This window comes from Oryzias latipes, chromosome 24 (genome assembly GCF_053564925.1).
Source record: "Oryzias latipes strain Hd-rR chromosome 24, Olatipes_Hd-rR_3.1".
NCBI classification, from domain to species: domain Eukaryota; kingdom Metazoa; phylum Chordata; class Actinopteri; order Beloniformes; family Adrianichthyidae; genus Oryzias; species Oryzias latipes.
In genome coordinates, this window is record NC_136260.1 from 14,108,457 (window position 1) to 14,218,480 (window position 110,024).

At 35.4% G+C, this 110,024-nt stretch overlaps 5 protein-coding genes and 13 long non-coding RNA genes across 19 annotated transcripts; 17 read left to right on the forward strand and 1 right to left on the reverse strand.

Moving 5' to 3' along the window:
• The first annotated feature begins 1,484 nt into the window (after positions 1-1,484).
• Positions 1,485-2,028, forward strand: LOC144990101 (uncharacterized). The gene is made up of 3 exons (XR_013654045.1): positions 1,485-1,549; positions 1,700-1,762; positions 1,963-2,028. It is a non-coding gene; the product is annotated as an uncharacterized LOC144990101 (long non-coding RNA).
• Positions 2,029-6,308: 4,280 nt separating this feature from the next.
• On the forward strand, positions 6,309-6,851 carry LOC144990104 (uncharacterized). Its single transcript, XR_013654048.1, has 3 exons — positions 6,309-6,372; positions 6,523-6,585; positions 6,786-6,851. It is a non-coding gene; the product is annotated as an uncharacterized LOC144990104 (long non-coding RNA).
• A 1,064-nt stretch (positions 6,852-7,915) lies between these two features.
• On the forward strand, positions 7,916-8,458 carry LOC144990102 (uncharacterized). The gene is made up of 3 exons (XR_013654046.1): positions 7,916-7,979; positions 8,130-8,192; positions 8,393-8,458. It is a non-coding gene; the product is annotated as an uncharacterized LOC144990102 (long non-coding RNA).
• A 1,069-nt stretch (positions 8,459-9,527) lies between these two features.
• LOC144990103 (uncharacterized) lies at positions 9,528-10,070 on the forward strand. Its single transcript, XR_013654047.1, has 3 exons — positions 9,528-9,591; positions 9,742-9,804; positions 10,005-10,070. It is a non-coding gene; the product is annotated as an uncharacterized LOC144990103 (long non-coding RNA).
• A 9,457-nt stretch (positions 10,071-19,527) lies between these two features.
• LOC144990098 (uncharacterized) lies at positions 19,528-20,226 on the forward strand. Its single transcript, XR_013654041.1, has 4 exons — positions 19,528-19,592; positions 19,685-19,747; positions 19,898-19,960; positions 20,161-20,226. It is a non-coding gene; the product is annotated as an uncharacterized LOC144990098 (long non-coding RNA).
• A 2,670-nt stretch (positions 20,227-22,896) lies between these two features.
• LOC144990099 (uncharacterized) lies at positions 22,897-23,439 on the forward strand. The gene is made up of 3 exons (XR_013654043.1): positions 22,897-22,960; positions 23,111-23,173; positions 23,374-23,439. It is a non-coding gene; the product is annotated as an uncharacterized LOC144990099 (long non-coding RNA).
• Positions 23,440-25,395: 1,956 nt separating this feature from the next.
• Positions 25,396-26,098, forward strand: LOC144990107 (uncharacterized). Its single transcript, XR_013654050.1, has 4 exons — positions 25,396-25,460; positions 25,553-25,615; positions 25,766-25,828; positions 26,033-26,098. It is a non-coding gene; the product is annotated as an uncharacterized LOC144990107 (long non-coding RNA).
• Positions 26,099-29,814: 3,716 nt separating this feature from the next.
• LOC144990108 (uncharacterized) lies at positions 29,815-30,361 on the forward strand. The gene is made up of 3 exons (XR_013654051.1): positions 29,815-29,878; positions 30,029-30,091; positions 30,296-30,361. It is a non-coding gene; the product is annotated as an uncharacterized LOC144990108 (long non-coding RNA).
• A 9,050-nt stretch (positions 30,362-39,411) lies between these two features.
• Positions 39,412-39,955, forward strand: LOC144990106 (uncharacterized). Its single transcript, XR_013654049.1, has 3 exons — positions 39,412-39,475; positions 39,626-39,688; positions 39,893-39,955. It is a non-coding gene; the product is annotated as an uncharacterized LOC144990106 (long non-coding RNA).
• An 874-nt stretch (positions 39,956-40,829) lies between these two features.
• On the forward strand, positions 40,830-41,639 carry LOC144990100 (uncharacterized). Its single transcript, XR_013654044.1, has 3 exons — positions 40,830-40,938; positions 41,275-41,319; positions 41,577-41,639. It is a non-coding gene; the product is annotated as an uncharacterized LOC144990100 (long non-coding RNA).
• Positions 41,640-41,728: 89 nt separating this feature from the next.
• On the forward strand, positions 41,729-58,076 carry LOC144981324 (uncharacterized). 2 transcript variants are annotated; one of them, XM_078942696.1, is made up of 22 exons: positions 41,729-41,893; positions 42,073-42,243; positions 42,597-42,641; positions 42,938-42,997; positions 43,509-43,547; positions 43,633-43,788; positions 44,468-44,638; positions 50,000-50,044; positions 50,251-51,489; positions 51,779-51,885; positions 52,178-52,236; positions 52,339-52,475; positions 52,570-52,788; positions 52,945-53,157; positions 53,244-53,381; positions 53,453-53,628; positions 54,189-54,353; positions 54,443-55,858; positions 55,969-56,010; positions 56,313-56,366; positions 57,405-57,465; positions 57,549-58,076. In XM_078942696.1, exons 1-22 carry the CDS (start codon positions 41,812-41,814, stop codon positions 57,620-57,622), a joined length of 4,869 nt encoding a protein of 1,622 aa, XP_078798822.1. In that variant the 5' UTR covers positions 41,729-41,811; the 3' UTR covers positions 57,623-58,076. The 2 variants fall into 2 exon arrangements, with proteins under 2 accessions (XP_078798822.1, XP_078798823.1); XM_078942697.1 differs by having other exon boundaries at positions 52,666-52,788.
• A 219-nt stretch (positions 58,077-58,295) lies between these two features.
• LOC110014112 (trace amine-associated receptor 1-like) lies at positions 58,296-60,640 on the reverse strand. Its single transcript, XM_078942789.1, has one exon. It carries the CDS (start codon positions 60,566-60,568, stop codon positions 59,861-59,863), a length of 708 nt encoding a protein of 235 aa, XP_078798915.1. The 5' UTR covers positions 60,569-60,640; the 3' UTR covers positions 58,296-59,860.
• Positions 60,641-79,625: 18,985 nt separating this feature from the next.
• On the forward strand, positions 79,626-87,276 carry LOC105357978 (uncharacterized). The gene is made up of 9 exons (XM_078942700.1): positions 79,626-79,724; positions 79,829-79,877; positions 83,557-83,709; positions 85,447-85,611; positions 85,796-85,933; positions 86,007-86,168; positions 86,479-86,523; positions 86,860-86,922; positions 87,023-87,276. The coding sequence occupies exons 1-9, from the start codon at positions 79,626-79,628 to the stop codon at positions 87,202-87,204; spliced, it is 1,056 nt and encodes a 351-aa protein (XP_078798826.1). The 3' UTR covers positions 87,205-87,276.
• A 6,751-nt stretch (positions 87,277-94,027) lies between these two features.
• On the forward strand, positions 94,028-96,305 carry LOC144990110 (uncharacterized). Its single transcript, XM_078942702.1, has 5 exons — positions 94,028-94,204; positions 94,535-94,579; positions 94,859-94,909; positions 95,866-95,928; positions 96,045-96,305. Exons 1-5 carry the CDS (start codon positions 94,108-94,110, stop codon positions 96,224-96,226), a joined length of 438 nt encoding a protein of 145 aa, XP_078798828.1. The 5' UTR covers positions 94,028-94,107; the 3' UTR covers positions 96,227-96,305.
• An 894-nt stretch (positions 96,306-97,199) lies between these two features.
• Positions 97,200-98,526, forward strand: LOC144990113 (uncharacterized). Its single transcript, XR_013654056.1, has 3 exons — positions 97,200-97,253; positions 98,211-98,273; positions 98,390-98,526. It is a non-coding gene; the product is annotated as an uncharacterized LOC144990113 (long non-coding RNA).
• Positions 98,527-99,544: 1,018 nt separating this feature from the next.
• Positions 99,545-100,851, forward strand: LOC144990112 (uncharacterized). Its single transcript, XR_013654055.1, has 3 exons — positions 99,545-99,598; positions 100,551-100,613; positions 100,730-100,851. It is a non-coding gene; the product is annotated as an uncharacterized LOC144990112 (long non-coding RNA).
• Positions 100,852-101,800: 949 nt separating this feature from the next.
• Positions 101,801-103,222, forward strand: LOC144990111 (uncharacterized). The gene is made up of 3 exons (XR_013654054.1): positions 101,801-101,933; positions 102,891-102,953; positions 103,070-103,222. It is a non-coding gene; the product is annotated as an uncharacterized LOC144990111 (long non-coding RNA).
• An 833-nt stretch (positions 103,223-104,055) lies between these two features.
• Positions 104,056-108,698, forward strand: LOC144990109 (adhesion G protein-coupled receptor F5-like). The gene is made up of 6 exons (XM_078942701.1): positions 104,056-104,278; positions 107,158-107,220; positions 107,337-107,489; positions 107,669-107,839; positions 108,175-108,219; positions 108,499-108,698. The coding sequence occupies exons 1-6, from the start codon at positions 104,164-104,166 to the stop codon at positions 108,555-108,557; spliced, it is 606 nt and encodes a 201-aa protein (XP_078798827.1). The 5' UTR covers positions 104,056-104,163; the 3' UTR covers positions 108,558-108,698.
• The last annotated feature ends 1,326 nt before the right edge of the window (positions 108,699-110,024 follow it).

Here is a 110,024-nt window from a genome sequence, read left to right on the forward strand (position 1 = left end):
CTGAGATATTTACAACAACGTCTTCTGTGACCACATTAATGAAAGGTAACTTAAAGAATACAATGTTCACAATTATTCAAAATCTATATGAATGTTTCTTTAAATTCTTTAAATTTCTTTTATTTAATTATTGGAAGATGTTAGATTTTAACTTCCACATTTGTTTTTTGTTTTGTTATATTTGTCTTTTATCTTTGGTAGAAAGTATTCATCTTCTACATCCAGCATTTTAAATTTCAGCATTTCACCAGTTTAATTGTCTTTACGCTTTTCATGTCTTTAGGTTCATCTTCGGTTCCAAAAGAATTCATTCAAACTTTGCTACACTTAACAAGTGTTTAATAATAGAAAGTCAGTGAGCTGTTGGTAGACAACTTTTTCAAGGACTTTTCCTAAAAATGGCAGATTAGAGATAGGTCTGTAATTATTCAGTACAGTGGGATCAAGACCGCTTTTCTTCAGGAGAGGTTTAATGACTGCAGTTTTTAAGGCCTCTGGAAATATTCCAGATTGAAGAGACATGTTAAATATTTGAGTAATTGATGGCAACACACTGTTCAGGACAGACTTTAGAAATCTAGTGGGTAACACATCAAGGCAGCACGTAGAAGAGCTCAGACGGGTGATGGTCTCTTGGACAGTTTGGTCAGTGACAGGTACAAAGTGAGTCAGCTTAGAGTGAGTAGGTGGCTGTTGGAAAGTTATATGTGTTGTGGAGTTGATGGCTTTTTTAATGCCCTGAACCTTGTCATTAAAAAATACAGCAAACTCATTACATTTAGGTGTGCAAACCAGTTCTATTGGTAGCTGGGTTGGAGGGTTAGTTAATCTGTTTACTGTTCTGAAGAGGACACGAGAGTTGCTGCTGCAACTTCCAATGATTTCAGAGAAGTACCTTTCCCTGGTTCTCCATAAGATCTGGTTGTAAGCGTACGACTCCCCCTTATACATTTCATAATGAACCTGGAGTTTTGACTTGCGCCACTTTTGCTCAGCTCTGCGGCACTGTTGTTTCTGTGCCCTGACTAGATCATCCTTCCTCCAGGGAGCTTTCTGTCTATGTTTTCTCAATTTACCCTTCATAGGGGCAATGGCATCCAGAACATTCAAGATGTTAGAAGTAACAGAATTCAGCGTTTCATCAACATTGGCACCAGAGGCGTTTTCAGGGTTTATCAATTCTACAAACTGTGCCCTAGTGCTCTCATTTATTTGTCTCCCTTGGACAATTGTCTTTTATCTTTGGTAGAAAGTATTCATCTTCTTCATCCAGCATTTTAAATTCCAGCATTTCACCAGTTTAATTGTCTTTACGCTTTTCATGTCTTTAGGTTCATCTTCGGTTCCAAAAGAATTCATTCAAACTTCGCTACATTTAACAACAACTATGACTGGTAAGAGCAAAACTGGAAGAAAGAAAAACAGCCTCAAACAAAAATGTAATTTGACTGTTTTGAATGTTTTCTCTTTATATTTATGTCTTTAGATTCTCCTCCTGTTACCACTAAAATATCTACAACTGCTCCAGATGTGACCTCAACTAAGACAGGTTATTGGAACGGTTAAAGCCATCTTCAATTATTTCATATTTACAGAAATTAAATATATTTCAATTAACTTGTAAATTGGTTGGCTTTAAAGTATTGTGATGTTTTAAAATGTTATTGTAATATTTTTCATGGCATGTTTATGTCTTTAGATTCTCCTCCTGGTAGCACTGAGATATTTACAACAACGTCTTCTGTGACCACATTAATGAAAGGTAACTGAAAGAATACAATGTTCACAATTATTCAAAATCTATATGAATGTTTAAACACCTGAATGTGTGTCTCTGATTTCTTTGTTTATGTTTTCTGTTTGTTTCATTTGTCTTAATCTTATAGTGTTTTTACAAATAAACAGCCATTTCAAAATGTTTCCTTCATTAAAATCTTTTTCTCTGTATATTTATGTCTTTAGATTCTCCTTCTGTGACCACGGAAATAGTTACAACCATGCCAGATGTGACCACAACTATGACAGGTTATTAGATCTCTTAAAACCATCTTCATTTATTTTATTATTTGTACAAATGGAATATATTTCCTGAATTGGTTAGCTTTCATTTGTTTTGATGTTTTTTTCTTGGTTTTCTTCTGTTTTTACATTTTGGTTCAATTTAATAAAACTAAAATTTGTTTTGATCTAGAAGTTAACTTTCAATAAACAGGTTTATTAAAAAATTCACTTTAACTCAAGATTTTCTCTGTATGTTCATGTCTTTAGATTCTCCTCCTGTTACCACTGAAATATTTTCAACTGCAGCAGCTGAGACCAAAACTAAGACAGGTCCTGAAAGAATAAAACCTTTATTACTTCAAAGTTTTATGGATGTCAAATATTTCCATTAAAACTTGATTGACCCTCGGTTGAAACATTTAACGTTTATCTTGATTAAAATTTACTCGACACCCCAAATACGTTCACTTTAAATCAAATTTGTTTTTTTCTCAATGTCTTTCATATTTTAGAGTTTTCCTCTGCTGCCACTGAAATCTTTACAACTACACCAGATGTGACCACATCTGTAACAGGTAACATCTATAAAACCAAGAAGACAAGTAATATACAGTAAACATATTCTTTACCACACAACTGTGTCTAATCAGCCTGCTTTATCTTTTTTTCTGAACATCCACAAACTACTAATACAGATGTGATTTCTGTTGAGCTAAACAACACATTATTGACAGCAATAAACACGATGAGAAGCATTGGGTCCCAATTGAAATCTCTTCAATTATTGGAAGATGTTGGATTTTAACTTCCATATTTGCTTTTTGTTTTGTTATATTTGTCTTTTATCTTTGGTAGAAAGTATTCATCTTCTACATCCAGCATTTTAAATTCCAGCATTTCACCAGTTTAATTGTCTTTACGCTTTTCATGTCTTTAGATTCATCTTCGGTTCCAACAGAATTCATTACAACTTCGCTAGATTTAACAACAACTATGACTGGTAAGAGCAAAACTGGAAGAAAAAAAAACAGCCTCAAACAAAAATGTAATTTGACTGTTTTGAATGTTTTCTCTTTATATTTATGTCTTTAGATTCTCCTCCTGTTACCACTAAAATATCTACAACTGCTCCAGATGTGACCTCAACTAAGACAGGTTATTGGAACGGTTAAAGCCATCTTCGATTATTTCATATTTACAGAAATTAAATATATTTCAATTAACTTGTAAATTGGTTGGCTTTAAAGTATTCTGATGTTTTTAAATGTTATTGTAATATTTTTCATGGCATGTTTATGTCTTTAGATTCTCCTCCTGGTAGCACTGAGATATTTACAACAACGTCTTCTGTGACCACATTAATGAAAGGTAACTGAAAGAATACAATGTTCACAATTATTCAAAATCTATATGAATGTTTAAACACCTGAATGTGTGTCTCTGATTTCTTTGTTTATGTTTTCTGTTTGTTTCATTTGTCTTAATCTTATAGTGTTTTTACAAATAAACAGCCATTTCAAAATGTTTCCTTCATTAAAATCTTTTTCTCTGTATATTTATGTCTTTAGATTCTCCTTCTGTGACCACGGAAATAGTTACAACCATGCCAGATGTGACCATAACTATGACAGGTTATTAGAACTCTTAAAACCATCTTCATTTATTTTATTATTTGTACAAATGGAATATATTTCCTGAATTGGTTAGCTTTCATTTGTTCTGATGTTTTTTTCTTGGTTTTCTTCTGTTTTTACATTTTGGTTCAATTTAATAAAACTAAAATTTGTTTTGATCTAGAAGTTAACTTTCAATAAACAGGTTTATTAAAAAGTTCACTTTAACTCAAGATTTTCTCTGTATGTTCATGTCTTTAGATTCTCCTCCTGTTACCACTGAAATATTTTCAACTGCAGCAGCTGAGACCAAAACTAAGACAGGTCCTGAAAGAATAAAACCTTTATTACTTCAAAGTTTTATGGATGTCAAATATTTCCATTAAAACTTGATTGACCCTCGGTTGAAACATTTAACGTTTATCTTGATTAAAGTTTACTCGACACCCCAAATACGTTCACTTTAAATCAAATTTGTTTTTTGTCTCAATGTCTTTCATGTTTTAGAGTTTTCCTCTGCTGCCACTGAAATCTTTACAACTACACCAGATGTGACCACATCTGTAACAGGTAACATCTATAAAACCAAGAAGACAAATCATATACAGTAAACATATTCTTTACCACACAACTGTGTCTAATCAGCCTGCTTTATCTTTTTTCTGAAGATCCACAAACTGCTAATACAGATGTGATTTCTGTTGAGCTAAACAACACATTATTGACAGCAATAAACACGATGAGAAGCATTGGGTCCCAATTGAAATCTCTTCAATTATTGGAAGATGTTGGATTTTAACTTCCATATTTGCTTTTTGTTTTGTTATATTTGTCTTTTATCTTTGGTAGAAAGTATTCATCTTCTACATCCAGCATTTTAAATTCCAGCATTTCACCAGTTTAATTTTCTTTACGCTTTTCATGTCTTTAGATTCATCTTCGGTTCCAACAGAATTCATTACAACTTCGCAACATTTAACAACAACTATGACTGGTAAGAGCAAAACTGGAAGAAAAAAAAAACAGCCTCAAAAGAAAATGTAATTTGACTGTTTTGAATGTTTTCTCTTTATATTTATGTCTTTAGATTCTCCTCCTGTTACCACTAAAATATCTACAACTGCTCCAGATGTGACCTCAACTAAGACAGGTTATTGGAACGGTTAAAGCCATCTTCGATTATTTCATATTTACAGAAATTAAATATATTTCAATTAACTTGTAAATTGGTTGGCTTTAAAGTATTCTGATGTTTTTAAATGTTATTGTAATATTTTTCATGGCATGTTTATGTCTTTAGATTCTCCTCCTGGTAGCACTGAGATATTTACAACAACGTCTTCTGTGGCCACATTAATGAAAGGTAACTGAAAGAATACAATGTTCACAATTATTCAAAATCTATATGAATGTTTAAACACCTGAATGTGTGTCTCTGATTTCTTTGTTTATGTTTTCTGTTTGTTTCATTTGTCTTAATCTTATAGTGTTTTTACAAATAAACAGCCATTTCAAAATGTTTCCTTCATTAAAATCTTTTTCTCTGTATATTTATGTCTTTAGATTCTCCTTCTGTGACCACGGAAATAGTTACAACCATGCCAGATGTGACCACAACTATGACAGGTTATTAGATCTCTTAAAACCATCTTCATTTATTTTATTATTTGTAAAAATGGAATATATTTCCTGAATTGGTTAGCTTTCATTTGTTCTGATGTTTTTTTCTTGGTTTTCTTCTGTTTTTACATTTTGGTTCAATTTAATAAAACTAAAATTTGTTTTGATCTAGAAGTTAACTTTCAATAAACAGGTTTATTAAAAAATTCACTTTAACTCAAGATTTTCTCTGTATGTTCATGTCTTTAGATTCTCCTCCTGTTACCACTGAAATATTTTCAACTGCAGCAGCTGAGACCAAAACTAAGACAGGTCCTGAAAGAATAAAACCTTTATTACTTCAAAGTTTTATGGATGTCAAATATTTCCATTAAAACTTGATTGACCCTCGGTTGAAACATTTAACGTTTATCTTGATTAAAATTTACTCGACACCCCAAATACGTTCACTTTAAATCAAATTTGTTTTTTGTCTCAATGTCTTTCATGTTTTAGAGTTTTCCTCTGCTGCCACTGAAATCTTTACAACTACACCAGATGTGACCACATCTGTAACAGGTAACATCTATAAAACCAAGAAGACAAATCATATACAGTAAACATATTCTTTACCACACAACTGTGTCTAATCAGCCTGCTTTATCTTTTTTCTGAAGATCCACAAACTGCTAATACAGATGTGATTTCTGTTGAGCTAAACAACACATTATTGACAGCAATAAACACGATGAGAAGCATTGGGTCCCAATTGAAATCTCTTCAATTATTGGAAGATGTTGGATTTTAACTTCCATATTTGCTTTTTGTTTTGTTATATTTGTCTTTTATCTTTGGTAGAAAGTATTCATCTTCTACATCCAGCATTTTAAATTCCAGCATTTCACCAGTTTAATTTTCTTTACGCTTTTCATGTCTTTAGATTCATCTTCGGTTCCAACAGAATTCATTACAACTTCGCAACATTTAACAACAACTATGACTGGTAAGAGCAAAACTGGAAGAAAAAAAAAACAGCCTCAAAAGAAAATGTAATTTGACTGTTTTGAATGTTTTCTCTTTATATTTATGTCTTTAGATTCTCCTCCTGTTACCACTAAAATATCTACAACTGCTCCAGATGTGACCTCAACTAAGACAGGTTATTGGAACGGTTAAAGCCATCTTCGATTATTTCATATTTACAGAAATTAAATATATTTCAATTAACTTGTAAATTGGTTGGCTTTAAAGTATTCTGATGTTTTTAAATGTTATTGTAATATTTTTCATGGCATGTTTATGTCTTTAGATTCTCCTCCTGGTAGCACTGAGATATTTACAACAACGTCTTCTGTGACCACATTAATGAAAGGTAACTGAAAGAATACAATGTTCACAATTATTCAAAATCTATATGAATGTTTAAACACCTGAATGTGTGTCTCTGATTTCTTTGTTTATGTTTTCTGTTTGTTTCATTTGTCTTAATCTTATAGTGTTTTTACAAATAAACAGCCATTTCAAAATGTTTCCTTCATTAAAATCTTTTTCTCTGTATATTTATGTCTTTAGATTCTCCTTCTGTGACCACGGAAATAGTTACAACCATGCCAGATGTGACCACAACTATGACAGGTTATTAGATCTCTTAAAACCATCTTCATTTATTTTATTATTTGTACAAATGGAATATATTTCCTGAATTGGTTAGCTTTCATTTGTTCTGATGTTTTTTTCTTGGTTTTCTTCTGTTTTTACATTTTGGTTCAATTTAATAAAACTAAAATTTGTTTTGATCTAGAAGTTAACTTTCAATAAACAGGTTTATTAAAAAATTCACTTTAACTCAAGATTTTCTCTGTATGTTCATGTCTTTAGATTCTCCTCCTGTTACCACTGAAATATTTTCAACTGCAGCAGCTGAGACCAAAACTAAGACAGGTCCTGAAAGAATAAAACCTTTATTACTTCAAAGTTTTATGGATATCAAATATTTCCATTAAAACTTGATTGACCCTCGGTTGAAACATTTAACGTTTATCTTGATTAAAATTTACTCGACACCCCAAATACGTTCACTTTAAATCAAATTTGTTTTTTGTCTCAATGTCTTTCATGTTTTAGAGTTTTCCTCTGCTGCCACTGAAATCTTTACAACTACACCAGATGTGACCACATCTGTAACAGGTAACATCTATAAAACCAAGAAGACAAATCATATACAGTAAACATATTCTTTACCACACAACTGTGTCTAATCAGCCTGCTTTATCTTTTTTCTGAAGATCCACAAACTGCTAATACAGATGTGATTTCTGTTGAGCTAAACAACACATTATTGACAGCAATAAACACGATGAGAAGCATTGGGTCCCAATTGAAATCTCTTCAATTATTGGAAGATGTTGGATTTTAACTTCCATATTTGCTTTTTGTTTTGTTATATTTGTCTTTTATCTTTGGTAGAAAGTATTCATCTTCTACATCCAGCATTTTAAATTCCAGCATTTCACCAGTTTAATTGTCTTTACGCTTTTCATGTCTTTAGATTCATCTTCGGTTCCAACAGAATTCCTTACAACTTCGCTACATTTAACAACAACTATGACTGGTAAGAGCAAAACTGGAAGAAAAAAAAACAGCCTCAAACAAAAATGTAATTTGACTGTTTTGAATGTTTTCTCTTTATATTTATGTCTTTAGATTCTCCTCCTGTTACCACTAAAATATCTACAACTGCTCCAGATGTGACCTCAACTAAGACAGGTTATTGGAACGGTTAAAGCCATCTTCGATTATTTCATATTTACAGAAATTAAATATATTTCAATTAACTTGTAAATTGGTTGGCTTTAAAGTATTCTGATGTTTTTAAATGTTATTGTAATATTTTTCATGGCATGTTTATGTCTTTAGATTCTCCTCCTGGTAGCACTGAGATATTTACAACAACGTCTTCTGTGACCACATTAATGAAAGGTAACTGAAAGAATACAATGTTCACAATTATTCAAAATCTATATGAATGTTTAAACACCTGAATGTGTGTCTCTGATTTCTTTGTTTATGTTTTCTGTTTGTTTCATTTGTCTTAATCTTATAGTCTTTTTACAAATAAACAGCCATTTCAAAATGTTTCCTTCATTAAAATCTTTTTCTCTGTATATTTATGTCTTTAGATTCTCCTTCTGTGACCACGGAAATAGTTACAACCATGCCAGATGTGACCACAACTATGACAGGTTATTAGATCTCTTAAAACCATCTTCATTTATTTTATTATTTGTACAAATGGAATATATTTCCTGAATTGGTTAGCTTTCATTTGTTCTGATGTTTTTTTATTGGTTTTCTTCTGTTTTTACATTTTGGTTCAATTTAATAAAACTAAAATTTGTTTTGATCTAGAAGTTAACTTTCAATAACCTAGGTTTATTAAAAAATTCACTTTAACTCAAGATTTTCTCTGTATGTTCATGTCTTTAGATTCTCCTCCTGTTACCACTGAAATATTTTCAACTGCAGCAGCTGAGACCAAAACTAAGACAGGTCCTGAAAGAATAAAACCTTTATTACTTCAAAGTTTTATGGATGTCAAATATTTCCATTAAAACTTGATTGACCCTCGGTTGAAACATTTAACGTTTATCTTGATTAAAATTTACTCGACACCCCAAATACGTTCACTTTAAATCAAATTTGTTTTTTTCTCAATGTCTTTCATGTTTTAGAGTTTTCCTCTGCTGCCACTGAAATCTTTACAACTACACCAGATGTGACCACATCTGTAACAGGTAACATCTATAAAACCAAGAAGACAAATCATATACAGTAAAAATATTCTTTACCACACAACTGTGTCTAATCAGCCTGCTTTATCTTTTTCTTTTCTGAAGATCCACAAACTGCTAATACAGATGTGATTTCTGTTGAGCTTAGCACCACATTATTGACAGCAATAAACACGATGAGAAGCATTGGGTCCCAATTGAAATCTCTTCAATTATTGGAAGATGTTGGATTTTGACTTCCACATTTGTTTTTTGTTTTGTTATATTTGTCTTTTATCTTTGGTAGAAAGTATTCATCTTCTACATCCAGCATTTTAAATTCCAGCATTTCACCAGTTTAATTGTCTTTACGCTTTTCATGTCTTTAGATTCATCTTCGGTTCCAACAGAATTCCTTACAACTTCGCTACATTTAACAACAACTATGACTGGTAAGAGCAAAACTGGAAGAAAAAAAAAACAGCCTCAAAAGAAAATGTAATTTGACTGTTTTGAATGTTTTCTCTTTATATTTATGTCTTTAGATTCTCCTCCTGTTACCACTAAAATATCTACAACTGCTCCAGATGTGACCTCAACTAAGACAGGTTATTGGAACGGTTAAAGCCATCTTCAATTATTTCATATTTACAGAAATTAAATATATTTCAATTAACTTGTAAATTGGTTGGCTTTAAAGTATTCTGATGTTTTAAAATGTTATTGTAATATTTTTCATGGCATGTTTATGTCTTTAGATTCTCCTCCTGGTAGCACTGAGATATTTACAACAACGTCTTCTGTGACCACATTAATGAAAGGTAACTGAAAGAATACAATGTTCACAATTATTCAAAATCTATATGAATGTTTAAACACCTGAATGTGTGTCTCTGATTTCTTTGTTTATGTTTTCTGTTTGTTTCATTTGTCTTAATCTTATAGTGTTTTTACAAATAAACAGCCATTTCAAAATGTTTCCTTCATTAAAATGTTTTTCTCTGTATATTTATGTCTTTAGATTCTCCTTCTGTGACCACGGAAATAGTTACAACCATGCCAGATGTGACCACAACTATGACAGGTTATTAGATCTCTTAAAACCATCTTCATTTATTTTATTATTTGTACAAATGGAATATATTTCCTGAATTGGTTCGCTTTCATTTGTTCTGATGTTTTTTTCTTGGTTTTCTTCTGTTTTTACATTTTGGTTCAATTTAATAAAACTAAAATTTGTTTTGATCTAGAAGTTCATTTTCAATAAAAAGGTTTATTAAAAAATTCACTTTAACTCAAGATTTTCTCTGTATGTTCATGTCTTTAGATTCTCCTCCTGTTACCACTGAAATATTTTCAACTGCAGCAGCTGAGACCAAAACTAAGACAGGTCCTGAAAGAATAAAACCTTTATTACTTCAAAGTTTTATGGATGTCAAATATTTCCATTAAAACTTGATTGACCCTCGGTTGAAACATTTAACGTTTATCTTGATTAAAATTTACTCGACACCCCAAATACGTTCACTTTAAATCAAATTTGTTTTTTGTCTCAATGTCTTTCATGTTTTAGAGTTTTCCTCTGCTGCCACTGAAATCTTTACAACTACACCAGATGTGACAACAGCTGGAACAGGTAACATCTATAAAACCAAGAAGACAAATCATATACAGTAAAAATATTCTTTACCACACAACTGTGTCTAATCAGCCTGCTTTATCTTTTTCTTTTCTGAAGATCCACAAACTGCTAATACAGATGTGATTTCTGTTGAGCTAAACAACACATTATTGACAGCAATAAACACGATGAGAAGCATTGGGTCCCAATTGAAATCTCTTCAATTATTGGAAGATGTTGGATTTTAACTTCCATATTTGCTTTTTGTTTTGTTACATTTGTCTTTTATCTTTGGTAGAAAGTATTCATCTTCTACATCCAGCATTTTAAATTCCAGCATTTCACCAGTTTAATTGTCTTTACGCTTTTCATGTCTTTAGATTCATCTTCGGTTCCAACAGAATTCATTACAACTTCGCTACATTTAACAACAACTATGACTGGTAAGAGCAAAACTGGAAGAAAAAAAAAACAGCCTCAAAAGAAAATGTAATTTGACTGTTTTGAATGTTTTCTCTTTATATTTATGTCTTTAGATTCTCCTCCTGTTACCACTAAAATATCTACAACTGCTCCAGATGTGACCTCAACTAAGACAGGTTATTGGAACGGTTAAAGCCATCTTCGATTATTTCATATTTACAGAAATTAAATATATTTCAATTAACTTGTAAATTGGTTGGCTTTAAAGTATTCTGATGTTTTAAAATGTTATTGTAATATTTTTCATGGCATGTTTATGTCTTTAGATTCTCCTCCTGGTAGCACTGAGATATTTACAACAACGTCTTCTGTGACCACATTAATGAAAGGTAACTGAAAGAATACAATGTTCACAGTTATTCCAAATCTATATGCATGTTTCTTTAAACACCTGAATGTGTGTCTCTGATTTCTTTGTTTATGTTTTCTGTTTGCTTCATTTGTCTTAATCTTATAGTCTTTTTACAAATAAACAGCCATTTCAAAATGTTTCCTTCATTAAAATCTTTTTCTCTGTATATTTATGTCTTTAGATTCTCCTTCTGTGACCACGGAAATAGTTACAACCATGCCACATGTGACCACAACTATGACAGGTTATTAGAACTCTTAAAACCATCTTCATTTATTTCATTTTTTGTACAAATGGAATATATTTCCTGAATTGGTTAGCTTTCATTTGTTCTGATGTTTTTTTCTTGGTTTTCTTCTGTTTTTACATTTTGGTTCAATTTAATAAAACTAAAATTTGTTTTGATCTAGAAGTTAACTTTCAATAACCTAGGTTTATTAAAAAATTCACTTTAACTCAAGATTTTCTCTGTATGTTCATGTCTTTAGATTCTCCTCCTGTTACCACTGAAATATTTTCAACTGCAGCAGCTGAGACCAAAACTAAGACAGGTCCTGAAAGAATAAAACCTTTATTACTTCAAAGTTTTATGGATGTCAAATATTTCCATTAAAACTTGATTGACCCTCGGTTGAAACATTTAACGTTTATCTTGATTAAAATTTACTCGACACCCCAAATACGTTCACTTTAAATCAAATTTTTTTTTTTTTCTCAATGTCTTTCATGTTTTAGAGTTTTCCTCTGCTGCCACTGAAATCTTTACAACTACACCAGATGTGACCACATCTGTAACAGGTAACATCTATAAAACCAAGAAGACAAATCATATACAGTAAACATATTCTTTACCACACAACTGTGTCTAATCAGCCTGCTTTATCTTTTTTCTGAAGATCCACAAACTGCTAATACAGATGTGATTTCTGTTGAGCTAAACAACACATTATTGACAGCAATAAACACGATGAGAAGCATTGGGTCCCAATTGAAATCTCTTCAATTATTGGAAGATGTTGGATTTTAACTTCCATATTTGCTTTTTGTTTTGTTATATTTGTCTTTTATCTTTGGTAGAAAGTATTCATCTTCTACATCCAGCATTTTAAATTCCAGCATTTCACCAGTTTAATTGTCTTTACGCTTTTCATGTCTTTAGATTCATCTTCGGTTCCAACAGAATTCCTTACAACTTCGCTACATTTAACAACAACTATGACTGGTAAGAGCAAAACTGGAAGAAAAAAAAAACAGCCTCAAAAGAAAATGTAATTTGACTGTTTTGAATGTTTTCTCTTTATATTTATGTCTTTAGATTCTCCTCCTGTTACCACTAAAATATCTACAACTGCTCCAGATGTGACCTCAACTAAGACAGGTTATTGGAACGGTTAAAGCCATCTTCGATTATTTCATATTTACAGAAATTAAATATATTTCAATTAACTTGTAAATTGGTTGGCTTTAAAGTATTCTGATGTTTTAAAATGTTATTGTAATATTTTTCATGGCATGTTTATGTCTTTAGATTCTCCTCCTGGTAGCACTGAGATATTTACAACAACGTCTTCTGTGACCACATTAATGAAAGGTAACTGAAAGAATACAATGTTCACAATTATTCAAAATCTATATGAATGTTTAAACACCTGAATGTGTGTCTCTGATTTCTTTGTTTATGTTTTCTGTTTGTTTCATTTGTCTTAATCTTATAGTGTTTTTACAAATAAACAGCCATTTCAAAATGTTTCCTTCATTAAAATCTTTTTCTCTGTATATTTATGTCTTTAGATTCTCCTTCTGTGACCACGGAAATAGTTACAACCATGCCAGGTGTGACCACAACTATGACAGGTTATTAGAACTCTTAAAACCATCTTCATTTATTTTATTATTTGTACAAATGGAATATATTTCCTGAATTGGTTAGCTTTCATTTGTTCTGATGTTTTTTTCTTGGTTTTCTTCTGTTTTTACATTTTGGTTCAATTTAATAAAACTAAAATTTGTTTTGATCTAGAAGTTAATTTTCAATAAAAAGGTTTATTAAAAAATTCACTTTAACTCAAGATTTTCTCTGTATGTTCATGTCTTTAGATTCTCCTCCTGTTACCACTGAAATATTTTCAACTGCAGCAGCTGAGACCAAAACTAAGACAGGTCCTGAAAGAATAAAACCTTTATTACTTCAAAGTTTTATGGATGTCAAATATTTCCATTAAAACTTGATTGACCCTCGGTTGAAACATTTAACGTTTATCTTGATTAAAATTTACTCGACACCCCAAATACGTTCACTTTAAATCAAATTTGTTTTTTGTCTCAATGTCTTTCATGTTTTAGAGTTTTCCTCTGCTGCCACTGAAATCTTTACAACTACACCAGATGTGACAACAGCTGGAACAGGTAACATCTATAAAACCAAGAAGACAAGTAATATACAGTAAACATATTCTTTACCACACAACTGTGTCTAATCAGCCTGCTTTATCTTTTTTCTGAAGATCCACAAACTGCTAATACAGATGTGATTTCTGTTGAGCTAAACACCACATTATTGACAGCAATAAACACGATGAGAAGCATTGGGTCCCAATTGAAATCTCTTCAATTATTGGAAGATGTTAGATTTTAACTTCCACATTTGTTTTTTGTTTTGTTATATTTGTCTTTTATCTTTGGTAGAAAGTATTCATCTTCTACATCCAGCATTTTAAATTTCAGCATTTCACCAGTTTAATTGTCTTTACGCTTTTCATGTCTTTAGGTTCATCTTCGGTTCCAAAAGAATTCATTCAAACTTTGCTACACTTAACAAGTGTTTAATAATAGAAAGTCAGTGAGCTGTTGGTAGACAACTTTTTCAAGGACTTTTCCTAAAAATGGCAGATTAGAGATTGGTCTGTAATTATTCAGTACAGTGGGATCAAGACCGCTTTTCTTCAGGAGAGGTTTAATGACTGCAGTTTTTAAGGCCTCTGGAAATATTCCAGATTGAAGAGACATGTTAAATATTTGAGTAATTGATGGCAACACACTGTTCAGGATAGACTTTAGAAATCTAGTGGGTAACACATCAAGGCAGCACGTAGAAGAGCTCAGACGGGTGATGGTCTCTTGGACAGTTTGGTCAGTGACAGGTACAAAGTGAGTCAGCTTAGAGTGAGTAGGTGGCTGTTGGAAAGTTATATGTGTTGTGGAGTTGATGGCTTTTTTAATGCCCTGAACCTTGTCATTAAAAAATACAGCAAACTCATTACATTTAGGTGTGCAAACCAGTTCTATTGGTAGCTGGGTTGGAGGGTTAGTTAATCTGTTTACTGTTCTGAAGAGGACACGAGAGTTGCTGCTGCAACTTCCAATGATTTCAGAGAAGTACCTTTCCCTGGTTCTCCATAAGATCTGGTTGTAAGCGTACGACTCCCCCTTATACATTTCATAATGAACCTGGAGTTTTGACTTGCGCCACTTTCGCTCAGCTCTGCAGCACTGTTGTTTCTGTGCCCTGACTAGATCATCCTTCCTCCAGGGAGCTTTCTGTCTATGTTTTCTCAATTTACCCTTCATAGGGGCAATGGCATCCAGAACATTCAAGATGTTAGAAGTAACAGAATTCAGCGTTTCATCAACATTGGCACCAGAGGCGTTTTCAGGGTTTATCATTTCTACAAACTGTGCCCTAGTGCTCTCATTTATTTGTCTCCCTTGGACAATTGTCTTTTATCTTTGGTAGAAAGTATTCATCTTCTTCATCCAGCATTTTAAATTCCAGCATTTCACCAGTTTAATTGTCTTTACGCTTTTCATGTCTTTAGATTCATCTTCGGTTCCAAAAGAATTCATTCAAACTTCGCTACATTTAACAACAACTATGACTGGTAAGAGCAAAACTGGAAGAAAAAAAAACAGCCTCAAACAAAAATGTAATTTGACTGTTTTGAATGTTTTCTCTTTATATTTATGTCTTTAGATTCTCCTCCTGTTACCACTAAAATATCTACAACTGCTCCAGATGTGACCTCAACTAAGACAGGTTATTGGAACGGTTAAAGCCATCTTCAATTATTTCACATTTACAGAAATTAAATATATTTCAATTAACTTGTAAATTGTTTGGCTTTAAAGTATTGTGATGTTTTTAAATGTTATTGTAATATTTTTCATGGCATGTTTATGTCTTTAGATTCTCCTCCTGGTAGCACTGAGATATTTACAACAACGTCTTCTGTGACCACATTAATGAAAGGTAACTGAAAGAATACAATGTTCACAATTATTCAAAATCTATATGCATGTTTCTTTAAACACCTGAATGTGTGTCTCTGATTTCTTTGTTTATGTTTTCTGTTTGCTTCATTTGTCTTAATCTTATAGTCTTTTCACAAATAAACAGCCATTTCAAAATGTTTCCTTCATTAAAATCTTTTTCTCTGTATATTTATGTCTTTAGATTCTCCTTCTGTGACCACGGAAATAGTTACAACCATGCCACATGTGACCACAACTATGACAGGTTATTAGAACTCTTAAAACCATCTTCATTTATTTTATTTTTTGTACAAATGGAATATAATTCCTGAATTGGTTATCTTTCATTCGTTCTGATGTTTTTTTTCTTGGTTTTCTTCTGTTTTTACATTTTGGTTCAATTTAATAAAACTAAAATTTGTTTTGATCTAGAAGTTCATTTTCAATAAAAAGGTTTATTAAAAAGTTCACTTTAACTCAAGATTTTCTCTGTATGTTCATGTCTTTAGATTCTCCTCCTGTTACCACTGAAATATTTTTAACTGAAGCACATGAGACCAAAACTAAGACAGGTCCTGAAAGAATAAAACCTTTATTACTTCAAAGTTTTATGGATGTCAAATATTTCCATTAAAACTTGATTGACCCTCGGTTGAAACATTTAACGTTTATCTTGATTAAAATTTACTCGACACCCCAAATACGTTCACTTTAAATCAAATTTGTTTTTTTTTTCTCAATGTCTTTCATGTTTTAGAGTTTTCCTCTGCTGCCACTGAAATCTTTACAACTACACCAGATGTGACCACAGCTGGAACAGGTAACATCTATAAAACCAAGAAGACAAATCATATACGGTAAAAATATTCTTTACCACACAACTGTGTCTAATCAGCCTGCTTTATCTTTTTTCTGAAGATCCAAAAACTGCTAATACAGATGTGATTTCTGTTGAGCTAAGCACCACATTATTGACAGCAATAAACACGATGAGAAGCATTGGGTCCCAATTGAAATCTCTTCAATTATTGGAAGATGTTAGATTTTAACTTCCATATTTGTTTTTTCTTATATTTGTCTTTTATCTTTGGTAGAAAGTATTCATCTTCTACATCCAGCATTTTAAATTCCAGCATTTCACCAGTTTAATTGTCTTTACGCTTTTCATGTCTTTAGGTTCATCTTCGGTTCCAACAGAATTCCTTACAACTTCGCTACATTTAACAACAACTATGACTGGTAAGAGCAAAACTGGAAGAAAAAAAAAACAGCCTCAAAAGAAAATGTAATTTGACTGTTTTGAATGTTTTCTCTTTATATTTATGTCTTTAGATTCTCCTCCTGTTACCACTAAAATATCTACAACTGCTCCAGATGTGACCTCAACTAAGACAGGTTATTTGAACGGTTAAAGCCATCTTCGATTATTTCATATTTACAGAAATTAAATATATTTCAATTAACTTGTAAATTTGTTGGCTTTAAAGTATTCTGATGTTTTAAAATGTTATTGTAATCTTTTTCATGGCATGTTTATGTCTTTAGATTCTCCTCCTGGTAGCACTGAGATATTTACAACAACGTCTTCTGTGACCACATTAATGAAAGGTAACTGAAAGAATACAATGTTCACAATTATTCAAAATCTATATGCATGTTTCTTTAAACACCTGAATGTGTGTCTCTGATTTCTTTGTTTATGTTTTCTGTTTGCTTCATTTGTCTTAATCTTATAGTGTTTTTACAAATAAACAGCCATTTCAAAATGTTTCCTTCATTAAAATCTTTTTCTCTGTATATTTATGTCTTTAGATTCTCCTTCTGTGACCACGGAAATAGTTACAACCATGCCACATGTGACCACAACTATGACAGGTTATTAGAACTCTTAAAACCATCTTCATTTATTTCATTTTTTGTACAAATGGAATATAATTCCTGAATTGGTTAGCTTTCATTTGTTCTGATGTTTTTTTCTTGGTTTTCTTCTGTTTTTACATTTTGGTTCAATTTAATAAAACTAAAAAATTTTTTGATCTAGAAGTTAACTTTCAATAACCTAGGTTTATTAAAAAGTTCACTTTAACTCAAGTTTTTCTCTGTATGTTCATGTCTTTAGATTCTCCTCCTGTTACCACTGAAATATTTTCAACTGCAGCAGCTGAGACCAAAACTAAGACAGGTCCTGAAAGAATAAAACCTTTATTACTTCAAAGTTTTATGGATGTCAAATATTTCCATTAAAACTTGATTGACTCTCGGTTGAAACATTTAACGTTTATCTTGATTAAAATTTACTCGACACCCCAAATATGTTCACTTTAAATCAAATTTGTTTTTTTTTCTCAATGTCTTTCATGTTTTAGAGTTTTCCTCTGCTGCCACTAAAATCTTTACAACTACACCAGATGTGACCACATCTGTAACAGGTAACATCTATAAAACTAGGAAGACAAATCATGTACAGTAAACATATTCTTTACCACCCAACTGTGTCTAATCAGCCTGCTTTATCTTTTTCTTTTCTGAAGATCCACAAACTGCTAATACAGATGTGATTTCTGTTGAGCTAAACACCACATTATTGACAGCAATAAACACGATGAGAAGCATTGGGTCCTAATTGAAATCTCTTCAATTATTGGAAGATGTTAGATTTTAACTGTCACATTTGTTTTTTGTTTTGTTATATTTGTCTTTTATCTTTAGTAGAAAGTATTCATCTTCTACATCCAGCATTTTAAATTTCAGCATTTCACCAGTTTAATTGTCTTTACGCTTTTCATGTCTTTAGGTTCATCTTCGGTTCCAAAAGAATTCATTCAAACTTTGCTACACTTTACAAGTGTTTAATAATAGAAAGTCAGTGAGCTGTTGGTAGACAACTTTTTCAAGGACTTTTCCTAAAAATGGCAGATTAGAGATAGGTCTGTAATTATTCAGTACAGTGGGATCAAGACCGCTTTTCTTCAGGAGAGGTTTAATGACTGCAGTTTTTAAGGCCTCTGGAAATATTCCAGATTGAAGAGACATGTTAAATATTTGAGTAATTGATGGCAACACACTGTTCAGGACAGACTTTAGAAATCTAGTGGGTAACACATCAAGGCAGCATGTAGAAGAGCTCAGACGGGTGATGGTCTCTTGGACAGTTTGGTCAGTGACAGGTACAAAGTGAGTCAGCTTAGAGTGAGTAGGTGGCTGTTGGAAAGTTATATGTGTTGTGGAGTTGATGGCTTTTTTAATGCCCTGAACCTTGTCATTAAAAAATACAGCAAACTCATTACATTTAGGTGTGCAAACCAGTTCTATTGGTAGCTGGGTTGGAGGGTTAGTTAATCTGTTTACTGTTCTGAAGAGGACACGAGAGTTGCTGCTGCAACTTCCAATGATTTCAGAGAAGTACCTTTCCCTGGTTCTCCATAAGATCTGGTTGTAAGCGTACGACTCCCCCTTTTACATTTCATAATGAACCTGGAGTTTTGACTTGCGCCACTTTCGCTCAGCTCTGCGGCACTGTTGTTTCTGTGCCCTGACTAGATCATCCTTCCTCCAGGGAGCTTTCTGTCTATGTTTTCTCAATTTACCCTTCATAGGGGCAATGGCATCCAGAACATTCAAGATGTTAGAAGTAACAGAATTCAGCGTTTCATCAATATTGGCACCAGAGGCGTTTTCAGGGTTTATCAATTCTACAAACTGTGCCCTAGTGCTCTCATTTATTTGTCTCCCTTGGACAATTGTCTTTTACCTTTGGTAGAAAGTATTCATCTTCTTCATCCAGCATTTTAAATTCCAGCATTTCACCACTTTAATTGTCTTTACGCTTTTCATGTCTTTAGATTCATCTTCGGTTCCAAAAGAATTCATTCAAACTTCGCTACATTTAACAACAACTATGACTGGTAAGAGCAAAACTGGAAGAAAAAAAAACAGCCTCAAACAAAAATGTAATTTGACTGTTTTGAATGTTTTCTCTTTATATTTATGTCTTTAGATTCTCCTCCTGTTACCACTAAAATATCTACAACTGCTCCAGATGTGACCTCAACTAAGACAGGTTATTTGAACGGTTAAAGCCATCTTCAATTATTTCATATTTACAGAAATTAAATATATTTCAATTAACTTGTAAATTGGTTGGCTTTAAAGTATTGTGATGTTTTTAAATGTTATTGTAATCTTTTTCATGGCATGTTTATGTCTTTAGATTCTCCTCCTGGTAGCACTGAGATATTTACAACAACGTCTTCTGTGACCACATTAATGAAAGGTAACTGAAAGAATACAATGTTCACAATTATTCAAAATCTATATGAATGTTTAAACACCTGAATGTGTGTCTCTGATTTCTTTGTTTATGTTTTCTGTTTGTTTCATTTGTCTTAATCTTATAGTGTTTTTACAAATAAACAGCCATTTCAAAATGTTTCCTTCATTAAAATCTTTTTCTCTGTATATTTATGTCTTTAGATTCTCCTTCTGTGACCACGGAAATAGTTACAACCATGCCAGATGTGACCACAACTATGACAGGTTATTAGATCTCTTAAAACCATCTTCATTTATTTTATTATTTGTACAAATGGAATATATTTCCTGAATTGGTTAGCTTTCATTTGTTCTGATGTTTTTTTCTTGGTTTTCTTCTGTTTTTACATTTTGGTTCAATTTAATAAAACTAAAATTTGTTTTGATCTAGAAGTTCATTTTCAATAAAAAGGTTTATTAAAAAATTCACTTTAACTCAAGATTTTCTCTGTATGTTCATGTCTTTAGATTCTCCTCCTGTTACCACTGAAATATTTTCAACTGCAGCAGCTGAGACCAAAACTAAGACAGGTCCTGAAAGAATAAAACCTTTATTACTTCAAAGTTTTATGGATGTCAAATATTTCCATTAAAACTTGATTGACCCTCAGTTGAAACATTTAACGTTTATCTTGATTAAAATTTACTCGACACCCCAAATACGTTCACTTTAAATCAAATTTGTTTTTTGTCTCAATGTCTTTCATGTTTTAGAGTTTTCCTCTGCTGCCACTGAAATCTTTACAACTACACCAGATGTGACAACAGCTGGAACAGGTAACATCTATAAAACCAAGAAGACAAATCATATACAGTAAAAATATTCTTTACCACACAACTGTGTCTAATCAGCCTGCTTTATCTTTTTCTTTTCTGAAGATCCACAAACTGCTAATACAGATGTGATTTCTGTTGAGCTTAGCACCACATTATTGACAGCAATAAACACGATGAGAAGCATTGGGTCCTAATTGAAATCTCTTCAATTATTGGAAGATGTTGGATTTTAACTTCCATATTTGCTTTTTGTTTTGTTATATTTGTCTTTTATCTTTGGTAGAAAGTATTCATCTTCTACATCCAGCATTTTAAATTCCAGCATTTCACCAGTTTAATTGTCTTTACGCTTTTCATGTCTTTAGATTCATCTTCGGTTCCAACAGAATTCATTACAACTTCGCTACATTTAACAACAACTATGACTGGTAAGAGCAAAACTGGAAGAAAAAAAAAACAGCCTCAAAAGAAAATGTAATTTGACTGTTTTGAATGTTTTCTCTTTATATTTATGTCTTTAGATTCTCCTCCTGTTACCACTAAAATATCTACAACTGCTCCAGATGTGACCTCAACTAAGACAGGTTATTGGAACGGTTAAAGCCATCTTCGATTATTTCATATTTACAGAAATTAAATATATTTCAATTAACTTGTAAATTGGTTGGCTTTAAAGTATTCTGATGTTTTTAAATGTTATTGTAATATTTTTCATGGCATGTTTATGTCTTTAGATTCTCCTCCTGGTAGCACTGAGATATTTACAACAACGTCTTCTGTGGCCACATTAATGAAAGGTAACTGAAAGAATACAATGTTCACAATTATTCAAAATCTATATGAATGTTTAAACACCTGAATGTGTGTCTCTGATTTCTTTGTTTATGTTTTCTGTTTGTTTCATTCTTATAGTGTTTTTACAAATAAACAGCCATTTCAAAATGTTTCCTTCATTAAAATCTTTTTCTCTGTATATTTATGTCTTTAGATTCTCCTTCTGTGACCACGGAAATAGTTACAACCATGCCAGATGTGACCACAACTATGACAGGTTATTAGATCTCTTAAAACCATCTTCATTTATTTTATTATTTGTACAAATGGAATATATTTCCTGAATTGGTTAGCTTTCATTTGTTCAGATGTTTTTTTCTTGGTTTTCTTCTGTTTTTACATTTTGGTTCAATTTAATAAAACTAAAATTTGTTTTGATCTAGAAGTTAACTTTCAATAACCTAGGTTTATTAAAAAATTCACTTTAACTCAAGATTTTCTCTGTATGTTCATGTCTTTAGATTCTCCTCCTGTTACCACTGAAATATTTTCAACTGCAGCAGCTGAGACCAAAACTAAGACAGGTCCTGAAAGAATAAAACCTTTATTACTTCAAAGTTTTATGGATGTCAAATATTTCCATTAAAACTTGATTGACCCTCGGTTGAAACATTTAACGTTTATCTTGATTAAAATTTACTCGACACCCCAAATACGTTCACTTTAAATCAAATTTTTTTTTTTTTCTCAATGTCTTTCATGTTTTAGAGTTTTCCTCTGCTGCCACTGAAATCTTTACAACTACACCAGATGTGACCACATCTGTAACAGGTAACATCTACAAAACCAAGAAGACAAATCATATACAGTAAACATATTCTTTACCACACAACTGTGTCTAATCAGCCTGCTTTATCTTTTTTCTGAAGATCCACAAACTGCTAATACAGATGTGATTTCTGTTGAGCTAAACAACACATTATTGACAGCAATAAACACGATGAGAAGCATTGGGTCCTAATTGAAATCTCTTCAATTATTGGAAGATGTTGGATTTTAACTTCCATATTTGCTTTTTGTTTTGTTATATTTGTCTTTTATCTTTGGTAGAAAGTATTCATCTTCTACATCCAGCATTTTAAATTCCAGCATTTCACCAGTTTAATTGTCTTTACGCTTTTCATGTCTTTAGATTCATCTTCGGTTCCAACAGAATTCATTACAACTTCGCTACATTTAACAACAACTATGACTGGTAAGAGCAAAACTGGAAGAAAAAAAAAACAGCCTCAAAAGAAAATGTAATTTGACTGTTTTGAATGTTTTCTCTTTATATTTATGTCTTTAGATTCTCCTCCTGTTACCACTAAAATATCTACAACTGCTCCAGATGTGACCTCAACTAAGACAGGTTATTGGAACGGTTAAAGCCATCTTCGATTATTTCATATTTACAGAAATTAAATATATTTCAATTAACTTGTAAATTGGTTGGCTTTAAAGTATTCTGATGTTTTAAAATGTTATTGTAATATTTTTCATGGCGTGTTTATGTCTTTAGATTCTCCTCCTGGTAGCACTGAGATATTTACAACAACGTCTTCTGTGACCACATTAATGAAAGGTAACTGAAAGAATACAATGTTCACAATTATTCAAAATCTATATGAATGTTTAAACACCTGAATGTGTGTCTCTGATTTCTTTGTTTATGTTTTCTGTTTGTTTCATTTGTCTTAATCTTATAGTGTTTTTACAAATAAACAGCCATTTCAAAATGTTTCCTTCATTAAAATCTTTTTCTCTGTATATTTATGTCTTTAGATTCTCCTTCTGTGACCACGGAAATAGTTACAACCATGCCAGATGTGACCACAACTATGACAGGTTATTAGATCTCTTAAAACCATCTTCATTTATTTTATTATTTGTACAAATGGAATATATTTTCTGAATTGGTTAGCTTTCATTTGTTCTGATGTTTTTTTCTTGGTTTTCTTCTGTTTTTACATTTTGGTTCAATTTAATAAAACTAAAATTTGTTTTGATCTAGAAGTTCATTTTCAATAAAAAGGTTTATTAAAAAATTCACTTTAACTCAAGATTTTCTCTGTATGTTCATGTCTTTAGATTCTCCTCCTGTTACCACTGAAATATTTTCAACTGCAGCAGCTGAGACCAAAACTAAGACAGGTCCTGAAAGAATAAAACTTTTATTACTTCAAAGTTTTATGGATGTCAAATATTTCCATTAAAACTTGATTGACCCTCGGTTGAAACATTTAACGTTTATCTTGATTAAAATTTACTCGACACCCCAAATACGTTCACTTTAAATCAAATTTGTTTTTTGTCTCAATGTCTTTCATGTTTTAGAGTTTTCCTCTGCTGCCACTGAAATCTTTACAACTACACCAGATGTGACAACAGCTGGAACAGGTAACATCTATAAAACCAAGAAGACAAGTAATATACAGTAAACATATTCTTTACCACACAACTGTGTCTAATCAGCCTGCTTTATCTTTTTTCTGAAGATCCACAAACTGCTAATACAGATGTGATTTCTCTTGCGCTAAACACCACATTATTGACAGCAATAAACACGATGAGAAGCATTGGGTCCCAATTGAAATCTCTTCAATTATTGGAAGATGTTAGATTTTAACTTCCACATTTGTTTTTTGTTTTGTTATATTTGTCTTTTATCTTTGGTAGAAAGTATTCATCTTCTACATCCAGCATTTTAAATTTCAGCATTTCACCAGTTTAATTGTCTTTACGCTTTTCATGTCTTTAGGTTCATCTTCGGTTCCAAAAGAATTCATTCAAACTTTGCTACACTTAACAAGTGTTTAATAATAGAAAGTCAGTGAGCTGTTGGTAGACAACTTTTTCAAGGACTTTTCCTAAAAATGGCAGATTAGAGATAGGTCTGTAATTATTCAGTACAGTGGGATCAAGACCGCTTTTCTTCAGGAGAGGTTTAATGACTGCAGTTTTTAAGGCCTCTGGAAATATTCCAGATTGAAGAGACATGTTAAATATTTGAGTAATTGATGGCAACACACTGTTCAGGATAGACTTTAGAAATCTAGTGGGTAACACATCAAGGCAGCACGTAGAAGAGCTCAGACGGGTGATGGTCTCTTGGACAGTTTGGTCAGTGACAGGTACAAAGTGAGTCAGCTTAGAGTGAGTAGGTGGCTGTTGGAAAGTTATATGTGTTGTGGAGTTGATGGCTTTTTTAATGCCCTGAACCTTGTCATTAAAAAATACAGCAAACTCATTACATTTAGGTGTGCAAACCAGTTCTATTGGTAGCTGGGTTGGAGGGTTAGTTAATCTGTTTACTGTTCTGAAGAGGACACGAGAGTTGCTGCTGCAACTTCCAATGATTTCAGAGAAGTGCCTTTCCCTGGTTCTCCATAAGATCTGGTTGTAAGCGTACGACTCCCCCTTGTACATTTCATAATGAACCTGGAGTTTTGACTTGCGCCACTTTCGCTCAGCTCTGCAGCACTGTTGTTTCTGTGCCCTGACTAGATCATCCTTCCTCCAGGGAGCTTTCTGTCTATGTTTTCTCAATTTACCCTTCATAGGGGCAATGGCATCCAGAACATTCAAGATGTTAGAAGTAACAGAATTCAGCGTTTCATCAACATTGGCACCAGAGGCGTTTTCAGGGTTTATCATTTCTACAAACTGTGCCCTAGTGCTCTCATTTATTTGTCTCCCTTGGACAATTGTCTTTTATCTTTGGTAGAAAGTATTCATCTTCTTCATCCAGCATTTTAAATTCCAGCATTTCACCAGTTTAATTGTCTTTACGCTTTTCATGTCTTTAGATTCATCTTCGGTTCCAAAAGAATTCATTCAAACTTCGCTACATTTAACAACAACTATGACTGGTAAGAGCAAAACTGGAAGAAAAAAAAACAGCCTCAAACAAAAATGTAATTTGACTGTTTTGAATGTTTTCTCTTTATATTTATGTCTTTAGATTCTCCTCCTGTTACCACTAAAATATCTACAACTGCTCCAGATGTGACCTCAACTAAGACAGGTTATTGGAACGGTTAAAGCCATCTTCAATTATTTCACATTTACAGAAATTAAATATATTTCAATTAACTTGTAAATTGGTTGGCTTTAAAGTATTGTGATGTTTTTAAATGTTATTGTAATATTTTTCATGGCATGTTTATGTCTTTAGATTCTCCTCCTGGTAGCACTGAGATATTTACAACAACGTCTTCTGTGACCACATTAATGAAAGGTAACTGAAAGAATACAATGTTCACAGTTATTCCAAATCTATATGCATGTTTCTTTAAACACCTGAATGTGTGTCTCTGATTTCTTTGTTTATGTTTTCTGTTTGCTTCATTTGTCTTAATCTTATAGTCTTTTTACAAATAAACAGCCATTTCAAAATGTTTCCTTCATTAAAATCTTTTTCTCTGTATATTTATGTCTTTAGATTCTCCTTCTGTGACCACGGAAATAGTTACAACCATGCCACATGTGACCACAACTATGACAGGTTATTAGAACTCTTAAAACCATCTTCATTTATTTCATTTTTTGTACAAATGGAATATATTTCCTGAATTGGTTAGCTTTCATTTGTTCTGATGTTTTTTTCTTGGTTTTTCTTCTGTTTTTACATTTTGGTTCAATTTAATAAAACTAAAATTTGTTTTGATCTAGAAGTTAACTTTCAATAACCTAGGTTTATTAAAAAGTTCACTCTAACTCAAGTTTTTCTCTGTATGTTCATGTCTTTAGATTCACCTCCTGTTATCACTGAAATATTTTTAACTGAAGCACATGAGACCAAAACTAAGACAGGTCCTGAAAGAATAAAACCTTTATTACTTCAAAGTTTTATGGATGTCAAATATTTCCATTAAAACTTGATTGACCCTCGGTTGAAACATTTAACGTTTATCTTGATTAAAATTTACTCGACACCCCAAATACGTTCACTTTAAATCAAATTTGTTTTTTTCTCAATGTCTTTCATGTTTTAGAGTTTTCCCCTGCTGCCACTGAAATCTTTACAACTACACCAGATGTGACCACATCTGTAACAGGTAACATCTATAAAACCAAGAAGACAAATCATATACAGTAAAAATATTCTTTACCACACAACTGTGTCTAATCAGCCTGCTTTATCTTTTTCTTTTCTGAAGATCCACAAACTGCTAATACAGATGTGATTTCTGTTGAGCTTAGCACCACATTATTGACAGCAATAAACACGATGAGAAGCATTGGGTCCTAATTGAAATCTCTTCAATTATTGGAAGATGTTGGATTTTAACTTCCATATTTGCTTTTTGTTTTGTTATATTTGTCTTTTATCTTTGGTAGAAAGTATTCATCTTCTACATCCAGCATTTTAAATTCCAGCATTTCACCAGTTTAATTGTCTTTACGCTTTTCATGTCTTTAGATTCATCTTCGGTTCCAACAGAATTCATTACAACTTCGCTACATTTAACAACAACTATGACTGGTAAGAGCAAAACTGGAAGAAAAAAAAAACAGCCTCAAAAGAAAATGTAATTTGACTGTTTTGAATGTTTTCTCTTTATATTTATGTCTTTAGATTCTCCTCCTGTTACCACTAAAATATCTACAACTGCTCCAGATGTGACCTCAACTAAGACAGGTTATTGGAACGGTTAAAGCCATCTTCGATTATTTCATATTTACAGAAATTAAATATATTTCAATTAACTTGTAAATTGGTTGGCTTTAAAGTATTCTGATGTTTTTAAATGTTATTGTAATATTTTTCATGGCATGTTTATGTCTTTAGATTCTCCTCCTGGTAGCACTGAGATATTTACAACAACGTCTTCTGTGGCCACATTAATGAAAGGTAACTGAAAGAATACAATGTTCACAATTATTCAAAATCTATGTGAATGTTTAAACACCTGAATGTGTGTCTCTGATTTCTTTGTTTATGTTTTCTGTTTGTTTCATTCTTATAGTGTTTTTACAAATAAACAGCCATTTCAAAATGTTTCCTTCATTAAAATCTTTTTCTCTGTATATTTATGTCTTTAGATTCTCCTTCTGTGACCACGGAAATAGTTACAACCATGCCAGATGTGACCACAACTATGACAGGTTATTAGATCTCTTAAAACCATCTTCATTTATTTTATTATTTGTACAAATGGAATATATTTCCTGAATTGGTTAGCTTTCATTTGTTCTGATGTTTTTTTCTTGGTTTTCTTCTGTTTTTACATTTTGGTTCAATTTAATAAAACTAAAATTTGTTTTGATCTAGAAGTTCATTTTCAATAAAAAGGTTTATTAAAAAATTCACTTTAACTCAAGATTTTCTCTGTATGTTCATGTCTTTAGATTCTCCTCCTGTTACCACTGAAATATTTTCAACTGCAGCAGCTGAGACCAAAACTAAGACAGGTCCTGAAAGAATAAAACCTTTATTACTTCAAAGTTTTATGGATGTCAAATATTTCCATTAAAACTTGATTGACCCTCGGTTGAAACATTTAACGTTTATCTTGATTAAAATTTACTCGACACCCCAAATACGTTCACTTTAAATCAAATTTGTTTTTTGTCTCAATGTCTTTCATGTTTTAGAGTTTTCCTCTGCTGCCACTGAAATCTTTACAACTACACCAGATGTGACAACAGCTGGAACAGGTAACATCTATAAAACCAAGAAGACAAGTAATATACAGTAAACATATTCTTTACCACACAACTGTGTCTAATCAGCCTGCTTTATCTTTTTTCTGAAGATCCACAAACTGCTAATACAGATGTGATTTCTGTTGAGCTAAACACCACATTATTGACAGCAATAAACACGATGAGAAGCATTGGGTCCCAATTGAAATCTCTTCAATTATTGGAAGATGTTAGATTTTAACTTCCACATTTGTTTTTTGTTTTGTTATATTTGTCTTTTATCTTTGGTAGAAAGTATTCATCTTCTACATCCAGCATTTTAAATTTCAGCATTTCACCAGTTTAATTGTCTTTACGCTTTTCATGTCTTTAGGTTCATCTTCGGTTCCAAAAGAATTCATTCAAACTTTGCTACACTTAACAAGTGTTTAATAATAGAAAGTCAGTGAGCTGTTGGTAGACAACTTTTTCAAGGACTTTTCCTAAAAATGGCAGATTAGAGATTGGTCTGTAATTATTCAGTACAGTGGGATCAAGACCGCTTTTCTTCAGGAGAGGTTTAATGACTGCAGTTTTTAAGGCCTCTGGAAATATTCCAGATTGAAGAGACATGTTAAATATTTGAGTAATTGATGGCAACACACTGTTCAGGATAGACTTTAGAAATCTAGTGGGTAACACATCAAGGCAGCACGTAGAAGAGCTCAGACGGGTGATGGTCTCTTGGACAGTTTGGTCAGTGACAGGTACAAAGTGAGTCAGCTTAGAGTGAGTAGGTGGCTGTTGGAAAGTTATATGTGTTGTGGAGTTGATGGCTTTTTTAATGCCCTGAACCTTGTCATTAAAAAATACAGCAAACTCATTACATTTAGGTGTGCAAACCAGTTCTATTGGTAGCTGGGTTGGAGGGTTAGTTAATCTGTTTACTGTTCTGAAGAGGACACGAGAGTTGCTGCTGCAACTTCCAATGATTTCAGAGAAGTACCTTTCCCTGGTTCTCCATAAGATCTGGTTGTAAGCGTACGACTCCCCCTTATACATTTCATAATGAACCTGGAGTTTTGACTTGCGCCACTTTCGCTCAGCTCTGCAGCACTGTTGTTTCTGTGCCCTGACTAGATCATCCTTCCTCCAGGGAGCTTTCTGTCTATGTTTTCTCAATTTACCCTTCATAGGGGCAATGGCATCCAGAACATTCAAGATGTTAGAAGTAACAGAATTCAGCGTTTCATCAACATTGGCACCAGAGGCGTTTTCAGGGTTTATCATTTCTACAAACTGTGCCCTAGTGCTCTCATTTATTTGTCTCCCTTGGACAATTGTCTTTTATCTTTGGTAGAAAGTATTCATCTTCTTCATCCAGCATTTTAAATTCCAGCATTTCACCAGTTTAATTGTCTTTACGCTTTTCATGTCTTTAGATTCATCTTCGGTTCCAAAAGAATTCATTCAAACTTCGCTACATTTAACAACAACTATGACTGGTAAGAGCAAAACTGGAAGAAAAAAAAACAGCCTCAAACAAAAATGTAATTTGACTGTTTTGAATGTTTTCTCTTTATATTTATGTCTTTAGATTCTCCTCCTGTTACCACTAAAATATCTACAACTGCTCCAGATGTGACCTCAACTAAGACAGGTTATTGGAACGGTTAAAGCCATCTTCAATTATTTCACATTTACAGAAATTAAATATATTTCAATTAACTTGTAAATTGGTTGGCTTTAAAGTATTGTGATTTTTTTAAATGTTATTGTAATATTTTTCATGGCATGTTTATGTCTTTAGATTCTCCTCCTGGTAGCACTGAGATATTTACAACAACGTCTTCTGTGACCACATTAATGAAAGGTAACTGAAAGAATACAATGTTCACAATTATTCAAAATCTATATGCATGTTTCTTTAAACACCTGAATGTGTGTCTCTGATTTCTTTGTTTATGTTTTCTGTTTGCTTCATTTGTCTTAATCTTATAGTCTTTTTACAAATAAACAGCCATTTTAAAATGTTTCCTTCATTAAAATCTTTTTCTCTGTATATTTATGTCTTTAGATTCTCCTTCTGTGACCACGGAAATAGTTACAACCATGCCACATGTGACCACAACTATGACAGGTTATTAGAACTCTTAAAACCATCTTCATTTATTTCATTTTTTGTACAAATGGAATATATTTCCTGAATTGGTTAGCTTTCATTTGTTCTGATGTTTTTTTCTTGGTTTTTCTTCTGTTTTTACATTTTGGTTCAATTTAATAAAACTAAAATTTGTTTTGATCTAGAAGTTAACTTTCAATAACCTAGGTTTATTAAAAAGTTCACTTTAACTCAAGATTTTCTCTGTATGTTCATGTCTTTAGATTCTCCTCCTGTTACCACTGAAATATTTTTAACTGAAGCACATGAGACCAAAACTAAGACAGGTCCTGAAAGAATAAAACCTTTATTACTTCAAAGTTTTATGGATGTCAAATATTTCCATTAAAACTTGATTGACCCTCGGTTGAAACATTTAACGTTTATCTTGATTAAAATTTACTCGACACCCCAAATACGTTCACTTTAAATCAAATTTGTTTTTTTCTCAATGTCTTTCATGTTTTAGAGTTTTCCCCTGCTGCCACTGAAATCTTTACAACTACACCAGATGTGACCACATCTGTAACAGGTAACATCTATAAAACCAAGAAGACAAATCATATACAGTAAACATATTCTTTACCACACAACTGTGTCTAATCAGCCTGCTTTATCTTTTTTCTGAAGATCCACAAACTGCTAATACAGATGTGATTTCTGTTGAGCTAAACACCACATTATTGACAGCAATAAACACGATGAGAAGCATTGGGTCCCAATTGAAATCTCTTCAATTATTGGAAGATGTTAGATTTTAACTTCCACATTTGTTTTTTGTTTTGTTATATTTGTCTTTTATCTTTGGTAGAAAGTATTCATCTTCTACATCCAGCATTTTAAATTCCAGCATTTCACCAGTTTAATTGTCTTTACGCTTTTCATGTCTTTAGGTTCATCTTCGGTTCCAAAAGAATTCATTCAAACTTTGCTACACTTAACAAGTGTTTAATAATAGAAAGTCAGTGAGCTGTTGGTAGACAACTTTTTCAAGGACTTTTCCTAAAAATGGCAGATTAGAGATAGGTCTGTAATTATTCAGTACAGTGGGATCAAGACCGCTTTTCTTCAGGAGAGGTTTAATGACTGCAGTTTTTAAGGCCTCTGGAAATATTCCAGATTGAAGAGACATGTTAAATATTTGAGTAATTGATGGCAACACACTGTTCAGGACAGACTTTAGAAATCTAGTGGGTAACACATCAAGGCAGCATGTAGAAGAGCTCAGACGGGTGATGGTCTCTTGGACAGTTTGGTCAGTGACAGGTACAAAGTGAGTCAGCTTAGAGTGAGTAGGTGGCTGTTGGAAAGTTATATGTGTTGTGGAGTTGATGGCTTTTTTAATGCCCTGAACCTTGTCATTAAAAAATACAGCAAACTCATTACATTTAGGTGTGCAAACCAGTTCTATTGGTAGCTGGGTTGGAGGGTTAGTTAATCTGTTTACTGTTCTGAAGAGGACACGAGAGTTGCTGCTGCAACTTCCAATGATTTCAGAGAAGTACCTTTCCCTGGTTCTCCATAAGATCTGGTTGTAAGCGTACGACTCCCCCTTATACATTTCATAATGAACCTGGAGTTTCGACTTGCGCCACTTTCGCTCAGCTCTGCGGCACTGTTGTTTCTGTGCCCTGACTAGATCATCCTTCCTCCAGGGAGCTTTCTGTCTATGTTTTCTCAATTTACCCTTCATAGGGGCAATGGCATCCAGAACATTCAAGATATTAGAAGTAACAGAATTCAGCGTTTCATCAACATTGGCACCAGAGGCGTTTTCAGGGTTTATCATTTCTACAAACTGTGCCCTAGTGCTCTCATTTATTTGTCTCCCTTGGACAATTGTCTTTTATCTTTGGTAGAAAGTATTCATCTTCTACATCCAGCATTTTAAATTCCAGCATTTCACCAGTTTAATTGTCTTTACGCTTTTCATGTCTTTAGATTCATCTTCGGTTCCAACAGAATTCATTACAACTTCGCTACATTTAACAACAACTATGACTGGTAAGAGCAAAACTGGAAGAAAAAAAAACAGCCTCAAACAAAAATGTAATTTGACTGTTTTGAATGTTTTCTCTTTATATTTATGTTTTTAGATTCTCCTCCTGTTACCACTAAAATATCTACAACTGCTCCAGATGTGACCTCAACTAAGACAGGTTATTGGAACGGTTAAAGCCATCTTCAATTATTTCATATTTACAGAAATTAAATATATTTCAATTAACTTGTAAATTGGTTGGCTTTAAAGTATTCTGATGTTTTTAAATGTTATTGTAATCTTTTTCATGGCATGTTTATGTCTTTAGATTCTCCTCCCGGTAGCACTGAGATATTTACAACAACGTCTTCTGTGACCACATTAATGAAAGGTAACTGAAAGAATACAATGTTCACAATTATTCAAAATCTATGTAAATGTTTAAACACCTGAATGTGTGTCTCTGATTTCTTTGTTTATGTTTTCTGTTTGTTTCATTTGTCTTAATCTTATAGTGTTTTTACAAATAAACAGCCATTTCAAAATGTTTCCTTCATTAAAATGTTTTTCTCTGTATATTTATGTCTTTAGATTCTCCTTCTGTGACCACGGAAATAGTTACAACCATGCCACATGTGACCACAACTATGACAGGTTATTAGAACTCTTAAAACCATCTTCATTTATTTTATTTTTTGTACAAATGGAATATAATTCCTGAATTGGTTATCTTTCATTCGTTCTGATGTTTTTTTTCTTGGTTTTCTTCTGTTTTTACATTTTGGTTCAATTTAATAAAACTAAAATTTGTTTTGATCTAGAAGTTCATTTTCAATAAAAAGGTTTATTAAAAAGTTCACTTTAACTCAAGATTTTCTCTGTATGTTCATGTCTTTAGATTCTCCTCCTGTTACCACTGAAATATTTTTAACTGAAGCACATGAGACCAAAACTAAGACAGGTCCTGAAAGAATAAAACCTTTATTACTTCAAAGTTTTATGGATGTCAAATATTTCCATTAAAACTTGATTGACCCTCGGTTGAAACATTTAACGTTTATCTTGATTAAAATTTACTCGACACCCCAAATACGTTCACTTTAAATCAAATTTGTTTTTTTTTTCTCAATGTCTTTCATGTTTTAGAGTTTTCCTCTGCTGCCACTGAAATCTTTACAACTACACCAGATGTGACCACAGCTGGAACAGGTAACATCTATAAAACCAAGAAGACAAATCATATACGGTAAAAATATTCTTTACCACACAACTGTGTCTAATCAGCCTGCTTTATCTTTTTTCTGAAGATCCAAAAACTGCTAATACAGATGTGATTTCTGTTGAGCTAAGCACCACATTATTGACAGCAATAAACACGATGAAAAGCATTGGGTCCCAATTGAAATCTCTTCAATTATTGGAAGATGTTAGATTTTAACTTCCATATTTGTTTTTTCTTATATTTGTCTTTTATCTTTGGTAGAAAGTATTCATCTTCTACATCCAGCATTTTAAATTCCAGCATTTCACCAGTTTAATTGTCTTTACGCTTTTCATGTCTTTAGGTTCATCTTCGGTTCCAACAGAATTCATTACAACTTCGCTACATTTAACAACAACTATGACTGGTAAGAGCAAAACTGGAAGAAAAAAAAAACAGCCTCAAAAGAAAATGTAATTTGACTGTTTTGAATGTTTTCTCTTTATATTTATGTCTTTAGATTCTCCTCCTGTTACCACTAAAATATCTACAACTGCTCCAGATGTGACCTCAACTAAGACAGGTTATTTGAACGGTTAAAGCCATCTTCGATTATTTCATATTTACAGAAATTAAATATATTTCAATTAACTTGTAAATTTGTTGGCTTTAAAGTATTCTGATGTTTTAAAATGTTATTGTAATCTTTTTCATGGCATGTTTATGTCTTTAGATTCTCCTCCTGGTAGCACTGAGATATTTACAACAACGTCTTCTGTGACCACATTAATGAAAGGTAACTGAAAGAATACAATGTTCACAATTATTCAAAATCTATATGCATGTTTCTTTAAACACCTGAATGTGTGTCTCTGATTTCTTTGTTTATGTTTTCTGTTTGCTTCATTTGTCTTAATCTTATAGTGTTTTTACAAATAAACAGCCATTTCAAAATGTTTCCTTCATTAAAATCTTTTTCTCTGTATATTTATGTCTTTAGATTCTCCTTCTGTGACCACGGAAATAGTTACAACCATGCCACATGTGACCACAACTATGACAGGTTATTAGAACTCTTAAAACCATCTTCATTTATTTCATTTTTTGTACAAATGGAATATAATTCCTGAATTGGTTAGCTTTCATTTGTTCTGATGTTTTTTTCTTGGTTTTCTTCTGTTTTTACATTTTGGTTCAATTTAATAAAACTAAAAAATTTTTTGATCTAGAAGTTAACTTTCAATAACCTAGGTTTATTAAAAAATTCACTTTAACTCAAGATTTTCTCTGTATGTTCATGTCTTTAGATTCTCCTCCTGTTACCACTGAAATATTTTCAACTGCAGCAGCTGAGACCAAAACTAAGACAGGTCCTGAAAGAATAAAACCTTTATTACTTCAAAGTTTTATGGATGTCAAATATTTCCATTAAAACTTGATTGACTCTCGGTTGAAACATTTAACGTTTATCTTGATTAAAATTTACTCGACACCCCAAATATGTTCACTTTAAATCAAATTTGTTTTTTTTTCTCAATGTCTTTCATGTTTTAGAGTTTTCCTCTGCTGCCACTAAAATCTTTACAACTACACCAGATGTGACCACATCTGTAACAGGTAACATCTATAAAACTAGGAAGACAAATCATGTACAGTAAACATATTCTTTACCACCCAACTGTGTCTAATCAGCCTGCTTTATCTTTTTCTTTTCTGAAGATCCACAAACTGCTAATACAGATGTGATTTCTGTTGAGCTAAACAACACATTATTGACAGCAATAAACACGATGAGAAGCATTGGGTCCTAATTGAAATCTCTTCAATTATTGGAAGATGTTAGATTTTAACTGTCACATTTGTTTTTTGTTTTGTTATATTTGTCTTTTATCTTTAGTAGAAAGTATTCATCTTCTACATCCAGCATTTTAAATTTCAGCATTTCACCAGTTTAATTGTCTTTACGCTTTTCATGTCTTTAGGTTCATCTTCGGTTCCAAAAGAATTCATTCAAACTTTGCTACACTTTACAAGTGTTTAATAATAGAAAGTCAGTGAGCTGTTGGTAGACAACTTTTTCAAGGACTTTTCCTAAAAATGGCAGATTAGAGATAGGTCTGTAATTATTCAGTACAGTGGGATCAAGACCGCTTTTCTTCAGGAGAGGATTAATGACTGCAGTTTTTAAGGCCTCTGGAAATATTCCAGATTGAAGAGACATGTTAAAAATGTTTTAGTAATTGATGGCAACCCACTGTTCAGGATAGACTTTAGAAATCTAGTGGGTAACACATCAAGGCAGCATGTAGAAGAGCTCATACGGGTGATGGTCTCTTGGACAGTTTGGTCAGTGACAGGTACAAAGTGAGTCAGCTTAGAGTGAGTAGGTGGCTGTTGGAAAGTTATATGTGTTGTGGAGTTGATGGCTTTTTTAATGCCCTGAACCTTGTCATTAAAAAATACAGCAAACTCATTACATTTAGGTGTGCAAACCAGTTCTATTGGTAGCTGGGTTGGAGGGTTAGTTAATCTGTTTACTGTTCTGAAGAGGACACGAGTGTTGCTGCTGCAACTTCCAATGATTTCAGAGAAGTACCTTTCCCTGGTTCTCCATAAGATCTGGTTGTAAGCGTACGACTCCCCCTTTTACATTTCATAATGAACCTGGAGTTTTGACTTGCGCCACTTTCGCTCAGCTCTGCGGCACTGTTGTTTCTGTGCCCTGACTAGATCATCCTTCCTCCAGGGAGCTTTCTGTCTATGTTTTCTCAATTTACCCTTCATAGGGGCAATGGCATCCAGAACATTCAAGATGTTAGAAGTAACAGAATTCAGCGTTTCATCAATATTGGCACCAGAGGCGTTTTCAGGGTTTATCAATTCTACAAACTGTGCCCTAGTGCTCTCATTTATTTGTCTCCCTTGGACAATTGTCTTTTACCTTTGGTAGAAAGTATTCATCTTCTTCATCCAGCATTTTAAATTCCAGCATTTCACCAGTTTAATTGTCTTTACGCTTTTCATGTCTTTAGATTCATCTTCGGTTCCAAAAGAATTCATTCAAACTTCGCTACATTTAACAACAACTATGACTGGTAAGAGCAAAACTGGAAGAAAAAAAAACAGCCTCAAACAAAAATGTAATTTGACTGTTTTGAATGTTTTCTCTTTATATTTATGTTTTTAGATTCTCCTCCTGTTACGACTAAAATATCTACAACTGCTCCAGATGTGACCTCAACTAAGACAGGTTATTGGAACGGTTAAAGCCATCTTCAATTATTTCATATTTACAGAAATTAAATATATTTCAATTAACTTGTAAATTGGTTGGCTTTAAAGTATTCTGATGTTTTTAAATGTTATTGTAATATTTTTCATGGCATGTTTATGTCTTTAGATTCTCCTCCTGGTAGCACTGAGATATTTACAACAACGTCTTCTGTGACCACATTAATGAAAGGTAACTGAAAGAATACAATGTTCACAGTTATTCCAAATCTATATGCATGTTTCTTTAAACACCTGAATGTGTGTCTCTGATTTCTTTGTTTATGTTTTCTGTTTGCTTCATTTGTCTTAATCTTATAGTGTTTTTACAAATAAACAGCCATTTCAAAATGTTTCCTTCATTAAAATCTTTTTCTCTGTATATTTATGTCTTTAGATTCTCCTTCTGTGACCACGGAAATAGTTACAACCATGCCAGATGTGACCACAACTATGACAGGTTATTAGAACTCTTAAAACCATCTTCATTTATATCATTTTTTGTACAAATGGAATATATTTCCTGAATTGGTTAGCTTTCATTTGTTCTGATGTTTTTTTCTTGGTTTTCTTCTGTTTTTACATTTTGGTTCAATTTAATAAAACTAAAATTTGTTTTGATCTAGAAGTTAACTTTCAATAAAAAGGTTTATTAAAAAGTTCACTTTAACTCAAGATTTTCTCTGTAAGTTCATGTCTTTAGATTCTCCTCCTGTTACCACTGAAATATTTTTAACTGAAGCACATGAGACCAAAACTAAGACAGGTCCTGAAAGAATAAAACCTTTATTACTTCAAAGTTTTCTGGATGTCAAATATTTCCATTAAAACTTGATTGACCCTCGGTTGAAACATTTAACGTTTATCTTGATTAAAATTTACTCGACACCCCAAATATGTTCACTTTAAATCAAATTTGTTTTTTTTTCTCAATGTCTTTCATGTTTTAGAGTTTTCCTCTGCTGCCACTAAAATCTTTACAACTACACCAGATGTGACCACATCTGTAACAGGTAACATCTATAAAACCAAGAAGACAAATCATATACAGTAAACATATTCTTTACCACCCAACTGTGTCTAATCAGCCTGCTTTATCTTTTTCTTTTCTGAAGATCCACAAACTGCTAATACAGATGTGATTTCTGTTGAGCTAAACACCACATTATTGACAGCAATAAACACGATGAGAAGCATTGGGTCCTAATTGAAATCTCTTCAATTATTGGAATATGTTAGATTTTAACTTCCACATTTGTTTTTTGTTTTGTTATATTTGTCTTTTATCTTTGGTAGAAAGTATTCATCTTCTACATCCAGCATTTTAAATTTCAGCATTTCACCAGTTTAATTGTCTTTACGCTTTTCATGTCTTTAGGTTCATCTTCGGTTCCAAAAGAATTCATTCAAACTTTGCTACACTTAACAAGTGTTTAATAATAGAAAGTCAGTGAGCTGTTGGTAGACAACTTTTTCAAGGACTTTTCCTAAAAATGGCAGATTAGAGATAGGTCTGTAATTATTCAGTACAGTGGGATCAAGACCGCTTTTCTTCAGGAGAGGTTTAATGACTGCAGTTTTTAAGGCCTCTGGAAATATTCCAGATTGAAGAGACATGTTAAATATTTGAGTAATTGATGGCAACACACTGTTCAGGACAGACTTTAGAAATCTAGTGGGTAACACATCAAGGCAGCATGTAGAAGAGCTCAGACGGGTGATGGTCTCTTGGACAGTTTGGTCAGTGACAGGTACAAAGTGAGTCAGCTTAGAGTGAGTAGGTGGCTGTTGGAAAGTTATATGTGTTGTGGAGTTGATGGCTTTTTTAATGCCCTGAACCTTGTCATTAAAAAATACAGCAAACTCATTACATTTAGGTGTGCAAACCAGTTCTATTGGTAGCTGGGTTGGAGGGTTAGTTAATCTGTTTACTGTTCTGAAGAGGACACGAGAGTTGCTGCTGCAACTTCCAATGATTTCAGAGAAGTACCTTTCCCTGGTTCTCCATAAGATCTGGTTGTAAGCGTACGACTCCCCCTTATACATTTCATAATGAACCTGGAGTTTTGACTTGCGCCACTTTCGCTCAGCTCTGCGGCACTGTTGTTTCTGTGCCCTGACTAGATCATCCTTCCTCCAGGGAGCTTTCTGTCTATGTTTTCTCAATTTACCCTTCATAGGGGCAATGGCATCCAGAACATTCAAGATGTTAGAAGTAACAGAATTCAGCGTTTCATAAACATTGGCACCAGAGGCGTTTTCAGGGTTTATCATTTCTACAAACTGTGCCCTAGTGCTCTCATTTATTTGTCTCCCTTGGACAATTGTCTTTTATCTTTGGTAGAAAGTATTCATCTTCTTCATCCAGCATTTTAAATTCCAGCATTTCACCAGTTTAATTGTCTTTACGCTTTTCATGTCTTTAGATTCATCTTCGGTTCCAAAAGAATTCATTCAAACTTCGCTACATTTAACAACAACTATGACTGGTAAGAGCAAAACTGGAAGAAAAAAAAACAGCCTCAAACAAAAATGTAATTTGACTGTTTTGAATGTTTTCTCTTTATATTTATGTCTTTAGATTCTCCTCCTGTTACCACTAAAATATCTACAACTGCTCCAGATGTGACCTCAACTAAGACAGGTTATTGGAACGGTTAAAGCCATCTTCAATTATTTCATATTTAAAGAAATTAAATATATTTCAATTAACTTGTAAATTGGTTGGCTTTAAAGTATTCTGATGTTTTTAAATGTTATTGTAATATTTTTCATGGCATGTTTATGTCTTTAGATTCTCCTCCTGGTAGCACTGAGATATTTACAACAACGTCTTCTGTGACCACATTAATGAAAGGTAACTGAAAGAATACAATGTTCACAATTATTCAAAATCTATATGCATGTTTCTTTAAACACCTGAATGTGTGTCTCTGATTTCTTTGTTTATGTTTTCTGTTTGCTTTATTTGTCTTAATCTTATAGTGTTTTTACAAATAAACAGCCGTTTCAAAATGTTTCCTTCATTAAAATGTTTTTCTCTGTATATTTATGTCTTTAGATTCTCCTTTTGTGACCACGGAAATAGTTACAACCATGCCAGATGTGACCACAACTAAGACAAGTAACTGAATGAATAAGAACCTTATCAATTCCTTTAAATGATTCTAAATTTCACATTTCTATTCATTTAAATGTGGCTATCTTGATCATACAGACGATTTGTTTTCTCGATCCAGATTTTAAAACTGTTTGACCTTGTTGCTTTTTAAACTGCACAAATGTTACTTAAGTGTTTCTTTTATTTTTTTATTCATCCATTTCATCATTGCTGTAATTAGTTTGATAAATCTGTATGAATTCTGTATTACTTTGACTACAATGCTTGAAATTAATCAATCAATTAATCATGTTTCTGTCTTTAGATTCTCCTCCTGTTACCACTGAAATATTTACAACTACGCCTGGAGTGACCACATCTATGACCGGTAACTGAAAACTGGAAGATCACTTCATTACTCAACATTTGAAAACAGAATGTATTGTAACCTCTTCATAAACTGCTGCATGTTTCCAATAAGTATCTTTGATTGTGTTCCCACAGTACCTCCACCTGTTTATAAATACCTTTTATCTGTTGAGCTGAACACCACATTATTGACAGCAATCAACACGATGAGAAGCATTCTGGGAAACATCAGTTACCCGCTCAGCATCAATGGAGACACTCAGTTCAATCAGGCCAACATTTCTACAGGTAAATCTAATGACAGAATGAAGGAATAGTCAAGGATTTGTGTCAACATGTTCAGTGGTTTTTATTTCTTGTAGTTTAGTTCAACAGATACAAATGACTAAACTGAAGTTCTTTCATGTTTGCAACAATTTCAAAAAAGTTTCTTGGATCATGCTGATGTCCTCCACATTTGTCTGCAGTTTGTTCTCCAATCAGAGATGGTTACCGGTGCATTTGTGAGGACCAGTATCGGTGGTCATGTGACCAGTGTCTGATGTATGGAGCATGTGACCAGATCTCTGCAGACTCATGTGGATGCATCAACGCCATTCCTTCTGACAGAAACTTCTGCCAGTCTCTGGATCAACTCAGTAAGAAGTTTGAATAGGATTAATTTAGCTAATTGTACCAATATTTTGATGTAATTGTGGCAAACTAAGTTTATAAAAGTTGCTGTAAAAAGATTTGGAAGATGATGTAGATATTTTTACTTTCATACAAAACCTATTTCTTGTAAATATTCAACAAGAAAAAGATTTTCCTCTAAAAAATTGACAAAGGGCGGAATTTTTGTTTAAATTTATAGGACCTTTGGCTGATTTTTTTTTTTTTTTGGGCAAACTACAAATAAATAATAACTCTTCTAAGCCTAACATGATCTGCTTTAGCTAAATATTTGTTGACAGTTTACTGTTTTCTTTCTTTAGATTTCACAGTCTGTCCAACTACAACTCCTAAAACATTTACAACATGTAAGTCACCATAAAATAATGATAATAATATGACTGTAACAGCTAAAAGTTGGTCTTTATGTGATTCTCCATATTAACTGGAAGAAGTTTTAAGAATTGTTATAATGTTTTTTTCTTCTTTTTTTTCTTTTTTTATATTTTGTTCAAGTTATTAAAATTGAAATTTGTTTTGATCCTGAAGTTAATTTTCAATAAATAGGTTTATTAAAAAGTACAATTTTATTATAAAGTTTTTCTCTGTATTTGTGTGTTTTTAGATTCTCCTCCTGCTACCACTGAAACATTTTCAACTACGCCAGATGTGACCACATCTGTAACAGGTAACATCTATAAAACTAAGAAGACAAATCATATACAGTAAAAATATTCTTTACCAGACAACTGTGTCTAACCAGCCTGCTTTATCTTTTTTTTCCTGAAGATCCACAAACTGCTAATACAGATGTGATTTCTGTTGAGCTGAACACCACATTATTGACAGCAATCAACACGATGAGAAGCATTCTGGGAAACATCAGTTACCCGCTCAGCATCAATGGAGACACTCAGATCAATCAGGCCAACATTTCTACAGGTAAATCTAATGACAGAATGAAGGAATAGTCAAGGATTTGTGTCAACATGTTAAGTGGTTTTTATTTCTTGTAGTTTAGTTCAACAGATACAAATGACTAAACTGAAGTTCTTTCATGTTTGCAACAATTTCAAAAAAGTTTCTTGGATCATGCTGATGTCCTCCACATTTGTCTGCAGTTTGTTCTCCAATCAGAGATGGTTACCGGTGCATTTGTGAGGACCAGTATCGGTGGTCATGTGACCAGTGTCTGATGTATGGAGCATGTGACCAGATCTCTGCAGACTCATGTGGATGCATCAACGCCATTCCTTCTGACAGAAACTTCTGCCAGTCTCTGGTTCAACACAGTAAGAAGTTTGAATTGGATTTATTTAGCTAATTGTACCAAACTTCTTTATGTAATTTTGGCAAATTGAGTTTATAAACGTTGCTGTTAACAGTTTTCGACAAAGATGAAGATAATTTTTACATCCATAAAAAAACAATTTTTCGTCAATAAATCTACAAGAAAAAGATGTTCCTCTAAAAAAATTGACAAAGGACGGAATTTTTGTTTACCGTAACCTAATAGGACTTTTGGCTGATGTTTTTTTTTTTTTTTTTTTTGGCAAACTACAAATAATAATAATAACTCTTCTAAGCCTAACATGATTTGATTTAGCTAAATATTTGTTGAGAGTTTTCTGTTTTCTTTTTTTAGATTTTACAGTTTGTCCAACTGCAACTCCTAGGACATTTTCATCAAGTAAGTCACCATAAAATAATGATAAAGATATGACTGTAACAGCTTAAAGTTGGTCTTTATGTGAGTCTTTATATTAACTGAAAGAAGTTTTAAGAATTTAACTTTAATGTTTGATACTTTTTTTCCATCTGTCTTTCCTTTACATTTGAAATGTCTATTTACATTTCCTTTACATGTATTCAATATATTTTACAAATTGATCTCCAGTATTTAAACTAATCATTCATTTTAATTTGTCTGCAACATGAAAAAAAGATTTACAATTAGATTTTGTTTTTGTCTTTCCATTTCTTTAGATTCTCCGTCAGTTACCGCTAAAATTTTTACAACGCCTGACGTGACAACAATTATGACAGGTGACTGAATGACTTCCTCTTAATAACCCTCCTAATTTTTTTCTAAATGTTTACTAATCAAAACCGTTTTCGTAAAGACATGGTTTGGTCTGTTTTTTGTTGCAAAGTCTTTTAACAATGTTTAACACATACACACACACATATATATACACACACACATATATATATATATATATATATATATATATATATATATATATATATAAACAGCTCCATGAACATGTCGTTTTTATTATTTGTTCACTGCGTGTAGCTTACTTTATATTTCAATTATTTTAAGATTTATCTCTTGTTGCCACTGAAGTCTTTTAAATAAACACAAATGTGGCAGCAAAATGCAAGATAAAAACATTTATAAAAAAGTCAATTACGGTCTTCCACCACCCTGAGCAAGGCCTTTAGTGCCTTTAGGCAAATAAAAAAATATTTTAATGGACTTAAAATGGATTTGATATTAAAAACTTATTATCCGCATGCTTCATGACTTTTGATGAATGTTCCGTTTCCACAGATTTCATTACAACTACTGAAGATGTAACAACTATGACAGGTAACTAAAAGAAAATTGAACTTTTGTTCACTAAGCCATCAAATCTTAATGACAGATTAATAATGTGTTGAATGTCACCCTCCAGAGCTCCCCGCACCTGTTTATAACTACCGGGTTTCTGTTGAGCTGAACACCACAGACATTACAGTAATAGATAAGCTGAGGAGCATTCTGGGAAACCTCACAGACCTACCCAGCTTGAACAGACGGATACGGATAAGTCGGGCCAACATTTCTACAGGTAGGACTGTATGAAGGACCAGGACAGTCGCTGTAGAAGCAATAAAGCTTTTTGAGGAATTTCTGAAAAACCAACAAATTTACAAATAGATAAATTACACAGCAAAGTCTTGTGTAATTCCACATTGGAAATTGTACTTTATAAGATATATTGTACATATACAGTACAGACCAAAAGTTTGGACACACCTTCTTATTCAAATGAATGGGAAGGTGTGTCCAAACATTTGGTCTGTACTGTATTGTTGTTAATTGGTTGATAAATATTATGATTTGTAAACACATTTGGAAATTGACATATTTTCTCAAAATAGAAATAAGTCATGGAAATCCTCCATTTGATTAGTAAACCCTTTTTTATTTATCTATATTATCACCTCATATTACGTTTTCTGCCTCTTTTATTCTGCTGCTACATTTTCAAATGTGCTTTGCCAATTGAAATTTAATTTGCCAAACTTTTTGTGTGACACTGTCATAGAAAGAATAAAAAAGCTACACTGTTGCAAACATGATGTGGCAGTGTAAAAACTGCCACAAGACTCGTATTCAGAACATTTACACTTTAGGAATGTGTTAGGATTTAAACATTTTAAAATTCTATAGAGATATTAAAATGAACATAAAACATAAAAAAAAAACTGTTATGTGAATAATTTGTTTTCCATATCTGTCTGCAGTTTGTTCTCCTGTCAGCTATGGTTACCAGTGCAGATGTGAGGATCAGTACCTGTGGTCATGTGACCAGTGTCAGACGTATGGCTCATGTGACCAGGTCTCTGAAAACCCATGTGGATGCATAAATGCCATTCCTCCTGATGGACACTTTTGTCAGTCTCTGGATCAACTCAGTAAGAGTGTGAAACCAAAAAACAAAATCCAACAATAAGATTAGAAACCGCATTAATTCTATGAACAAAATTGACAAAAGTTTTCTTATATATTTTACTTTCATGTTATGTTTGTGATTTTTACTGGGATTGCTTTCATTTAACTTTTAATGTTTTGTGCAGAGCAGTACATTTATAAAGTTCGAGGCTTGGCTTATTAATAGTGCAAAATCAACCCGTATTTTATAATTGCACGGCTGCAATCTTAACTAAGCAGTGATCCCGTGCGGTCAGATCCTTTTTGCGCGCTCACCTGGATTTAGGCTCAGTGTTACGGGGGCGTTTTTGTCACTTGGGGGCAGGAACCTTTCTGGTTGATCTGATTGGCTAAAATTTCCATGTCAAGCAGTGGGGCGGGACTTTCATTTTGGGGCTTTAATAGAAAAGGAACGGCGGCTGTAACATGGATTAAAAGCATTAAAACAGTAACAAATGCAGTGAAATTCACATGAGAAATATTTACAGTGCAAAAAAAAACAGCTGAACTTTCTTACCTTGGTTTTGGGGCGTTCGTTAATGTTTTAATCCACGTTACATCTGCCGTTGTTTTCTGTGTATGCCTCTAACACGGGGGGGGGGGGCAAGTTTGACACAAAGAGCCAACATTTCTAACTGTGATCGTCAAACCCCCTCCATAACCCCCTCCTCTCCTTACAATACAACAGCACTGGATTAAATGGCGCAGTTTCAATTTTGAGTGTTTTTTCTGTATTTAACGTCAGCAGACATGACATACCGGTAAAACGTGCTGGTGTGTGTTTCAAAAAGGGAGCGAGTGCAAAACTGATTTGGTTGTGATTTATTTTTTAAGTCATCAATCAGCATTTAACATCCATCAAAGTCCTCATCTTCTGTATCTGAAACAGCTGGGCTACATTTCTATCAGACACGCCAGCTTCCCTTTCCTCATCATCAGAGCCCGTCTCTTTGCCATGCGGCTCCAAAGAACAGTGAAAGCACACACCTCAGGCCAAGTTTAAGTCCTGCAGTCCCAAAGTGCAGCGTAACTCGCCGGCCCTACTTCCTGGTAAGGGGGGAGGATGGACAGCTTTTCACGGTCACCTGCTGGAAGTTGCAGCGCTCAGCCTCAAGTTGTTCTTCCAACACAGGCCTTTCCTTTTCGCGGAAACTCAGCTGCTGCTGCGTCTTCTTGTCTTGTCGGAGTTGGTTTTCCAGTGTCCTCACTTGCGAACCATGGATTCATCATTTTAAATTCTCTGGCAGCTGAGGTTCGATAAGTTAGAAAGATCTTCACAGATTCTGACTTCCTGCTTCAATAACTCTTCTGATCAACGTTCAAATGTGTCAGCAAGTATCTCAATCCTTTTGTATTAACACAGAGAGTGAACCACAAATGCATTTCTGAAGAAAAAAGATCGTTTTTTGCCTTTTAAACAGAATTGTTCGCTTTAAGCTGTGAATGCAGACATGCAGCAGCCGGCTGCCAAGGGACCGTCAACAAAGTGTAACCTCTGTGAACTGTGAAACACCACTGTGTGAAAAACAATAACCTCACAAAAAAATCGTAAAATTATTAAAAAGCATATTTGTGTTACAATAAATATTTTGTAGGAAAGTCCATCTTTATTTTATCTTGTTGCATATACTTTTTAAAATTTTATTAGATATAAATCATGACTAATGATGACAGTAGTTATGAAGATACTGAAGCTACTGTCACCAAACCTTCTGTACGGACTAATAATGACCTTATTGTCATTCTAAAAAAAAGAATTAAATAAACACTTTGTTTATTTTTAGGAATTTTTCATATTTACTAATGGATCCAATTTGGTCAAAAATGCTCAATAGCTCTGAAGATGCTATAATTTTTTTTGCACAATTAGTTAGTACAGGTTTTGTGTCAGTAACTACAGCATCTTCAAAGCTATTGAGCATTTTTGACCAAATCTGATCAATATTTTAATATGAAAAATTCCTAACAACAAACGGCGTGAATTATGACATATCTTTGCAGTAGGACAATGAGGTTATGATTAGTCAGTACAGGAGGTTTGGTGACAGAAGCTTTAGTATCTTCAGAGCTATTGTGCATTTATGTTATAATTCATATCTCTATTAAATTTTAAAAACTATAGCTCGTGCTGGTTTGCGGCGCCTTCCGTCCGTGAAACCTGGGTTCGAATCCGGGCTGCTCCCTGTTCCCTTCTCTACCGGTCCCAAGCCCGATTGCTTTGAGAAGGTTGCGTCAGGAAGGGCATCCGGCGTAAAACATTGCCAAGTAAACCATGCGACTTGTTCGCTGTGGCGACCCCTGATGGGAAAAAGCCGAAAGAGAAAGAAGATAAGCAATAAAATAGAGGTTGACTTTTTAACAAAATTTAGTATAATAATAATAATTTAGCATGACTATGCTGACGAGTCTTCATTACCAGTTCATATAAATATAGACATGTATTTGCTTTTTAAAAGTTTATTGATTTGACGGTCCCTTGACAGCCTGTACGCTGCCCTTTCATTTCACTGCTTGAAATGAACAATTCCGATTAAAAGGCAATAAAAACGATCTTTTTTCTTTAGAAATGCTTTTGCATTTCACTCTCTGTGTTAATACAAAATGATTGAGATACTTGCTGACACATTTGAACGTTGATCAGGAGAGTTATTGAAGCAGGAAGTCCGAATCTGTGATGATCTAATTTATCAGAACTGCAGCTGCTTGATTCCCGTGTTCCTCTGCGTAGCTGATAGTTTGCAGTTTAAACTGTGCCTCATAATCGTGTCTCTTTGCATTTCCAGAGTTTCCAAAACTAATCTGTTCTGCATTATGCTCTTATCTGCACCTTTGTTCTATGGGGGAGGGAGGTCTTCTTTCACGTCCTCACCTCTCTCCGTACCATTCTCATGCTGTTCTCTCCTAGATCCTTTTTACCGAAGTCACACAACAACACATTAGGGCCGCTCTGTACATTTAGGAGAAAATGTAAGACTTTCACCTTATGGTTGTGAAAGTACTTTATATATAAAATATGATAAAAGGCAGAGAGACATATGCAGCTCCAGTGGCGCCTGTTAGCCCCCCCCCCCCCCCCCCCCGCTCTGAAAAATGAAAGTCCCGCCCCTCTGTCTCACCGATAAGACATGCAAATTTGGCTAATTAGATTAAACAGAAAGTTCATGCCCCTAAGTGACAAACACACCCTTGAACACCGCCCCACAAGTGACAAAAACGCCCCCTTAACAATGAGCCTAAATCCAGGTGAGCGCGCAAAAAGGATCTGACCGCACGGGATCACTGCTCGGTTAGGATTGCAGCCGTGCAATTGTAAAATACGGGGTCGCTTGGTCAGAATTGCGTCACAACGGTTGTAAGGTTCCCTCACTCAGTTCCTAAATACGCCCCCTCAGTTGTCTTTACGCCCTTTCAATTTATGGCAGAGATGTAATCCCATAGGTCCTACTTGACTAATTAGAATAAACATATTTTAGAATCCCTGGATACAACATAATACAGTAGACTACACTAGAAAACCTAATGTTTTCCATACTGTTGGGTTTCTGCCCTACATCCAAGCCCAACACCAAAGCTTGCAGACAAGCACCTCATTACCCAGCTTTCTGACATAACACTTGACTGTTAACAATGTGCCTTTTGGGGAAACATCCAAATACAAAATGTATGACATTGATTTTCTGTTGGACCACCACCTACAAAAAGAATCACAAGGGGCTTCAGCTGTTAGATTTGGGTGATGGTCAAATGCAGATCCCTCAATACTCTAATTTGTAGACACAGCCGCTGGCAAAAGGTACAGGAATTAGGAAATGGAAAGGAGCCTTAACTTGCACACGTTTATTGGTATGGGTTAGGTAGTCAGGCTTGCTTGTAAGATCAGTTTGGGCTCTAAGGCACAACTGTGTGACAGGTTGAACTCTACCACTGTCACATTTATCAAAAGTGGGTGGTCGGCCAGTTAAGTACGGAAATCTCCATCTGGTGTCGAGTGGAAGGCCGACTTTACACTGCATGGTTCAAGTGACCCAATTCAGATTTTTTCCTCTCATTTGGCAAAGATCGGATATGATCGGTGAATGTGTAAGCAGGACAAAAGCGCATGGATTCCGTTTTTCTCAGATCGGATACAGGCCTCTCTCATATGTGGAAATAAATCGGAAACGAATCGGATACGTGCATTTGCGTGTGCCATGTAAGCAGACAGATCGGATATTCCCCAGTAAATGCGAGTCGTACGTCAGTGATGGCAACTCAGGACACCACCAACTGAGATCACATGACTTATTAAGATGCTTTTTGTGCGCTGATTTTGCTGTCAGCGTGTTACCTTTCAGCCTCAGGCTTTAGACCGTAGTTGGAAACCGCTGTTATGTCCGGTCCGGACGCAAACGGTAACTAATGAAGCGGGACACCGTTGCTATGGAACAGGCTAGAAACCGTTTATTTCTTTGGGGGGCGTGTATGATGGGGACCGTGTGTGTGTGAGCGCGCGCACGCGTGCTTGCGTGTGTGTGTGTGTAAGGAGAGAGGGGGGGGGGTGAGTGCGGAACGGGGGACTGTCGGAGAACCGTAAATTAAAAATAAGGTGTCTCCCCCAAAAGTTTTGGAGTCTTTCTTAGCCCACTCTGGAGGCTGAGGGTTCAGAACGGAAAAGAGGAAATCTCCCCGTGCGTTTCTGACTACGGTCAGAAACGAGAAGTCATCGCGCAGGAAAGGTTCAACACTTGGATCAAACTGTTCGGACAGCACAACGTCTGCAAACACTTCCTCATTCAAAACTCAGAGAGAGCACATAAGACGGCCGACCAGCCCGTCCTTTTTACATCCCCGTGCATCCCCTCTGGAGCGCCCAAGGCAACGCCTCCTTCCGTCGCAGCCTTGCCTCCATGACAACCGCAATCACAAAAGTACGAAAGAGGTCCGCGGAATGCAGAAATACTGCCACGTAGTCCTCAGAACGTCCACGTTTGATAGTTTCAGCATTGTATAGTGTAAATGCAAAAATCAGATACGGGTCACTTTTAAAAGATGATGCAAGCGGATCGTCAAAAAAATCGGATATAGTCAGAAAATCGGATATGAGCATCAAGACCTGCAGTGTAAAGGCGGCCGAAATGTCCTCCCCCTCCAATGTAACCACAACTGATAAAGTGGCTCTCGGATGCCATTAAGCTTAGGGAGTCGTCACGCAGCTGACAGGTACCTCAGTCCGTTCATGTCCCTCCAAGAAAGAAATAAGACATGCTGAAGGGAATATTTATCTCATTGGTTGAGCAGCATAACATGGATAGATGATTGGTAGACTAATTACCTTTATTCCTATTTAAAACTTTTCTCTTTTTCAGACCTTACTGCCTGTCAAGATAACCCAACAACTCCACCAGCAACAGGTAAAACAAAATATCCCTTCAGTCCAGTGATACACACTATAAATATATTTTCTATTTTTAACCAAAGTAAAACACTCTATAATTGATTTCTACATTATTTTTAAGTCAAATGTTGCACTTGTAAATCAAGAGAACATGAATATATGTGTACTTTAAAGGTTAATGGAGAATCATTATAAAGTTGTATCTAAACTCTGCATTTTCAGCAACTGCTTGGACTAGCCAAAGTTTCAGAACCACGGGAGCTAATGACTTAACATCAGTCAACACCACAGAAACAACTTACAGTTTGACGACTCCTATTATGTCCCCTACGCCAACTACAAGATTTTCTATTGGAATCCCCACCACACCCAGAGAACCGACAACTGCCAATTCCACAGTTACATCCACCACAAGAAAAGAAACAACTACTGTAATATCCACAGGGTTCCCCACAACTCAAACTGTTGCAATTTCCACTGATATTCCTTCTATAACTGAAGAACCAACTACATCAATTTCCACAGTTATCAGCGCCACAACCAAAGAAATAACAAATGCAAGATCCACAGCTATTCCTACTACAACCAAAACACAAACTCCTTCAGTTACTATGGTTAGTCCTATCCCAACCGAAGCGACTACAAATGCAGTTTCCACAGTAATTCCTACCACAACTGAAGAACCAATTACTGCAATTATTCCAACCACAACTGGTGAAACAACTGAAACACAAACGCCAGCAGTAACTACAGTTATTTCTGCCACAACTGAAGCAACAAGTAATGCAATTTCCACAGTTATTCATACCATAACCAAAGAACCAACTACTGCATTTTTAACAAGCATTACTACAACAACAAAGGAAACAACAACTCCAGCTTCAACAGTTATTTCTACAGCAGAAACACAAATGTCACCAATTACCATATTTATTCCTAGTACAGTTGAAGCAACAACCAGAGAAGTTTCTACAGGTTTTCTTACAAAGACCGATGAACCAACTACTGCAACTTCAACACTTAGGGCAACCACAACCGGACCAATAACAACTGTAAATCCCACAGTCATTCCTACCACAAGTGAAAAACCAACTATTAAGGTTGTCACAGTTATTCCTAACACAATCAAAGAACCAACAACGGCAATTCCCACACTTCTCACCTCTGACAAAGTGCCAACCACTGCACTTATTCCCACTACAACAACTACTACAGCCACTACTACTACTTCAACAGTGCCCACTACGACCACTAAGCCTATGAATAACACAACAGAAACTATTGCTACAACTACCACCGCTACAGCTACAACAACTACCACCACAAAGGCTACCACGACTACCACCATAAATAATACCACTACTACTACTACCAAGGCTACCACGACTACCACTACGGAGGCTATCACAACAGCCACATTTACAACAATTAAGCCCACTACCTTTACCCCTTCTTTTACAGGTAAGACTGTGTTATTGAATAACTTTTAGATAGTTTACAAATGGTCAAAACTTTAATCAAATTCAATGCAGAAAAAAAACGATTTTACACAAAGGTAGATTTATTTCTATGAGTTACACAATTTTGTTTCAACAATTTTTTATTTCTCTGATTACAGTCTTTTTTTAGTTCACATGTAAAAACAGGCTAATTACCGGTATATCAGGTTTTTGTGAACTTTTGAAAATTGTTTTTAAATGTTTACCTTTAAAATAAATATTTCATTGTACTTTTCACTTATTTCAAACAGCAATTGACATTGCAGTGTCAGTCACATTTGACATGGTGTTCAGAAATGAGTTCAACGATAAGACAAGCTCTGCATACCAAAGTCTAGAAAAAAATATTACTACAGAGGTGAGTGCATTTAGTAAAAACGTTAAAACTTTCAGCCTTTTCATGAATGTACTTTGATTTTTTTCTACGATTCTTTTGTCAATTTTTTATCATTTTTCCTATGAATTATTATGCGCAACTGGATATGGGATATGAATTACAGGCTTTTATTTTCCTTTACTTTATTATTTTATTCTGGGATGCCCTGTGTTAGTTTTATGTATGAGAAGTGCTATAGTAACTACAGTTGATTAACATAAACTAAGGTTCATATTTGTTCACATTGTTGTTTCCTAAAACCATAATGCCACAGCTAAAGAAACAGTACAGCTCTATCAACGGGTTTGTCGGAGTGACCGTGACAGGATTCAGGTATGTACATTTCCTAAAATGAACTTTTAACATTCTAAATACTTGGCATCACATATAGAATTTCATTTTTATTTTTTGCGTGTGTGTTTTTTTATTTCTTAGACAAGGAAGTGTTATTTCAGATTTTGTCATTTCAACAGCAGAGGATTCTGCAACACAAATTACTGAAGCAAACAAAGACCTCAAAAACACTTTAAAGTCTATTGCTCCTGTACTGAAGTCTACTGCACAGTATAGAAGTAAGGGCTGGTTTGTCTTCTTTCTCAACAATAAGAAGGCAGGAACTGAACAATTAAGTGTAAAACCATAACAGTAATTTATTATTATCCCAAGGTTCCACCAAGATTAAATTCAATTCTACCTACCTAACTAATACAACAATGACGTTGATATGTGGACCTCCTAAGGGTGATTTACTTGACATTGTAGGAAATATTAACAGTGCTGAGTGGAAATTTGAAAACATAAACATTTCACCAGGACGTCGGACCTTTACTACTCGCAGTAACACTTCTATACTTACTGTAAACAATGTCAATCCTTTCGATGCTGGTAAGTAGAAAATTTTTTTTTACTTGAAAAATACTTGTACATTTTACAATTTAAGTGCCCAAACAATTTTTATAGAATGCTTAAGCATAATATTTTAGAAAGGTAACTAAAGTTTTGATATTACTAAAATCCAAACTCTTTTGTTTTTAATTACAGGGCTTTATGAATGTGTCCTCAAAGGAACAAACTTTGAGTTTTACCAAAATGGAACTGTTGAAAAAGTTAATATTCAAGCAGCTCCTGATGTAAAGGTGGTCACAGTAAAAAACATTGAGTGCAATGTGGGAAATAAAGCAAACCTTAGTTGTTGTGTTCAGCCAATCTATAACATCACCTGGGCTCAGCCTCCATCAAGCGTACAAATATCAAGTAAATATGATTCACAGTTGTTGAAATTTCAATTATAGGATAATGGAAAAGACTGTTTCCAATTTAATAAAATCACCTAATTTTAGGAACTACAAGCTCTCCTGATGAATACTGCATCAACAACGAATATACAATAACCAGCTGCGATGACATAACATTCACATGTAAAGTTAATGAATACGATGGGTACGAAAAAACAACAACACTGAAATTCTTTAAAGGAGGTAAATGTTGAAAACATGTTCACAATTTGTTCTTTTACTGCCCCATTAACCAAACAACTCTATGTCTTAAGCTCCTACATGCACGGGTGATATATACGGGGACGGAAAAGAAGGTTCCATAGCAGATGTTGCATGTCCAGAAGGTCAAAAAGGAAGAAAAAAAGCCATATGTAAAGGAAATAAGTGGGAACTCATTGAAGACAACTGCATTCTAACCGTAATAACTGATTTATTTGATAAGTCAACGGTAAGTAATTTTTCTGTAACAAATATAGCATCAACATTTAGAATGAATACATACTTTCCACCAGCACTTTCTTGCATTTTATCTTTTAAAATAAAGAATTTTCAACATTCTTTTTAATGCTCTACAGATTTGTAATTTTTAGATTACAAGTTTCAATTAACCAAAAGAAAAAGAATCCTTGAACACCATTCAGCCTTGCTAAAGTGAAATGAATTGTGATGTTTCAGCGCTCAGACCCTCATCAGGAAATTTTATTTCTGCAACTGCAGTTATATTAAATTTTTTTTATCTTATTTTTTGCTACACATAAAAATATAAAGCCAATCAAACATGTCTCTTTTAATTATGCAAGTATGACAGAACATACCTCAACAACAAGGTCTGTTGCACATGATTGACAGAAAAAAAGAAAAAATACCCTAAGTGTTTTAGTCAGTAAGCTCTTATCCCAACTGCATACAGATTTTTTGCAAGACCAGGAGACAGTTGTTTATTTTACTTCCATGTGGTTTGGTGGTAAGTTCTGGTTACTTTTTTTTTTTCAATCTTTGTTCTTTTAGGAACTGGTGCAAGAAAATGTACAGACTTTTTCAAGTGATCTCCAAAAGGCTGTTAATGATAGTAAAACTGAAATTGCAAAGTCATCTAAGAGCGTATCTACTATTGTCAACATTCTAACTACCATCGCAAATGTGTCAACTTCTGTCACTACAGATGTCATGAGGGTAAGAGTCTATCTTTTAGTTGACTGCAATTAGAAGACCCCAAAGGTTTAATGGGGTTTTGCTCTAACTATGAAATGTCTGATTTACAGAATGTGCTACAGACCATTGATGTCCTCGCAGATGATGGCGTCAAAGAGTCCTGGGAAACCCTGAATAAAGATAGAAACAATAATGCTGGTTCAAAATTACTGGAATCACTGGAGACACTCTCAGGATCCTTGAGTGGGACGGCTGATATCTCCACTGAACAAATTCATCTCATCAGAACAAATGCTACTAACTTTGAATCTCCAAATTCCACAGTTTCCTTGAAAATCTCAGACAATGATGGTTTTTTTGACAATGATAGTTTAATGACCATCATCATTATGAGCACCTTTAATAATGTCATGCCAGCTCGAAACTCATCCTTTGACTTAAGTCTCTTTAATGGAACCAGTAATGGAACATCTAACCCAAACAATGCAAATCGTGCTATCAATGCAGCTGTGGTTCTTGTCAAAGTAAATCAAACTGTTCAAAATGTCAGTTTTGAATTCCAAACCTTGAATGAAACCCTGAGCCAGGAAACACAGTGTGTCTTCTGGAATTTCACGCTCTTAGAAAACTTTGGTGCCTGGGATGATGAAGGATGCAAGTTTGTTTCTAGAATTAACGATAGAGTAACCTGCAACTGTACCCACCTAACATCCTTCTCGATTCTCATGGCAACAAGCATCCCTGAAGATAAAAGAGACATCCTGGACATAATCACCTACATTGGAGTTGGAATATCTCTGGCAAGCCTCGTCATATGTCTCATCATAGAGGGATATGTATGGAAAGCTGTCACCAAAAACAGCACTGACTTGATGCGTCACATCTCTATTGTTAACACAGCCCTGTCTCTGTTGATCGCAGACATTTGTTTCATCATTGCAGCCTCTTACTCACAGAAGGCCCTTGATAACAAAGATGGAGACTTTAAAGTTCTGATTGGACAATGCAGTGCAGTGACATTTTTTATGCACTTCTTCTACCTTGCTCTGTTCTTCTGGATGCTCGTATCAGGCCTTCTGCTCTTCTACAGGACAGTGATGGTTTTATCCCACATGTCAAAGTCCCTCATGATAGCTATAGGCTTTGTTATAGGCTATGGTTGCCCTCTGATTATTGCTGTTACCACTGTTGCTGCTACAGCACCAAGTCAAACATACATCAGGAAAAATTACATTTGCTGGCTTAACTGGACTGAGTCTAAAGCCCTTCTGTCATTGGTCATTCCAGCCCTGGTTATAGTTGTGATCAACATTATAGTTGTAATTGTGGTTTTGTACAAAATGATGAGAAGAACTTCAGCAAACACCATCCAGCCGGATGAGAAGAACAGCTTTGTAGTTATTCTAAGATGTCTGGCCATCCTGACACCTTTATTTGGACTGACTTGGGCCCTGGGGATTGGAACAATGGTTTCTCCAAGAGGAAAAGGAATCCACATAGCCTTCGCATTCTTTAATTCCCTGCAGGTATTTATACATTTAAAGATAAAAGGCAGCATATTTTTACAAATGTTTCAATATTTTGGGTGTTTTTTTGTCCACACTTTGTTAATGTAAACATGTTTGACTCTCCACAGGGTTTCTTCATTCTGGTGTTTGGCACCTTGTTTGATTCCAAGGTAGGTTGGGTCAGAGGGGGCCGTATAAAGACAAAACAAATCACATCATTTTGCTATTAATAGTAAAGTTCACGTTTTATTTTAATAAATCATTACAGCTGTAAAAAAAAAAAAAGATTTTTGCCAATTTGACATGCCAAACATTAAAGACTTTGTTTTAATTCTTTTCAGATTTAACCCCAAATCAATGAAAAGTAGAAATATCGCATGAAGTCTACCAGAAATGTGTCAAATGTCTGTTTTATTTAGTTGTTTAAAGTTTAAGATGACATTACTAATGATATCACACTGTTTCTACACAGATTCGTTCAGTTCCCTCAAGCAGAACTCCTTCTATAAACTTCATTTCGACAACAGTAAGTCAGTAAAACAATGTATACATTACATGCAGTTGTATTTTTTCACCAGGGGGCAGGGGGGGACTTCTTTTTATGTCACAGAACAGTTTGTTTTCTTTTTAACCTTTTCCAGAAATAATGTAATACTACCTCATTTACCCCAATATAAGTAAAGAAAAACTCACAAATGAAATTTGAATCTTAATTTATGTCCTTCATCATGAGAAAAATACTATAAGAACATACAATAAACACCAAAACAGAAAACATTTGCATCAGCATGGATCTTTAAATACAATAGTTAAAAACAGCTGTGGATGATTATAAACATTAACCTGGTTTCACCAAAACTAAACTGCACAATCTGCAGGAATTTGACATACTGGTAACGTTTTGAAGTTTTCAAGTGAATAATGATGACCCATTTTATAGTAAAATCAACATTAAGCCAAATAGTACTTTATTTGCAGAGTTCAGAACATAAATATGATGGTTTTGACTCACATTTTTTTCCTTACCACAATGGTGTGTTTTTTTCCCTTAAAGGTTCAAACAAATACATTGCTTGCTAGCTAGGCAATGACATCCTATTGTGACTTCTCTGTCAGCCAACAGCTACTTCACTTACTGAAGAGTTGGCAACATTATCTCAGTCACACAGGCCTTTAGGCTATGCTCGCCTCACTCACTGAATGAACATTTACTGAATCCCTCTTAAAACTCAGGTCTTTCCCACAGAACATAGTTAAAGTTGATACAGACATCTCTAGTTACAAAAATACCTTAAACTGACACAAGAACAATGTTTTACATTAAATATTTCCCCAAGCTACATTCTGTGCTTACCTTGCTTCCCGATGCAATTGAGAAAAAGAGCAGAAGCAGCAGAAAGCTGAAACAGGCCTTCAAAATAAAAGCATTTCTTAAAACTGTCATTTATGGAAAAGTTCTGAAATGCAATCAGGATTTAGACAAAATTGACACCAGTATAATTATTTATGTTACATACAAAAATCAAACCTTTTTAAGCTGACTTTGCCATGTTTTGTCTTTCAGAGCACAAGTGGAGGCACGTCTTCTTTTGGTGGATTAGTGAACCAACTCCGTGGAAGAAGAAGTAAGTCAGTTTTCATTCAAAATCTGTCCTTTTTATAAATCTCAATTACTCAACTGTTTTGTTTGTTTTGTTTTTGTTTCCAGATGTTTACCAGGTTTCCCAGGCCAGGAGCCACGGCAACAACAGCGGTTCCTCAGAGTCATACAGCATGATATAAATCCTGACAGTAATGCATATGCAAGCAATAAGAAGAAAATGTGTCTTATTTGAAATGTGTGTTTTGTCTTAATTCTAAATGAGATGTGCAAAAATCAAAATTAAGTGCAGAATAGTTTTTAGTGTGAAATTTTGTGCAATTGTACTCTGAAGAACAACTTTTCAGTTTTTTGTGAATTTTGTGACTTGTAATCCTTTTTGTCCTTTTGTGCAGAAAATAATATAATGTAAAGAAATAACTTAAACAATACAAGTTCTGTCAAAGCTACATTAATGTAAATTAACAAATGTAAATGATAAAACAATGTAAATATGAAAAAAATTAGAGGAAGTGTGTTCTTAATGAGGTGATGATGCACAGATTTTCAACTGTTTAAGCTTCAAGATGACTGAAGCTAGAAACAACTGAATAATTTAACGATGTATGTGAAAAATAAAAATACCTAAACTACTAACTACTGTTTAAATATGATCATTTGTGCTTAGTACAGATCTACTTTGATATGATTGTTTACTTTGCCTCTTCTACTGAAGATGTAAATGACTGTTGGGCCTTTGGGTACCTGGGCTGTCTCTCAGGGGTAAACTTCAGGTGACCAGATGGAAATTTGCCTCAGTGGTAATGCAATGTTTGAAAGCACTTTAGAGTTAGTTGTCATGTGAGGGAGGCTCGAGAGCCGGTAGGACCCAGACGCAGAGACGGGAGGCAAAACGGTTCCAGTACTAGAGGGTTTAATGACCAACAGACAAAAGGCGCTGCAGAGCAGGATGACAAGAACAAAACAAAAACTCACTGTGGCGTGGCGAGGAACATGAAACGAGGACGCTAGACAGGAATGATGTAAAACACACGACCAGACGTTAATGGACCAGCACAAGAGGAAGGCAGAGACAAGACTTATATACAGACAGGGCAGACAAGACACAGGTGAACACAATCAGGGCAGATGGGGACCAAAAAGTACAACTCAAGACACGACAAGACAGGATCCCTTTCAAAATAAAACAGGAAACAGAACCAAACAAGACAGAACAAGAACTAAAGCAAAAACCAAGACAAAACAAACTCAAACCATGACATTAGTCACCACAAACACAAAAACAGCTGAGGTTTGTCAATAGCCAAGAAGACGTATAATATTTTATTTTTTGAGTTTACCATTATTTGTTGCAATTTTGAATCTTGTTTGGAACTGAACCCTAAGAAAGCCATACAAAAACGTAAACATAAACAACCCCTAGAATTTAGGAACTAATAAAAGCCTGCTGGTGCTAGACTCAAAATTTGGTTTCAAAATTCTCTGTGGCTTATGCCGGATGCCCTTCCTGACGCAACCCTCTCAAACAATCCGGGCTTGGCACTGGCACACAGGAGTAGAGAAGGGAACAGGGAGCAGCCCGGATTGGAACCCTGGTTTCACGGACGGAAGGCGCTGCAAACCAGCACGAGCTTAACCGGCTCACTTATGTATCTCAATGATGTTTGATGTAGATATTATTCATAATACTATTATAAAAACTCAAATCAAGAAAACGGCTTTCAAACATTATAAATGTTCTCATTTATTTAAAAGTTATTACATATTTGATCTATATGAATAAAGGATTAATAGAAACTAAAAAACATTGCACATTTCCAACCCTTTAAAAAAAGAATAAGATAGAAAAATGTCTTCCTGGATTAATATAGAAACCTTCCCCCTAAATACTGAATCCATATTTACAATTAATACCTCTAGAAAAAAAAAAGACCAGTTTCATTTCTAGCAATCTGGCCAACTATAGACTAATATTAATACCAATATTAATATCGCCCCATTATTTCAAAAATCCTGGAAAGAGTTTTAGTTAAGCAGCTTTACTGCCACCTACAGGACAATAGCAACCTTGAATATTTTCAGTCAGGGTTCTGAAAATACCACAGCACTGAAACTGCATTAGTTAGAACAGGGATGCTCATTACGTCGATCGCAATCGACCAGTCAATCTTCAAGGACATGAGGGTAGATTGCAGGCCAGCAAAAAGAAATAACCAAAAAAATAAAAATATATTTCTAAAAGAAATGTCAGCGAATCAAAATCCTTAACGGGAAGCGACTTGATTGACATGCAGAACGGCCAGTCGAACGTCCTCTGAGACATATGTCACTGTTCATGTATGTTTAAATACACTGAGCGCAAATTCTGTCTAAATCTTAATTTGAAATTCCAAATGGTAAGAAGAGCAGCATTAACAATTTCAGAATAATTGTGCACTAGTTGAGTAACTTTGAAAGATTTTTCCAGACATTATGATTCTGAAAGCTGACCTGAACCAGCTGTAGAAGAAGGCATAGATTAAAGGGTTCAGCATTGAGTTTAACAGTGCGAGCCAGTTTAGTGTTTCAATCACAGGGATCTGGGGAGGGGTGACAAACAAAGGCTGGAAAACAACACAAATAAAACAAGGAGTAAGACATAAAAGAAACACTCCCATGACAATAGCCAGAGTTTTTGTGGCCTTTCGCTCCATCTTACTAACTTCACTCTTTGAGCTGCTGGTGTTCTGGATGCTGTTCACCTGTTTTTGTGCTACGAGCAAAATCTTAAAGTAAATGCAGAGCATTATGATTGCAGGAAGGTAAAACGAGAAAACTGGTCCTAGAGAGTTAGCCACCACAACTTCACTTGAACAGTTCTCCTCACATGAACCTTGACTGAATCCAGCAACTGTAATGGTGATCCCAATAAACACAGAGATGCCCCAGCTCACCAGGATCATGATGGCAGTTACCTGAGCTGTGATTCTTGTTCTGTATGTCAAAGGCTGACACACAGCATAGTATCTGTCAATGGAAATGCAGCACAGGTTCAGAATGGAAGCTGTGCATAGAGTGATGTCAAAGCTGTCACGGATTTTGCAGAAAAGGTCCTCATGATACACACATGAGCTTACAGTGACGGCCATACTGAAAGGAAAGACTAGAACTCCAACCAGCAGATCAGCAACGGCTAGAGAAAGGATGAGGTAGTTAGTGGGAGTGTGGAGCTGTTTGAAATAAATGACAGATGTGATCACAAGAAGGTTTCCACATGATGTGACAATAGAGAGCGAGCCAAGGAGAATATACAACAAGACACAGACAAAAGAGGGGTTACTTGTAAATACATACGTGCTATTTTGTAAATTATAGCAGGGATGTATATAGCTGAGAACATATAAACCAATAAAATTGTCCTTCCTGTCTGAGCTGGTCATTTCTGTGGAATCAACCTGGAATATAAAAAGAGGAAAAAAAGAAAAAAAATGTTTTTATCTGTATTGTTTGTAAAATTCAGCATTTAAAATTTACCAATGTACTTACCTGAGAAAATACAGATTTCAAATTCTGTTGCAAATTTGTCAAATGTCTTTCAGTTTAAACGATCCTTATTGTGTTCAAATATTTTTCAAAAGTTCTTTTTTATGTTTAGAGGTATAATATGAGGAGGAAAAGTAAGATTGCAGTACTGTAGGTGCTCCGGACCATTTTCAACACGTTTTCCGCTCAAAAGTTGATATTTTTCTTTATGTTTTTCCTCGTCTGGAGTAACCTGCATAACAGTGAAGTTAAATTGTGTTAAATTAATTTTTCAATAAAAACACACAGTGTTCTTTTTGTTGTCTACAAGACGTTAACCTTCAAGTTTTCCAATACATGGATGGTCTCTTTCTGTTAAACATGGATCACCTTAGTTATATTGATTTCTTTAACATCTTTTTGTATAGAATTTCATTAATCGCAACAATAACAAATATTCTCTAACATGCTGTAACTCCTTAACTGTTTACATGTGACAATTTTCTATATAATATTGGCTATGCACCAATATGCAACACATTTGTTAAGTGTTGCATAAAAACACAAAGCTGCTTTTCTCTGCTGATTTACTTTCAAAGGCTGCTTTTCTGGAATTACGTTCATTACATCAACAGTGGAAAAGTTACAGAAGTTGAATGAATGTCAACACTGGAGCAAACACTCTGGTGTGAAACCAGTTGAATTACTATTAGGTTTGTTTTTTTTGTCTTGTTTTGTACTATATTGGATGATGCATTTTTTAGCAAAGCACTAACACAAGTATTGAGTACGGGTGGAAAGTCAAAAAGTTCCTTCTGCATCTGAATTTTCTTTGCTTTTGCATGCTTTCAGTATGTGAAGCTGTTCACCACTAGAGGGCGGTAGTTCCTCACAGACATCCAGCTGATGATGGGTTAGAAAAAAAATCACCTTCAAGACATTTTAGTCTTGAGTAACACTATCAAAGGTTTTTTTTTCTTTGAAGAGAAAAGAAAAGTGTCTATATATTTATGACCTGCATCTTTTTCCTATTTACATACTGCACACATTAACCCGGAAGAGCGACCTTTACATCCTTAACCCATAATAACCAATGGTGAAATCAGTGTAATAGAAAAACATCAGAAACATGTTGGTTTGTGGTATATTCCACATCATTTTATCTTTAGGGGAAATAGGTCTTTGTTCTTCTGGATTAAGAAAATTCCAGCATCTAAGATTCTGGGTTATCTGACTGTTGAAGAACTTAAGCAGCCAACTGTCATCACACCATCTATCAAATCTACAGAAAAATGATAAGGAAGATCAAACACAAAAAAGATGCAAAGAATGCAAAAGTGAGCAGAATAATTTCAGATTTTTTTTTTTTTACCATACTCTTATTAACAATTTGAGTGATTGTGCAATCACATAATCATAGCAGTTTGTTTTCCTTTACCTCCGCAATACTTCCATTTAGAACTGGTTGTTTTGGCTTTTTTAAAACTTCATATTTATTATACCAATATGATATTTCAATGATATTAAACCTTATCTAGGATCCTTTGAAAAATTTTAAGTATTTAAATGTATTTAAAAAAATCATTTTAACAAACCATTTATTATTATGTTTTTATAAGTTTTTTGCAAAATAACATGTCCATGTGGAAAAGAAAACCAGGCTGACAAAGGTGACATCACCTCAGGAGTAAGTATAAAGGGGTGGCCATGGTGATCGCTAGAATTTTGGCATCTAACCCTGACAAAGAAACCCAATTTTTGTTGTTTGGTCAAGTCAAAACTTGAAAAACAACGAAGGAGGAAGGCTGAGCCAATGATTTATGGTTGGTTTGCTTTTTTTCTCTCCAAACTTCTCTTCTGAATTTTTTAAATGTAGCACATTGCACCAATATTTAAAAGGAGCAATTCATAACCTTAGACGCTATGTTAATAAAAGCACGTAGTAAAATCATGTTAACTCAATTACTACAGAATTTAAACCCAGACACAAAATAAATGTAAGCATACAATCTACTCTATTCATGTTATTGAGACATTCAGTCTGTTCCAGAATGCGCTGAACGTTGCTTTTGAATGCACTTTTGTTATGTTGTTCACACTGGACTTCCACTACCTGATACTAGCGCATGTAATAACAATTGGATCAGGCTTGGTCAAAAATGTCAAAGTGGTGCAAACATCGCCAATCTTGCTCAGCCCTTTTCAGTCACAGATCCATTCTGATTTATGAAAGACTTTGTGTTATTTAATTTCGGTCAAGCACAAATAGCAGATATTAATTTCTCTTTCATGATCACTTTTCAAGCAATTGGCTCTTCTGTGTTTTGAAAAGAACACTACTCATACATCACTACCATAGCCGAGGCCCTGGTTGGTCAAAGATCACCTGGTTTAACTTTTTTTGCATTAGTGACATAGTGTTTTGTACATAGAGCCCAAAAACAGACTTTAAAACTTGGGTAGCGATGTGATAACATGAGTGTTATAACCGCAGAAGCCCGACTTTCATAGGAAGCAGTGGCTCTAATGTGTGTCCCAGCTTGGTGAGAAAATAGCATTACAGTGCAGAACTCCAGTGTTAAAGCCTTAACAGTCTTTTGCGAAAGACAAAAGTCACCAAAGTAAAACAAGGATAATATCAAATACTAAACAAATACAAATACAGTGTATTGAAGTGCTTTCTGGAAACAACAGGCAATACCAGCAGTGAAACCTGGCACAGTTTCAATAAGGAAGACCAACCTCGCTTCCAGTAACTTGGAGGTATGTTTTATCTCTACGCATTCCAGGCGGTTTCATCAAACATCCATTACCCAATCCCAATCCTCTGTACTCTTCTATTGTCTGAACTTATTCAAGGTGTCTGGGTCCTAACCGCAAAAAATTAATAGATTTATTAAACGTATTACTTATTTTTAGACATTTAAAGTTTTATGTGGCTACAATATCTTTTTAACATGACCTAAATTTTAATGTTTTTCTTTAATTTAAAGTTTTGCTTCTTTTTTTCCCCTCCCAGCTTGTTAAAAAACTTGATAAAATCATGAACTGTCAATTCATTTATCTATGCAGGACAGTTTAGGTACATGTGTCCATCCACGAGACTGATAATAAAATTATTTTACATATTTTTAGAAAACGTAACATTAGGGATTTTTTTCAAAACCTGGACAGCAAGTTAAAAAAATACAACTGGAAAACAATAAATGTATAAATTGTTGTAATTAAATAAAACTTTCCTTGCATATTTGCTTTGTTAGAAATTTGAGCTTTGTGCTAGTTTAATGAAATTCTACAATTTATTCTCCAAAGCCACAGAGGTGGACCCATTACGAGTTGGTTTAAGGTTTCAGTTAAACTACACAGGGAAGATAATGTGGTTTTAGTGGCATCAATTTGCAGATTGTTATTAGACGTGTGAGAAACCAGCAGAGCAAGTTTCCCAATCTGGACACAGATCTGTTGTTAGATTTGATTGTGAGTTGGTATATTAGTGCAGACAGGAGTTTACTGAGTTTCATGGACCTGTGAGCTGAAGGAGATGTCTGTGGAATACGGAGATGTCCTGATACTTTTCTGTCTGGAAATTTAAAGTGGCGTTTAGAAGCCAAGGCCGTCATTTTTGAAAAAAGGAGATGCTTTTGGATGAAGGCAACTTACTTGTTACCTTTAAATGAAGGTAAGAAAGGATCTTTAGTTTCATATTTGTTGCATTAAAATAATTTCTATAAAGATGATGCAATCTAATTCTTACAGTAAATTTGTGTTGTGAAACTACTAAAGAAAAAATTGATAAACAGGTTATGTGTGATGGTAGAAAATCTGTCCTGTGTAAACATCTGGGAGAAAACTTTCCAAACCTTTCATGATGTGACTTGATTTTAGAAAATATGGATAATAAAATTCAGAAGCTTATATTTATTAATATGTAGATAAATAATATATTATAGATTCTAAAATGAACAGAGATGTAGGTTTAGTTTTTTTTTTTTTAGACGATTCTCCTATGAGCTTTTTGGGGTTTACTAGTTTTGCTATTATGATTGAGTTTGCTGAGCAAAAATTGGTACACTGGAAGTTTATTAAGTGTAAATGAGTATAAGTGTAGCAAGACCATGCACTGAATTTGAACATTTTAGTTTTACTATGTAGATAGTACATACAGAGTAAACTTCAAGTATACTGCCTCACTTTTAGTATAGACAAAGTATACTTGCAGGACACTTAAATTGATTACTTCTTGCTAAGGGTTTTTTAGTTGAAGTGTTTTATATACAGTCAGAACCATAAATATTTGGACAGAGACACATTATTTCTCATTTTGTTTCTGTACATTACCACAGTGAATTTTAAATCAAACAACTCAGATGCCATTGAAGTGCAGACTTTCAGCTTTTATTCCATGGGTTAAACAAAAAGATTGCATAAAAATGTGAAAAACTAAATATTTTTTTTAAACATAATCCCTTCATTTCATGGGCTCGTAAGTCATTGGACAATTGACTTCCATGCTATTGCATGGGCAGGTGTGGGCAATTCACTCGTTATGTCATTATGAGTGAAGCAGATAAAAGGTCTGGAGTTGATTAGAGGACTCATGCTTGCATTTTAAAGATTTCGCTGTGAACAGAGACCATGCGGTCAAAGGAGCTCCGAGAAAAAGATAGAAAGCACTGGTGAACTCAGCAACCCAAAAAGACCTGGGGCCTCATTTATAAACGTTGCGTACGCACAAAAGAAGGCGTACGCCACTCTCTACGCAATAGTTGAGATTTATAAAAAGCAAACTTGACGGGAAAATGTGCGGTCCTTCACGCAAGCTCTGACCCAGGCGTACGCACAAAAACGGGTGAAATGAGAAACGGTGACACCGTCGGCAGATGGAAGAAACACGTGAAAGTGAAAATGACAATACTGCCTCTCATAAATAACATGAAGACTTCACAAAGCAAGTCTTACAATTAACAGCCTACATGAACACCCGTTTGATCGATCAGCAGTGAAACAAAGAAAAAAAATCAAACGAAAATTACAACAGAAATTCAAATGAACACTTATTTGCAAAAAGAAAAGTGAAATATGTTCTGCAATATTGGCATGTTGTGCAATTCATCCTCATAAATAATATAGTTAACAGAACGAAATAATGTACAAAACTGACATTCCCGTCAATGTGTCCGTCTGGCGGAGCAGATATAGGTGCAATCAGACAGACAGATGGATAGATAGAGAGAGATGCATTAATTGTCCACTGGGGAAAGTTGTTTCCATAGTAAAACATGTCTTCATAAGCTACAGAATTATGGTATTCATGCATATGGCTTTAGTTTGTTTTATTCTTGATAAAATAATGTATGGCGTATGTCTCAACCATTCAGAAAGCAACAAGAAATTACATTTGCGCTGAACAATTTCCCATTTCCACCTCGATTATTACCGACATCTGTAGCTTGTCAGATGTAATTAAATGGAGGGAAATAAAATGCCCCATCACAATGCGTAATGACGCACAATGGCTGATCTTGCGCTCTTAGAAGATGTGGAAAATGGAAGAATTTGGAGTGAACGGATATTTAGACAGCAAGAAGACTTGCTGGCAAACGAGGACGAGTGGCTTATGAGCCGGTTCCGACTTCCTCGAGCCGTCCTGTTGGACCTCTGCGGGCTTTTGGGGGGGTGTCACCCCGTGCATCTGGCACGTTGGCGTCCCCCTGCGCCTCAGTCACCACTCCACTAAGGGATTCCCCAATTCTTGGCGCTTGTCTCTCATCAAGAGGGGTCAGCTCCAGTACCCCCCCCCCCCCCCCCCCCCCCCGTGGCAGACACACTCTGGCGATGCAGCGCCAGACGTTTTTTTTGCCTCGACTTTGATGTACGACCATTTCTTTTTTATTTAACTTAACCACGGTCCGAGGTTGTGAGGCTACAGTATTTACGGCGTCTGCCACCGTTTGCCACTCACGTGGCTTTTAGGCATTAGTAATGCCCACACTGTGCCCTCCAAACAACACTTTTCTCCTCTTTTCCACCTCGCCAACGATAAATTCTACTTCACATTGAGTGAAGTTACGTTTTTTTCATTTCCTCTCGGTGTGTGCCATGGTTTCGCAATCAATGAATATTCATTTGTGGGCGTTTCACTGACTATTTATGGGCAACTATGGGCGTGTCATAAAGCCGCAAAAGCTGCGCTGCATTTAGAATTTGTTGTGATTTATTAAGGGAAGGATGCGTAGGATGTGCGTGCGCACGGTTTTATAAATCTGAATATTTCTGTGCGTACGCACGTCCTATGTTTCATCCGTACGCCACTTCTGACGCAAATCCTACGCAAAGTTTTATAAATGAGGCCCCTGGACTTCCACGGAAGACATCAGTGGTGGATGATTGCAGAATCATTTCCATGGTGAAGAGGAACCCGTTCACAACAGCAAACCAAGTGAACAACACTCTCCTGCAGGTAGGCGGATCAATATCCAAGTCTACTATAAAAAGAAGAATGCATGAAAGTAGATACAGAGGGTACACTGCAAGATGAAAGCCACCCAGAAGCCTCAAAAATAGGAAATTTAGATTGGACTTTGCTAAAAAGCATCTAAAAAAGCCAGCACAGTTCTGGAAAAACATTCTTTGGACAGTTGAAACCAAAACCAATCTCTACAAGAATGATGGCAAGAGAAAAGAACACTACCGTCCGCTCCAACATCAAAGATTTTCAAACATGATTGAAATTAATAAAGTTTGGCTTCAATTACAAAAGGGGTTTATTCAGACATACCTCTGGTTTGTCTGAAGATTAATAACCCCTGTTGTTAAAGTAAAATATGTCCAACACAAGAGGCCCTCAGTCTTCATCTGCCTGCCCAGCTGTTGGACAGGACAAGTAAAAAAAAAAAAAAGTATGGAGAAGGCGTGGAGAAGCTCATGATCCAAAGTACACTACATCATCAGTAAAACACTGTGGAGGCAGTGTGATGGTCTGGGCGTGCATGGCTGCTAGTGGCACTGGGACACTAGTGTTTATTGATGACGTGACACAGGACAGAAGCAGCCAAATGAATTCTGAGGTGTTCAGAGACATACCGTCTGTGCAGATCCAGGTGAATGCAGCCAAACTGATTGGGCGGCATTTCATAATACAGATGGACAACGACCCAAAACATACAGCCGAAGCAACTCAGGAGTTTATTAAAGCAAAGAAGTGGAATATTCTTGAATGGCCAAGTCAGTCACCTGATCTTAACCCAATTGAGCATGCATTTCACTTGTTCAAGACTAAACTTCAGACAGAAAGGCCCACAAACAAGCAGCAACTGAAAGCCGCTGCAGTAAAGGCCTGGCAGAGCATTCAGAAGGAGAAAATCCAGCATCTGGTGATGTCCATGAGTTCAAGACTTCAGGCTGTCATTGCCAACAAAGGGTTTTCAACCAAGTATTAGTAATGACCATTTTCTTTTCAGTTATTTCATTTGTCCAATTACTTACGAGCCAATGAAATGAAGGGATTGTGTTTAAAAAATGCTTCAGTGTTTCACATTTTTATGCAATCATTTATCCAACTGTCAGATAAATGCATCTAGACATTAAAGAAAAACACAATTATAAACAACAAACCACAACAAGAATCAAGTTTCTCATGCACGAGGGAGAGGAGCAAATGTGTTGGAAAAGGTCCACCACGTTTCTCTTCTCAAAGGTCTGCCTCTCCCCGTGCTGCTTTTATTAAGAACACAAGTGGGAGGTAACAATTCTAGACAAAGACAAAAAGTTCATTAGGGGGTGTCGTCAAATGACCCTTTTGGTTGGATTCTAAGTTCAAACAGTATCCCTTATCAGCTGAGGACAGTGTGTCGTAAACCCCTCATCCTGGGTGGGAGATGAGAAGCAGATGAACAAACACACAACTGTTTTCAGAAGAGGTAAAAAGGTCAATCTGAGTTAACATTTAAACATACATTTAACCAAATACATTTAAGCAATGATAATAATAAAACAAATTCCTTCACATACTCCCTCCTTTTTATCATTGATAAATGTCAAAATCTCACATCCAATATCACATCTCTTTTCAGTTTTCTGTGACATCTTCATTTTCATAACACTTTCAATTTACACTCAGATGAGAAGTTCTTTTTTTTTTTTTTCAAGTCATTTCAATTTCAAAATCATTACAGTCATCTTGTTCTCCCTTTAAAAACAAGTTGTATTCTTAAATCATAAGAACACTCTGTACTCCACCATTCACTGCTCTGGAAATCATAGATTGAATACAAGGAAAAATGCACATAGTGAATACACAACATATGATCAGTACCATAAGAATAGGTGTCACTATTTTTAACAAAAGTTGCCACCAGGAACCAAAAGCAAACCAGGAGAAGAAATCCCAAGATTGGGGTTTCCTGTCATCCTGAATTGCCTGCTGAACCTTTTCAAGCTGATGTAATGCTTCAGTGATGCTGTGACCTTCATCGGTGTTGTCAGGAATAAATGTACAACAGGTATAATTAAACATTATACAAACACCTCCCTCCTGAGCAACCAATAAGTCCAAAACCAATCTGTTCTGTAGAACCATAAGTCTCATGCTTGACATTTCTTCATTATAGCCTTTAAATGCTTTAATTGTAGCGTTCAAAAATAAACCTAATCTATAATCAATGGTCTCAATTCTGAGAGCGTTTTTAGCATTTCCCACTCAGGGAAACAATGCCATAGTTACCTTTTGCCCCGTATTCCAGTGTTTATGGTCTCCAGGTACATCTGATCCCCAAATGGAATCATGTGGCTTGACATCAATAAGGTTACGTCTGTGGCGCAGGTGAGGCCCATGGACTGCAGAAACTATGAAAGTGTGACCTGTGACCTTTACAGAAACACAAATCCCACTCCAGTCTCTAGGCAGACTGAGGTAGAGGGCCTGCCCACATAACCAAAACATTTGATCAACCACATAAGTACCATTGTTACCTGGAATTAAATCTGGATTAGATCCAACACAACGTCCTCTGGGGCAGGGAACTGCATGGGAAACCCTGTCATTGATTATCTGGATCAGCCATCGTCGAGAAATGTTTAGTCTGTCCTCGTTGGTGGTTCTTCTTGCAGGTGGATAATGATTCCAAAAGAACCAAATCCATGTGGTGGCTCCTGTCAGGAATAGCAGGAACAGTAAACAAAATAAACTGTGTCTTAGCCCAGTTGGACACGCCATGGTGGATATGTACCTATCTTCGGGAGGGAGAGGTTACTAGCACATCACCTCCTCAAGTCCTCTAACAGTGTAGGATCCGTGTAGTGCAAAAGAGTTCTGGTGTGCTTTCTTCCCTAAGACTAGGTGGATCGCTCGGCTTCGCTGACGTTGAGACAAGCAGCATCTATACAGCTGCCTCCCTTTGTAGTCAGACTTCCCCACCTAGCAGTTGGAATTAGCCTCACCCAGATGCTTTTTCTTGCAGTGTGACAGGTGGATCCAAGACGTCCTTTCAACAATCTTTACAGCTGTTGGTGTAGTCAGCAGGACTTGGAATGGCCCTTCCCACCGTGGGCTGGACCAACACTTCCTTTTTATGGCCTCCACAAACACCCAGTCACCAACCTGCACTGGTGAAGTGTCCTGTGGAGATAAAAAGGAATCTGGCACTTGATTTGTCCTTTGCACATCTTTAGTGGTAAACATTTTTCTCAAATAATCCACTAAATTTGCATCATCATCTAGAGAATGTTGCTGTGTAGGATCAATGTCTGGTAACCTATAAGAACGTCCATACAACATTTCAAAAGGCGTTAAAGGTTGACCTGCTGTGCGTGTGATACGCATGCTTAGTTGAACTAAGTCTATGCAGTCAGGCCACTGTCTGTTTGTCTCTTCCATGCATTTCTTTAACTTTGATTTGATAGTGCCATTAGTTTTCTTAACTAATCCTGCACTCTGTGGGTGATAACTACAATGTCTCTTTAGATCTATCACTTGATTTACAAAATGTGTACCATTATCACAAAAGCCAAAAGTTGGGATCATTCCTTTACAAATAGCTTTAGCTACTGTAATAGCGTCTTGTGTTGCACATGGAAAAATTTCAACCCATTTGGAAAATGCATCAATAATCACTAAACAATATTTCAATCCTTTACTTTTATTCAATTCAATAAAATCCATATGGATTGTATGGAAAGGAAAAGGTGGTTCAGGAAAGTTTCCTCTCTTAGGTCTAACATTGCCTTGGGGATTATGACACATACATGTTACACATTGTTTACAAAAAAATTTTTTTATAGAGTTTATAGAGCATAAATCCGTAAGTTGTTTAATATTTCTCTAATAAGTTCATCCTCCCCCCTGTTGAATCATGGCAAAGCCCATGACTCAAAATTGCTGCCCATTTGTACATGGATTTTGGTAAAATAGGTTTACCTTCTGTGCTGACATAAAGACCTTGTTCTAACTTTGCTCCTTTTTTTTTTAACCATAGATCTTTTTTGTTGTTGTGGTGCACTGGGTGACATTTCTTTTTAAAAAATCAGCGGTTGCATCTGCAGTCACATCCTCATTTGTGCATATTTCTACATCTTTTTTTGCAGCTTGCTTTTCTGTTGCATCTGCAAAGGCATTTCCTTAAGAAATATCATCTGTTCTTCGTGTGTGTCCCTCACATTTACATATTGCCACTTTAGATGGTAACATTACAGCAGTTAATAATTCTTTCAGTAAGTCTACATGCGTTACTGGTTTTCCTGTTGATGTCTTAACCCTGAGTTCTTCCACTGTTGACAAAATAAAATGCACTGTAGCAAACGCATATTGGCTATCAGTATAGATCGTAACTGGCTTATCTTTAAAAAGTTTGCATGCTTCAGTTAAGGCTGTCAACTCTGCTGATTGTGCTGAGTAATTTCCACACAGGGGTCCTACCTTCAGAACCTTGTCTTGAGTTACAACAGCTAAACCCCACTTTGTTTCTGCCTGTTCAAAGTATAAGTCACTTCCTGCACATGTTCTTTCATTTCTTCCCATTTTTGTCGTGAACCTTTAGTACAAGAAATAAATGGAACTGCATCTGCCATTTGTTTCCAATTTGTCACTCTTTCTGTATACATTAAATTTTTTGCTGTCACAGTACAGAAACTAGTTTCATCTTTCCAATAAAAATCATTTATTGTACATTTTTGAAAACCTAGTTTACTCACTGCTTCATCATATCCCCTGTCAGGGCTAGGAGACTTTTTGCATCTTAACATGACATACAGAATGTCTGAAGACATAAAATCTGCATGGGGTGACACTCTGGCTTTTGCTTTCTCCATTAAGTTTTTTGCAGTCTGTCCAAGATCAGTTTTAGGTAGATCTAAAGTCCAATAATAGTGTGGTTCAGCTCTGCCTTCTAGCACACAGATGTCTGTATCGGGGCAACGTCGTGCTTGCATCCCCCCTTCTCTGGTGGGGTAAATTCCTAACTTTAATCTTATCATGACATCTCTCCCTAAAAGATTAAAAGGACAGTTTGGTGCTAAAACCACAGGAATGCTTGTTGTTTCATTAGTGTCAGGATTTTCAAAACAAACTGGTTTACTCTAATGTTTAGTTTCAATTTGACCATCTGCAGATCTCATTTGTATTGTTTTATTTGACTTAGGAAAATCATTGTAATAACTTCTTATCACAGTTCTACAAGCCCCTGAATCACAAAGAAAAACAAACGGTTGTCCCTGAACATAAAGAGTTATTTCTGGCTTTTCCATAAGACAAACTTCAGTGAGATCTAAAAATTCATCACAAATTCGTTGAATTTCTGGTTCAGATTCATTGTTAATCTTGACATTACTTCTACCATCTAGTCAATCTGATTTCTTCCTTTCAGGACAATCTCTCAGCTAATGATCTCTCTGTCCACAAATCCAACATCCATCATCAACCTGCTCTGACCCTCTGTTGCTACTTCCTCTAAACCTTCTTCTAAAACTTCCTTTTCCACAACCATGATTTCTTCCTCTCTTCACATTCCTTCCAAAAAACACATCACTACTTTCCTCCTGCTAAAATGTAACTACACCTTGATTCCTAAATTTCTTTCTATTCACCATCACTTTTTCTGCATGAACAGCAAAATTCATAAACTGTTGTAGCGCTCCTGTAGGTAGCTCTATGTAATGCTTCCTTATTCAGTCTGCAATCTCTGGTCTCATAGCTTGCAGTAAAGCTTGTTTCAGCTACTGTCTATAGGCACCATCATCATTATCTCTGAGTCCACAATTAGCTTTAAAACCTTTTCAAATCTGACTCTAAAATCAGACACTAACTCTCCATCTTTTTGTTTAGTTTGACCAATCTTTCCATAATCAGGTCTCATTGGAAAGGCTTCTCTAATTCTTTGTCCTAAAAGTGTAAGACTTTGAATTAACTCTTAGACTGTTATGCGGAAGAGGTCTGGGTGGATTGTCATCATTCATAGGATTCCTTTACTTTTGCCCAGTCTGCTTTCATAGCAGTCATACATGCTTGCTGACATTCAATGCCATTCAGATGGTAAGCTCTCTGAACTTCCATCATTTGCCCGTGAGAGATAACTCCCCTCACTGCCTTCCGTACATCCTCTAATGTCCAGGTCCTAAACACAAGAAGTGTAGGCCTCTGGCCATCTTCTCCAGCTCTGGGATTGGGCACTTCAATCATTGGGTTCAGATGACTCTCCAGCTTCTTCCAAACCAACCCCCATAGTTTTACTCCATTCAAGTTTTTTTCTTTTTTCCTCCTAACATTATTTTTTCTTTTTCTGGTTTATTTAAATCAGTCACTGGTGGGTAAAAACCCGTCAACAGAGGAGCATTTGTCCCCTGGTAGGGAGGAGGTGAGAAATCAGCTGGTTTCTGCTCTCCCCCCCTTTCATCCTGCCCCTGCTCGGTCTGCAGCCTGCTGCAGCCTGCTGTTGCAGGGGTCTGAGTCTCACAACTGATTTATCCTCCTTTTTTTTAGCAATCAGACATGCTTCTCTAGTTTTACTTTTCTGAATGCCACCCTTTATTTTTCGTTGCTTCATTTAACCACAGTTTTGCACAAATTAATTCTTCACTATTTTTTTTGTTTCTTTTGTATTTTTTATTCTGTTTTTAATTTGTAACCTTTGAACTAATCCAGTACATTCCCCTTAAAATCCTAGTTTTTATCCCATTTTATCAAGAATGTAGTTGAATCTGGATGAACCTCTTTCCATATATATTTTTTCATTTGAATTCCCCCATTTTTTTTCTTTTTTCTTTTATTTATGTTAGTCACAGAGCGTGATCAGAACCAACAGAGAATTTCTCTCAGGACCGAATTTCACTCCCCGTGCAACAAGCTTCTAGATCAGACCTGTTGTCTGATCCGGTCACACGTTTAGGGTCCTCCCAGGAGCAAAACACGTTTTAGACTCTGAGTTCTTTTCACCTAAAGCCTAATGAGATGAAATCTTGTTCTACTCCAACAAGCAGCCTTGTGTTAACACCGCAAGGTTTCCAGCTGCTCACTGCTTCGAACAAGTTCACTCCTTTCACACATGCACACACATTCACACCAAAAAAAAACTTTTTTTTTATTTTATTTTTGTTGTTATTCTAGGCCTTTTAGGGACTTGAACCCTCTTACGCGTTTTAGGCTGCAGGACTCGAACCTACACCTTTATTTAGAATTCTGGACTTTTCCGGGACTCCAAACCCACACGTGTTTTAGGCAACAGGACTTGAACCTGTCCCTCAGAATTCTGGGCCACTTCGGGGACTTGAACCCCTGAAAAAGCGCTGTACTTGCCTTGTCGTTGTGGTCTGACTGGTTAACGAATAACGTCAATCCGGACCCAGGGATCAGACCAGTCGATTGGCCGGCGTAGAATTCACTACGACGGACTTTCCTCCGGAGACCTAGTCTCACGGGCTGTGCACAGACTTCAATCGGCATGATCCTCCCCCAAGGACGCAGATATGTTGTCATTCCGGCTCGAAGGACCAAAGAATGTCAGATAAATGCATCTAGACATTAAAGAAAAACACAATTATAAACAACAAACCACAACAAGAATCAAGTTTCTCATGCACGAGGGAGAGGAGCAAATGTGTTGGAAAAGGTCCACCACGTTTCTCTTCTCAAAGGTCTGCCTCTCCCCGTGCTGCTTTTATTAAGAACACAAGTGGGAGGTAACAATTCTAGACAAAGACAAAAAGTTCATTAGGGGGTGTCGTCAAATGACCCTTTTGGTTGGATTCTAAGTTCAAACAGTATCCCTTATCAGCTGAGGACAGTGTGTCGTAAACCCCTCATCCTGGGTGGGGGATGAGAAGCAGATGAACAAACACACAACTGTTTTCAGAAGAGGTAAAAAGGTCAATCTGAGTTAACATTTAAACATACATTTAACCAAATACATTTAAGCAATGATAATAATAAAACAAATTCCTTCACACCAACCCATGGAATAAAAGCTGAAAGTCTGCACTTCAATGGCATCTGAGTTGTTTTATTTAAAATTCACTGTGGTAATGTACAGAAACTAAATTAGAAAGAAGGTTTCTCTGTCCAAATGGTTATGGTCCTGACTGTATATAGTTAATCCTAAAACAACACTTCTTTGATCAAAAATCCTAATCGGGCACTTTGCAAACAAAAATGACTTCATCATTGGATCCTTTGAAATTAACAGATGTCCTGTGTTGCACTATTACTTATTAATCTACCATTGAGTTACTGAAATACATGTTGGAAAACAAGTAATTGCCGTTGCTAACATGGGTCTGCAAATCAGTCGATGCAGATGAGAAATTACCTAATGAACAGCCAAGGGTGACAATGCAAATTATAAATCCTGAAACAGAAGCACCCTAAAGTCTACAAGTCCAAATTTCCATTGTAGTCACATCATTAAAAGACTACTGCTAACTTTTTTCTTTTCTTTTCTAGTTTATCTACTATTATTTATTATTTATATATCACACTAATCTGTTGTCTTGAGCTTCACCACAGTTAACTGTTAGTGTTTTAGTGCCGTTTGTGTTTTACCAGCAACAGATCACATAAAAACCAAAAAAAGGACATTTTTAATGTCAGATTTCACTTTTTAAAAATGTAATGAAAACAGAAATGCCTAAAGAAGGAAGGTAAATATTTAACCAGTTCACTTACTGTGAGCAAAGCAAGCCTCCCTCCTTCAGGAAGTATTTTTTAATAGATAGCCATCAGCTTCCCCCTGAAGGCTGCTATTTTGGAGTGGCTGCTTAGCAAAACGCAGGAGCAAAAGACAGCCTGAAAAGATATGGTGAGACAATGACTTTTTGGTCCTTTTGATACTTTAATCTTTTGTTGAACTGGGTATTTTTTTATAGATATTTAGCAGAAGCATAATCCAAATCTATCTTTGCAATTGTAGACGTGAGCAAAATACCACAGAAAGGTTATTTTAAGTATTTACTTTTAAAACGAATATTACTTGTCTTTTGCAAACCGAGGGGGGAACTCTGTACTCTGTTTATTTGTTCATTATTGATTTTTTATATATAAGTTATAGACAACTTAAATTGCAAATAGTGTTTTATTATTAGAAGTTGACTTGTTAAAAAAAAATACAAGCATTTGATTTTTGGTTAACAGAGTTCCAAATACAGTGTTCCCCCTTTTATCCGCGTTTTAATATTCGCATTTCAGTTTTCACAGTTTCATGTTTTGCAGATTTTCTTTTCAGTCACCTGACTCATTCGGTTCATCACAAAGGCTCAAACAACTCAAGACGCTTGTATGAGACTTTTGCGTCTGAGGAGGTTCTGCGCAAATGTTTGAGGAATGGGAGTGGAGATGAAGAGCATGCTGGCCTGTCGGCTGCTAAAGAATATTTCACACCGAGCAACAGCTATTTTCACCGGTTCCTGAATCGCTATAGCCGAAGTTTGTGTCCCAGAATGGAAAAATAGCATCATCTGACTCAAGGCAGACGGAAAATATCCTAATGCGCTGAGGAAGATAATCGCAGAGAATAATTATCATCCGGATGAACGAATGGTGGATGAAACAGGGCTCTTCTGGAAGAAGTAACGCTCAAAAAAAACGCGGCTGCTGGACTGACACGCTCAAATCACGCTGAAGGCTTACACTAACTGATGAAGGAGGAAGCACAGACTTCTGGTTTTAAGACACGGAGAGACAGAGAGACATTCCCAATGTGGGTTATAAAGTACACTACATTACAGTCAATTGCTCTGAAAAAAACAACAACTCTATGTTGAGCAATATTCCAGTGTTCTTTAATAAATGATTGAAATTTTGATGAGTAAGGATATGTGACGGGTGTGGGGGGTGGTTCTCCATATTCTTGGATTTGAAGTGTCTCTGGTCCCTAAATCCCGCCAATAAGGGAGGAATACTGTACTTCTAAGCAGGTTAAGAGAGGTGATTACTACACTTGCAACGCTAGTATACTCTAGTACTAGCTAGTAGTTCTTGGTAAGTTTTAAAAACTGAACAATTATTCTGGAATGACAAGTATTCAAAACCTCCTTTGCGATTCTTGTAAACGTGTGTGAGTGACATTCCATAGCCAACAACTAAGTGTGAGAAAAATTCCTCTTTCTGCACACCCAGGGTTGAACATGGTTACATTATTCCTTAGTCACAACTACTCTTACTGGTGGATATGGGCTGTTTGTGGTGTAAAATGGGCACATTTATACGGGGCACGCAGGTGGTCTGCACAAAATTTTAAGATCATAGACAACCAGTGAACACCAAAAGCCAACATGTCGTTTTAATGATTTGATTTATATCATAATTTGTAGTTGATGACACTATGCCTAGTCGATCTTGGTTCATTTTGAACGATGCGATTCCCTGAATGGATCCAGGACATCTTTAGCTAAATATTCAACCAGTGTGATTCAGAGATAAATACTTAGGTACTGAACAGTGCAGGTGAAGTTTTCCAGATTCCTTGTATTACGATTAAAAAGTTGTTGATGCTGATTTGGTATTGTAGATGCTTGTTTCTTTTTTTGTGTGTGATCATGTTAAATGATTACAATAAGCCACCAGCCAAACATTGGGGTCGCAAGGCATAACAGGAACTTTTTGAGGTGGTATAGCCCTTTCTCAACCAGGAAGAAGAAGACAGACAAAAACTTGAAAGGATTTTGCACGTGGTCGTTTTTACATTAGAGTAAAATAAACTTGCCTCAATTTAAATTATGTTTCCCAAATTTGATAATTGATTAATTTCATTTTGAAATTCCATTTGATCCTACCTCAGACAGATTGATCTGATCGCACAAATAGAAATCGCTTCATCGATACACCCCTAGTTAATACGCATTTTTCTATGGGCTTACAACAGATTGTTAAACAACATTAAAGCATAAAGTAGTTTGAAGTAGGTGAGATGCATTGTGGGCATCCCACAGGCATTTTTCAGCCACATACATATCACATAAAATGACATTGCAAGAAGAGCATTTCCTCAGCCTGTCAGCCTTATCCTCAGCCTGTCAGCCTTATAGCAGTAGGCTGTAGTGGCTGACAGGCTGCAGGCTGCCTGCTGCTTACTTGGCTGTTATGGCTTCGTATGGTTCTTTGGGGTTTGTCTGCTTAGAGGAGGTCACCCCCTTCAATATGAGGCTGAATGAGGCAGCTGGGTGTAGAGTTGGGTATCCTGATCCAACGTTGTAAATGACAGAGCTGAAGAGTTTACATGTGATCATTTGCTGCGTACTACTAGTCAGCAATGATCAGATAGTGATAGGTAAGGAATGTTGACGTGGATGCAGGAAGGGAACTTTGAGTTGACCGTGCAGGTAGCCAGCCCACATCTGAACAGGTTGTTGCCTTAAAATGTGATGTGCAGCAGAAGTTTGGATCTTCTGTGGAGGATGGATTCTGAAGAATAACAGCCTTGTTTTTCAGCAAATAGACATAGAGATAAAAACTGCCTGCACAAAGAGCTTGTTTGCAGAAACTGAAAGGAGAAAGCTGATTTTCCTGATGATGTAAAGCACGTGTCAAATGTTGCCCACCACATTTTATGGGGCGTGAGAGCATTAAAGTTGTTAATTTCTTAAAACAAAAACATTTTTTAGTTGATTACATATTATTTATGTGTAGCTGCTGTTGTTTGCAGGTCTTATGTGTGCATGCAGACAACTTGTCATCAAACCACCAGTGGAATGCTAAACTGGGAACAGCCATTCTTGTAAAATGTTACACGTGTAATACATGTTCTTCGTAGCTCAGTTTAATGTTATTTTTCTTCGTTCACTTGGACAGTTTCATCATGGGTTTTAATAAGCGAACAAAATGTAAAAGGATTTATGCTAGAGTAACAAGCAAACGTGATTTCTATGCAGCTGTAATTGTCACTTTAAAAAGCTTTAATTAATAAATAATGATTTATTTAATATTAAGGAGTAGTTGCATTTTTTCCCCCAATACATTTAGTTACATCTATAAGTTATATCTGGCCCTTTGAGGACAGCCACTATGCTGATGTTGCCCTCGGTGAAAATGAGTTTGACACCCCTGATGTATAGGATCAGTCTGAATAATCAACAAAAACAAATATGATATAATAAAAGAATAGCCAAATTTTACCTTTTGTGTTGTCTTTTGTTCTTTTCAAGACTACCTGGACCTTCAATGGTAAAATCTATGTTTTCTTTTTTCTTTCACTTTTTTCTGAAGGAATGGCAAAAACTAAGAGTGACTTGACCTTCGTTCTTCTGTTGATGCTGTTGGTTGTGGAAACACAGAATTTCAGTGAACTGTCAGTTCAGGTCTCACAGGTAAATAATTATTTAATCTATACCACCCAACATCTGATTGTTTTCCTGTATTAATAATAAAGCCAGTGTTGTAGTTGTAATAACAGTTCTTTCTTTTGTACCAGCAATACCACGGTGAACCTGGATTACCTAACAGGCGGGTAAAACGTGAAGGTGAGAGTGAACAATAATCGACAGTGAAATCTAGATTTCTGTTTTAAAAAAAAACATTACAATGGGAGATAGTGTTTACAAAACAGTTTGGGAAGCTAAAAAAAATGTATCCCGTTTGGTGTGAGTCAGATAAGGTGAATTCTGACTGACCTCAATTTTCCATTTTAATGAAAAAAATCCTTTGGAATGTTTACAATAAATAACAGTGCATAGCGATGTTTTTTTTAAATGGCATCCACTTGACCAGAGAGTTGGCAAAGTGATGGTTCTGAGACGCATCTGTCAGAGGAATTTGTTTTCCTGCTTTTAGTCAATCCTTAGTCTAACAAGTAAAATAACTGTGGGCGAAGAGTTTAAAAAACAAATTTTATATCTTTATAAACAGAACAATTTCTGTGTAAGACTTAATATATTGCAACTATTACAATTAAAATCCTTCAATTTCCTTAAAATGTGGTAGTGTGCCTTATAATACGGCGTTTTGTTGTGTTTATTGACCTGGAACAGAAGTTTTGTGGTACACATTGCTAAAAAATCTATCAAAATGTTTTAGTGTGACTGTCAAACTGTGAAGTCGCATCGCCTAATGAATTGCTGGAGCATTATGGGTACTGTAGTTAGAAGCCTCATCGAGTAACCCAGATTTGAGTGTTTCATTTTGCTTAATGCATCTAATAATCTAGTGCGCCTCATATATGACAGTAGACCGTAGTTGTATTGGATCCAACAGTTGTTTCAATGCTGCTTTAAAAACTTTATAACTAAAGTTGACTATAAAAAAATCCATTCATCAATCCATATTCAGAACCTGCTTTATTCCTTTTAGGGTCACAGGGTTCCTGGGGCCAATCCAGCTACTGTTAGGTTAGGGGGGGTCCAACCCCAAAACAGGTCGCCTGTGTGTCGTAGGGCCACACAATCACACTCACATTCACACATAAGGGCAATTTAGAGTCACTAAGTAACCTCTTATGGTATGTTTTTGGAATGAGGAAGGTACTTGGAGTGTCCGGAGAAAACCCACGCATGCCCTGCATCACTGTGCAACCGTAATAGAAAATGGAAAAATACACTAAATACTATTCTATATTTGAAGCTATCTATTCTATTTATTTACACATTTTATAGATTTATTAAATCTACCATTCAACTTACTTTTTGAAGAAAAATATCTTATTTTTCTTTTTTCATGAAAATATATTGAAACAATTATTCTGTGTGACTATTACTGAGATTTTTGCTCAGCTGACTTAAAAACCTTCCATTCCAGCGATGAAATTTGTATTAAGCTCAAAAAATACATTGAACTAAAATATCATGCTCTTGGCTCGCTAGTTTAGCCGTCTTGATGTGAAAATCATAACTTTTTACAAAAACCTAATCTTTAACTTCTTAAGCCCTGGTTTCTACATTCATGGACATCACATTTTGGGTTGTATTACTACAGTAGTGAATTCTGCTTAGCCTAGCCTTGTGCTATCCTAGGCACTTTAACATTGGGAGTTGGGTCATCTAGACCCACTAGACAAGGGATCGGCAACCTTTTTCACTCAAAGAGCCATTTCGGACCGCCCCTAATGAAAAGAAAGTACCCGGAGCCACAACCCGTTTTGACATCATTATATATATTATGCATGTATATATTATTCAAGGGTGCTCATTACGTCGATCGCGATCGACCGGTCGATCTTCAAGGACATGAGTGTAGATCGCGGACCAGAAAAGATTTAGAAAAAAGTACTTCTTAAAAATCCACCAGCCAATCAAAATCCTCACTGAGAAGTACGGGATTTGATTGACATGTAGATTGGACATCCTCTGAAACATACATCACTGCAAATGCACATTGTGTTCTTTAAAGGATGATACCGCGGCCGCGTGTGGGAGGAGCAACCAGCTGAAGTTCTGGTCTGATCGCTGCATGGAGCGATGTGTTTGTCAATGCATGGTAGACACTGAGAATGTGGAGAGATGAGGTTCATTATTTTGAAGAGTTCTACTTCTACCTCTACTAATCATGTTTCCATTTTTGAGTTCATAAAATCATCCCAGGGAAAGTCTCTGCTTCAACTCTCGCAGTGAAAGCTGCGTCTCAATCTGACGCCCGTGTTTGCATCTCTCTGACAGAGTTTGAAGTGAAAGCCCCTCCCCCGCCTCTCTACCTGTTCACCTGTTCACATCCTCTGCAGCTGAGAGTTGTTTCCCCCCGCGCTCCTCCAGTGTATCATACACAGAGAGCGCAAAATAGGGTCATCATATGTTGACACGATAGTCGGGGCCTCCAGCGAAGCACAAGGATGAAAGAGCCGGACGCAGGTTATAGCGAGATAGAGCGGGTTAAGCAAATGAATGGAAGAAGGCGGCCCGCTGAAGAAATATTCAATAGTGTACCCATTTTATTATTAGTCTGAACTATCTTTTATTTAGAAAAATCTTTTATTTCACTAAATCAGTCCTGTACGAAAAAAAACATCAACAAAAGCTGTGTTGGGCGGTTTTTGGCTGGGTCTGGTGGTTTTCAAAGCCTTTTGGGCTGGAAAACTGTGATTCTATCTGGCAACACTGGCGCAAACTCTCTGTCATCAGAGAGTTGCTCTCTGCCCCGCGGCACGTCAAGTTCCCGGCAGAAGACCGGTGTGTTTATTGAAGCCGCCCCGCGTGTCTCTTCCTGCTATCAGCTCTGCAGTTCTCGCCCGACAAATACAAGCTCATTAAGTGGCACGCGCTTCGTACTGAGCCAGTAGCGCCTTTGAAATGCCATGAAAAATGAACAAACTAAAATAAAATTTAATTTTTATACAAAACTCATTATTTTCCAAAGTCACAGGGAGCCACAACAGAAGGATGAAAGAGCCAAATGTGGCTCCGGAGCCATGGGTTACCAACCCCTGCGCTAGACAGTGCACTGAGTCTTTTTTCTTCAATGATTTGTGAACCTCACTGGTGTCCATGGATTACATGAAATCTTTCCACCTTTATCCACCTTTGTCATGGTAGGGAGAACACGTCAATGTAAGGGTGTGGCAATCTAAGATAGTACAAGGGTTAAATGGGGTCCTGTGGCCACATGTGTGGAAGGTTAGCTCAATGATTAGCTCGGGTCTTCTCTTAAGAGGTTAAATGTCATGCCAGCTGTACGTTGTTTAGTTTGTTTCTGACACAAAGAATGTGATTGGATTCAAAGAGAACATTTAGATTTAAAGAACCGTAAAAAATACTAGCTTATTTGTGAAAGTAAATGAGAAAAATGATTTTTGCCAGTGCAAGTTTGCATCACAAGTTGCACAATCGTTGGTAAATGTGGTTTAATGTTTGATCCTTTACCAGTTTGAGTTACCAGTATTGCAGTGGGCTTGTGTACAGCCTGGAGACGGCAAAAATCCTTTTGACTGAAGATGATTTCAAGCCTTTGAGGTACTTGCTTTGTGAAAGGAGTAATTGCCTCTGTATTTGCTGATTCAACAACAACAAAAATTTAAAGAAATGAACGGAACAGACATGAAAGGACTCATTGTGCTACTTAGTACACACATTTATTGCAGTGTCTCTGTTTTCTGGGTGTAATCAAAGTTTTGCCTATTCAAATTGTGAATTCATAGTGTGAATTAGTAATAATACCATAAAAAAAGAATAAGTGCACTGATGTTGAATTGTTTTAAATGTTAAATTGATATTTCAGTGCAGGAAGATAAAGCCGAGTATGAAGTTGATGTGGAGGTGAATCTGACAGACAGCAGAACACTGGACAACCTGAGGAACTTCCTGAGGACTGGCCAATTTATCCTGACTTTGGATCCTTCAGTGAACATCACACAGATTGACCTAACCACAGGTAAACATTTCAGGCATTACAAACTATTTTATTGTCACTGACAGTACAGGATTTGACCAGCAGGGTTGAACATAAAGTTCAATCTCCTAAAGGCTAGAGTTCAGATATTGAAGCAACACGTGGATCAATGTTTCAATGATTGAGTTTGTTGGATGAAGTAGATTTCCTTAAAGCCTTACTTACATGCACCCATACGGGTGGAATGACCTGTACTGATGTGGGTTTTTGGATTGGCCTAAGGGCTAATGTAGGTTGCAAGCACTTATGACATACTAACGCTGTTGTACTGTGACCTAACAATGTTGTATGATGTTGTTAGTAAGGTGTGGGTACTGGCTCCTTACTGAATGCACTCAAGATGTAAGATGCCCATACAAACAAAAATCTACAAGACATGCCTGCGTCACTCTTACTTACCTTATGTGTGGCAAATGTGTTTGCAGTGACCTTTTGCTCCCAGTGTGCCCTTAAAACTCAACTGGCTATGGTGCCGCTGTACCAACGACGATGCAGTGGTTCAGTCTCAAAAGGGGCTGTCAGGTCAAGGAGATTAAAAAGGGATGAGCAGCCAGCAGCTGCCATCATAGAAATGTAATGTCATTGACAAAAATCCTTCAAATCCATTATTTAAGCAGATGATGCTCAAGTTTTACAGATGGTTTTAAATAAACACAGAAGTCACAGTTTGTGTGTGTGTGTGTGTGGGGGGGGGGGGGGGGGGGGTGATCCATCCATAGTTAAAAAACAGAATGAATTGAGAATCTCAACAGTTGAATCAGTTTTTCTGACTTCAGATTTTCTGGGATTACAAAGCAGACTTTGAAATTTTGACTAGAATGGAGAGACAAATTTCAATTACCTCCTAATTGGAGAAACACAATGGTTGCTGATGGGGTAGAGTCATATGGCAGGGAATAGTTTGGTGTTTGAGGGGAAATCCAATGTACTGTGTAGGGTCTAAGGTCAAGACACAACTATGCATAATGTGTATAGAGTAAACAGGCGTGTTTCACTTTGTCTGCAGGTCCCACAGGTTATGTTATAGCAGCACAGTGGCTCAGAGTGCTTTCTATTAGTGCTGTTTATTTTACTGGTGCAGAGCAGAAAATCAGAATTCAAGCCTATTTTCTGATTCTTGATCACCTCCTAACCTGAATTCTCAAGCCCCATCATTTGCTGGTGTGTCTCCATCTGCAGACAGTTCAGTAGTTGGAACACAAATGTTCAATGAATTCCTTGAAGATATCTCTGACAAAAATATTAATTTCTCAAAATGTACAAACTTTTCTATAGTTTGTAAATTGTGTTTCAGCTTTTTGATATATTATACAAAACAAAAGGTTGTTGGTGTTTTAAGTTGGAAACGGCCTTTATAAAGATGGGAACCATCATTAAAGTTGAATCCGTAACTTAAAACAAGAAAGAAAGGCTGTGTTTTCCTCATTCATGACCTGAACATTCCTGTCAAGCTTCACTAATCACTGACAATAGAGACTCGGAGTCACGAGCATGAGAATGACTTGGGGGCGGAGACATGTCACAGATGACCCCGTTTAAAATCTACTGTAAACAGACAAGACAATCAGCACATTTTAAAGGCGATTAAAAACCAGTCTGTTGAGGAACTGTTTCTTGTAAATGAGTCAGCAGTCATTAGATAACAGTCTGTTTCTTCCTGGTTCAACCTGTGGGAATAAATTGAGTATCATTACTGAAAGTTGTGTTGTTTTTTCCCAGTGTGCTACATAAATGGCACTAACATTGAGTGCAGATGCGAGGATCAGTATGCTTGGCCCAGTTCAAGCTGCTTCTTCTATGGAGCCTGTGATGAGATCACTGACAGCACATGTGGATGCATCAACAAAGTACCACTGGACGGGTCATTCTGTCAGCCAAAGTCAGGTGAGATCTCACTAAAAGTTATGCTTCTGCCATTTGCTAGTTTGTAAAATTTGATATCTAGGCCAGATATGAGAAAAAGGAAAAATCCTAACCTGTTGTCACACACGTACTCTGTCATAGAAGTGTATTTATGTTTGTTTAACATTTTACCATAAACTCGTTCTTATCTGATCCTTTTCCACAGTTTCCGTTTACCAATACCGTTTGGACATTCAGATCAACATAAAGGACACAGAACAGTTGAGGAGCAACTTTGCAAACCTCACTTTCCCTCGTCAAATCCGCTCTGACGTAAACATTTCAGATGCTGATGTCACCACAGGTGAGAAGAAATATTTCTATTTCTGACAGTCTTGTTGCTGTATTTCTGTGTTAGACAACATGTCTTCCTGCAGTTTGCAGTCCAGCTGAATCAAACATTCAGTGCAGATGTGAGAGGAACTTCCTGTGGCCGTGTGACAAGTGCGCCACCTATGGGAAATGTGATGAAGGCAGCGCGTGTGGATGCATTAAGGCTGTTCCTACAGATGGACAGTTCTGTCAATCAGAGCTGAACAGTAAGTATTATGGTCTGTCAGAAATATTCAATCCAGATTTGAACTTTTGTGAACGCTTGAAATCTGTGTGTTGCCTTTGTGATTTTCTTTTATTTGTTATCAAGAATGTCATATCGAAAATATTTATCATATGTTTTGCACAAAGGCTGTGAGATATCCTTATCGTATCATAAGTTTCCTTTGAATGTAGGTATGGTGTGACTTTATAATGAAACTTCAGGAAATTATGCAATCTTGTCGATGCAACTTGATGTAAAGTTAACATCTTTAATTTTAATTTTTGCTAACCCCACTGTGATTTATATTTCAGATCTTACGGTTTGTCCATCTACAACACTTGTTCCATCCCTAACATGTAAGTTACAATAAATAAAAAAAACAGAGATGATACTTTGTAAAGAGAGAATTTAATACCTGAATATTAGTCTAAAATGTGATTCTCCAGAGAGAATGTTTGCACGAAAATGTGTTTTATTTCTCAATAGTTGCTTTTTTTTCAATGTCCTTTCTTTACTATTGGCAGAAATTGTGTTGTTAGTACAAAACATCGCAGCTTTATAAAAATGTCATAATTAGATAATTCTATTTCTCCACATGTGTTCATGTGAACAAACTCACCTTAGGTATATCATTCAGCTGTGAAAAATCCTCTAACATCTTTTTAAACTCCTGCATGTTAATGTTTCTTTAGCGTTATCCACTGCTGTCACTGAAACATTTTCAACTACACCATTTGTGACCACATCTGTAACAGGTAACATCTATAAAACCAAGAAGACAAATCATATACAGTAAAAATATTCTTTACCACACAACTCTGTCTAATCAGCCTGCTTTATCTTTTTTTCCTGAAGCTCCACAAACTGCTAATACATACGTGATTTCTCTTGAGCTGAACACCACATTATTGACAGCAATCAACACGATGAGAAGCATTCTGGGAAACATCAGTTACCCGCTCAGCATCAATGAAGACACTCAGATCAATCAGGCCAACATTTCTACAGGTAAATCTAATGACAGAATGAAGGAATAGTCAAGGATTTGTGTCAACATGTTAAGTGGTTTTTATTTCTTGTAGTTTAGTTCAACAGATACAAATGACTAAACTGAAGTTCTTTCATGTTTGCAACAATTTCAACAAAGTTTCTTGGATCATGCTGATGTCCTCCACATTTGTCTGCAGTTTGTTCTCCAATCAGAGATGGTTACCAGTGCATTTGTGAGGACCAGTATCGGTGGTCATGTGACCAGTGTCTGATGTATGGAGTATGTGACCAGATCTCTGCAGACTCATGTGGATGCATCAACGCCATTCCTTCTGACAGAAACTTCTGCCAGTCTCTGGTTCAACACAGTAAGAAGTTTGAATTGGATTTATTTAGCTTATTGTACCAATATTTTAATTTAAGCATGGCTAATTACGTTGATAATCTTTGCTGTTAACAGTTTTGGACAAAAATGTAGATATTGTTTCATCCATACAAAACCTATTTTGCATGAATGAATCATCAAGAAAAAGATGTTCCTTTAAAAACATGACAAAGGACGGAATTTTTGTTTAACTTAAAAGGACCTATGGCTAACTTTTCTTTTTTTTGTTTGTGGAAAACTACAAATAATACAAAGTCTTCTAAGCCTAACATGATCTGCTTTAGCTAAATATTTGTTGACATTTTACTGTTTTCTTTTTTAGATTTTACAGTTTGTCCAACTACAACTCCTGGAACATTTACAACAAGTAAGTCACCATAAAATAATGATAATGATATGACTGCAACAGCTTAAAGTTGGTCTTTATGTGATTCTCCATATTAACTGAAAGAAGTTTTAAGAATTGTTCTAATGTTTTTTTCTTGTTTTTTTACATTTTGTTCAAGTTATTAAAATTCAAAGTTGTTTTGATACTGAAGTTAATTTTCAAAAACCAGGTTTTTCAAAAGTTCAATTTTACTGTAAAGTTTTTCTCTGTATTTGTGTGTTTTTAGATTCTCCTACTGTTACCACTGAAACATTTTCAACTACGCCAGATGTGACCACATCTGTTACGGGTACCTAAAGAATAAAACCTTTATTACTTCAAAGTTTTAATGGATGTCACATATTTCCATTAAAACTTGATTGACCCTCGGCTGAAACATCTAACGTTTATCTTAAATAATATTTACTAGACACTCCAAATATGTTCACTTTGAATAAAATTCGTTTTTTTCTCAATGTGTTTCATGTTTTAGAGTTTTCCTCTGCTGCCACTAAAATCTTAACAACTACACCAGATTTGACCACATCTGTAACAGGTAGTAACATCTATAAAACCAAGAAGACAAATCATATACAATAAAAATATTCTTTACCAGACAACTGTGTCTAACCAGCCTGCTTTATCTTTTTTTTCTGAAGCTCCACAAACTGCTAATACATATGTGATTTCTGTTGAGCTGAACACCACATTATTGACAGCAATCAACACAATGAGAAGCATTCTGGGAAACATCAGTTACCCGCTCAGCATCAATGGAGACACTCAGATCAATCAGGCCAACATTTCTACAGGTAAATCTAATGACAGAATGAAGGAATAGTCAAGGATTTGTGTCAACATGTTCGGCGTTTTTTATTTCTTGTATTTTAGTTCAACAGATACAAATGACTAAACTGAAGTTCTTTCATGTTTGCAACAATTTCAAAAAAGTTTCTTGGATCATGCTGATGTCCTCCACATTTGTCTGCAGTTTGTTCTCCAATCAGAGATGGTTACCAGTGCATTTGTGAGGACCAGTATCGGTGGTCATGTGACCAGTGTCTGATGTATGGAGCATGTGACCAGATCTCTGCAGGCTCATGTGGATGCATCAACGCCATTCCTTCTGACAGAAACTTCTGCCAGTCTCTGGATCAACACAGTAAGAAGTTTGAATAGGATTTATTTTGCTTCTTGTACCAATATTTTAATTTAATCATGGCTAATTACGTTTATAATCTTTGCTGTTAACAGTTTTGGACAAAAATGAAGATATTGTTACATCCATACAAAACCTATTTTGCGTGAATAAATCATCAAGAAAAAGATGTTCCTCATTAAAACTTGACAAAGGAGGGAATTTTTGTTTAACTTAATAGGACCTATGGCTAACTTTTCTTTTTTTCTGTTTGTGGAAAACTACAAACAATAATAAGTCTTCTAAGCCTAATATGATCTGCCTTCGTTAAATCAGTGTTTTTCAACCAATGTGCCGCGGCACACTAGTGTGCCGTGGGAAATTGCCTTCATTAACTGATTTAAAAACATTTCCCATCTCCAGGATATCAGGGGGGTATTCCAGGAAGCATGTTTAAACTAGCCTGACTTTAAGCCTGAACTCTGGCTGAAATCCGCCTGAACTTGCTTACTCTGGGTATGTCGGTTCCAAAAGACCGGATATGAGTTGGCGTAATTACGCTCGACTTGGTAACCCTGGGTTAATGCTCGTGCACAGCAGGTACATAAAGACATCTCAATAGATCGCCGATTTCTGGAGTCACCATGGAAACGCGTGGAGAAAAAAAAAAGAAAGTGGGACACTTGAGACGGAAGTGAGTTTCTGCTTCGAGAAAAATAACAGACAAAGTTTCTGATCTTGTTTCCATTTTCCCTGTGACGCATATATATATATATATATATATATATATATATATATATATATATATATATATATATATATATATATATATATATATATTTACATACATATACAGTGATCCCTTGCTATAACGCGGTTTACTTTTCACGGTTTCGCTACTTCACGGATTTGCATCATGCATTGTGTTCTGCATTCTGATTGGCTAAAAAAGTCACTCCCTTCTTCTCTACCTGTGCGTCAATAATGTTGCAGTTTAATGTAATGTACACGTACGTAAATCAGCTTTCCAAATTACGTACATCCAAATCATCTTGCAATTTCAAGTTTCTCTAAGACCCATAGAAAAAGAGCAACACCAACTGTCAATCACTATGTTCTTATCCTGAACAAACACACACAGCTGCACCGCGGGCTTGAGAAGGAGAAAACACTGCAGCTTCTCAGACTGAAGAGCATTGAAATACACCTGAGCCACTATTTGTCCGTTTGTACTTTGTATTTTTTTCATGATCATTTTAAATTTTCTCCCGTTTAATTCAATTACTCTCGGGTCGCGGTGGGCGGGGCTAATCTCCGCGATTTGAAGCCTTCTGTTTACATCGATGATTCAAATTATTATTTGACAGTAAAGAAGTTATTTGTTGAAAAAAAAAAACGTTTCTAAAGTACTTTGATTTGTGAAACAAATGCTTGAGCCTGTAAAATGGTTTGTTCTTTATTTTCTATGTATAACAGAGTATTTAATTGTATAATAATTGTTAAAAAAAATAGAGGTTTCTACTTCACGGATTTTGCCTATCACGGGTTCTTTCTGGAACGTAACCCACGCGAAAAACAAGGGTTTACTGTATATATATATATATATATATATATATATATATATATATATATATATATATATATATATATATATAAACATACATAAACTTAAATAAATTTCTTCTATTAGTAACAAATAATTTATTTAAATGTATTCAACCTAATTTCTTACGTCTATAAAACTCCACAATTGTTTATACAACTGAAATTTACGTATAAATCTAACTAAATTTCCCATTACTCCATTAATCTTTTTTCCATCTTAATTACTTATATTTCTTGAACTCTCATATGTCTAAGTTTGAGCCGGCAGATATGCTCATTTTATAACAATAAAAAGGACTGGAAAAAATGAACGGAGTGCAAAAATTCATTAAAGAATTTTCCAACATTGTGATTGCAATACATGGTGGTAGGGGTGCTAGATAAACTCATCATCCTCTCCTTCACTCTCACTCATGGTGCAGAGACATGAGCATAGTAGGACAAAATAACTCGGCAAAACACAGTAAAACAGCTAAACAACTAAACACATTTGGTCAAAAACCCACACTTAAACCCAAATCAGTCCAGACAGGCAAAGGGAAGAATATCCCAGAATCCCTTGCGGTGCCGATCTCACAGCAGCACCAAAGTTACACCTACTTAATTGAATTAATTTGAATGAAAGGAAAATAATTGTCTGAAAACTACGTGTTATTTTTAAGGTGACCTAAAAAAAAAAGATTTATCTTAACTGAAGCAAATAATTAAGTTGGATCAAAGTAAAAATGTTTATCTTTACAACATCCATACGTGGTCTTATCATCCTCTCATGTTGGAAAAAGTATTATCTGAGCTTCTTCATCCACTAAATCATCTTCAAATGGACACGCCATGGTGCTTCACCTCGCTGTAAACAAACTAAGCTTCAACTAAACCTGCTCCGGACCAGGTTATGTTCAGAGCATGAGTTGCCAGGGTAACTTGACCTACCCTGAAACATACCTCCATTTCTGGAACCGAAAGCTGGCCGGCCCCTGAGCTCTGAGGACCTCAGGGACCGGCCTCCTGTTGATTCCCAGAGTCAGAACTAAACAAGGGGAATCAGCGTTTCAATATTCTGCAGCTAAAATCTGGAACAGCCTCGCTGAAGTCGTAAAACAGGCCTCTTCTGTGTTCATGTTCAAATCTAGACTTAAAACATTTCTGTTTAGCTGTGTATATGACTGAAAGGTCCTATCTGCATTTTTCCTTCCTTTATTTTTAAATCAATTTTCCAATTTTTTTTCTTTTCTTTTAAAGTAAATTTTACATTGATTATTTCTATGATGTATTGTGATTTTAATGCATTTTTCTGTTTTGTGAAGCACCTTGAATTACTTTGTGTACGAATTGTGCTATACAATAAACTTGCGTTGCCTTGCCTTTCCTCGCTGTAAACAAACTAAGCTTCAACTAAACCTGCTCCGGACCAGGTTATGTTCAGAGCATGAGTTGCCAGGGTAACTTGACCTACCCTGAAACATACCTCACTTTCTGGAACCGAAAGCTGAGGTTATCAACTTCCTTAGCCTCAAACTTATCGTGGGAGCTAGCATAACCTGCTTTCTGGAATACCCCCCAGCTCTTTGTTCATCCAAACAGGCCCTTGATAAAACACTGAGTAGTTAGGAATATAAAAGATCATAAAATTATTTTTTCTTTGTTAACTTGATTCTATTTAAGACATTTTGATAAGAATGATGGTACTGCGATTTAGCTGCATCTAAAGCTGTTTGCGGAAAAGTCCCGCCCCTTTAACTGTCTCCACCAATCATTCTTGAAGGCTTGATCACATGTCATCAGTCTGACCAATCAAAAGTAGTTAAAGTTTTCACTTCCCTGTTTCAATTTAGCTCAAAAAGTCGCTCAGTTCAAACAATAATACCAGCTAAAGCTCGTCTTTAGCTTTCCACAGAATCCGGTATCAGACCGTGGAACAAGTGAACAAAACAATGAAGCTCAGAGACGCTTGTCTGTCTATGGTCGGCGGATTTTCGGACTACATCTCCCATGATGCATTGGGTTAAAGTGACTGTCTTAGCGTACAACGACTCTTTCCTCTTAATGTCTTAAAACAACGAACACACATCAAACAGTTTTTGAATCTTTTAACCTAACTTTTAATACATCTTTTAGAAAAAAAAACAGCTGCAACTTCCAGCTTTTTCTGCAACAATTATCACAAAAATGCATTTGAGATCCCAGATGGGCTGTAGATCAATATAGACTATGAGCTTTTCTTTTTTTTCTTTTTTTTTATGAATGCTGGTGTGCCGCCGGATTTTTGTCAAGGTTAAAGTGTGCCGTGGCTCAAAAAAGGTTGAAAAAAACTGGGCTAAATATTTGTTGACAGTTTACTGTTTTCTTCTTTCTTTAGATTTTACAGTTTGTCCAACTACAACTCCTGGCACATTTACAACAAGTAAGTCACCATAAAAATAATGATAATGATATGACTGTAACAGCTTAGAGTTGGTCTTTTTGTGATTCTCCATATTAACTTAAAGAAATTTATTTTTCTTGTGTTTTCTTTTTTTATATTTTGTTCAAATTATTAAAAATTCAAAGTTGTTTTGATACTGAAGTTACTTTTCAAAAACCAAGTTTATCAAAAGTTCAATTTTACTGTAAAGTTTTTCTCTGTAATGGTGTGTTTTTAGATTCTCCTCCTGTTACCACTGAAACATTTTCAACTACGCCAGATGTGACCACATCTGTTACGGGTACCTAAAGAATAAAACCTTTATTACTTCAAAGTTTTAATGGATGTCACATATTTCCATTAAAACTTGATTGACCCTCGGCTGAAACATCTAACGTTTATCTTAAATATTTACTAGACACCCCAAATATGTTCACTTTGAATAAAATTTGTTTTTTTCTCAATGTGTTTCATGTTTTAGAGTTTTCCTCTGCTGCCACTAAAAACTTAACAACTACACCAGATGTGACCACATCTGTAACAGGTAGTAACATCTATAAAACCAAGAAGACAAATCATATACAGTAAAAATATTCTTTACCAGACAACTGTGTCTAACCAGCCTGCTTTATCTTTTTTTTTCTGAAGCTCCACAAACTGCTAATACATATGTGATTTCTGTTGAGCTGAACACCACATTATTGACAGCAATCAACACGATGAGAAGCATTCTGGGAAACATCAGTTACCCGCTCAGCATCAATGGAGACACTCAGATCAATCAGGCCAACATTTCTACAGGTAAATCTAATGACAGAATGAAGGAATAGTCAAGGATTTGTGTCAACATGTTAAGTGGTTTTTATTTCTTGTAGTTTAGTTCAACAGATACAAATGACTAAACTGAAGTTCTTTCATGTTTGCAACAATTTCAAAAAAGTTTCTTGGATCATGCTGATGTCCTCCACATTTGTCTGCAGTTTGTTCTCCAATCAGAGATGGTCACCAGTGCATTTGTGAGGACCAGTATCGGTGGTCATGTGACCAGTGTCTGATGTATGGAGCATGTGACCAGATCTCTGCAGACTCATGTGGATGCATCAACGCCATTCCTTCTGACAGAAACTTCTGCCAGTCTCTGGTTCAACACAGTAAGAAGTTTGAATTAGATTTATTGTGCTAATTGTACCAATATTTTTATTTAATTATGGCAAATTACGTTTATAAACGTTGCTGTAAACAGTTTTAGTCAAAGATGTAGATATTTTTACATCTATACAAAACCTATTTTGCAACGTTAAATCATCAAAAAAAAGATTTTCCTCTAAAAACTTAAAGGACAAAATTTTTGTTTAATCTAACAAGACCGTTGGCTTATTTTTTTTTTTTTTGAAATCTGTAAATAATAATAATCCTTCTAAGCCTAACATGATCTGCTTTGGCTAAATATTTGTTGACAGTTTACTGTTTCCTTTTTTTAGATTTTACAGTTTGTCCAACTACAACTCCTAGGACATTTTCAACAAGTAAGTCACCATAAAATAAAGATAATGATATGACTGGAACAGATTAAATGGAAGATGTTTTAAGAATTTAACTTTCATGTTTGATACTTTTTTACATCTGTCTTTCCTTTACAATTGCAATGTACATTTACATTTCTTTAACAAGTATTCAACATATTTTATAAATTAGTTGAAATCATATTTAAACTGATCATTCATTTTGATTTGTCTGCACTATGATAAAAAAAGTCACAATTAGGTTTTGTTATTGTCTTTCCATTTCTTGTGTTTCTCCGTCAGTTACTACTAAAATAGTTACAACAACGCCTGACGTGACAACAATGATGACAGGTAACTGAATGATTCAAACCAAATCTGTCATACGTGCGGCTGCGTGTGGGAAAACGAAAGGGGAGGGGTGATGGGCTCAGTCTGCCAGGTGAAGCGGGGCACTGCAAGCCCTGCCTCGATTACGCAACACATGGATCATGGCATGCCTTTAGATTCCTCAGCTCATGCTAATAATGTCATTTTTTATGAACTATTGATGACATTTTGATGACGTGCCTTTATTTTCCATAAATGCATTCTTTGTCTGCCTGTCGTTTAGTTGGTGTCAGTATTTGACGTAAAGACAGCAGGTAATGCAGGAAAACAGCTGCACTTTATGAGATCATAAATAAACAATCCATCATTTAAAAAAAAAAAATCAGCACAATGTTTTTTCCCTATTTTTTCAGACTAAAAAACTTTAACGCTTCATTTATTCAAATGGTTCAGTTGGTCAAATGTTTCTAGTTTAAATGAGGAATGACAGATTTTTTTTTATTTCAGGCACTTTAAGCTACTTTTCTGTTTTAGACTATAACAGGGTTTCTGTGTAGCTAAATAAAGTTAATATTTGTTGAAAGTGGATTTATATATTTTTTTCTTTTGTTATTGTTAGAAGATACAATTGTAGGTATATTTACACTTTGTATAGATACTACTATACTTTGTATAGATATTACTATACTTTGTATAGATACTAACCTAATATATCGTCACCGCACGAGTGAGTGTGTGGGGGTGGGGGTGGGGGAAGGTCTGGGGGGGCGCGAAACATTTTCTTTTTCCTAGGGGGGGCCTGGCAAGAAATAATTGAGAAGCACTGAATTAAGCAAATGTGACTTAAGTGTGTCTTTGTATTTTTAATCCATGCATTTCATCATTGCTGTAATTAGTTTGATAAATCTGTGTGAATTCTGTATTACTTTGACTACAATGCTTGAAATCAATCAATCAATTAAGCATGTTTCTGTCTTTAGATTCTCCTCCTTTTACCACTGAAATATTTACAACTATGCCTGGCGTGACCACATCTATGACCGGTAACTGAAAACTGGAAGATCCCTTCATTACTCAACATTTGAAAACAGAATGTATTGTAACCTCTTTATAAACTGCTGCATGTTTCCAATAAGTATCTTTGATTGTGTTCCCACAGTACCTCCACCTGTTTATAAATACCTTTTATCTGTTGAGCTGAACACCACATTATTGACAGCAATCAACACGATGAGAAGCATTCTGGGAAACATCAGTTACCCGCTCAGCATCAGTGGAGACACTCAGATCAATCAGGCCAATATTTCTACAGGTAAATCTAATGACAGAATGAAGGAATAGTCAAGGATTTGTGTCAACATGTTAAGTGGTTTTTATTTCTTGTAGTTTAGTTCAACAGATACAAATGACTAAACTGAAGTTCTTTCATGTTTGCAACAATTTCAAAAAAGTTTCTTGGATCATGCTGATGTCCTCCACATTTGTCTGCAGTTTGTTCTCCAATCAGAGATGGTTACCAGTGCATTTGTGAGGACCAGTATCGGTGGTCATGTGACCAGTGTCTTATGTATGGAGCATGTGACCAGATCTCTGCAGATTCATGTGGATGCATCAACGCCATTCCTTCTGACAGAAACTTCTGCCACTCTCTTTATCAACACAGTAAGAAGTTTGAATTAGATTTATTGTGCTAATTGTACCAATATTTTTATTTAATTATGGCAAATTACGTTTATAAACGTTGCTGTAAACAGTTTTGGTCAAAGATCTAGATATTTTTACATCTATACAAAACCTATTTTGCAACGTTAAATCATCAAAAAAAAGATTTTCCTCTAAAAACTTAAAGGACAAAATTTTTGTTTAATCTAACAAGACCGTTGGCTTATTTTTTTTTTTTTTTTAAATCTGTAAATAATAATAATTCTTCTAAGCCTAACATGATCTGCTTTGGCTAAATATTTGTTGACAGTTTACTGTTTCCTTTTTTTAGATTTTACAGTTTGTCCAACTACAACTCCTAGGACATTTTCAACAAGTAAGTCACCATAAAATAATGATAATAATATGACTGGAACAGATTAAACGGAAGATGTTTTAAGAATTTAACTTTCATGTTTGATACTTTTTTACATCTGTCTTTCCTTTACAATTGCAATGTACATTTACATTTCTTTCAGAAGTATTCAGCATATTTTACAAATTAGTTGAAATCATATTTAAACTAATCATTCATTTTGATTTGTCTGCACTATGATAAAAAAAGTCACAATTAGGTTTTGTTATTGTCTTTCCATTTCTTGTGTTTCTCCGTCAGTTACTACTAAAATAGTTACAACAACGCCTGACGTGACAACAATGATGACAGGTAACTGAATGATTCAAACCAAATCTGTCATACGTGCGGCTGCGTGTGGGAAAACGAAAGGGGAGGGGTGATGGGCTCAGTCTGCCAGGTGAAGCGGGGCACTGCAAGCCCTGCCTCGATTACGCAACACATGGATCATGGCATGCCTTTAGATTCCTCAGCTCATGCTAATAATGTCAGTCTTTATGAACGATTGTGGACATTTTGATGACGTGCCTTTATTTTCCATAAATGCATTCTTTGTCTGCCTGTCGTTTAGTTGGTGTCAGTATTTGACGTAAAGACAGCAGGTAATGCAGGAAAACAGCTGCACTTTATGAGATCATAAATAAACAATCCATCATTTAAAAAAAAAAATCAGCACAATGTTTTTTCCCTATTTTTTCAGACTAAAAAACTTTAACGCTTCATTTATTCAAATGGTTCAGTTGGTCAAATGTTTCTAGTTTAAATGAGGAATGACAGATTTTTTTTTATTTCAGGCACTTTAAGCTACTTTTCTGTTTTAGACTATAACAGGGTTTCTGTGTAGCTAAATAAAGTTAATATTTGTTGAAAGTGGATTTATATATTTTTTTCTTTTGTTATTGTTAGAAGATACAATTGTAGGTATATTTACACTTTGTATAGATACTACTATACTTTGTATAGATATATTACTATACTTTGTATAGATACTAACCTAATATATCGTCACCGCACGAGTGAGTGTGTGGGGGTGGGGGTGGGGGAAGGTCTGGGGGGGCGCGAAACATTTTCTTTTTCCTAGGGGGGGCCTGGCAAGAAATAATTGAGAAGCACTGAATTAAGCAAATGTGACTTAAGTGTGTCTTTGTATTTTTAATCCATGCATTTCATCATTGCTGTAATTAGTTTGATAAATCTGTGTGAATTCTGTATTACTTTGACTACAATGCTTGAAATCAATCAATCAATTAAGCATGTTTCTGTCTTTAGATTCTCCTCCTTTTACCACTGAAATATTTACAACTACGCCTGGCGTGACCACATCTATGACCGGTAACTGAAAACTGGAAGATCCCTTCATTACTCAACATTTGAAAACAGAATGTATTGTAACCTCTTTATAAACTGCTGCATGTTTCCAATAAGTATCTTTGATTGTGTTCCCACAGTACCTCCACCTGTTTATAAATACCTTTTATCTGTTGAGCTGAACACCACATTATTGACAGCAATCAACACGATGAGGAGCATTCTGGGAAACATCAGTTACCCGCTCAGCATCAATGGAGACACTCAGATCAATCAGGCCAATATTTCTACAGGTAAATCTAATGACAGAATGAAGGAATAGTCAAGGATTTGTGTCAACATGTTAAGTGGTTTTTATTTCTTGTAGTTTAGTTCAACAGATACAAATGACTAAACTGAAGTTCTTTCATGTTTGCAACAATTTCAAAAAAGTTTCTTGGATCATGCAGATGTCCTCCACATTTCTCTGCAGTCTGTTCTCCAATCAGAGATGGTTACCAGTGCATTTGTGAGGACCAGTATCGGTGGTCATGTGACCAGTGTCTTATGTATGGAGCATGTGACCAGATCTCTGCAGACTCATGTGGATGCATCAACGCCATTCCTTCTGACAGAAACTTCTGCCACTCTCTGGTTCAACACAGTAAGAAGTTTGAATTAGATTTATTGTGCTAATTGTACCAATATTTTTATTTAATTATGGCAAATTACGTTTATAAACGTTGCTGTAAACAGTTTTGGTCAAAGATCTAGATATTTTTACATCTATACAAAACCTATTTTGCAACGTTAAATCATCAAAAAAAAGATTTTCCTCTAAAAACTTAAAGGACAAAATTTTTGTTTAATCTAACAAGACCGTTGGCTTATTTTTTTTTTTTTTTTAAATCTGTAAATAATAATAATTCTTCTAAGCCTAACATGATCTGCTTTGGCTAAATATTTGTTGACAGTTTACTGTTTCCTTTTTTTAGATTTTACAGTTTGTCCAACTACAACTCCTAGCACATTTTCAACATGTAAGTCACCATAAAATAATGATAATAATATGACTGGAACAGATTAAACGGAAGATGTTTTAAGAATTTAACTTTCATGTTTGATACTTTTTTACATCTGTCTTTCCTTTACAATTGCAATGTACATTTACATTTCTTTCAGAAGTATTCAGCATATTTTACAAATTAGTTGAAATCATATTTAAACTAATCATTCATTTTGATTTGTCTGCACTATGATAAAAAAAGTCACAATTAGGTTTTGTTATTGTCTTTCCATTTCTTGTGTTTCTCCGTCAGTTACTACTAAAATAGTTACAACAACGCCTGACGTGACAACAATGATGACAGGTAACTGAATGATTCAAACCAAATCTGTCATACGTGCGGCTGCGTGTGGGAAAACGAAAGGGGAGGGGTGGTGGGCTCAGTCTGCCAGGTGAAGCGGGGCACTGCAAGCCCTGCCTCGATTACGCAACACATGGATCATGGCATGCCTTTAGATTCCTCAGCTCATGCTAATAATGTCAGTCTTTATGAACGATTGTGGACATTTTGATGACGTGCCTTTATTTTCCATAAATGCATTCTTTGTCTGCCTGTCGTTTAGTTGGTGTCAGTATTTGTCGTAAAGACAGCAGGTAATGCAGGAAAACAGCTGCACTTTATGAGATCATAAATAAACAATCCATCATTTAAAAAAAATCAGCACAATGTTTTTTACCTATTTCTTCAGACTAAAAAACTTTAACGCTTCATTTATTCAAATGGTTCGGTTGGTCAAATGTTTCTAGTTTAAATGAGGAATGACAGATTTTTTTTTATTTCAGGCACTTTAAGCTACTTTTCTGTTTTAGACTATAACAGGGTTTTTGTGTAGCTAAATAAAGTTAATATTTGTTGAAAGTGGATTTATATATTTTTTTCTTTTGTTATTGTTAGAAGATACAATTGTAGGTATATTTACACTTTGTATAGATACTACTATACTTTGTATAGATATTACTATACTTTGTATAGATACTAACCTAATATATCGTCACCGCACGAGTGAGTGTGTGGGGGTGGGGGTGGGGGAAGGTCTGGGGGGGCGCGAAACATTTTCTTTTTCCTAGGGGGGGCCTGGCAAGAAATAATTGAGAAGCACTGAATTAAGCAAATGTGACTTAAGTGTGTCTTTGTATTTTTAATCCATGCATTTCATCATTGCTGTAATTAGTTTGATAAATCTGTGTGAATTCTGTATTACTTTGACTACAATGTTTGAAATCAATCAATCAATTAAGCATGTTTCTGTCTTTAGATTCTCCTCCTTTTACCACTGAAATATTTACAACTACGCCTGGCGTGACCACATCTATGACCGGTAACTGAAAACTGGAAGATCCCTTCATTACTCAACATTTGAAAACAGAATGTATTGTAACCTCTTTATAAACTGCTGCATGTTTCCAATAAGTATCTTTGATTGTGTTCCCACAGTACCTCCACCTGTTTATAAATACCTTTTATCTGTTGAGCTGAACACCACATTATTGACAGCAATCAACACGATGAGAAGCATTCTGGGAAACATCAGTTACCCGCTCAGCATCAGTGGAGACACTCAGATCAATCAGGCCAATATTTCTACAGGTAAATCTAATGACAGAATGAAGGAATAGTCAAGGATTTGTGTCAACATGTTAAGTGGTTTTTATTTCTTGTAGTTTAGTTCAACAGATACAAATGACTAAACTGAAGTTCTTTCATGTTTGCAACAATTTCAAAAAAGTTTCTTGGATCATGCAGATGTCCTCCACATTTCTCTGCAGTTTGTTCTCCAATCAGAGATGGTCACCAGTGCATTTGTGAGGACCAGTATCGGTGGTCATGTGACCAGTGTCTTATGTATGGAGCATGTGACCAGATCTCTGCAGACTCATGTGGATGCATCAACGCCATTCCTTCTGACAGAAACTTCTGCCACTCTCTGGTTCAACACAGTAAGAAGTTTGAATTAGATTTATTGTGCTAATTGTACCAATATTTTTATTTAATTATGGCAAATTACGTTTATAAACGTTGCTGTAAACAGTTTTGGACAAAGATGTAGATATTTTTACATCTATACAAAACCTATTTTGCAACGTTAAATCATCAAAAAAAAGATTTTCCTCTAAAAACTTAAAGGACAAAATTTTTGATCTAACAAGACCGTTGGCTTATTTTTTTTTTTTTTGAAATCTGTAAATAATAATAATCCTTCTAAGCCTAACATGATCTGCTTTGGCTAAATATTTGTTGACAGTTTACTGTTTTCTTTTTTTAGATTTTACAGTTTGTCCAACTACAACTCCTAGGACATTTACAACAAGTAAGTCACCATAAAATAAAGATAATGATATGACTGGAACAGATTAAATGGAAGATGTTTTAAGAATTTAACTTTCATGTTTGATACTTTTTTACATCTGTCTTTCCTTTACAATTGCAATGTACATTTACATTTCTTTAACAAGTATTCAACATATTTTACAAATTAGTTGAAATCATATTTAAACTGATCATTCATTTTGATTTGTCTGCACTATGATAAAAAAAGTCACAATTAGGTTTTGTTATTGTCTTTCCATTTCTTGTGTTTCTCCGTCAGTTACTACTAAAATAGTTACAACAACGCCTGACGTGACAACAATGATGACAGGTAACTGAATGATTCAAACCAAATCTGTCATACGTGCGGCTGCGTGTGGGAAAATGAAAGGGGAGGGGTGATGGGCTCAGTCTGCCAGGTGAAGCGGGGCACTGCAAGCCCTGCCTCGATTACGCAACACATGGATCATGGCATGCCTTTAGATTCCTCAGCTCATGCTAATAATGTCATTTTTTATGAACTATTGATGACATTTTGATGACATGCCTTTATTTTCCATAAATGCATTCTTTGTCTGCCTGTCGTTTAGTTGGTGTCAGTATTTGACGTAAAGACAGCAGGTAATGCAGGAAAACAGCTGCACTTTATGAGATCATAAATAAACAATCCATCATTTAAAAAAAAAAATCAGCACAATGTTTTTTCCCTATTTTTTCAGACTAAAAAACTTTAACGCTTCATTTATTCAAATGGTTCAGTTGGTCAAATGTTTCTAGTTTAAATGAGGAATGACAGATTTTTTTTTATTTCAGGCACTTTAAGCTACTTTTCTGTTTTAGACTATAACAGGGTTTCTGTGTAGCTAAATAAAGTTAATATTTGTTGAAAGTGGATTTATATATTTTTTTCTTTTGTTATTGTTAGAAGATACAATTGTAGGTATATTTACACTTTGTATAGATACTACTATACTTTGTATAGATATATTACTATACTTTGTATAGATACTAACCTAATATATCGTCACCGCACGAGTGAGTGTGTGGGGGTGGGGGTGGGGGAAGGTCTGGGGGGGCGCGAAACATTTTCTTTTTCCTAGGGGGGGCCTGGCAAGAAATAATTGAGAAGCACTGAATTAAGCAAATGTGACTTAAGTGTGTCTTTGTATTTTTAATCCATGCATTTCATCATTGCTGTAATTAGTTTGATAAATCTGTGTGAATTCTGTATTACTTTGACTACAATGCTTGAAATCAATCAATCAATTAAGCATGTTTCTGTCTTTAGATTCTCCTCCTTTTACCACTGAAATATTTACAACTATGCCTGGCGTGACCACATCTATGACCGGTAACTGAAAACTGGAAGATCCCTTCATTACTCAACATTTGAAAACAGAATGTATTGTAACCTCTTTATAAACTGCTGCATGTTTCCAATAAGTATCTTTGATTGTGTTCCCACAGTACCTCCACCTGTTTATAAATACCTTTTATCTGTTGAGCTGAACACCACATTATTGACAGCAATCAACACGATGAGAAGCATTCTGGGAAACATCAGTTACCCGCTCAGCATCAATGGAGACACTCAGATCAATCAGGCCAATATTTCTACAGGTAAATCTAATGACAGAATGAAGGAATAGTCAAGGATTTGTGTCAACATGTTAAGTGGTTTTTATTTCTTGTAGTTTAGTTCAACAGATACAAATGACTAAACTGAAGTTCTTTCATGTTTGCAACAATTTCAAAAAAGTTTCTTGGATCATGCAGATGTCCTCCACATTTCTCTGCAGTTTGTTCTCCAATCAGAGATGGTTACCAGTGCATTTGTGAGGACCAGTATCGGTGGTCATGTGACCAGTGTCTTATGTATGGAGCATGTGACCAGATCTCTGCAGACTCATGTGGATGCATCAACGCCATTCCTTCTGACAGAAACTTCTGCCACTCTCTGGTTCAACACAGTAAGAAGTTTGAATTAGATTTATTGTGCTAATTGTACCAATATTTTTATTTAATTATGGCAAATTACGTTTATAAACGTTGCTGTAAACAGTTTTGGTCAAAGATCTAGATATTTTTACATCTATACAAAACCTATTTTGCAACGTTAAATCATCAAAAAAAAGATTTTCCTCTAAAAACTTAAAGGACAAAATTTTTGTTTAATCTAACAAGACCGTTGGCTTATTTTTTTTTTTTTTTTAAATCTGTAAATAATAATAATTCTTCTAAGCCTAACATGATCTGCTTTGGCTAAATATTTGTTGACAGTTTACTGTTTCCTTTTTTTAGATTTTACAGTTTGTCCAACTACAACTCCTAGCACATTTACAACATGTAAGTCACCATAAAATAATGATAATAATATGACTGGAACAGATTAAACGGAAGATGTTTTAAGAATTTAACTTTCATGTTTGATACTTTTTTACATCCGTCTTTCCTTTACAATTGCAATGTACATTTACATTTCTTTCAGAAGTATTCAGCATATTTTACAAATTAGTTGAAATCATATTTAAACTAATCATTCATTTTGATTTGTCTGCACTATGATAAAAAAAGTCACAATTAGGTTTTGTTATTGTCTTTCCATTTCTTGTGTTTCTCCGTCAGTTACTACTAAAATAGTTACAACAACGCCTGACGTGACAACAATGATGACAGGTAACTGAATGATTCAAACCAAATCTGTCATACGTGCGGCTGCGTGTGGGAAAACGAAAGGGGAGGGGTGATGGGCTCAGTCTGCCAGGTGAAGCGGGGCACTGCAAGCCCTGCCTCGATTACGCAACACCACGATCATGGCGTGCCTTTAGATTCCTCAGCTCATGCTAATAATGTCAGTCTTTATGAACGATTGTGGACATTTTGATGACGTGCCTTTATTTTCCATAAATGCATTCTTTGTCTGCCTGTCGTTTAGTTGGTGTCAGTATTTGTCGTAAAGACAGCAGGTAATGCAGGAAAACAGCTGCACTTTATGAGATCATAAATAAACAATCCATCATTTAAAAAAAATCAGCACAATGTTTTTTACCTATTTCTTCAGACTAAAAAACTTTAACGCTTCATTTATTCAAATGGTTCAGTTGGTCAAATGTTTCTAGTTTAAATGAGGAATGACAGATTTTTTTTTATTTCAGGCACTTTAAGCTACTTTTTTGTTTTAGACTATAACAGGGTTTCTGTGTAGCTAAATAAAGTTAATATTTGTTGAAAGTGGATTTATATATTTTTTTCTTTTGTTATTGTTAGAAGATACAATTGTAGGTATATTTACACTTTGTATAGATACTACTATACTTTGTATAGATATATTACTATACTTTGTATAGATACTAACCTAATATATCGTCACCGCACGAGTGAGTGTGTGGGGGTGGGGGTGGGGGTGGGGGAAGGTCTGGGGGGGCGCGAAACATTTTCTTTTTCCTATGGGGGGCCTGGCAAGAAATAATTGAGAAGCACTGAATTAAGCAAATGTGACTTAAGTGTGTCTTTGTAGAACGTCCGTAGGGCAGCCATTTGGCTTTTCTACCTACAATGTCCAAGGGACAGCCAAGTGGCTGGATTAGTTAAAATTTACATGCCCAAAGAGCAGCCTTCAACATAGTTTGCACATGAACAAGTTTTCACTATTTCCCCTCACCTCTGTCACTTCTAGTAAGAGGTCACCACAGTTTGGTTTTTCTTTTTTGGCTGAGATTTATCGTTCATGCACAAGAGACTGTTCTTTACCGGCATAATACTGAAATGTTCAAGCAAAGAAATCATGTGGTCAAAGTCATATCTTCAACCCACTATTGTCTGCGCATACTAGGTACTGCCCCAAAATCTCCTTTCTGCATTTGCCACATGGTATACTTGTAGCAATCAACAAAGCGCACTCTGGCATTATTGTTCTTGTACTGACCATTCACCTGGCATATTGCCCGTTTCCCTTTGCCAGGTATGGGAGCTTGTCACCAAACACGGTATTCCTTTTTCACCTTCTCAGCTCCCGCATGTACCTGTGCGAGGTTTTTTTACTGATTCTGGAAGCTCCCAGTGAATTTTTCCTGGTTGAAAGTTTGATGCAGTTTGCAAGAACAAACCCACAAACATTGGAGATTGCAGGAAACCTGTCAGTCCCAACTTGTTCCATGCGCGTGCCCTTGACATCAAAGTGTAAATGCCGCATGATATCTTTGAAGTGGTTTCTGACCATAGTTTTTTTAGATCAGTGGATTTCCCATTTTCGCCAACCATCTTGCATCTTGCATTTTGCATGGGTGGAAGTTTTATCCCCCCCTCACAAGGAGGATGGCAATGAACCCCATTAGTTCAGGGAGGGCCATGAACCAGCTGTCATCTTCTGTCTGACGTTCATGCTGAGCAACACAGTCCCGAATAGTCTGAAGCATGTTCAGAGTGAGGAAACACAGGAATCTCTGTAAGCGAGTCGACACCGTACTTCTGACCAAAGCAGTTGGCTCTTCCTCAGCAGTGTAACATTCAATTGTGCTGTGATGGAGAGGCCTCCCAACCATTTCTGAATGCCACATCGTGCCATCTTTTGCTTTTTCTGTTGGCACAGTGTGTCTCCTCTCTGTCGTCCTCTCTTTTCTGATGGCAATGAAATCTCCTCATCTGTGATCTGATTTCTGAGATCTGAGCAATGCAAACCTTCAGCAATGTAAAGATATATGTTGTTTCACTTGTTTATTTTAATTTTTTTTTGTTTTTTGTTGAATTCTAGTTGAAACTATAAATTCCAAAACATAATAAATAGGCCTCCTTTGCCTCCCCAGTCCAAGAAACATGTGGTTAAATTAAATTACTCTTAATTTCTCCTAGGTGTGTATGTGAGTGTGCCTGGTTATTTATCTATGTGGCCCTGCAATGGACTGGTGACCCATCCAGGGTGTACCCCTCCCCACCTGGGATGTGCTCCAGCAGACCCCTGTGATCCTGACCAGGATGAGCAGGCACAGAAAATAAATGGATAGACAACTGTTAGAATCAGCAAATGAGAACAAGATGTTCATCTTATCAAAAGAAATATAAGTCTAAGTCCAGCTAAAGGACTATCTCTTCTCCCTCAGAGTCAAATGGGTTGACTTGCTCCAGGATAATTTTCAATGTCTGCTCAGTGTTGTAAAATTTAGGCATCTTTGTTTTTCAGTTGACAAACTGGGAGTCAAAGTTTGTCAGAACTTGGAGGCTCTTTTAAAGCAGAAAAACCTCCCCCGCCCTGATCTGAGTAAAGAATGTGGTTAGCTAGGACATTGCACTGTCTTCATCCAGATGATCAGGTAGTTAGTGCTCCATTTACAAATGAAAGGTGGCTAATTGAATGCTGTTGAATTAGTCATTTCGAGCCACCCAGCCATTTGGCTGTGCTCTGGACGCTGCAGGGGGAGTGAAAAATCCTGGGCGTTCTAGTGTTAATCCATGCATTTCATCATTGCTGTAATTAGTTTGATAAATCTGTGTGAATTCTGTATTACTTTGACTACAATGCTTGAAATCAATCAATCAATTAATCATCTTTCTGTCTTTAGATTCTCCTCCTTTTACCACTGAAATATTTACAACTACGCCTGGCGTGACCACATCTATGACCGGTAACTGAAAACTGGAAGATCCCTTCATTACTCAACATTTAAAAACAGAATGTATTGTAACCTCTTTATAAACTGCTGCATGTTTCCAATAAGTATCTTTGATTGTGTTCCCACAGTACCTCCACCTGTTTATAAATACCTTTTATCTGTTGAGCTGAACACCACATTATTGACAGCAATCAACACGATGAGGAGCATTCTGGGAAACATCAGTTACCCGCTCAGCATCAATGGAGACACTCAGATCAATCAGGCCAACATTTCTACAGGTAAATCTAATGACAGAATGAAGGAATAGTCAAGGATTTGTGTCAACATGTTAAGTGGTTTTTATTTCTTGTAGTTTAGTTCAACAGATACAAATGACTAAACTGAAGTTCTTTCATGTTTGCAACAATTTCAAAAAAGTTTCTTGGATCATGCTGATGTCCTCCACATTTGTCTGCAGTTTGTTCTCCAATCAGAGATGGTTACCAGTGCATTTGTGAGGACCAGTATCGGTGGTCATGTGACCAGTGTCTGATGTATGGAGCATGTGACCAGATCTCTGCAGACTCATGTGGATGCATCAACGCCATTCCTTCTGACAGAAACTTCTGCCAGTCTCTGGTTCAACACAGTAAGAAGTTTGAATTAGATTCATTGTGCTAATTGTACCAATATTTTTATTTAATTATGGCAAATTACGTTTATAAACATTGCTGTAAACAGTTTTGGTCAAAGATGTAGATATTTTTACATCTATACAAAACTTATTTTGCGACGTTAAATCATCAAAATAAAGATGGTCCTCTAAAAACTTAAAGGACAAAATTTTTGTTTAATCTAACAAGACCGTTGGCTGATTTTTTTTTTTTTTTTTTTTAAATCTGTAAATAATAATAATTCTTCTAAGCCTAACATGATCTGCTTTGGCTAAATATTTGTTGACAGTTTACTGTTTCCTTTTTTTAGATTTTACAGTTTGTCCAACTACAACTCCTAGGACATTTTCAACAAGTAAGTCACCATAAAATAAAGATAATGATATGACTGGAACAGATTAAACGGAAGATGTTTTAAGAATTTAACTTTCATGTTTGATACTTTTTTACATCTGTCTTTCCTTTACAATTGCAATGTACATTTACATTTCTTTCACAAGTATTCAACATATTTTACAAATTAGTTGAAATCATATTTAAACTAATCATTCATTTTGATTTGTCTGCACTATGATAAAAAAAGTCACAATTAGGTTTTGTTATTGTCTTTCCATTTCTTGTGTTTCTCCATCAGTTACTACTAAAATAGTTACAACAACGCCTGACGTGACAACAATGATGACAGGTAACTGAATGATTCAAACCAAATCTGTCATACGTGCGGCTGCGTGTGGGAAAACGAAAGGGGAGGGGTGATGGGCTCAGTCTGCCAGGTGAAGCGGGGCACTGCAAGCCCTGCCTCGATTACGCAACACCACGATCATGGCGTGCCTTTAGATTCCTCAGCTCATGCTAATAATGTCAGTCTTTATGAACGATTGATGACATTTTGATGACGTGCCTTTATTTTCCATAAATGCATTCTTTGTCTGCCTGTCGTTTAGTTGGTGTCAGTATTTGTCGTAAAGACAGCAGGTAATGCAGGAAAACAGCTGCACTTTATGAGATAATAAATAAACAATCCATCATTTAAAAAAAATCAGCACAATGTTTTTTACCTATTTCTTCAGACTAAAAAACTTTAACGCTTCATTTATTCAAATGGTTCAGTTGGTCAAATGTTTCTAGTTTAAATGAGGAATGACAGATTTTTTTTTATTTCAGGCACTTTAAGCTACTTTTTTGTTTTAGACTATAACAGGGTTTCTGTGTAGCTAAATAAAGTTAATATTTGTTGAAAGTGGATTTATATATTTTTTTCTTTTGTTATTGTTAGAAGATACAATTGTAGGTATATTTACACTTTGTATAGATACTACTATACTTTGTATAGATACTAACCTAATATATCGTCACCGCACAAGTGAGTGTGTGGGGGTGGGGGTGGGGGAAGGTCTGGGGGGGCGCGAAACATTTTCTTTTTCCTATGGGGGGCCTGGCAAGAAATAATTGAGAAGCACTGAATTAAGCAAATGTGACTTAAGTGTGTCTTTGTATTTTTAATCCATGCATTTCATCATTGCTGTAATTAGTTTGATAAATCTGTCTGAATTCTGTATTACTTTGACTACAATGCTTGAAATCAATCAATCAATTGATCATCTTTCTGTCTTTAGATTCTCCTCCTTTTACCACTGAAATATTTAGAACCACGCCTGGCGTGACCATATCTATGACCGGTAACTGAAAACTGGAAGATCACTTCATTACTCAACATTTGAAAACAGAATGTATTGTAACCTCTTTATAAACTGCTGCATGTTTCCAATAAGTATCTTTGATTGTGTTCCCACAGTACCTCCACCTGTTTATAAATACCTTTTATCTGTTGAGCTGAACACCACATTATTGACAGCAATCAACACGATGAGGAGCATTCTGGGAAACATCAGTTACCCGCTCAGCATCAATGGAGACACTCAGATCAATCAGGCCAACATTTCTACAGGTAAATCTAATGACAGAATGAAGGAATAGTCAAGGATTTGTGTCAACATGTTAAGTGGTTTTTATTTCTTGTAGTTTAGTTCAACAGATACAAATGACTAAACTGAAGTTCTTTCATGTTTGCAACAATTTCAAAAATGTTTCTTGGATCATGCAGATGTCCTCCACATTTGTCTGCAGTCTGTTCTCCAATCAGAGATGGTTACCAGTGCA

Bases quoted from the DNA above. Each gene is read 5' to 3' on its own strand.
- LOC144981324 (XM_078942696.1), top strand. From the start codon at position 41,812: ATGAGAAGCATTCTGGGAAACATCAGTTACCCGCTCAGCATCAATGGA. The intron at 53,158-53,243 runs GTAAATATGATT...ACCTAATTTTAG, and splicing joins ATCAAGCGTACAAATATCAA to GAACTACAAGCTCTCCTGAT. The intron at 57,466-57,548 runs GTAAGTCAGTTT...TTTTGTTTCCAG, and splicing joins CCAACTCCGTGGAAGAAGAA to ATGTTTACCAGGTTTCCCAG.
- LOC144990110 (XM_078942702.1), top strand. From the start codon at position 94,108: ATGTATGGAGCATGTGACCAGATCTCTGCAGACTCATGTGGATGCATC. The intron at 94,205-94,534 runs GTAAGAAGTTTG...TCCTTTTTTTAG, and splicing joins CCAGTCTCTGGTTCAACACA to ATTTTACAGTTTGTCCAACT. The intron at 94,580-94,858 runs GTAAGTCACCAT...TTTCTCCGTCAG, and splicing joins TCCTAGGACATTTTCAACAA to TTACTACTAAAATAGTTACA.
- LOC144990109 (XM_078942701.1), top strand. From the start codon at position 104,164: ATGATAAAAAAAGTCACAATTAGGTTTTGTTATTGTCTTTCCATTTCT. The intron at 104,279-107,157 runs GTAACTGAATGA...TTCTGTCTTTAG, and splicing joins CGTGACAACAATGATGACAG to ATTCTCCTCCTTTTACCACT. The intron at 108,220-108,498 runs GTAAGTCACCAT...TTTCTCCATCAG, and splicing joins TCCTAGGACATTTTCAACAA to TTACTACTAAAATAGTTACA.
- LOC110014112 (XM_078942789.1), bottom strand. From the start codon at position 60,568: ATGGCCGTCACTGTAAGCTCATGTGTGTATCATGAGGACCTTTTCTGC.
- LOC105357978 (XM_078942700.1), top strand. From the start codon at position 79,626: ATGGCAAAAACTAAGAGTGACTTGACCTTCGTTCTTCTGTTGATGCTG. The intron at 83,710-85,446 runs GTAAACATTTCA...GTTTTTTCCCAG, and splicing joins ACAGATTGACCTAACCACAG to TGTGCTACATAAATGGCACT. The intron at 86,923-87,022 runs GTAACATCTATA...TTTTTCCTGAAG, and splicing joins TGTGACCACATCTGTAACAG to CTCCACAAACTGCTAATACA.